The sequence below is a fragment of the Oryctolagus cuniculus genome, chromosome 17 (assembly GCF_051225735.1).
Source record: "Oryctolagus cuniculus isolate XC-2025 breed Fujian yellow rabbit chromosome 17, ASM5122573v1, whole genome shotgun sequence".
In the NCBI taxonomy this organism is placed as follows: Eukaryota; Metazoa; Chordata; class Mammalia; order Lagomorpha; family Leporidae; genus Oryctolagus; species Oryctolagus cuniculus.
The window spans coordinates 61,755,052-61,862,816 of record NC_142883.1 but is presented as its reverse complement, the minus strand read 5'-3'; the positions used below and the strand labels follow the sequence as shown (position 1 = coordinate 61,862,816).

General features: G+C 58.8%; 4 protein-coding genes and 2 long non-coding RNA genes across 29 annotated transcripts; 3 read left to right on the top strand and 3 right to left on the bottom strand.

The window, feature by feature from the left end:
• Positions 1 to 571: 571 nt before the first annotated feature.
• Positions 572 to 5,881, bottom strand: LOC149121272 (uncharacterized). The gene is made up of 2 exons (XR_016224036.1): positions 5,619 to 5,881; positions 572 to 843 (listed from the first exon to the last, which is right to left on the bottom strand). It is a non-coding gene; the product is annotated as an uncharacterized LOC149121272 (long non-coding RNA).
• An 8,783-nt stretch (positions 5,882 to 14,664) lies between these two features.
• On the top strand, positions 14,665 to 17,451 carry MFAP4 (microfibril associated protein 4). The gene is made up of 6 exons (XM_002722656.6): positions 14,665 to 14,705; positions 14,937 to 15,024; positions 15,291 to 15,445; positions 15,842 to 15,938; positions 16,024 to 16,206; positions 16,551 to 17,451. Exons 1-6 carry the CDS (start codon positions 14,700 to 14,702, stop codon positions 16,796 to 16,798), a joined length of 777 nt encoding a protein of 258 aa, XP_002722702.1. The 5' UTR covers positions 14,665 to 14,699; the 3' UTR covers positions 16,799 to 17,451.
• Positions 17,452 to 17,562: 111 nt separating this feature from the next.
• Positions 17,563 to 22,885, bottom strand: MAPK7 (mitogen-activated protein kinase 7). Of its 3 annotated transcripts, none has more exons than XM_008250340.5 (7): positions 22,746 to 22,885; positions 21,669 to 21,906; positions 21,016 to 21,181; positions 19,389 to 20,467; positions 18,587 to 19,278; positions 18,145 to 18,278; positions 17,563 to 18,010 (listed from the first exon to the last, which is right to left on the bottom strand). In XM_008250340.5, the coding sequence occupies exons 2-7, from the start codon at positions 21,898 to 21,900 to the stop codon at positions 17,857 to 17,859; spliced, it is 2,457 nt and encodes an 818-aa protein (XP_008248562.1). In that variant the 5' UTR covers positions 21,901 to 21,906; positions 22,746 to 22,885; the 3' UTR covers positions 17,563 to 17,856. The 3 variants fall into 3 exon arrangements, with proteins under 3 accessions (XP_008248562.1, XP_008248561.3, XP_002722698.1); XM_008250339.5 differs by lacking the exon at positions 22,746 to 22,885 and adding an exon at positions 22,436 to 22,654; XM_002722652.6 differs by lacking the exon at positions 22,746 to 22,885 and adding an exon at positions 22,205 to 22,366.
• A 367-nt stretch (positions 22,886 to 23,252) lies between these two features.
• On the top strand, positions 23,253 to 24,456 carry LOC138846240 (uncharacterized). Of its 2 annotated transcripts, none has more exons than XR_011383711.2 (2): positions 23,253 to 23,393; positions 24,179 to 24,456. It is a non-coding gene; the product is annotated as an uncharacterized LOC138846240 (long non-coding RNA). The 2 variants fall into 2 exon arrangements; XR_016224035.1 differs by having other exon boundaries at positions 23,255 to 23,393; positions 24,011 to 24,456.
• Positions 24,457 to 31,381: 6,925 nt separating this feature from the next.
• B9D1 (B9 domain containing 1) lies at positions 31,382 to 37,874 on the top strand. Of its 7 annotated transcripts, none has more exons than XM_008250338.5 (7): positions 31,396 to 31,635; positions 32,142 to 32,210; positions 33,535 to 33,646; positions 34,813 to 34,909; positions 35,217 to 35,279; positions 37,515 to 37,582; positions 37,678 to 37,874. In XM_008250338.5, the coding sequence occupies exons 1-7, from the start codon at positions 31,573 to 31,575 to the stop codon at positions 37,818 to 37,820; spliced, it is 615 nt and encodes a 204-aa protein (XP_008248560.2). In that variant the 5' UTR covers positions 31,396 to 31,572; the 3' UTR covers positions 37,821 to 37,874. The 7 variants fall into 7 exon arrangements, with proteins under 7 accessions (XP_089173999.1, XP_089174000.1, XP_089174002.1 ...); XM_051824464.3 differs by having other exon boundaries at positions 31,500 to 31,635; positions 32,142 to 32,166; XM_089317876.1 differs by lacking the exon at positions 34,813 to 34,909 and having other exon boundaries at positions 31,390 to 31,635.
• A 1,329-nt stretch (positions 37,875 to 39,203) lies between these two features.
• EPN2 (epsin 2) lies at positions 39,204 to 107,227 on the bottom strand. Of its 15 annotated transcripts, XM_070061528.2 has the most exons (11): positions 107,072 to 107,213; positions 75,705 to 75,805; positions 74,321 to 75,090; positions 72,337 to 72,507; positions 56,178 to 56,290; positions 55,102 to 55,194; positions 54,144 to 54,318; positions 44,579 to 44,752; positions 43,946 to 44,032; positions 41,898 to 42,113; positions 40,194 to 41,680 (listed from the first exon to the last, which is right to left on the bottom strand). In XM_070061528.2, the coding sequence occupies exons 3-11, from the start codon at positions 74,913 to 74,915 to the stop codon at positions 41,382 to 41,384; spliced, it is 1,923 nt and encodes a 640-aa protein (XP_069917629.2). In that variant the 5' UTR covers positions 74,916 to 75,090; positions 75,705 to 75,805; positions 107,072 to 107,213; the 3' UTR covers positions 40,194 to 41,381. The 15 variants fall into 15 exon arrangements, with proteins under 15 accessions (XP_069917631.2, XP_069917632.2, XP_069917634.2 ...); XM_070061530.2 differs by lacking the exon at positions 72,337 to 72,507 and having other exon boundaries at positions 39,204 to 41,680; positions 107,072 to 107,227; XM_070061531.2 differs by lacking the exon at positions 72,337 to 72,507 and having other exon boundaries at positions 39,204 to 41,680; positions 75,701 to 75,805; positions 107,072 to 107,215.
• Between the last annotated feature and the right edge of the window lie 538 nt (positions 107,228 to 107,765).

Here is a 107,765-nt window from a genome sequence, read left to right as displayed (position 1 = left end):
TATATACACATACACACACCCCCAAAGCACACACACATATATACACATATACACACAGACATACACACAGATACACAAACATATACCCCCCACACAGACACACCCCTACACACACACATACCACACACACATATAGAGATATACAGACACCCCCAATACACACATACAGATACACACCATACACACACTCATATACACACACTAACATACACATACACAGATATACACAGACACCCCACACACATATACACACACACTCACACCCCACATAGCACATACACCACACGCACACACCCCCAACACACAGACATACAGACACCCCATACACAGACTTATACACATACACAGACCCCCCATACACGCACACGGCCGAGAGCTCCGCCCAGCTCACATTGTGTACACGTGACAGTCACTGCTCTGCCTTTCCCGACGTAACCATGGCATCCACACACGCATGCTCGCACTCACACCCACACACATTCACACTCGCCCACTGACCCGTCTGCAGGCAGGGATCTCACGCGGCTGTCTATGCACACACACACACACATCACTCAGCCTCACCCAGTGCCCAAGCTGTCCCAGGCTCCTCCTGCAAGGAGCTCACTTTATTTTTTTTTTTATGATTTATTTATTTGAAAGTCAGAGCTACACAGAGAGAGGAGAGGCAGAGAAAGAGTAGAGGTCTTCCATCCGCTGGTTCACTCCCCAGATGGCCGCAACAGCCGGAGCTGTGCCGATCTGAAGCCAGGAGCTAGGAGCTTCTTCTGGGTCTCCCGTGCGGGTGTGGGGGCCCAAGTTTTGGGGCCGTCTTCTACTGCTTTCCCAGGCCATAGCAGAGAGCTGGATCAGAAAAAAAGCAGCCAGTCTTGAGCCGGCACCCATCTGGGATGCCGGCACTGCAGGTGGCAGCTTTACCCGCTGCGCCACAGTGCTGGCCCCTGAACTCGCTTTCACCAGTGCCCTTAGGAGGGAGGTCCGCTAGCACAGAAGCACAGACAGGTTAGGTCACTCATGTAAGGACACACAGCTATCAACAGGGAAGCTGGAATCCAAGCCTGGGCCTTCAGCTACCCAAAACCAAGCTCTGAACCACGACACACCATGGTCTCGTGGGAGGCCGAAATAACCCGGATCATAATGGCAGGCGTGGGAAACCATTTGTGGTCTTGCTGCGTCTGTTTGCACTCACTTGTCTCAGGCAGGGTGGGGGTTGGGGGTGGGAGGGACCCAGCCAGCCTCCGTCTTTGAGAGAAGTGGAAACAGGCACCTGTGTGACCCTCTCTGGGCCTGTCTCCTGATGTGTGCGCCGAGCGCTCTCCAGGAAACCAGAGGCTGGAGTGTGCCCGCTCCAGTCGGGGAGCTTCCTGAGGGGGCGGGGCAGGGCACTTGGCACAGTGGGTGTGGCCCCATTGCATCCCAGGGCCATCACAGACTGTGTTTGGCTTGTGGGTTCTGGGTGCTGGCGCATCTGGCCCAAGGAAGCTCACCTGGGCCCCTTGCTGTAAGGTGTCACACGGTGACAGAGGGACAGGGGAGGGGCGCTTCCTACACACCAGCATCAGTGGACTCGTGCAGGCAGGGCCTCCGTGGCCCAATCTCCCCGCTGAGCTCCCACTGCTCAGCGCTGTCGCAATGGACTTTGGGAGGGCCACATTCTAACTGTGGCGCACTGCTCGCCCCTGCTACCTGGAGCCGCCTGGGCACCCCAGCTCTGCCAGGGAGGTGCGGGCTGTGTGACGGGCAGCTGGGGCATCCTGTGGCTTCTCCCAGGACATCTCCCGACCTTCCTCTGGCTGCCCGTGGTGGGGTCGGGGGCACACCTCCCGCTGGGGCACTGGCTGAGACAGTGGCAGGGCAGCCCTGACCCAGAGCCGGGGGCTGCACCCCACGGAACCCAGGTACTCCCCAGCCACCCCTGCTCTCCCCAGGCACCCCCATTCCCTCGCACCCCAGGAGCTCTTCCTGGACACAAGCTTGTCTGGCTGCGGCCGAGGCTCGGGGCTCAGCTCTCACCCCTCATCCTCTGTCTGCCACAGCTTTCCTCCTCTCCAGTCTCCCGGCGGGGAGGGTCCATGTGCCACCCCCGAACAGGTCAGCCCAGAGACCCTGATCGTTGGACTGGATGTGCTAGGTCCCCTCAACAGGGGACACCCCAGGCATCCCAGATACCTGCCTGGGAATGAGGAGTCCACCTCTCCCGGATCTGATCCCCAATCTCCAACCACCCCTCGTGCACACCCGTCAAGATCAAGTTCACTGACTACTGACTTCTCCATCACCCATGCACTCATTATCCACTGTTGGCTTCCTGTAAGTCTTCCCATCCTTTCTCTCCATGCCTGCGTATGCATGATATCCCCCACCCACCCATCTAGCCACCCTCGTGCATCCACCCCCATGTATGTCACAAACACGCATTTTCACGCCCCGACCGACTCCTCAGCTGTCCACACATCTGCCTGTGTCTCACCCATCCGTGCACAGGCTCATCCAGCCGTGTTACAAATACTTAGTGAGCACTGCACACCGGGCCTCATCCTAGGCCCCGGGAGGAGTAGAGCGAGTAAAGGCAGACGCATGACAACCAGGCAAAGGCACCTGGGAGGGCTTCCTACAGACAGAGGGGTGGGGACAGCAGAGACACCGCCCATTCGACAAAGCAGGTGTGCAGGATAAGGCCTGGTTGGGGTGAAGTTTGCAAAGCAAGGAGAGGTAGGGGTGCTAGGGCTGGCCACACAGGGGCATACCAGCCTTCCTGCCCTCGGCGCTCTCCCACAGGGCTCAGGAGGCTGACTGTCTTGTCAAGCAACAGCTCCGGGTGCAACCCGGTGTGGGGAGCTGGGGCGGACTGCAGAACCCCCAGCCATCCTGCTGCCCATGCCAACGTGGCTGCCTTCACGCCTGCACCCTCACCCTGGTCCCGAGGTGCTGCAGCCTCTGTTTCCAGGGCCTGACCCCTCCTGCCCCAGGCCCAGCGGCCCTTCCTGCCCCCACCCTGCTCTCACCCTGGCCCTCTCGTGGACTGCAGAGGCCGGGCCTGAGCTGCTGCTGGGTCCTGCAGGGTGTTAGAGCCGCAGGACCAGAGCCGAGACCACAGACCACAGAGTGAGAGGGAGGTGCTGGTTCCTCCAGCAGCGGCCACACTGGGCTGACACCTCCAGCTTCCAACGGCGCTCACGGTGAGCTCGGCCATGGTGAGGAATTCCTGCTTCTGCAAGCTTTGCTGGACAGTTCCCGCGGGGGGCCCAGCCCTGCCCCAACAGCCCCGAGGATGGGAAGGCCTATGTCTGGCCGCAGCCCAGACACCCCAAATCCCAGCCACTGCGGAGGCTTCCATCACCCAGCAGCCCCACCCCTCCACCAAGCTGACCCCAGGCCTCCTGAAACAACCATTAATCATCATAACACAGTCACCCGTTTATGCTTAGAGACTTTACAAATTATTTATTTGGGGCCGGCACCGTGGCTCACTTGGTTAATCCTCCGCCTGTGGCTCTGGCATCCCATATGGGCGCCGGGTTCTAGTCCTGGTTGGGGCACCGGTTCTGTCCGGGTTGCTCCTCTTCCAGTCCAGCTCTCTGCTGTGGCCAGGAGTACAGTGGAGGATGGCCCAGGTGCTTGGGCCCCCGTACCCACATGGGAGACCAGGAAAAAGCACCTGGCTCCTGGCTTCGGATCAGCGCAGTGCACCAGCCGTAGTGGCCACTTGGGGAGTGAACCAACGGAAGGAAGACTTTTCTCTCTGTCTCTCTCTCACTGTCTATAGCTCTACCTGTCAAATAAAAAAATTATTTATTTATTTTAGAGGCAGAGCCACAGACAAAGAGACAGAGACAGAGAGAGGTTTTCCATCTTCTGGTTCACTCCACAACTGGCTGTAATGGTCATTCCTGGCCAGGCCAAAGCCAGGAGCCAGGAGCTTCTTCCAGGTCTATCACATGGGAGCAGGGGCCCAAGGACTTGGGCCATCTTCTACTGCTTTCCCAGGCCACAGCAGAGAGCTGGATCGGAAGCAGAGCAGTCGGGATTTGAACCAGCGCTCCAATATGGGATGCTGACAGCACAGGCAATGGCTTAACCCACTGCGCCACAGTGCCAGTCCCAGACTTGCCTTTCTAGTGAGGAAGTGAAGCTCAGGGGGCTGAAGAGGATGCCCAGTGACAGCCCTGCAAGGAGAAATCAGTCACCCCTCCTCCCGGACCCACTGGCTGCTGCTGTCTGGCAATGTCCCCGCTCTGCCCACGTGTCCTGGTCCCGCCCTTGCCTGGCGTACCCTCCCCCCTCCCCTTGTCCACACAAGACCCGACCCCTAGACCCAGGTCAGCTGACCAGGACGAAACAGACTCACTCCTGCTAATATCCACACAGCCAAGCCAAAGTTGTTTATCTGATCTTCTGAGAAATTGGGAGACGCCAAATCCAAACACAGGCTGGTGGTAGCTGGCACGAAAAGCCAGTCCCCTCGGCTTTAAACCTAGAAGAAGGGGCCGGTGCTGTGGCACAGCAGGTGAAGCAGTGCCGGCATCCCATAAAAGTGCCGGTTCAAGTCCTGGCTGCTCCACTTCCAATCCAGCTCTCTGCTGTGGCCTGGGAAAGCAGTGGAAGATGGCCCAAGTGCTTGGGCCCCTGCACCTGCGTGGGAGACCTGGAAGAAGCTCCTGGCTCCTGGCTTCGGATCGGCACAGCTCTGGCTGTTGTAGCCATCTGGGGAGTGAACCAGACTTTTCTCTCTCTGTAACTCTGCCTTTCAAATAAATAAATCTTTTAAAGATATAAATAAATACATAAATAACCTAGAAGGGGAGCAACTCGGAAGCAGCCGCCAGTTCCACTCTGGTTCTGTTTCTGCTGGCCAGCCCTTTCCTGCCCCTAGAGACCAAGCTCCACGCTCAGAGCGGGAGCACCCCTCCTCCTCTCTACCAATGAGGAGCTGCCTGCTTCTAGAGCTGCAAATGAAAGCACTTGGGGCTTGAACCCACTCCTTGGTCATTTTGTCTTTGAGGGGTCCCCGCCCAGAGGATCTCAAAGGTTAGGCACAAAGAAGGAGGCAGGCGGCTGTCCCTGTGCAGAGACGGCAGTGCAGAGAGTGGCGGGGAGCCCCTGGGTCATGCCTGGGTGCCCGCAAAGCTCAGCTTCGCAGGGGGCTAGGGGTCCAGGGACCGCAGTCAGAGGGGAGGGTGGAGGCAGGGCAATGGGCCGAATGAACGGGGATTTAAGGTGTCCCCAGTGTCCAGTTATAAACAAGCAGGTTGTGGTCAGACCTGTGGTTCCTCTGTCAAGTCCTTGTGGGCAGGTGGACCCTGAGGGACCTGAGCCTGAGACCAAGGTCATTCCTGATGAGACACTGACTCCTGCATACGACGGGTGTGGTGGGCACCCCTGCCGGACGCCAGCCACAGGCTCCTTGGTGGATGCAGGTGCAGCCACGCCCCCCCACCCCACCCCACCCCCAGAAAGAGCAGCATTTGCTGCAGCTCTTGTAGGAGAGAAGCAGGGGGGAAAGGGACAGCAGGCAGACCTCTAACATCGGCCACTTCCGGTCTGAGAAGGTTCTAGAATGCTGAGAAAAGAAGGCATGCCGGATGGGGGTACGGAGGCTGAGGTGTGTCGCTTACGCTTGTGGTGGACGCCTTGGGCAGCCGTGGACCAGCTGGTCCGGGGTGGAACGCGGAGGTCCCTGAGGAGCCCCGCATCAAGGACCGGGCAGGCTGCGTGGCTGGAGCGGCAGGTGCTGGGGGTGTTGGTGGGGCTGCTTTCCCCCCAGGCCCCTCCTTGGCTTGTGCCTTCCTCTGGTGGCCTCACATGGTCGTCCCTGTGCAGTGTGTGGTGTGTGTCCTAATCTCCTCTTCTTATATGGTCACCAGTCATAGTCACACTGGGCCAGCGCCTACCCCTCATGACCTCACTTAAACTTGATTTCCTTCTTTAAAAGACTTAATCTCCAAATAAAGTCACATCCTGAGGTACTAGGAGTTAGGGCTTCCACACACAGATTTAGGGGGAGGACACGATTCGGCCCACAGTGGGCCCTAGGTAGACAATGAGCTGGGTGAATGTGGAAAGGGCAGGAGAGAGGCCAGCAGGACCCAGAAAGGCCCCAGTACCAGGCTGAAAAACCAGGGCTCTGTCCCCTAAAAATAATGGGGCAACCACAAGAGCCAAATTTGTAGTAGAACTTTTGGCCCTTGCTCTAGCAATTGGTGTAGGAGGAGGGTCAGAAGGGAGGGGAGAAACCGGGGGCCAGTTTGTGGGAGTTGGGAGCAGGATAAGGGGGCCCCTAGAGCCCAGAGCTCCCTAAGGAGGGTATTAGCCACTCCAACCCATTTTACAGATGGGAAAACAGAGACTTGGAGAGGTTTCATGACTTCCCTGATTTACACCAGTTTTTTTTTTTTTTTAAGATTTATTTTATTTATTTGAAAGGTGAAGTTACAGAGAGAGGAGGAGGAGATAGAGAGATCTTCCATCTGCTGATTCACTCCCCAAATGGCCACAATTACCAGGGTTGGGCCAGGCTGAAGCCAGGAGCTTCTTCTGGGTCTTCCACATGGGTGCAGGGGCCCGAGGACTTGGGCCATCTTCTGCTGCTGTCCCAGGCACATTAGCAGGGAGCTGGGTCAGAAGTGGAGCAACTGGGTCTTGAACCAACAACACCCATAGGCGATGCCGGTGTTGCAGGCGGCGGCTTAACCCCTGACACCACAGCGCCAGCCTCCAACACCAGTTTAGTACACAAGAAGCTTCAATAGTAAATCAGTCAGGTCTGGGGTAGCCCAGCAAACACTGAAGAAAGTGGGAGAAGGCAAAATTCAAATATGGGCTGCTCACCCCCAGAAATGACGAAGCCCAGAACGGGGCGGGGCGGGGGAGACAGGAAGGCGGTGGCAGAGGCAGGGCTGATGTGGGGACAACAAGGGAGGAAGCTGGCAGCTAGGAGATCCGTCCAGCGTCTCTCGGGAAGTTCACAGACATAGGTGGCAAAGCCCGATTTCCGGCGGCCAATCCACCCTCACACATCACTCCCATCCTCCAAATCAGGTCTAGGATTTGTCTCAGACCCCTCCCCACCCGCCCCGCCTCTGGGCAGCCCCCATTCCACTCCCAAGCTGCCCACCATGACCCCGGGTCAGGAGCATCTGGGCAGTCAGCCAGGGAGTTGAGAAACACAGCCAGCTGGCGCCTGTGCGGCAGACGACGCCCCGCCCCCACCCCGCCCCCACCCCGCCAGACTGCCCAGCTGGAAGCCAGGCCCTCCAGACTGCTCCGGAGTGAGAGGCAGCCGCTCACAGCTGGTGAAGCAGGACAGGGCAGAGCTGGGCTTGCTGTGGTCAGGCTTCTGTGGATGGCACTCCACTGGCCAGCTGACCTATCCCGCCTTGCGAAGCAGACCACACCAGCGAGGCTGCGTGGGACACTGGACGGAACCTCGGCGCCGGCTCCAAACTGGCCTCACTTCCAGTTCTGGTTCTGCCCAACTCAGGGGGCCAAGTCACTGCCCTCGCCCAAGCTTACTTCCCTCTGCGGCAAAATTGAAGCTGGAATCATTCTCATGCAGCTCACTGCAAGAGCCTGGGGCACGGCAGGTGCCTGATATGGTTTGAACGTGATTTGGCTCCCAAACTCCCAAAGGGAAAGACCCCACCCCCCAAAGTTGTAAGTTAATGGTACTGGGCAAACATGTGGCACAGTGCTAAGTCACCACCTGGGATGTCCATATCCACATTGGAGCCCCTGGTTCAAGTCAGAGCTTCACTTCCAACTCCAGCTTCCTGCTAATGTGCACCCAGTGCACCCGCAGGTGATGGCTCAACTAGTTGGCTCCCTGCCACCCACACAGGAGACCTGCATTGAGCTCCTGGTTTCTGGCTTTGTCCTGGCCCAGCCACAGCTGTTGGGAGCATGTGGGGAGTGGGCAGGCTGATGGGTAGAGGATCTCACCCTCTCTCTCTCTCTCTCTGCCTTTCAAATAAATAAATTATTCTTATTTATTTTTAAGATTTATTTCTTATTTGAAAGGCAGAGTTACAGAGGGGTGGGGGAGAAGTCTTCCATCCACTGGTTCACTCCCCAGTTGGCTGCAACGGCCGGAGCTGCATCAATCCGAAGCCAGGAGCTTCTTCCAGGTCTCCCACGCGGGTGCAGGGGCCCAAGAACTTGGGCCATCTTTTACTGCTTTCCCAGGCCATAGCAGAGAGCTGGATTGGAAGTGGAGCAGCCGGGACTGGAACCAGCGCCCATATGGGATGTCAGCACTGCAGGTTGCGGCTTTACCCGCTATGCCACAGCGCTGGCCTCTATAAATAATTTTTAAAAATAAATTAATGGTACAAAGAGGGTGGAAACTTAATGAAGTTATGCAGGTTAGGAGGTGGAGACTAGAGGGAGGTGCTCAGGAGCACGTCCCTGGAAGGGAATTCTCATAAAAGCCTGAGTCAGGTGGCATAGCAGGTTATGCCGCCGCCTGCAATTCCAGCATCCCATATGGACACCGGTTCGAGTCCCAGCTGCTCCACTTCCAATCCAGGTTTGCCCATGGCCTGGGAAAGCAGTAGAGGATGGCCCAAGTCCTTGGGCACTTGCCCCTGATTGGGAGACCTGGAAGAAGCTCCTGGCTTCTGGCTTCAGATCAGCCCAGCTCTGACCACTGCAGCATTTGGGAAGTGAACCAGTGGGTGGAAGACCTCTCTCTCTGTCTCTCCACCTCTCTGTATGTAACCCTCCTCTCCAATGCACTGATAAAAATCTTCAAAAAAAATTAAAACAAACAACTTAATTATGACATGGGCAAAAGACATGAACAGGCATCTCACTGAGGAGATGTGGATGGCAAGCAGAGAAAGGATGTCCAACACCATTAGCCACCAGGGATCGAGCTAGAATCACAGAAAGACATCATCACACACATAGGTGAGGAGCTAGAAGGAAAAAGAATAACTCCAGACGCGAGTGGGGACGTGGAGCCACAGGCTTCCTCGTCACTGCTGATGGGACCGCAACTTGGTGTGGCCACACTCTTCTCATGCTCCTTGGATTTCCCCAAGTGAGTTGAAAACACAAGTCCACTCAGACACTCGCACGTGGGTGCAGCTCTGTTTATAAACGTGGAACTGGGAAACCACCGATGCATCGTCAGTAGGTGAGTGGATAAATAGATACATAAAGGGAGCTACATCCAGACTAGGGAGCAGCATCCAGTACTGGGAAGAGCAAGCTGTGGGAAAACACAGAGGACTCTCCGACACCTATGACTCAGTGAAAGAAGCCAATGCAAACCGTCCTGCGTGCTCCCAGTTCTACGGCCTCCTGGAATAGACGAGAGGTTGCCAGAAGTCGGGGGAAAGAGGGGATGAACAGATGGAGCATGGAGGAGATTTTGAGGCCCTGAAAGTCCCTTGTGTGATGCAACGATGGACGCATGTCCCTGCACGCCCAGCACCCAGGAGCGTTAGGCGATGGTGACCGTCAACACAGGCTCTGGCGTCAGATGCTGATAAGCGGGTGTGCGTGGGGGCCGGGAATATTTGGAGATACAGCCTTTAAAGCAGTAGAGAAGGCCCCAAATCCAACACGACCTCACCTGAGCCTCCATGGCGCACGCTTGGCCCCTAGGGACGTCACCCCCTTGTCCTGCCTGACAAGGACCGGGCAGACCCCCTGCCCCAGTCTTCCAGGGATGGTTGCAGTGGTGGCCTCTGGGAAAGGAAGTCTGGGCTCCAGTGGCCCCAGTGGCCCACAACCCCACCTCTCTTGGAGCCCTCTTGCTTGGCCTGGGCTGGAGGGCAAACCTCCTGCCCTCCCCAAGTGTTCTCCGTTACGATGAGTCCGCTTCCAAAGCCCTCTCTCAGCCTTCTTTGGTTCAGGCTAAAGGACACTGGTTATCAAAGGAGCAGCTGAGTAGTGAGACCCAGGGAGAGGTGCAGGCCCTGGAGACCAAGGGATCTCACCCCAGATGGCAGAGAATGTTCCATCTCGGCTCCAGCAGACTCCTATGAGGGGTATGAATATCCCAGCTTCCGCTCTTCTCCCCTCCCCGCCCCACCCCTGCCCCACTGGGGCAGGTCGCTGGCGGAGGTGAAGAAGCCAGATGGGGAAGGCTGGCATCTCAGGGAGAGATCCCTGAGACAGATCCCAGAGCTGGACAGAAAGGGGGAGGGGGAGGCAGGAGGAGCCAAGGGGCTGGGCAAAATGGCCCAAGCAAAGCCCCGGGGATGGGCGCCCCCCGCCCTGGCATCTCACACAGACAGACCAAGCCTCAGGCCTGTCCATGGGGTAAGAGGCTCCCACTGAAGGCCCGTTTCCCAGGCTCCAGGGGTTGACCCAGCCCGGGGCACAGACTCCCAGCAAAGTCAGACTTGGCGTCTGCAGCTGCCGATGAGAGGATCCTGATAGCAGCATCTTCAGGCTTGTGAAGCAGGGTATTTCCAAAAAAAGAAAATGGGCAGGCCAACCGCCAGAAGGGCCAGGAACCACGCTCAGGGCTTTGCAGCCTGAATCACTCAGCTCTGTGCTTGCCAGAGACCCCAGGAACCAGGCGCCACGGGGCCGCCGCCAGCCACATGGACTCTTCCTGTTCCTGCTCTGTAACCCGCTATCTCCGGAAATGAGGCCCTGGGCTGCGTGTTGCATTGGCCACACCAAGGCCACGAGCCTTCAACAGAACTGCAAGCAGGCCTGAGGGAGTAAGCACCAGCATTCCAGTTAGGGGGACCCTGGAACATGGAAGAAGTTTCCATCACGCCCACGATTCCACACGCAACCTCTCCAACGGTAGAGTAGTTCCTCCAAGAGCAGCTTTGAAGGGGGACTGGCGCTTGGTACGTGTTGCCAAGTTTCTTTCCTAGGAGAGTCTAACTAATTCCCAAGCACGGTCTGCAAAGCAGTCCTGCTTGGCCACACATGCACACATCATCATTAAAAATGTTTATACTTGGGGCCGGCGCTGTGGCATAGCAGGTAAAGCTGCTGCCTGCAGTGCCAGCATCCCATATGGGCACCGGTTGGAGTCCCAGCTGCTCCTTTTCTGATCCAGCTCTCTGCTATGGCCTGGGAAAGCAGTAGAAGACGGCCCCAAAACTTGGGCCCCCACACCCGCATGGGAGACCCGGAAGAAGTTCCTGGCTCCTGGCTTCGGATCAGCTCAGCTCCGGCCGTTGTGGCCATCTGCGGAGTGAACCAGCAGATGGAAAACCTCTCTCTCTGTCTCTACCTCTCTCTGTAACTCTTTCAAATAAACAAATAAATCTTAAAAAAGTGTTCATACAGTCCTAGGCAAACCATGAGTGACATGCCAGCAGCTTCCCTGGCTTGCCCCACCCCCGGCTCTGTCTCCCATTCCTATGTTTGTATATTACTTGTGCACTCCTAAAGTCTCCAAGACTTCGGACACATTTTATTAGCTGTTTCGATGATGGATTTTTTTTCTTATTTTACTTTTTGTGACCTTGTGCTAAAATTAGCTGGCATTTGCTGAAAGAAGAGGTTAGGATTAAGTTCAGCTGTGTGTTACAGGGGACAAGCAGAGGCTCAGACCACATGGAAGTTTCTTTCTTTTCCACATAAGAGGGGCCTGGAGAACAGCAGTCCAGGGCCGGCTTTGCAGCCTCTCCACAAACCCCTAAGGGGCCCAGCACCTCTCAGACCAGCCCCTGCCGTCCTAGGCATGATAAGGCCGCATCCCCACTGCGCCAGGCAGTGACCAGAGGCCCACCTTGACCCCAGACCCCTCCCCTTTCCACCCTTCTAATTGCATCTTTTCTTTTTTTATAATGATTGATTGATTGATTGACTTGAAAATCAGAGCTACAGAGAGAGATTGATTTCTATTTGCTTGTTCACTCTCAAGATGGCTACAAACGGCCAGGGCTGGACCTGACCAAAGCCAGGAGCCAGGAGCTTCCTCCAGGTCTCCCATGCAGGTGCAGGGGCCCAAGCACTTGGGCCATCTTCTGCTTTCCCAGGCCATTAGCAGAGAGCTGGATCAGAAGTGGAGCCGCCAGGACTCGAACCAGCACCCATATGGGATGCCAGCGTCATGGGTGGTGGCTTAATTCACTACTCCACAAAGCCTATTGCAGCTCATTGACCAAAATTTATACACATGACCTTGGCTAGCTAACACAGAAGCTGGGCAAGGAACCCAGATAAAAAGCAGGGTCTTCCTGGGGAGTGAGGGAAGGAAGCTGGGAGGAGCCAAATGTTTCTTCCATAGACAGGGATAAAAATCATATTGAAGGGGCCAGCACTGTGGTATAGCGGGCAACCCTGCCATTTGCAGTGCCGGCATCTCATATGGGCGCCGGTTCGAGTCCCAGCTGCTCCACTTCTGATCCAGCTCCCTGCTAATGGCCTGGGAAAAGCAGCAGCAAATGGCCCAAGTGCTTGGGCCCCTGCCACCCACATGGGAGACTCGAATGGAGCTCCTGGCTCCTGGCTTCCACCCGGCCCAGCGCTGGCTATTGTGGCCATCTGGGGAGTGAATCAGCAGATGGAAGATCGCTTTCTTTCCCTCCCTAATTCTGACTTCGATTTTTTCTGAAAAAATTGTGTTGAAGACAACCTAACCGCACAAGAACAATCATGAAGTTTACGACGATGATGGTAGATAACAATTCCTAAACAGTTATTGCAACGTTTAAAAAAATATCTGCGTGGGAGGCCATTGATTTAAACTAAGCTGTCGCACTGATACAGAGCCCAGACCAATACAGAGTTTAACCACAGTGTCTGAGCTCTAGTTAATTGCAAGAGGCTCTGTAACCAATTAACCAATTAAGCTGTCTCCACACCGCACTTCTGTTTCCCATAAATGCTGTCAGATCGTGTTATTGGAGAGAATTCTCCGAATCTGCTTCAGGTCTGGGGACTGCCTGCTGCACACATTGCCTTTGTTTTGCTTCATTCTGTCTTGTTTATAATTGCTCAAGTAAACGCTGTTGCATTTGATTAGTTTAAGATTTTTCCTTTTAAGAAGTAATAGTGAGCGCTGTTCTTGGCACTGGATGGGGATTGCCTAATCCTCACCACGCCCCTGGGAAGTAGGCAGCGTTACTATCCCCATTTAACAGCGGCGGGGACGGCGGCACAGACAGGCGAGGCCATTGGCTTGAGGTCACTCAGTGAACAGGAAGAGTTGTGGATCTGAACGCAGGTGGCTTGGCTGCAGAACCCACAGGGCAACATGCACTCCGAACACAGGCGCTTGGTTCCCGCCACCACGGGCTTATTATCTAACAACTCAGGAGAGAAGGGACCCAAGCCAGAGCCTTCTCACTTCGCCTTTGAGTATGCCATTCCTTTATCCACTCAACAAACGTCTTCTCCTTACTCCCAGTACACTGGCAGTTCCCTGCCTAAGGCCAGCATTTGCCACTCCTTAGGGGCAGATACTATAGCCCTGGCAGTAGCATGGAGTATATTGCACATAGTAGGTGCTCAAGAAATGCTTCATGAGTGAATGTATCAGGCCTGACAGTCGCTGAATGTGCAGCAGTGAGAGACACAGACCCTGCCCACTGAGACTTACGGCCCAGAAGAGCGGGCTAGGTGGGCAAAGCCAAGGGGGCCTGCCCACAGCCTGACGCGGCCAGACCGTAGTTTGTGAACAGTGGATATGGCCTTGAAGGTAGGCGGGAGCCAGACTTGGAATTCCTTTCCTATTCCAGGTGAAAAATTTGGCCTTTGCCCTGAGGCCACTGGAGGCTCAAACAGGGGGTGACAGAGCAGCTGCCTAGGCCGACTGGCTGGGTGATAAACGGGGGCAGATGGGAGAGGGACCGGAAGAAAGGGGATGCATTGCAGAGGCAGGAGCAGCGAGCAGCCACAGTGAGGGCAGGCAGAGAGCAGGCTCCGTGGGCACATGGAGGGAAGGGTGGGCTTCCAGGCCTGAGGAAGCGGGGGAGTCTCAGGGCAGTGGGGGCCAAGACAGGGGTTTGAGGAAGGCAGGCGGGCTGGGGGGAGGAGAAACAAAGGCTGCCCAGTTGGGCCAGGGAGCTGTGGGAGGAGGAAGGAGGGGGCTGAGGTGGCCAGAGCGCGGGAGGAGGGCCGGGGAGGGGGCTGGAGAGGGGCCCTGGCTTGAGCTGGGGCAGACAGAGCAGTTGGCTGCCGGCAGCCCTGTGCTCATGGCTCAGAAATGTCCCAGGCCTGCCAGGAGACAGCCTGGCCCTTGCTGCCCCCGGCCCCCACCAGCCCCAGGCAGACTCCCACATCAGGAGCACTGAAGCTGTTCCCCCCTCCACCGCAATCCCAGGGCCCCCAGAACCCAGGCACACCTCCGCCCAGCCTCCTCCTCTGGCCTCCCCTTTGATAGCTGATGAAACACAGGCCAAAGTAGGACTGGGAGAGACCAGCCCTCTGCAGGGGGCCCATCAGGAAGCGGGGTGCTGGGCTGGCTAGAGGTACCAGGGGCCCCCCGGGTCCAGCAGGCAGGCGGCGGGAGTGAGGGCCAGGGAACAGGGGAGCCAGCAGGGAGTTAACCGTCTGGTCTGCAGGGCTCTGCCCCACAGGCCTAATGAGACCCAGGTGGTCGCCTGGCCCCTGACAGTGAAAGCTGACGCCTTGTAGTGTGGGGAAGGGGGAGGGGGGTTTTGCCGCTTCAGGGGGCGGGGCTGAGGCGGCTGGCCAGGGGCCCAGCACATAACTCTGGCCCGTTGCAGTCCGGCACCCGCAGACACCCAGCTGCTCTGAGCCGAACTGCCAGCATGAAGGTAGTGTGGCCCGGGGAGGGGGACTCACAGCACGCGCCCTGGGGGGAGGCCCCTTGCCAGGGAGGCGGCTGTGACTCCTTAAGCTCCTAGGGTGTCCAGTCTGTCCCAGGGAGTGGGGTTCCTTGGGAGGGAAAGGCTTGGGGCCGGTTGGCCTGTGCGGGAGACAGATGCAAAGGAACAGGCGGTCTGGGGCCAGGGCCGGTGCCACGCTGACCTTGCTCTTGCCACCAGGCTCTCCTGGCCTTGCTGCCGCCGCTGCTGCTGCTGCTGCTCTCGGCACCCCCCTGCGCCCCCCAGATCTCTGGGATCCGGGGAGATGGTGAGTAGCCCCGTGTTCATAGAAGCAGAGCCGGGCTGGCCTGTGCCGGGCCCAGGCTGAGGCTGTAGAACTGGCCCTCCCCTTCTTGAAGGGGCAGGTGGATGAAATGCATCTCTGGGGCATCCCCTGCCCCTTGAAGAAATCACCCCATTTCTGGGGAGTGCTCTGTGCCACCCCCTCCTCCCCCGGGACTGAGGCAAACTGAGGGGTGCCATGTGCACTGCGCCTGAACCCCTCGCCTCACTGTCCCGGCGCCCCCACCCCAGCTCTGGAGAGGGCGTGCCTTCAGCAGCCGCTGGACTGTGATGACATCTACGCCCAGGGCTACCAGACGGACGGCGTGTACCTCATCTACCCCTCGGGCCCCAGCGTGCCCGTGCCCGTCTTCTGTGACATGACCACCGAGGGCGGCAAGTGGACGGTGAGTGGGAGTGGGCCAGCGGGCCAGGCCTGGTTCTAGTCCTAGCTGTGTGACCCTGATTTGCCTCACTCTCTTCACCTTTGAAACGCAGTAACTAGGTGATCCATACAGCAGCTGTCCCAAGTGCCTAGGTAGGTTAATACACGCAGCCCTCATTGATCTCGGGCTGGTCACACGGCCTGTACCAGGTCTCCCCTTCAGGCACCCTTACCCTCTCCTTTCCTGCCTCTCCACAGTACCTCCTGCGTGTGAGAACCCAGGGGGGTGCTGGCACCCAGCTGCTCCGTGAGGGGCCTCAGACCAGCATGCACCTGGCGTTGGCTCAGTCCTTTACCAAACTGGCCTCTGCAGCACAGGGTCCTTGACCACGCAGTCTCCCGTTCCCCTCTGGTCCAGGTTTTCCAGAAGAGATTCAATGGCTCCGTGAGCTTCTTCCGGGGCTGGAATGACTACAAGCTGGGCTTTGGCCGGGCTGACGGGGAGTACTGGCTGGGTAAGGTGGGGCCGGGTGGCCTGGGTGGGGGCTGCCTGAAGCCAGGTCCTTGCTGAGCAGGCTGCCTCCTCCTCCTCCCCCCCAGGGCTGCAGAACCTGCACCTCCTGACGCTGAAGCAGAAGTACGAGCTGCGGGTGGACTTGGAAGACTTCGAGAACAACACGGCCTTTGCCAAGTACGTGGACTTCTCCATCTCCCCCAACGCAGTGAGCGCGGAGGAAGACGGCTACACTCTCTACGTGGCAGGCTTCGAGGACGGCGGGGCAGGTACCCCCTGCTGGCTTTTGGAAGGGTTGCAGGGGGGCTGGCCCTGCTCAGTCGGCCCCTGACCCCCTTCAGGCCCCTCCTTCAACCCTCCTGGGCTTGGAAGCATCACAGCTGGCTCCAGACCAGCTGAGCCCAGCTCGGGCCTCAGCCTGGAGAGCAGCCGGGCTGGCCGGGCTCCAGGCCACTCTGCAGAGGCGCAGCTGTTTCTGCTACAAGAGCTTGTCCACCCGCCGTGCGGCTCAGCAAGGGTGCCCGGGGCTGCCTCGCGGTGTCCCATCAGCCCAGGCCGCGTGGGACTCCGCTCCCCACCTCAGCAGCCCCTCCCCTCCCTTCCCCTCTGCCAGGCGACTCCCTGTCCTACCACAGTGGCCAGAAATTCTCCACCTTCGACCGGGACCAGGACCTCTTTGTGCAGAACTGCGCGGCCCTCTCCTCGGGTGCCTTCTGGTTCCGCAGCTGCCACTTCGCCAACCTCAATGGCTTCTACCTGGGTGGCTCCCACCTCTCCTACGCCAACGGCATCAACTGGGCCCAGTGGAAGGGTTTTTACTACTCCCTCAAACGCACGGAGATGAAAATCCGCCGGACCTGACAGGCTGGTCCTGTCAGGCCCCACCTCCCCTGGCCACCCTGGGCGCGCTCCCTCCCCTGCTGCCTCCCAGCTTCTCACACAGCCACAGCTGATCTGTCACCCACCTCCAAGCTGGTGCCGCTCGCCTCCACCTGAGCCCACACTGCCAGCAGCTCCCCACCCATTCTCAGAGGCACAGCCGTCCTGGCCGGGGCCGAGCCCCCACGAGACTTGCGTTACCTCTCAGCTGTCCCAACAGCCCAGAGCCAGGAGCCACCCTCCCCGCCATAGGCTGTCTGAGGCGACCCCGGCATGGTGGTCCCTGCTGCACCCCCGCCTCCCTCGGGCTGTTCTGAGTCTCTCCTGTCCGTGGCCGCCCTCCCAACTCATGCCCCTGAGGGACACAGCAGGGACCCCCAGCCCCACCTCACGTCATACTCAGCTTCCCCCCTGCCTGCCCCAGCCCCCAAGCTTGATGCCACAGCTACTGCATGCCTCCCCCTCGCCCCCCTGCCCACCCAGAACAGCCACAGCTGAGGTAGATGTGGACACAAGGTCCCCCACCCAGCCCCCAAGCTGGCGTCTGATCGTGGGAGGGGCAGAGGACGACCTCGGTGGGGCCGGAACAGGTGAGGAGTGGTCTCAATAAACCTTTGGGACCTGAATGAACCGGATTCCCGCACACAGATGTATTTGCTTGGCTCTCAATGTGCGCACCTGGCTGCTCCGTGTTCTACTGCCGGTACCCTCCCCCAACTCCAAGAATGACACCTAGAGTCAGGGGCTGGAGGTAACCTTCTATTTCACAGGCCTCACTCTGACGGCAAAAAGACTGCAATAACATAATAATAACGACGACAACAATAATAATAATAAAAATACAATACTGAAAAGGATCACTCAGGGAGCCGGGGTTTCATGATCCAGTTATGGCTCGGTGGCAGCTCAAGTGGCGGCTTAAGGCTGAGGGTGGGTCTGAGATGAACCTGCAGAGTTGATCCAAGCGGAGCCCCACCTGCTGGGCCAGGGCTGCGGCCCTGGAGCTGGCTCTGCCCCGCAGCAAGGCCCAGCGCGCGCGCTCAGGGCTCCTGGAGGTCAGCCAAGTCAGCCAGCAGCATCGGGGAGTCCATCTGGATCTCCCGCTGCAGGGACTCGATGTCGGCAGGGTTTATGCCGTGGCCCTCCAGCCAGTCCGCGAGCAAGGAGGCCGACAGGGAGGCCGAGTCTGCCTGGCTGCAAGGAGAGGACACAGGGCAAAGGGGTGCTGTTAGCCTAGGCCATCTTCTCCCCCATCCCACAGACAAAGGCCTCCTGCACCACGGCCCCTCCCCAAGCCCCATTCCAGGAGCTCACTCCAGCCCTCTTACCCGTCCTGGGGCCCGTCAGCCACACCCATGTCAAAAGACTGGTTTAGGAATTCCTCCAGGTCAAAGCCAACACCGTAGCCGGCCCCGCTGCCCTTTGGAGTGCCTGAGAACACGGGGGGCAGAGGGTCCTCCACCTGCAGGGGGTAGCAACAGGTCACAACGAAGGCACCAGCAGCCACAGACGGATGCTGACTGCTCCGCCTGGATAGCGCCACAGCAAATGCCAGTCTCATCAGCGAGCCCCGGCTGGGCCCTCTCCAGCCAGGACCTTATCGATGTCCCAACAACCTCCTCACTGGCACTGCGCTCCTCCTACGAGCTGGGCACGAGCTGAGAGAAAGCCCCATCTCTGGGCAGTCCTCAAGGAACACGGACGCCTTCCAGAACCCACACCCCCAGGCTCAGATCCGGGTGTCCCCGCAGCCTGGGCCCTTCCTCTCACCTGCGACTTGGACAGCTGCTGGGTCACTAGGTTGACGTCGGGCGACTCTGATGTAGAAGGGGGAGGGGCAGCCCGGGGGTCTGGAGGAGGAGGGGCGGCTGGGAAGTAAGGCAGCACTCCCGGGGCACTGGGGCCTGGCAACCCAGCGGGTGTCACAAGTGACTGGGGAGCCACGAGGCTGCTGGAGGTGGCAGTCTGGAGTGCAGCTGGGACAGGGGCAGGCACAGGAGGGCCAGCAGGGTGGGGACCAGGGCCAGGGGGTGGGCAGGCAGGCTGGGGGACAGGAGCGGGGCTGGAGCCTGAGGGCTGCAGTGGGGGGCCAGCAGGCTGGGCTACAGGGCCAGGGGGAGGACTGGCAGGCTGGGCTGGGGGAGGCGTCGGTACGGGAGCAGGGGCTGGGACCACAGTGGGTGCTGGGGCAGGGACCGCGGCCGGGGGCCGGGCCATGCGAGTCCAGCGCTCCAGCAGACTGCGGTCATTGTCACTGAGCACCAGCCCGGCCAGAGGGTCAGTCGAGGGGCCCCCGAGGGCCCCCACAGCCCGCTCCTTCCGTTCCCGCTCCTGCCGCCGCTTCTCCCGCTCCTTGGCACGCTCTTGCCGCCGCCGCCGCTTCTCCTCCCGCTCCCGCTGGCGCTCCTGGGCTGTCACCGGCTTTCGAGGCTCAGGAGCTTCCAGGGGGACGCTGGGCCCATCTGCAGGGAAGTTGGGCAGGGGGCAGGGTGAGAGCCTGCAGCCCGGCTCGGGGAAGAGATCCCCCCGTCACCACCCCATTCCTTGGCCAGATGCTGGGTCCACAAGTCACCTCGGAGGCGGCTCCGCAGGGACTTGAGCAGGGCGGCTTTGAGAGCGGCCTTGGTGTTGTCTGAGATGGCGCCCTCTCTCTTCGGTGGGGCGGGTTCGCTGGCTGCTGGGGGTGGCTGCAGGGTCAGATCAATGGTGTCAGGTGCAGGGCCAGGGCACGGCGGTGGGACGGGTGGGGGCGACTCCATGGCACAGTCCCCGCTGGGTGCCCAGGGACTGGGCATCTCAACGTCTGGGCAGCCAGGCTCGCTGGCCACAGGCTGCAGGGAAGGCTGGAAACGGATCTGCTGGCGGATGCCCTCTCGCCGGGCATGGAAGTCCTCGATCTCAGCCACAATGGCCTCCTTAATGCGCTCCCGGGTGAGGGCCTCACGGTCAAAGGCAAAGTCAAAGGGCGGGGCACAGTCAGGCTCATCATCAGGGTCATGGTACTTGGCCAGGAAGGGATGGCGCAGGGCGGCGGCGGCTGAGATGCGGGCACTGGGCTCGAAACGCAGCATGCGGCCCAGCAGGGAGAGGGCCTGACGGTCAGCACCCGGGTACACGGTCTCCCAGGGCACAGGCTGGCGCGGCGGCAGGCTCTGGATATAGGCCCGCACCCTCTCGGCCCCCACAGCCTGAACCACGGCCGGCGACGGGGTGCCCAGCACCGTCATGATCAGCTGTAGCTGATGCACATAGTTTTTGCCTGGGAAGAGCTGGCGCCGGGCCAGCATCTCGCCAAAGATGCAGCCCACGGACCAGAGGTCGATAGCCTGGGTGTACTCGTGCAGGGAGAGCATGAGCTCGGGGGCCCGGTACCAGCGGGTGGCCACGTACTCGGTCATGAAGTACTGGTGCTCGGCGGGAGACGTGCACAGGCCACGGGCCATACCAAAGTCCCCGATCTTGAGCTCGCAGTTCTCGTTCACCAGCAGGTTGGAGGGCTTGAGGTCACGGTGGATGACCTGGGCCGAGTGCATGTACTTGAGGCCCCGCAGCAGCTGGTAGAGGAAGTAGCGCACGTGCTCCAGCGTGAGCGGCTGCGAAGAGTGGATGATCTGGTGCAGGTCGCTCTCCATCAGGTCTAGGACCACGTAGCTGGAAGGGGGACAGGGGAGAGGCCTGGGCTCCGTATTCCAGGGCTAAGAACCATCCTCACAGTGCCCTCCTGGCCTTGCCCTGGGACCCTGACGGCACAGCACTGAATTCCAGATTCTTTCCAGACCTAGTTTCCTTACCACATACAAGATGGGGCTGGCCTGCACCAGGGCTGGCCGAAAGGTTCAGTTTGGTGGCTAACTCTGCTGTTGGGCTGCTCGAAGGACTATGATGAAAACTGTGAAGGCATACCCGTTTTCTCTAGAGAAGGGTTCTGTGATCAATTAGTGATGTCTGCTGTGGGAGTAGGAGGGTGCAATAGCAGCATCAACGTTCTACATTGGCCAGCTTATACACTGAGAGTCTATGAAACTGTAAGGCCTCTACTCTTCCTGAGGAGTAACAGCTGGCCCTGGCAACGCCCTAAGGCAGCACTGGCCTTGCGATTATGGAAATTTTCCCAGCTGCCTTTCCGAGCTTCAGCGATAGGAGCCCCAGCCCTTGCTACAAGTCCTAACTGTGCCTCCCTCTCCCATCACGCTGCTTACACGGATTTGAACTCGCCATAGGGCACCGTGGGCCTCAGGATATCCTTGATGGCAATGATGTTGTCGTGTTTGAAGTGTTTGAGGATCTTCAGCTCCCTGAGGGTCCGTTTGGCATTGGTCACCACGTCGAAAGCATTAGGGATCTTCTTGATGGCTACCTGCTGGCCTGGGGGGCAGGGCAAAGGCTGTCACCACAGGGTCTCTTAGAGCAGCCGCTTCCAGGATGCAAACAACTACAGCTCCCACACACTGGGCACCTACAGGCTACCGAGCCTGGTGCTAACTAAGCACTTCAACCACACTGCTGCTACCCTATGAGGTAGGTACTACCGGCTCAACGTTACAGACGAGGGAACCCGGCGCGGTCATCTGTGAGAAGCTGCACAGCCAGTTAGCAAGAGAGCCTCCCAGACCTAGCCCATCCCGCCACCACTCCCTGGTGCCAGGCTCTGGCCCCAGAGCCCAGCAGCCTGGTGGGATGGCAAAACAAAACCAAACAAAAAACGGCTAGGGCAGAGTTGCAAGGAGTCCTGCCTCACTGGGAGCCTGGGCACCTAGAGATCTCTGGATCGGAACCACACCTCACAGCCCGGCTGGCTAAGGCAGGGTTTCTCACTCCGAATCTGCCAAGGACAGTGACCCAGGAGACGCACCGGTGAGGCGGCGGCGGGCGGATGACACCACCCCGTAGGCCCCATTGCCGATCGTCTCGATGATCTCGTACTCGTCGCCCACGTCGAAGGTCACATCGAAGGAACGGGCCTTGAGCAGGGCCAGGTTCTTGGCGGCGACCGAGGCTGCGGTGTGGACGGGTTCAGCCTTCACCGACCCGGGGGGCTCCCCAGAGCCATCCTCGCCATCTTCCTCTTTAAGGGGCTCGGCCATGGTCCTCTGTGTGGAGACGCCGGTGATGAAGAGGGCCCACCCCCAGCCCCCATCCCGGGGGTCTCAGTTTCCCCTTCTGTGGGTTGGGGAGGGGGCACCAGGGAAATTTCCAAGTTTCCAAAACCAGCCACTTGGCGAATGGGAGCGGCTGGCCCGCTGGAGACACCCGACGCTGGGAGCCGCCGCCCCGGGCCTGGGTCCGGGTGGGGGTCGGGGTCGCGGGTGGGGGAGGGAGCGGCGCGGCGCCGTCCAGGAAGAAAGGGCGGGCGGGGCCCTCGGGTTCCTCGGGGCCACACTCACTGACCGGCGCCTCCTCAGGGATCCTGGAAGTCCCAGCGCTCGCCGGCGTCCTCGGCCCCGGCTAGAGGAGGGGGCTCCGGGAACCGCACTCCCGCCCGTCCGAGGCCCGCGGCCACCTCCTCAGCGCCGCGCGCTGCCCAGCCCGGGCCCCGCCGCCCCGCCTCCCGAGACCACGCTCCCTCCCGCCGCCGGCCAATCGGCGAGCGGCCCCTGCGGAGGTTCCCACCCCTTTTACCTGCTGAGCCCAATCAGGGCGCATCGGCCTAGGAAACCGTACCTCCGCCCGCCGGGGTCCGGCTAGCCGGCGGGAGCCGCCGCCCTGAGGGCGCTCGGCGCTCCGGAGGGGTGCGCCGGCCGCCGGGCGCAGTCCCCTGCACGCATGCGCACCGGCAGCCCCGGGCGCCGCGAGAATAGGAGGCAACGCCCCTGCACGTCGGCCCGCGCGCGTCCCCATCCATCGGCTCCTGCGGTCAATCACGGCTCGTCCCGCGAGTGTGGGGAACAGCCGGGCACTCGGGGCGAGCTGAGAGGCCTGGGGTTGTTACCTTGGAGACTGGCTCCCGCAATACCCCTCCTTGGGCCCCTCTTCCTTAACGGGTCCCCATTTTCTCGGTTCTGGGAGCTCTGGGAAAGCATCGTTCGCGGGAAAGGGCGAGCAGGCACGTCCAACAATAGAGACCTGGGTCCTCCGGGATTCTAGAGCGTCCGGCCTCGGAGCTGCCGCTGACTTCCGGCGGCCGGTCTTCTCGCACACTTCCGGCGCTCGCTGGTAGTTTGCTGGTCCGGCGTCTGCCCTCCGCGGGTGGCTCTGTCCCGCGGCTCCGGCGTTTCGGGCTGCGACAGAGTGGAAGGAGGCAGCGGGCCCTTCTGTGGAGTCCGCGAGTCGGCAGCACTCTGACTGGAACGCCATTCCTCGCGTAGTCGAGTGTCGAGCCCCGCCCTGCGACGCCAGGGGGCGAGGGCTGGAGGTAAGAGCGGCGAGGAAGAAGCGGCTTTGTGGTGAAGACTCCGGCGGTGACTGTTTCCGTGGAGGAATGAAGGCCCTGCAGGCGGAGCCACGGTGTGGAGCTGGGACATTCGGGCGAGTTTGCCCTGCACCAGGCCCGGCGGATGGGAAGACGGGGAGAGCGGGAGGGAACCCGGTCGTCAGGAGTCCCGGAGTGCCAGGTTGACCGTTTCGGCAGAGTTCAAAGGTCGTTTATTTTGCATGGATTTCACACTTTTTTGAGGGGGGAGGGCCAGCGTTGTGGCTTAACGAATGCAGCCTCGGCCGGCAGCCCGCGCTGGGGCGCCTGCTCGAGCCGCCCCACTTCCGATCCGGCTTCCTGCCCCCGTGCTGCGTGGTCCCTGGGAGGTGGCCCCTGCCCTCCGCGGCGGACACGGGGGTGGAGTTGCCGGTTCCCGGCTCGGCCTGGCACAGCCCTGGCTGTGGCCACCATTGGGAAGGGAGCCGTTACGTGTGAGATCTCTCTCCGGTTCGCCCGCTCTCTAGTTACGCCTTTCAGACACCTAAGTAAATCTCTTTTTAAAAAAAGTTTTTGATTCTGCTTTCCACAGTGCGTGCGGTACCTTTATATGTATATCTAGTAGTTAGATAGGTAGCAATCGTATGAACCAACTGAGTTGGGGTTGAAGTCTAAATTTGTTTGGTTTCCCTGGCAGCATAACAAAGCCAAATTATCTCACGTGATTTGCACTGAGCATTAATAAGGAAACCGTACTCTTGAGAAACGGGGATTCCTGTTACTGAGATACGGAAGTGTTTGAGGGGAATTTTTTTTTACACAGATTTATTTGTTTTATTCGAAAGGCAGAGCCAGAGAAAGAGGGAGAGACGGATCTGTCTGCTGGCTCACTCCCCCTGTGGCCGCAATGGCCGGAGCTGGACCAGGCCAAGCCAGGAGCCAGGCACTTCTTCCAGGTCTCCCACGCAGGTGCAGGGGCTCAAGCACTTGTGCCATCTTCTGCTGCTTTCCAGACGCTTCAGCAGGGAGCTGGATCGGAAGTGGAGCAGCTGGGGCTTGAACTAGTGCCCATACGGGATGCCAGCGCTGCAGGCCACGGCTTAACCCCAGCGCCGGCCCCATGGGCCTTTCTAGAGATGAAATCCATGCAGCGTGAGGCCCTGTGTCAGCTCTCAGTGTAAGCAGAGGTCACACAGAGGCCGGAACATGAAACACATGATTTTCTAGGGACCCACTGGACACTGTCTGGTGGTCCTATTTGAATCAGGAATAAAATATCAGAAGAGACTAATGCACTGTGTATCCTTTAAATACTTCAAAAATATTCCATCCAGGCAGGTTATTCGCTGCAGACAATTCACTATCCCCTGGTTAAAAAGACTGATTCTCTTACTTTTTGTCTGAATTACTGTGCTGCTGCTCCCACGGCAGCGGCTCTGTCTTGGAGAAGTCATCAGTTATCCCTTTCTGGTCAAATCCAGCCTTTTGGCCCTTGCCCTCTCGAACTCTCTGTTGCATCTGACACAACTGACCACTTGTTTAAAAACGGAAAGGGTGGAATCACATTTTCTTGTGGTTCGAGACTTTGGTAAAGAAACGTTTAAGTGAAAAATCTTGGTCCCGCCTCCTGGTGGCCACTAGAGGAAAGTGACTCAGACAGTCCCAGGTCCCATCAGGACAGGGCTGCGTTCTGCGAATCGCACTGGGAGGCGGTGTTGGCATTGTGAGAACTTACCTGCTGCGCCCTGCACACACCTGTGGGCATTTGTAACGGTGGTGTTTGCGTAGCACAACCTATCTAAGCGTGGGGAAGCACCGTGAAATATAGACGAGAATAAATAGTGCTTCTGTGGAGGGCACTCACCACAAATGGGGCTTGCGGGACCGGAAGTTGCTCTGGGTGAGTCGGGGTCAGTGCAGGGTGACTGCAGGCCCAAGACATGACTGCACCCCAGGTAGGTTTCATCTATACCAAGGCCACATGGAATTTATTTTTAAAAAGTTTTTCCCTTTTTAAATTTTTAAGGATCTGAGAGGTAGAGTTACAGAGAGATGGAGAGAAAGGTCTTCCATCCACTGGTTGGTTCCTACTTTACCCACTGTGCCCCAGTGTCAGCCTAAAGAGAGGACATTTTATTTTTTAAAGATGTTATTTATTTATTTGAGAGGTAGAGTTACAGGCAGGGAGGGAGGGAGAAAGAGAGAGAGAGCTCTTCCATCTGCTGGCTCATCCCCCAAATGGCCACAACAGCCAGGGCTGGGCCAGGCTGAAGCCAGGAGCCAGGTACTCCATCCAGGTCTCAACGTGGATGGCAGGGGCCCAGGTATCTGGGCCATCTGCTGCCTCCCGGTGTGTTAGCCAGGAGCTGCATCAGAACTGGAGCAGCCGGGGCTCTAGCCAGTGCTCCAGTCTCCAGTATGGGGTGTTGGTGTCGCAGAACTCCATGCCGGCCCGTGGGGCATCTAGCCTCGTTTCCATGTCATGTCCCATTGGACAGGCCCAGCCTAGGGGAAGAGTGTGCTGATTGGCCAAACCCCAGTCACCTGTGCTCTGCTCTGGCCATGTGTGGATGGGGCCCATTTTCCCAAGGAAGCCTGGGAGGTAGGGACAGTGGGCGGCTGAGGGGCCGACGAGAAGAACAGCAGTGTCCTGCACAGTCATGCTCCTGTGCCGGTGGGGTGGGGTGGGGGTAGTCAGAGGAGCAGAGGGGGCTACACAGGGGACGCCACGCTCCTGACATCGCTGCCTCGGAAACAGTGTGGTTTGACTCCTGCTGCGTCCCGGCAAGCCCACAGTGTCCTCGGCTGACTGCTGTGGCTGGGCTCCTAACTGGGCAGTCCCAGCCCACCTGATGCGGGAGGACTGCGCTGGGCACACAGAAGTCAGGAAGGGCTTCCGGAAGTGACGCGGGAAGAGGACATCAGGGACAGGTGTGAGCCAGCCAGGCAGGCAGGGGAGGCTCCGAGCAGAGGAGCGGCACGGCCAGGGTCAACAGGCTGACAGCGGGAGAGGGGTCACAGAGACACGGGGCCCGAGGCAGGTGGGGACCGACCATGCGAGACCCTAGGATGGAGGTCGTGGGCGGTTTCTTCGTCTGTGAAGCAGGGGTGTGCAGATGCCCGTGGGGTTGTTGGGTGGAGCCGAGACATCACATCCACAGAGCACCTGGCACAGGGCCCGGCCCTTCTGTCACTGCCAGCACTACCTCCCCGTGACCGCAGACGTTTCCACCCTCACCTTTCCCAGCGGGGCAGTCGGCACACCTCCGTGTCCCCGTGAAGAGGGTCGGGGCTGAGGCTGGCCACCTCCGTGTCCAGGAGTCCCCTCGTTCACACACCCAGCCCTTCTCGCCCTCCTCTGCAGGACCCCTTCTTCCCCCACTCCCAGCACACACACACTGACAAACCTGCCGAGAGCTGTGGAGGCACACCCAGGGACACAGAGCCAGGTGACAAGCTACCGCCGCCCACACTGGGGACGCATGGATGCCGAGACATCCCCCCGCAGGACACGCAGCACCTGCACAGCCACCCTCCGCCCCAGTGCTTCCTCGTGGGCTCTATCTGCCTCTGCAGAGTGGCCCAGGGATGCTTTCTCCCCGGCGTGTCCCGAGGATTCTGGCTGGAAGCGCCTTCCACACCGGGGAGCGGGGAGGGGATGGGCACAGGCCTGCTGTGTGGGCTGGGGCTCACAGACTCCGAGCGTGGTCAAGCTGATGGCACAAGGGCCTCAGGGACTGCGGCCTGGGGCCCGGCACCAAGGCAGTGTGGCCGCTGGGCATTGGCCTGTGGACAGCAGGAGCCGGGCCTGACACCCACGCAGCCTTGGCTCTGCTCAGCAGCAGTATTCGCTTGCAGGTCTCCCAGCGGGAAAGGGGCTTTCACTACGCCACCCTGTGAGCTGAATGTGGTTTGGGCGGAGGGACCAGCAGGAAGCAGCATCCGGAAGTGACTGTCCCTGGTTTCCAGAGGCCAGGGCCGCGTGGTGATCTCAGCCCTGTTCTGACGCTGAGCACAGCCTGGCCAACCACTGACCTGGGCAGGGGAAGTCGGCCGCCCATCCCGCCAGTGCCTGGGTGTCTGTCCTCGCGCTGTAGTCCTGAGAGAGCCCAGAAGCTGAGCAGACACTGAGGTTGACAGTTGCCCAGCCCGGAACATCCCCTGAATGCCTACGCTCACCCTGGGTGTGGGGGTGCAGACTCATATCTGCTCTCTGTCCCTGGAAAGGTCGCAGTCTGTGAGGGAGACAGACGCCACGAATGTCGGGAGATGGCAGCCACACGCCCCTGCTCCTGGCCTCCGCCCTTCCCTGGGGTTTTGGTATCTCCAAGGCTGGGCTCCATGCCAACACACTGCCCCTGCCCTCCATGAGTCCCGGACACCTCCCTCTGTGCATGGGGGGAAGGGGCAGCTTTGTGGTGCAGTGGATTAAGCTGCCGCACGTGATTCCAGCATCCCATACGAGCACCAGTTCAAGTGCCAACTGCTCCACTTCCAGTCCAGCACCCTGCGAATGCCCTGGGAAAGCAGCGGAAGATGGTCCAAGTACTCATGTCCCTGCCACCCAACGTGGGGGACCCGGATGAAGTTCCAGACTCCTGGCTTTGGCTTGGCCCAGCCCCAGCCATTGTGGCCATTTGGGGAATGAACCAGCAAATCTCTCTCTCTCTCTCTCTTTCTCTCTCTGCCTTTCAAATAAATAAATAAATAAATAAATAAATAAAAATTAAAAAAAAAATCAGGTCATGTCTTCACAATAGTGTACACATCCCATGGAATAAGGCCTGTCACCGAGGCCAGCAAGGCCCTCCTCCTGACACTGAATGGGGATGGAGGAGGGGTCAGTGCGCGGCGGCAGCTTGTTTGGTTTCCCGTGAGATTCCCCCCCCCCCCCCGATCTGCAGGGGAAGCCTGTGGGAAACGGCTGAAGAGCACGGAGCCCCACGAGCAGTTGGGGTGGGGGAGGTAGAGGTTCTGTTCCGAACCTCCCAGGAGGAGTCTCCTTGCCCAGGACTGGGTGGGCGGGGTCCAGTGATGAGCCTTCCAGACCTGACCATGAGCATCTACGTTCTCCTACTGGCACCTGCCTCTGGGGTTTCCAGGTGAAGCACAGAATACACAATTAGATTTTAATTTCAGCTAACACTGAATAATTATTTCAGAAACATCAGAGTCGGCACTGTGGTGTAGCAGGTTAAGCCTCTGCCTGAAGCGCTGGCATCCCATGTGGGCATCCGTTCAAGTCCCAGCTGCCCCACTTCTGACCCAGCTCTCTGCTGTGGCCTGGGAAAGCAGTGGATAATGGCCCAAGTACTTGGGCCCCTGCACCCGTGTGGGAGAAATGGAAGAAGCTCCTGGCTTCGGATTGGCCCAGCTCTGGCTGTTGTGGCCATGTGGGGAGTGAACCAGCTGATGGAAGACCTCTTTCTCCTGCCCCCCACCCCCGACTCTGCCTTTCAAAAAATGACAAAGGAGCTGGACTCCAACCACATTGTCTTCACCGTTGAGGCCGTCGCTGCCATGTACTGACCTCTGCCAGGAGGAGGGTCTTATGATCCCCACTTTTCTAGAAACTGACAGAGAGGGTGAAGCAGTCGCCCCAAGGTCACAGCTTGGAGGGCCAGAGTCTGGACAGCTCCCTCTGCTGGCTGGCTCCTGGTAACTGCTGCTCCACCACTACCTCCCTTGAACCTCAGGGGCAAAGAGGGTATGCGCACCCCACCCCCGAGGTAGGGACTGCAGAGGCAGCCCAGGCAACGCCCCCTTCCTAATGAAGATCTGGAAGGGGGCACGTGGGGTTCTTGCTGTGGATGGCAGTGGGCTGTGCTCTCTGCCTCCCCTGAGACAGGAGGCAGAGCAGGGGTCCCCGCAGGGGACGAGACCCTGAGAGGAGAATCCGGGAGCAGCACGCCCACCCTGCCACAGCTGCCTCCTCTTCCCCCAGCCACCTCCCCCTTGCCTGGTGACGTGGGCCTGGTGGGCATCCTGGGGACAGGGCACTGGGATGGCTAAATTTCCTGGGTTGACACAGAGGAGGTCAGATGCAGCACCATGCGGATGCCAGCCCTGCTGCTATTTGGTAAAGAGCTGGGGGCAGAGAGGAAGAGAGGCTCTCTTAAAGTGATCCCAGTCCCGGGTTGCAGCCACAGGAACCTGGGTCCCCAGCCTGCAGAGTGGGGAGCCCCATGGGATCTGGGGTCAGCCTTTGAAAATCCCAACGGTGGAGCAGTTGGGGGGCTCCCCTTCAGGAGGTCCAGCTGCCTTAGTAGCTGTACTCAGAGGAAGACTTCTCAAGTGGGCTCAGACAGCTGAATGGGAGCTCTCGGGGTGGGGAAGGTAGGGGCTGCTGTGCCAGGTAGCAGAGGAACAGCACGTGCAAACCTGGACGCATGCAGACGTGAGCACTGCCCCCCTCCACGGCTTCCAGTGAGAAGCCACGGATGCAGTGCGTCTCGGCATTCCCAGTCCCGTGCCTGATGTGTATAACCACACGTCATTGACACAGCAACCCTCCGGGGGTGACAAGAACACGGACGCTGGGAGGTTGAGTGACTTCCCCCGGGTCACACAGTATTCCACCGCAACTGTCGAGCTGGGGCCCTAGGACACAGAGCTGAGCTCAGCCTAGGAACGGCCTGTGGCTGGACCCTTGGGAGGGTTAAGACGGCTGTGGAGGAGCTGCCCCTGGCCCTGGCACCACTGGCCAGGCCCGCAGCTCCCTGCGGCCCTGTGCAGCCTGTCTCCCTAGCCTCTGGGCTGCCTTTTCCCGCCCCTTAGCAGCTCTGCTGAGCTCAAGGGTTTGCAGCTGATTTTGGAAAGCTGGGCGCAGAAGCCTGGGCTGGCTGAGGGCGGCATGGGGCCCTACAAGGATGGTAGTTCCTAGTCCCTGAGCCCCGGAGAACAGCCTCCCTGGCCAGCTGCTCTCCAGCACGCGACAGGAGCCTGCAGGGGACGGGGGTGGCTGCTGACACTGCTAGGCCGGAGTCCGCCCCCAGCACTACCCCGCCCTGACGGCACCGTCTCACCCACCTCGTGGGCCCTCCCCAAGCCCAGGGGGTCCCAGATCCCACTGTGCCGGAAACTTCTTCGAGGGAAGCACCAGAGAGGTGGGCAGGGGACCAGTGAGGTGGGAGCAGGGAGTGTAGAGGGAGGCTGGGAGAGCCCTGGCACAGATGCACCCCACAGCAGCCTGGGCAGAGGGCCTCTTCCACCCCTCTGCAGACCCCTGCACCCCGCTGGCTCACCTGAACTGGGGTGAGCATTCCCGCAGGCCCCGAGCAGCCCCTGACACCCCCTCCCTGGAAGTTCCTCCCAATGCCACTGAACTTGGCCGCTAGCCCTGGTCACCCTTTGCCCACACTTGGGCTTGTTGGTCCCTGGGGGCCACCCCTGCGCTCCCGGCCCCTTGATGTCCTGTTTGATGTGGGCTGGAAACTGCTAGGAGCCCCCAGCCGTTTGCAGGCGTGCCCGATCACAGGAGGAAAGAGGAGGGTGGGGCCGGCGGGAGAGCGCATTTGAACTGGACAGAATGGGGTGAGGGGTGGAGGGAGGCCCTGGCCCGTGCTCCCAGTGCTGTGCTCCGGCCCCCAGCCCTTCGGGCCAGCTCAACGAGCAATTCTCAGTGAGTGCGAAGAGGAAGCGGACCCGCGTGGCAACAGAAGCTGTGGCCTGCCGGGTCAGCCGGGGACTGACTCCCCTTTGAACAAGCGGCCCCGACACAGCCATGGCTCTGGCCAGCGAGTCCCCCAGCCCCGAGCGAGCGTAGGGCGGCGGGAGTGCCAGAGGCTACCCCTCCGTGGGCCTCAGTTTCCCCACTCCCACGGAGCAGCAGTGCCTTCGATGCGTGGATTCTCGAGGTCCCCAAGTTTAACAAGCTCCGGGCCAAGGCTCTCCGAAGTCCCCAAGGCGCTGCTGGGCCCCAGCTGGGGGGACCCTCCCGGACGCCCGGGCCCGGCTCTCCGTCGTCTCCCGGCAGGGCCGCACGACATCTAGTGGCCGGGGGAGGGGGGTACTTATTTAACACTTGCTTATCCTCAAGACCCGGCTCTTTCCCGCCTCCGCGCTCCGCTGGAGGGGGGGGGGGGCAGGGCCGAGTCGGAGTGAACGCACGTCCCCTAAGGCCGTAACCTGATCGATGGCCGAGCTGGGCGCCCCAAGGCCTGGAAGGACCAGGGTGCCACCGAGGAGCCGCGCCCCGTTTGGCCCGGCCCCCGGGCTGCTCCCGCCCCCGCTGATTGCGCCTGCGCGCTGCCACTCACTCGCTGGCTTCCGCGAAGGCGGTGCTGGCAGGAAGCGTGTCCCGCGCGCCACGCCGTCAGTATCCACGGCAACCGCGGCGCCTCTTAGATCCCGCGCGCGCGTGGACCGAGTGGGTCGGCCCCGCCGCGCCCCAGCGTCTCCCCCGGCCATGGCGGCTGCGAGTCCCAGCGTCTTCCTGCTCATGGTCAACGGGCAGGTGGAGAGCGCCCAGGTGAGCAGCCGTGGACCCCAGAGGCGCGGCGCTCGCTCAGGCGAGGGGAGGGGATCCGGCGCTGGAGAGGCGTGGCGCGAGGCTGCCGCCGCGCGAGGCGCGGACTCGGGCCCGAGGGTCGCGTCGCCTTGGTGGGGGCACCGGCGGGAGCCTCCCGGGGGCGTAAAGGCGCGGAGCGGGGCTCGCGGGACCCCCGAGCTCGGGCTGGGAGCGGGATGCTTTGCTCACTGGGCGGAGTGACCAGGGAGGGCGGGGCTGGGTCCCGCCGAGCTCCCCGCCTCGCCCCACCATAAGGGACCGCCTACTACAGGTAAATAAACAGGCGTCCCCCAGCCCCCACCGGGCTGCCCCTTTCTCCAGGGACAGTGGCCCAGGCTCTGCTGTCCAGGCCTGCCTCAGCCCGGGCTGTCCACGGGCACAGGCTCCCGGCCCCAGCCCCCGCCGGGGCTGGCCCCACTGCACCGCCAGGTGCCCCGCCGACCGCCCCGTGTGCTCTCTCTCCACAGTTTCCGGAGTATGACGACCTGTACTGTAAGTACTGCTTTGTGTACGGCCAGGACTGGGCCCCCACTGCGGTAAGCTGGGCTCCGGGGTGACGGGCGGGCTCTCTGCGGGCGGCCCCCACGCCCTGCTACTCCCCTTCAGAGAGGGCCAGAGCAGGAGTGTGTTCCTGGGGGAGGTGAAGTCTGGCCCCTTGGTCCCCCCGGGCGTGTCCTTAGTGACATCATCGAGTCTCCCTTGAGGAACCAAGAGGAAGCCTGGGGCCGGGTGAGCGGCGGGGGGGAGGCCTGCGGGAGGGTGGCTTTGGAGAGGAGACCCGAAGGCGGTGAGGGAACGAACCGTGGAGGAATCTGTAGGCAGAAGGAGCAGGGTGTGCAAAGGCCCTGGGGCACGTCTGAGGAACAGTGAGGAGGCTAGCTCGGCCAGGGAACGGAACGAGCGAGAAGAGTCGCCAGAGAGGAAGCCAGGAGGCCTAGGGGGCAGATTCTGTAAGACTTGGTAGGGCAGAGTAAGGACCAGGGCCTTCACTCAGGGAGGTAGTCCCCCACCAGAGAGCTGTGAACCCACAAGAGAGGGATCTGAGCCCTCTGGGGGCCGGCGCTCTGGCGTAGCAGGTGAAGCGTCCACCTGCAGCACCAGCATGCCCTATGGGTGACACTGTGTACCGGCTGCTCCTCTTCCCATCCGGCTCTCTGCTGTGGCCTGGGAAAGCAGTGGAGGATGGCCCAAGTACATGGGCCCCTGCACCAGCATGGGAGACCCAGAGGAAGCTCCTGGCTCCTGGCTTCAGATCAGCCCGGCTCCAGCCGTTGCTGCCATCTGGGGTGTGAACCAGCAGACAGAAGCCCTCTCCCCCTCTCTCCCCTCTCTCCCCTCTCTCCCCTCTCTCCCCTCTCTCCCCTCTCTCCCCTCTCTCCCCTCTCTCCCCTCTCTCCCCTCTCTCCCCCTCTCTCTCCGTCTCCCCCTCTCCCCCTCTCCCCCTCTCCCCCTCTCCCCCTCTCCCCCTCTCCCCCTCTCCCCCTCTCCCCCTCTCCCTCTCTCCCTCCCTCCCTCCCTCCCTGTCTGTCTGTAACTCTGCTTTCCCCAGTAGATAAATAAATAGCCAACCCCTCGCCCGGCTTCTCTGCTGAGGGCCGGCTGTGTGGGGGCAAGGGTGGGCACAGCAGGACGGGCACTGTTACAGCGACACGGGCGAGAGAGGGCAGAGGCCGAGCTCTGGTGCTCTGTGCCGGGCAGGTGTGACCGGGCGGGTGACCAGGTGAGGGCGCTTCCCAGCAGCTTCTGCGGGCAGCACCCGCCCCAGGTGGCCGCTCTTCCCTCCTGCTGCCTGCGGGGAGGGGCGGGTGGTGGCTGGGCAGCCCGCAGCCGACTCCAGCGTCGTCGTCCTTGTCCCCACAGGGGCTGGAGGAGGGGATCTCACAGATCACGTGCAAGAGCCAGGACGTGCGGCAGGCGCTGGTGTGGAACTTCCCCATCGACGTCACGTTTAAGAGCACCAACCCCTTCGGCTGTGAGTGCAGGGACCTGTGGGGCTGGCGGGGGGCGGGCACGGGCCCTGCGCCGTCCTGCCTGGCACCGTCCACGCTCACGTGGGCACTGCCTGTCGCTCCCATGTGCTCCCTCCCCTGGCCCGGGTCACCTGCAGGCAGTGCAGAGGGGGTCAGGGCAGCTCTGGCCCCAGCGGCTCTCAGCTTCCCTCCTGGGCTCATGTCGGGCTCCCGGGGGCGGCAGGGGGCCAGCTGGAGGGCAGACTCACAGGCTGAGGATGGAGCGGGGCGGGGGGGGTGAAATGGAAGTCCAGAGTCCTGGGAGACTGCACCCAGGGCCCCAGAACCTGAGGCTGGAGCCGAGCGGGGAGGGGAGGGGAGCTTCAAAGGGCTGCCCTGGGAGGAAGGGGGTGGAGTCCCAGGCCCCTGACAGTCCTAGCCCTGGATTTGGGGCTTAAGCTCCAAGACTGTTAGGGTCCAGACACCTGACAAAAGCAAATAAGAAGCGTTTTTTGGGGACAGCACCTTGGGCATAGCCATTAAGATGTGGCCTGGGAGGCCCAAGACCCAAGGCCTGTGGGTGAGGTTATAAACTATGAAAACGGCCCTTGGGTGAGAAAGGTTCCCCCAGCCCTGTTTTGTTTTATTTGCAAGAGTGAGAGAGAGAGAGGTCTTCCATCTGCTGGTTCACTCCCCAAATGGCTGCAACAACCAGAGCTGAGCCAAGCGGGGAGCTGGATCGGAAGTGGAGCAGTCAGGATTCGAACTGGCACCATGCGGAATGCCGGCGCTGCAGGCCAGGACTTTAACCTGCTGCACCACAGCGCCGGCCTTGACTAGCCCGTTTTAAAGGAAGGTGCCTGGAAGTGCTTTGCTCTGACACCTCTCCCGAGTGCAGCGTGGGCGCCCCAGTCCCCTGAGCTGTGACCGCCTCCATCAGAAAGCAAGCGCCCAGTGAGCCAGGACTGAACCTCTGCCCCTGTCTCCCAGGGACAGAGGACAGCTGTGGCGGGGGCGGGGCGATGCAGAGGGGCTGGCTGGGTGCCACGGCGGGCCCAGGAATACCAGGGTGCAGTCAGTTCCCACGTGCACTCCTGCTCGCTCGCCCGCCCGCCAGCCCGCCATCCCCAGCCTGCAGCTCAGCTGGACGCCCCGCCCCTCTGCTGCCCCCCGCCTTGTCCTCCCCCAGGGCCACAGATGGTGCTCAGCGTGTACGGTCCGGATGTGTTCGGGAACGACGTGGTCCGGGGCTACGGGGCCGTGCATGTCCCCTTCTCCCCTGGCCGGTAGGTCCCTGCACTGCCCCTGGCTGCTGGGCAGATGTCGCCTCCAGTTCTGTTTGGGCCTCCGGCTGGGAAGTCTCTGGGGCTCCCAGGGGCCTGGGCAGAGCTCATCACAGAGGGCGAGGGGTGCAGCCCTTACTGTGGGTGGGGGGCCCACGCGTGTGGGTGCCGAGGCTCGCACTGAAGCTGGGCAGGGGGCAGGCCCGGAAGGACTCGGGGAGGCTGGGCCTGGGCCGTGTGCTCGCTGCAGGCTCCCACGGGGCCATCCTGTGGCAGTTCAGCGCCATCCGTGTGCACGCGTGTGTTCCAGGTACAGAAAGACCATCCCCATGTTCGTCCCAGAGTCCACATCCAAACTGCAGAAGTTCACCAGGTGAGTGTCCTGCCCGTGTGCCCCCGAGTCGCCCCTCCCGCTCTGGTGGCAGACGGCGTCACACGCCACGCTTGGGATGCACCTGGGCCTCACCTAAACGGGTCCCGTGGAGCCGCTCCAAGTCTGTCTGGGATGGAGCAGGGGAGAAACGCGGACGGGCACGGAGCCACCGCAAAATGCTGGTTCGCTTCCCAGATGGCCACCACAGCTGGGGCTGGGCCAGGCCTAAGCCAGGAGCTTCATCCAGGTCTTCCGTACGGGTGGAGGGGCTCAAGCGCCTGGGCCATCGTCCGCTGTCAGGCCCATCAGCAGGGAGTGGATGGGAAGTGGAGCAGCTGGGACTTGCCCGCAATGGGGACCTTTGATCCACTGGTCACCAGACGTCTTTACCCATGGGCACCTCCGGGAGGAGGTGACACTTAAGCAGAAACAAGAGCAGAGGTAAGTGGCCACCAGGGAAAAATGTGGAAGAACATCCAGGCACTGGAGCTGGCGTTGTGGTGCAGTGGGGTGAGCTGCCAGGAGTGCCGGCATCCCCTATGGGCACCGGTTCCAGTCCTGGCTGTGTCACTTTCGATCCGGCTCCTTGCTGATGCACCTGGGAAAGCAGCAGAAGATGGCCCAAGTGCTTGGGCCCCTGCACCTGCATGGGAGACCCGGAAGAAGCTCCTGGCTCCTGGCTTCAGCCTGGTTTAGCCTTAGCCATTGTGGCCATATTGGGAGTGAACCAGTGGATGGGACATCTCTGCCTATCTCTGTAACTCTGCTTTTCAAATAAATCAGTCTTGGGAAAAAAAAATCCAGGCACAGTGAACAGCTGAGCCCTTGCAGGTCAACGTGGCTGGGAAGCAGTGAGCCAGGGCGGAGGAGGGGATGCGTCAGGGGAAGGCCCAGGGCACAGACATCCTAGAGGACGGATGGCCTGGGCTCTGTGGCGCAGTGGGCAGCCAGCTGCCCACCAGCCGGCTCAGGCTGTTGGGGCCATGCCCTGTGGGTGCAGGGACAGCATCAAACCTCAGAGCCGCGGTGCCTCACCGAGTGAGGCCTGTGGTGGGAGTGACCGCGGGTCCACTGGCCTCTGTCCTAGGACTGGGGTGCCCACCACCGCAGGAGCCCTTCTAGGAGGCCACCAGGTGGGAAGGGGCTCCCTAGCCAGATGTCCTGTGCCAGGGTCACCTAGAGGTGGCACCTCCCACCCCCTGGGCTTTCCAGGGTGCAGTGGGGGTGACATGAGCAGGCTTGGCTGTGGCGGGAGTGTGGGAGCAGGTGCGAGCCCAGAGCATGAGGCCGGACGGCTGGAAAAACCACAGGTTTCCTGTGCTGGTGGGAGTAGCCCAGCGCAGGGGGCCGTCTCCAGCCCCTCGCTCCGGCTCTTCACGGCCAAGGTGATGTGTACTTGGGTCACTAGTGGGGGTGTCCAGAGAGGCCTGCCCGAGCAGACGGGCCGTCCCGCTCCCTCCATCCCTGCCCCCCACCGCCTCCCCGTCCATGGGCCCGCACATAACCATCGTCCCCGTAGTGTCTTGCAGCCACCAGGGTAACTTCCACAACCTTGATGGCTTAAAGCAGCCATGTACCTCCCCCCCGCGCTGAAAGCCCGGAGTCGGGAATGGCCCGTGGGCAGGCTCGGGGGCACCTCCAGCTCCTGGGGGCTTCCAGCCTCCTCCACTTGTGGCTGAGTCGCCCCCATACGGCCTCCTGGTCACACGGCCTCCCTCTGTGGGCCTCGGAGCTCCCTCTAACGAGGACACTTGGGTCTCAACTAGATCCAGAACAACCTAGAACAATCTACACCTCAGCACCTCCCACCCCACCTGTGAGACCCTTGCCCCAAGTATGGGCACATCCACTGTCCCCGAGGATGAGGGAGGGTGCAGGCCACGCCCCCTCTCCCTGTTGGAAACTGCTGGGTATGGCCTGTCAATAAGCTGGACAGGCCTGGTCCCAAGCTGTAGGCTCGTGGGCGGTGCCCTGCTTCCCGTTCCGTTGACAGAGTGACCTTTCAGCCAGTGGGAGGAGGTGGGGTCACCTTGGCCCCCTTGCCGCCCCCCTGGCCACCCCCTCATCGTGCCCCCTTGCATCCTCAGTGAGTGCGGCGGGAGAGGACAGTGTGGGGTGGGGAGGGAAGCCCTACAGGTCTGCCCTGGCTGCGACCTGGCAGAGTGGGCGGGGCAGGAGGTGGAGGTGGTTGTGGGTTCTGCTCACCCGGCTCCCCCCCTCCCCCCGTGTTCCCAGCTGGTTCATGGGACGGCGGCCCGAGTACACGGACCCCAAGGTGGTGGCGCAGGGAGAAGGCCGGGAAGGTAAAGCCCATGGGAGGGGAGGGCCAGGCATTGCCCCATCCTCCAGAAGGGACCACGGAGGCTGAGCCCCACTGACGCTGTCCTTCTGTCCCCAGTGACCCGCGTCCGCTCCCAGGGCTTTGTCACCGTCGTCTTTAATGTGGTGACCAAGGACATGAGGAAGCTGGGCTACGACACGGGGCCCACGGACACCCAGGCCACCTGGGGAACCAGCCCCGCGCAGGGCCTGCCCCACTGAGGGCCCTGGTGTTGGGGGCAGAACTGTTTTGTAAAATAAAGTCACTTTGCGGGAGTGCTGGCGCCACCTTGTCCCCTCAGCCCTCCTCCCCAGCGCAGGGTGGGGACCCAGGCCTGCAGGCTGAGCTGCCGCCAGCGCTGGTTCCGCTGGCACGCCCACTGTCTCCCTCTGAAGCATGGGGTGCCAGGAAGAAGCCCCGTGCTCCGTGACCACCTTGCAGCCCTGGTCTGGGAAAAGCTTTCTCGCCTTCTATTCCCACCATCACCTTCTGCACCCCAGGGCCGGTGGGCCCATGTGCTCCGCTTCTCCCGGCTGTCAGACCCACGGGGGGCTCCTGCTGCCTGCCTCCTGTAGGATCCTGCCCCTGCAGGGACCCCTGGGAGAGACATCTGTCCCCACCCAAAACCTCCTTCCTGTGAGTGCTCCTCAGCCGAGACGTGGGCCACCCTCGCCTCAGGTTTAGTGGTCTGGGTTCTGACGTGGCCAGGTGGTTACACAGCAAAGCTGAACGTGACAGGGAGCCCCCACGCCCACCGCCTGGGCTCCTGGGTCCACAGGTTCTCCACTTGTGGATTCAACCCCACAAGCTGGCTGTTAGCGGCCCCGGAAGCTATCCCCCCCCCATCCCATGTGGCCACCAGTTCCAGTGCTGCTGCTCCGCTTCTGAGCCAGCTCCCTGCTGACGCACCTGGGAAAGCAGAAGATAAAGGCCCAAGTGACTGAATCCCTGCACCCATGTGGGAGACCCGGATGGAGATCCTGACTGCTGGCTTCAGCCTGGCCCAGCCCTGGCTGTTGCAGCCAACTTGGGGAGTGAACCACAGGGTGGAAGATCTCTGTCTCTTCCCCCTCTCTGTAACTCTTAGCTTTCAAATAAACAAACCTTTTTAAAAAACTGCATTGCTGGCCGGCGCCGCGGCTCACTAGGTTAATCCTCCTCCTGTGGCACCGGCACACCAGGTTCTAGTCCTGGTTGGGGTGCCGGATTCTGTCCCGGTTGCCCCTCTTCCAGGCCAGCTCTCTGCGGTGGCCTGGGAGTGCAGTGGAGGATGGCCCAGGTGCTTGGGCCCTGCACCCCATGGGAGACCAGGAGAAGCACCTGGCTCCTGCCTTCGGGTCAGCGCGGTGCGCCGGCCATTGGAGGGTGAACCAACGGCAAAGGAAGACCTTTCTCTCTGTCTCTCCCACTGTCCACTTTGCCTGTCAAAAACAAACAAACAAACAAAAAAAAAAAAAACCAACAACCTGCAGTGCTCTCTGCTATGGCCTGGGAAAGCAGTAGAAGACGGCCCGAGTGCTTACACGCTGACGGTGGGCAGGGGTGTCTCCCTAGGCCGACTGGCCCCCTCCCGTGGCCTGGGAAAGACACAGACGGAAACCGCATCATGATACAAATGATAAATTATATTTATACAGTAAATATCAACAGTCAACACAAATTCCAAACCAGCCACCGGCCCCTGGGACTGAGACACAGCTGGGTGACGTCTCGCACTGGGGTGCCCGTCGGGAGGGAGGGGGCACGGCACGTGAGCAACATGCGTGGCAGTGGCTGGCGGCTTCATGATCAGTGCAGTGGGCAATGGGACACTGGGTGCTTGGGACGCCTGCCAGGTGGGGCTGGGACCGTCTTCCTGAGCCCTGGTGACTCGTGGCTATCTCACATCAGGAAGGGCTCATCTGGGACCAAAGGATCCCCGACCCCCAGCAGCGGAGTCAGAGGCGTAAGGCTGGCCCGGGCCGCGCACCATGTGAGGGGAAGCACCTTCCCAGCAGGCGTCCTGCAGCAGCTCTGGACGGGCAGCCCCAGACAGCCTTGCTGCAGCCCCAGCCCCAGGGACGCAGGGGTAGGGGGCTGGGCTCTTCAAACAGGACACGGGGAGAGGGCCTGAGCGGGCAGCCCAGGGACCACCACAAACCTCTGGGAGCCGGTGCTAATGGCGCCTCTCCTTCTGGATCCAGAGAAGTGCTGGCCAGCGTTCAGCTGTCCTCAGAGCAGGTTAGAAGAGAGCCAGGAGCACCTGCCAGGCCGGCCACCCGGCCCCCCAACACGGAGGCGGGCTGGCCCTTCCTTGGGGAGGAGCAAGTCCTTCCTGGCCTTTCACTTGCACTTAATACTTTATTACCCGTGTGGGGGGGGGGGGACAGTAGGACCTCAGGAGAGGGTGGCAGTCTTAGTGCACGTCTGTTCAAAATCTACCCCACTGCTACCCCACTGTCCCACGTGCGGATCTTGTGTTTTTTTTTTTTTTTAATTTCATCTCCAAACAGAGACGACGCAGCCTGCGCACGCGTCTGGGGTTAGCAGGCAGGTGGCCCGGGCCAGCCCTGGTCCCTCGGCCCCGCCTCCACCTGGGGACTGGGCCCCCTGGGACTGCATGCATAGCGCACACCCCCACGTGGGACCACCCCCTGCACCTGCGTGGGGGCCGGGCGGAGGACGCTCTTCCACTTCCAATTCCACTGTAAACACAAGTCCTTCTTAATCCCTGCAGGCCTACTTAATTTAAAAAAAGGAATTAGTCGATAAAAACTGGTGAGTCACATTCATACATTAGCGTTTTCCTTTTAACTTTGAGGATGTTGGTTTATCAGTAAAAATAGCCTCTCTGGGAGTCGGTGGGTTCAGCAATTCACCAAAAAGGGGGAGTTGAAAGGAAAAGGCAGCCGGAGGCTAGGATTTTTGTTGTTGGAATTTTTCTTTTAAATAAACATCTTTCATGTGTAATCAAATTCCCCTATTTTTTCCTATCAACAGTTTTGCTGTAGTTTCTCCATAAGGCATTTTTGTCATCCGAAGAGCTCTTCCTTCTCAACTTCTCACACAGAGTTAAAACCATAAATAAGAGGATTTAAACCACTAAACGACACGTGCCAACATCTTAATTCAGCCAGACTTGGTCAGTTCTATCAAAACTAGACAGTTAAATAAGAACCACGTTATAAAAATATTAGCCAAAAAAAGACTATTAGATAATTCTGCAAACTCAAATATGAAACTGTACTAAACAGATTATGTGCAAACAGATACAAGCAGAGAACCGACGTGGCAGGGTTATGCTCAGGTTAGTGTGAAAGCTCGCGCTAGTGGGTTTACGTCGAGAGTTGTCCACGGTGCTGCTGCTTGCTTTGAACTCACACAGAGTCAAAGGAAAACGACCCAGGCGCCACCCCTTCCCCAGCAGGGTGTCTATGGGGCCAGCGCATCATCCGTCCACGCTGGGACTGCCTGGGCTGCCCCTGGGGCCGGGGGTGGAGGACGAGGTGGCTGTCCCGAGTTGCCAGGCAGGCCCACTGGCTCAGGCTGGGGCGAGGGCCGCACCCCCGTGCCCGCCTCCTTGTCCTGGGCCTCAGAGCCCAGCCAGGACCTGAGCATTCGGGAGGGAGTGGTGAGAGCCGGTCAGGCTGAGGACAGGGGGCGGGGGGGCCCACATGCCTTGGACAGTGAGGGTGGGGGCTGCAGGGAAGCCAGACCCACCCTGCCCCACCCCCACCCCTCAGACATCGTCCCACAGAACAGCAACCCAGCTCAGCACCCTCTGGCCAGTCCCAGGCCAGGTGCTAGAGAAGGAAAGGGTTGGTGGTGCCGGAGGCCTGGGCTGTCGACGAGGGGAGGCCCACGCTGCCCATCGTGTTCATGGCTGCAGGGCCCAGCGGTGTCAGGGAGGGGCCCCCGGCCCCCAGAGCGGGGTGTGGGGCTGTGGAGGTCACGGGGGCCACAGGCAGGGGCTCCGGCCCGGGGCCAGGCCCGAAGGCCGCGCTGCTCCCGAGGACGGGGCTCCCGCGCAGCTGGTTCAGTGTCAGCGGCTGGGGCTGGTTCACCTGGAACGGGTTGACAGGGGCCGAGGTGGCGGCCGCACCTGGAGAGAGAGCAGCGGGCAGGGCCGAGCTGCTGGGACGGCCTCTCCCCCAGGTGCTCCTGTCCTGCCCCCTCCCCCCCACCCTGCCAAGGAGCAGCTTCCACGTCTACCCAGGCACGGTCCAGGGAGGGTGGTGGGCTTTTCCCAGAGGTCCCAGGGCCAGTCACCCCCTACCCCGGCCTGCCACACCCACTCAGGGGCCGGGGACAGAGCCTACCTGGCGCCAGGAAAGGGTTGAGGGACTGGGCTGGCGGTGTGGGCCTGGTCACCAGGGAGTCCAGGTTCACCAGGGCTGCATTAGGGCCCAGGAAGGACTCGGGCGTTTTCCGGGCACTGCTGGGCTTACTGGAGGTGCCGGGCAGGGGCTGAGACTCGAAGGGGTCGGGGCTCGTAGTGCCGTTGTTTTGAGAAGGCGGGGGGGCCGCAGGCTCGGCTGCAAGTGAGACACACACACGGGCACGGTGAGCGTGCAGGCAGACACCTGACCACGCACCTCACGCTGCCAGCCCAGAGGGCATCAGCGAAACACGGATGTGGTCAGTGCCGAAGCTACACCGGTGTGTCTGGCACAGGCGGGTCCTAAAACCACGCAGCCACAGCGCCAAAGCCCAAAATGCAGGAGCAAAAGAAAACCTGAAAATGAGCTAAGAAAGCTGTTACCAAACACTGCGTGGAGGGAGGAGCCCACAGCCCATCAGAGAGCCCGGTGTGAGTCCCAGCTCCGGCTGCCCACTCCAGCTCCCTACCAGCGTGCACCCGGGCAAGGCAGTGCGACGGCCCAAGTCACTGGGTTCTCGCCTCCCACGTGGGAGACCTGGATTGAATTCTAGGGCCCCAGCTTCAGTCCCAGAGCAGCTCCGGCTGTCACGGGCTCTGGGGGAGTGAGCCAGCCCACAGGGCTTCTGTCTCCGTCCCTCTGTGTCTCAAATTAAAAAGACCAAAAAAAAAAAAAAAAAAATCCAAGTTTTTCAATCGAAACAGGTTTCAAACAATGTATATATAAGGCACCCTTCAAAAAAAATTAGGATGTGAACTTGGACTGGTGGCAAGGCATGGGTAGTTTATATTTTGTCTTGCGATTTCATTCTCTTAGTTGTCTACTATGAACATGGTTTTGATGGGAAGACAAGCAAATTGTATTTTAGAGTTTGGCCACCAGAGGGCATGCTGAGACAGACCAGCAGGAAGGCACCGTGGCCCCGCCGGCAGGGGCTCCTAACCTTGGTCAAGCTCTCGCTCAGCAAGCCCATTCCTCAGAATCACATGAAATGGGGACAGGGACGTAAGCACAAAGCATTAGTGACTGGCAGGCACCCTCAGGCACTCCCGGAAGTTGACTGCTCACTGAGCCACAGAGAGAGGGGTTACACAGCTGGCTACAAACTCTGTCCCAGGGTATTCTTGTGCAGAGAGGATGCTTTGCGCCTGTTTTTCTCACCGTCTTGGGGACAGACTCCACTCTGACAGGGAGACGTGCACACAGCAGAGTGTACACACTCAGAAAAAACACTGGAAGCAAACCGCGTGGCCGAGGGTAGCTGGAAGGGTTCGCAATTCCACATTTTCTACAATGCGGAAATTCCTAATCGTGCAATTCTAAATTTTCTACGCCGGAAACGGTTCTATAATTGGGGACAGATATTTCAAAAGTCAACAAGCTGTCATGGCCAAGCACCTGCCCACTGAGGCACGGGGCTGGGGGGGGCAGCCAAGGACAGGCAGAACGCACTTTGGCTGTGTTCTGGAATTTCACTTTTTTTTTTTTAAATGCAGCAGCAGGAAGACCTTGAAAAACAGCCTCTGGGCTCCTGCTGGGAGCTGCTGAGCTACAAGGGGCTGGGAGGTGGGAGGGCTGGGCTTGTGCTGCAGCTGGCAGGGCTCCAGAGGGCAGGGACAGGGTAGCAGGGACCTGGGAGGGGCGAGCGGGCCAGGAGGCGAGGCCCTGAGGGAGGGGACAGAGCCACCCAGCCGGCCCCCTCGCACACGGGGGTGCGTCCCTCTGCCCCTCCATGTCCTCGCTGCTCAATGCACCCATGGGAGGAGGCTGGGCCCAGAGCCTAGACTGTGGGTCTCCAAGGCGGGCACCCTGGGGAGTGGCTGGACAGGAAGTAGCAGACGTGGGGGGCGGGGCCTCGCTGGGCGAGTTGGCCAGGGCTGCAACGGGATAAAAACACAGAGAAAAGGCATACACGCAGGTTTTGAAAGCTGGTTGATGCTTCTGCAGACACACTGCAGGCCAGGGAGACCAGCGCCACCTTTACTTACCTGCTTTTTTTGAAGTTCGGAGGTTGTCAAATTCGGAGAAGTCGTCTTTAACTGTACCATTCAAGTTACTGAAGAGCTCAAAGGACCCTGGTGGACAGAGAGGCCCGTGGCATGGGCTGAGCTGGGTTGGCCACGCGGCTCTCCCAGTGTCTCCCACCTCAGCGGGAGGCCTGAGCCAAACAGGGCAGTACAGGCTCGCTCAGGTCAGCTCAGGAGAGCAGCAGGCAGCCTGGCCTCTGGGGACAGCCGTGGGCACCAGCCACCACCGCCCTCATCAACCCCACCCCGAGGGAAGGGGGCCAGTGACGATCCTGGCACAAGGCAGCAGGGCTGGAAGCTGGCTAAGGGTGTGCAGGAGGCCACCTGAAGGACCCCAGGGGCACAGCCAGTGGCACCCAGAGCCACGCCCCTCTCAGCAGCCCCCCGGGAGGGAGGGGTTAGCGGAAGGGCCTGTAAGCTCAAGGGCGAAGGCTCAGGGCAGGGGTGGGGGGCAGACGCAGATGCAGGCAGACCAGCAGGCCGCTCGCCGAGAGCAGGAGCTGGAGCTGGAGCCGGAGCCAGAGCCGGAGCCGGAGCCGGAGCCGGAGCCGGGAGGAGCCACCAGCCCGGGGCCCTGCGGGGACGAGGTCTCACCAGAAGCAGACATGGGCTTGGTGGCTGAGGCCGCACCCCAGGCATCAGCTGTCTTCCCGGCACCGGAAGCTGGCTGCTGCGAAGCCGCCCAGGGGTCTGAGCTCTTGGGGACAGTGTGTGCGCTGGTTCCGGTGGGCACTCCCCACGGGTCGACAGAAGCAGCTGGCTTGGCACCTGCAGAAGGCCAAGTCAGGGCTCAGAGAGGCTTCCCCCAAAGTTCAGGGCAGCTGCGGCAAGAGGTCAAGGGACACCTGGGTCTGTCCCCTGTGCCAGGCAGGCACAGCAGCAGGCTGGCGGGGGCTGAGCCCCGGGGAGGGAGAGCGCCCTTGGCCACCTCCCGAGATGCAGCAGCCCAGAGACCCTCTCCAAACCACCTCCAGCACACGGGGCTTGCGAAAGAGCCCCCTCCCCGAGCTATACCCCACTTTGAGAGGCTATGGCCACAGGTCCCTCCGCAGAGCGTAGTGTACAAAACAGGCCGGCAACACAGCATTCAGGCTGTGAGCGACAAGATGGCTTCAGTGGTCATAACTGGCTTTGTTTTTTTATAGAATAGAATACTTCAGTGTATCAAAAGGCAAGTGCTCAGCCCGTGGTGTGTTTTATTTCGGTCTTCTGAAGCTGCGCTCCAATATGGGGTCTCACCATCCGTTCTTCACGCCACCGGGCTCATCCAGTCCCACGGTGGCTGCACCAGCAGCCTGGGGAGCTGCCCACCCACTCTCTAAATGCTCAAAACGTCTGTGCCAATCTGGTGGGCGTCAAATTCACTACTGCACCATGGATTTGATTCACGTCCTTGTCCCCTTATCAAGTGCTGCGTCTTGTCCGACACTCCCGGATCTTCCAGATTCCTCTCCTATGAAGGTGCCTGTCTGAGTCTGGGTCGCCTCTGTCTCTCACAGCCCGGGGTGGGTGCTGCGGTGCAGCCGCCGCGGAAGAAGCCAACATCCCCTACCAGAGTGCCCACCTCAGTCCCAGCGACTCCACTTCCCCTGGGAAGGCAGCGGGGGATGGCGCAAGCATTTGGGTCCCTGCCATCCAACTGGGAGACCCACATTTGTTTTGGCCAATGGCCCAGCCCTGGCTGTGGTGGGCATGTGGGGAGTAGAACCAGCACATGAAAGCTCCCTCCCCTCTTTCAAAGAAATAACATTAAGAAAAAAAAAAGCGTCCATCTGTGCATCTGCGTCCCACGTGCCCCTGTGCCATGTGCTTCCTCCGGGGCTCCCTCTGTTGGGCAGCCGGGACTTGAACCCGTGCTCATATGGGAGGCCGGCACTGCAGGACACAGCTTCCCCTGCTGCACCACATCGTCGGCCCCGCAAGTGTCTTTAAAATTTCTAGTGAGTGTGGCTGGCGCCGCGGCTCACTAGGCTAATCCTCCGCCTAGCGGCGCCGGCACACCGGGTCCTAGTCCCGGTTGGGGCGCCGGTTTCTGTCCCGGTTGCCCCTCTTCCAGGCCAGCCCTCTGCTGTGGCCCGGGAGTGCAATGGAGGATGGCCCAGGTGCTTGGGCCCTGCACCCGCATGGGAGACCAGGAAAAGCACCTGGCTCCTGGCTCCTGCCATCGGATCAGCGCGGTGCGCCGGCCGCGGCGGCCATTGGAGGGTGAACCAACGGCAAAGGAAGACCTTTCTCTCTGTCTCTCTCTCTCACTGTCCACTCTGCCTGTCAAAAAAAAAAAAAAAAAATTAAAATTTCTAGTGAGTGGAATTCCCGTCCTTACCTCGGTGCTACTGATTCTCAAGACTACTGTGACCAGAAAACGTGCTCTGTGTGACTCTCGTGTTGTGGAATGTGGCGAGGCTGGCTCTTTTGCTCAGCACATGGTCACTCATTCCCCGTGCTGCTCGGTTCGCCTTGCATCCTGGCTGCTTCCTGTACACTCCCGCCCACTGTCGTCCCTCCCTGGAGTCCTTCGTGGCTCCTGATGACCTGGCCGTCTGCTCTCCCCTCCCATCAGCGAAGGACTCCCTCGGCACTTCCATAGACAGATGTGCTGGCACCAGTCCCTCTTCGTGCTCTGTCCCCACGAGACACCATCGTGCCGCCTTCGGCATTGACGGAGCGCAGATCCCAGAGGTCCTGGTCTCCGTTGCTGTCTCCACACTACCACTCTTAGAGAGAAGGGGACTCCACTAAGAACGGATCCGCTGGCGATAGGGCTGCCTTCCCGCGTGCTGAACACACCAGCCCACTGTCGTCTGCCTCTCCCTGCCACCGAGTGGCCTGTTCCGTGGGCGGTGCTGTGTCTAGGTGGGGAAGGGCTGGACTCGGGCTCCCTGGATCAAAGGGCGCTTTCCGCGGTTCTTGCAGCCCAGGCTTCCCGAGTACCCGTTCTCTGGGAAGTCCCCGCAGAAGCGTGCCCGCGGCTCCCCAGCCACACTGGAGCAGCTCCACCGAGCCCCCCCGGGCTCCCCAGTCTTGTCCATCAGTGCTCCACCTCTGCCTTTCTCTTCTTGCCTTCCCTCAGCCCTCTAAAGTCCTCCGGTCGGCTTCATTTATTGATTTACTTATTTATTTGAAAGGCAGAGTGACAGAGAGGGAGGGAGAGACGAGAGAGATCTTCCATTTGGCTGGTTGGCTGGTTCACGCCCCAAAAGGCTGCAATGGCTGGGGCTGGGTGAGGCTGAAGCCAGGAGCCTGGAACTCCACCCTGGTCTTCCGCGTGGGTCGCAGGGGCCCAAGCACTTGAGCCATCTTCTCTCTCAAGTGCACTAGCAGGAAGCTGGATCGGGAGCAGAGCAGCCAGGCCCTGTGACACACACCTGTCCCTGGCTTGTTTTCAGATTGGCTATCACATAACGCTCCTTTCGGGCTCCCTTGGGGTAGAAACAGCTGCAGCCCAGCAGGAGAGGAGGGTAGCACCCAGGAAACCTCTGACGACCTGGCAGAGCTGAGGCTGAGAGGGGCCGCAGGAGGGGACGGTGTTCCACCCATCTCACAGGAGACGGGGTGGGGGGCTCCCCCGCGCCTTTGGGAGCACCCACCCCCTGGATGCCCACCTCCACATACGGCCCTTTCGGCCCCAGCTCCCCTGCTCAGGGATGGAAGTAGGCAGGTATTCTACCATGGGGCTTCGTGCCTCAGATGCCAGACGGCTTTAGTGCGGCCCACAGAGCCACACCAGCCACTGTCTCGATGCCTCTTTCGGCTGGGACCAGCGATGGCTGGTGCAGCAGTGTGTGTGTGTGCGGTGGGGAGGCTAGGGGGACACTGCTACTCCCCCCACCCCACCCTCCGGCCCTCCAGCAGCCCTGAGCTAGAGATGGAGGGGCGGATAACATCCTGCAGGCTCCCCCCAACACCCCGGGGACACCCCTGCCTGCCCTTCATTTCCTGCGGCTGACTCTGGACTGTGGCTTCTGCTGCTGCCCCGAACCCACGGCCCCCCGAGCTCCCAGAAGCACCCAGTTCCCTGCACAAGTTGCTTCGCCGTCACCCAGGTCTCCCACGTCTCCCGCACAGCTACTCCCCTGGGGGTGAACAACCCTCCCAGGGCCACTTCGGCCTGACACGACAAAGGGTGCAGTGGGAGATCGAACCCCGGCCCCGCTGGATTCATGAGGCAGGGACAGGGACAGGGGCTTGCCTTGCCCAGCAGGGCCTCTAGGTCTCCCTGTTCAAAGCCAACCCCCACCCCAGCCACGATCCCAGAAGCGGTGCAGGAGCAGAGGCACCGCTTCGCCCCCCACAGTGTGTGTGGACAGGACATGCAGGCCACCCAAGGCAGCCACTGAGCTCACAGAAGAGCACAGCCCTGAGTTCCTGAGGCCGCAGTGCAGAGAGGGGGCTCATGGGAAAGGTGGGGGCAGGTGGGAAGCAGAGGTGCCGAGTCCTGGCCATCACCTGCCGGGCAGCAAAGTGACCCAGCTATTGCCATTGCCAAGTCTGCCCATCACCCAACCCACCTGGAGCAGTCTATGGGCGTCTGTGCCCTCCCTCTCTAGGCTGAGTATGCGTCTGTCTCCCCTGCTGGCACGGGTGGCCCCTGAGGGCAGCAGCTGGGCCAACTTGCCCCCCAGAACCGAGACTGAAGGGAAGTGAGTGGCGAGGGAGCAAGGTTAGCACAGAGCCGCCCCCTGGAGGGGCTGTGAGGTGCACCTGCTCTAACCTGCTCCTCGGGGACAGCACGGACCTGGCTGACAGCTTCCAGGAGGCTCTGGGCAAACACGCATTCCGACACCCGGCACACGTGCGCTGGGAGCTGCCCGCCTGCCCTCCCGCCCCTTCCCAGGGGGAGTCCTGAGACCCTCGGCATGCAGGGGCACCGTCCTGGAAGCTCCGTGTGCATCTCAGTCACCTACAGGTGCTGCCCTCTCCCACCGCGCACACGGATGCTGGCACAAAGGCTGGGCACCTGCACTTTGCAAACTCTGCCGGTGACAGAGACGGGCAGCCAGGAGGCCCGAGACCCACCTGAGCGCTCCTGGTGCACTCAGGTCCCTGGTCGAGCCCTCCCGACCAGCGAGGCTTCCTGATGGCTCAGCTCCCACACACAGGCCTGAGTGGGAGGACGCCTGGTAGACACAGGCCCTGGCTTCACCTCCCTCTACCTAGACAGAAGCTGGTCAGCACTCCCCAGGATGGGCCCTGCCCCAAGAGACAGAGACACGAGTCACTGCACCAGTGCGCGGACCATGGTGGGGCAGAAGGCAGGTCTGAGGACAGCTCTGGCTCCTGGGTGGCCCTTGCGTCCTGCTGAGCCCCCACTAGCCCGTGCAGGGCTGCAGGCAAGTGAGACCTGCTGCAGACAGACCACCCTCCATGCTGCGCAGCGCCATGCCGAAACTCCTCTCCGGCCTCTCGGGACCTGCCCGATCCCTCCTCCCGTTTTCTCCCATGGGCCTCGTGTGCCTTCCTTTTAGGATCTGCTGCTGAAAGAACGAAACCAGCACAGTCTAGGGCCTGAGAAACCAGCAGCCTGCACGAGGCATGCTGCTGCCAGCAGCATACTCTGGCTGGGGAGGAGGCCCCACCCCGCAGTCTGTACGGACCGGGCTGGTCACGGCTCAGAGACCTCTGCACGTGGGGTGAACTGGTTCAAACCCTGGTTACCCCCAAGCCATCAGATCACCAGGGAAAGCTGCCTGGCCTGGGGAGCTCCGTCTGGTTTCCACCCTGTGAGCGACCCTGGAGACCTATGTGTGCCCAGGACACGCCACCAGCTGCTGGCTGACTACAGATTATGCAAACTAGCCAAGTCCCACAGAGACAGCGAGGCGGTCCCACACCCAGTGCCACCTTGCTTTCTTCAAACCTGACTTGGGGACACAGTGCTCCCTCCGTTGGCTGTGGGCATGTGGCCAGCCCAGGCCTGGGGCCCAGCTGGCCCTCAGGGAGCACTGCTGGCCAGGGAGGCTCCCCTCTGGGAATGCACAGCAGGGCCCCGGCGAGGCTGCTCTGTGCTCTGGGCCTGCACGTCCTCAGTGGGCTCCAGGCCACACCACACCACACATCAATAGATCCTCATTCAGAGTGCGGCTGAATGCGGAAGGCAGGAAGGAACCGAGATCCGGACGATCAGCGGCTTCCGGCTTCATCCTCTGTGGGGCCATTCACAGGCAGCACGTGTGCCACCAGCCTGGCTCAGCCCCAGGCCCATGCATGAATATTCATGTGACAGGGAAGCAGTCACAAGCCACACAGGGTCACCCTAAGAAGCCAGCAGCACCACCTGCGGCTGTCAGGGCGGAAGACGGGCTCCGTCCCAGCCACGGGGGCGGGCGGGCAGAGGGGCCGAGCCTTGCGGGCCAAGGCCTCCTCAGTCCCAGGCCAGTGAGCCCCCTCCGGCCAGGTGGCCGCTTTGTGTGTCTGCAACAGGGCAGGAAGCGCCCTGCCAGGTCCCGACTTCCCTGCTCCCGGCCGTGGCACTTCCTCCCAGGGCCATTTGGCCAAGCGGTTCCCGGTGCCGCCTGGAAAGCAGCGGAAGTGCCAGGGCTCCCTGGGAACAGTGATTTTCGCACCCGGCAAGTGCAGCTAGCTGTGCTACGGCAAGGGACACCGCGCTCCCAGGTCTGTGAGCACTGATACTGCTCCCTCCTGGGGCTCGGGAGATGCTGAGCAGTGAACCTAACGCCACGCTCTTGCCTGAGCAGAAGCAGAGGCCCTGTTAGCTCGGGAGCCAGCTCAGGGCACTCCTGCAGAGCCGATCGGTTTTGCTGCAGGGAGTTAGTTCCCACAGAACCCTGGGTGGTGAATGTCTTTTTTCCTGGAAAGCGCACTGCTGGACCTGTGAAGCCGCCTCTGCACACACCGCTGGGCTGCCGAGTGCGCCACAGCCCCCGGCGCTCTGTGAGAGCCAGGCGGTACCGAGCACCTGCCGAGGCCTGGGAACACTCGTGACCACGCGCAACATCCAGAAAGCAAAGCTGCCGTGTTAGCCATGACCGTCTCTCCACGCGGGGACCTGAGGTGACTGTAGCAATGCGGGACTGTGTGACAGGTCATGGGTGTGCTGCCCCTGGCTCTGAGCCAGCCCCTGGTTTGCCCTCTGACCTCAGGGGAGCTAACCACCTCTCTGGACTCGGGCGGCTTCCTTCCTTCCCAGGTCACGGACCAAAACACCAAGTGCGACAGAAGCCAGGCTGGGCAGGTAGCTCCAGGCTGGCTGTGGCCACTTTCAGCTAGATCCTGATTAGCACCCTCATGTTTTTCATTTCTAAATTTACTGCCAATATTTAAACACTACGATTTCCAAAAGGCAAGTTTCAATCTTTTTAAACAACTGGATTCGTAACAGCTAAGAGGCGGAAACAGCACAGATGTCCATCGGTGCTGGATGGTTAAACACAACGCGGTACAGCCACCCAGTGGAATACCGTTCGGCCAGGAAAGGAATGACCCTGGGCAAGACTGAGCCAACCGCAAACACCAGTCACAGGTGAACATACGTTGTATGGTTCCATTTACATGAACCGTCCACAACGGGCAAATCCCTAAGACACAGACAGTAGACTGATGGCTCCAGGGGCTTGGGTAAGGGTTGCTTTCTGGGGCGATGGAAATGTTTCAGGAACAGATCCTGGTAGTTGCATAACACTGAGAATGTGAAGAAAGCACCGAACTGTCCTCTTTCAAATTGTTAAAGTGGTCAATTTTGCTCAGTTAAAAAAAATACTTGGAGAGGCCAGTGTTGCGGTGCAGTAGGTTGAAGCTGCTGCCTGCAATGTCGGCATCCTGTATGAAGGCTGATTTGAGTCCCGGCTGCTCCACGTCCAATCCAGCTTCCTGCTAATGTGTCTGAGAAAGCTGCAGAAAATGGTCCAAGTGCTTGGGCCCCTGCACCCATGTGGGAGACCTGGATGGAGCTCCTGGCTCCTGGCTTTGGTCTGGCCCAGCCCCAATCATTCATTACAGCCATTTGGGGAATGAACCAGTGGATAGATCTCCCTCTCTCCAATCCTGCCCTTCAAATAAATAAACAAATCTCTTTTTTAAAATATTTATTTATTTATTTGAAAGTTACACAGAGACAGAAGGAGAGGCAGAGAGAGAGAGAGAGAGAGAGAGAGAGAGAGAGAGAGAGAAGTCTTCTATCTGCTGGTTTACTCCCCAATTAACCGAAATCCGAGATGTGCCGATCTGAAGCCAGGAGCCAAGAACTTTCTCCAGGTCTCCCACACGGGTGCAGGGGCCCAAGGACTTGGGCCATCTTCTACTGCTTTCCCAGGACACAGCAGAGAGCTGGATCGGAAGTGGAGCAGCTGGGACATGAACTGGCGCCCACATGGGGTGCTGGCACTGCAGGTGGCGGCTTTACCTGCTACGAAGCAGCTTCAGCCCAAATAAATAAATCTTCAACAAAATCATTGGAAAGGGCCGGCAATGTGGTGTAACAGGTTGAACTTCCGCCCGCGGCACCTGCATCCCACATGAGCACTGGTTCGAGTCCTGGCTGTTCCATTTCCGATCCAGCTCCTTGCAGACTGGCCTAGGAAAGCAGTGGTCCCTGTACTCATGTGGGAGACCAGGAAGAACCTGCGGCCATTTGAGAAGTGAACCAGACTTCGCACTCTGCCTCTCCCTCTCTAACTCTGCCTCTCAAATAATTAAATCACTCTGGGAGTGAACCAGCGGATGGGACATCTCTGCTTCTCTGCTTTTCAAATAAAATGGAAAAAAAAAAAAAAATCAGTGAGAATGAAGTCAGAGCCCCTGTGTGGGTGGACCTGCTGTCCCCAGGATACTGCTGTCAGGGCATGGCCAGCCCCTGCCTCACATGTCCCGGATGTACCTGGCCAGGACTACAGCCACACCCAAGGCCCACGTGACCCCACCTCACTCCCAAGCCGCCCTGCCCAGTCTTCAGTGGGGGAGAATAGGACAATTCTGCAGGTTCAGAAGACTCCTGCCATGGGAGTGTGGATTCTACCTGTCACAGGGGCCAAAAGCAGCCCCAAAGTGCATCCGGCACCAACACCTCCGCTAGAGCACGTCCAGGCCCTTGGCAAGGCTGGCCCAGACCCGCCGAGGGACCCAGACGCCCCCCAACTCCGCTCCTCCACCCCCCCACCTGTTGCCCGCCGCACGCGGGGCAGGTCGCCTTCCACTCCGCAGAGCCCGTCACGAGCCAAGTCTGCTGCAGGGAACTCCTGCCCACCTGTCTCCCTGACGACTCAACAGAGGCGGCCCCTGGCTGAGTCCCACCCCAGGACCCCTCCCATGACCCCCACCAAGGCCGGGACTTCCTGGCACTGCCGGGACCCTGTGCATCCTGTCCTGTCCGCAACTGACCAGGGCCTGAGGGCAGGGACCTCTGTTACCGGTTTGTCTCGGGGCTCCTGCACGGCAGGGCAAAGCTGGCATCTGGGACACTTCTGCAAACATCCAGGAACCCGAGCGGAATACAAAAGAGGGTTCCAGTCTGGGGAAACAGGGACTCCAAGAAATACAGCCACGATGCCCCCAGAATACGCAGAGCTAACCGGAGTGGAAGCCCAGTCACGTGGTCGGCATGGCTCTCAGCACCAGACCGGAAGTCCTCATGAAACCTGCGAGGCCACGCTGCCTGTCCAGCAGTCAAGAAATTCGTGTTCCCGGGATGATCACCCAGAGCCAGCCAACTGCATCACCGTGACGGGTGACATCGCCCACCACACAATCTCCCATTTGCCAGTCAACAAAACTTCCACTCACTCAGCCTGCTAGCAGCTGTAAATGACAGGGGACAGCGGTCACGGCCAGCGCTGCCCCTTTAAAATGAGCAGCAGGTCCCAGGCCGTGTACAGCCGGGTGCTGGGTGCGATGCTGAGGCTGGGAGAGTTGAGCTGTGTCCCAGAGGAGGGACAGGTCATTTCCGAAGCACGTGGGAGGCAGGGGGGAAGTCAGTTTTCCCCTTAGCAAGCAGAAAACCACTCAGAACAGGAAGAAACAGGATGCTGTGCCCCTGCCCGCGATGGGGAAGACAGCGGCCCGCTGCACGTCGCTGGCAGCATCTCGAAGCAGGCGGACACCCACCCCCGACCCTGCAGGGTGGGACACAGCGAGAGGCTCCGGCCCTCCCTCCTCCCACTCACCCCACCAGCAGGCAAGCACCAGAGCACAAGGACAGGGTCTTTACCGAATGACGGCCAGGGCTCCGAGGTGCTGGTGGGGGCCGCGGGCCCGCCCCAGGGGTTGGTCTGGTTAGCAGCAGCCGCTGGGGCCCAGGGTTCTGACTTCTGGGTGGCGGGGCCTGAGCTGGGGAGGGCGTCCAGCAGGTCCAGCAGAGGGGTCTGTGGCGGACGGGAGCCGTGCTTCAAGACAGAGAAGACGACGGGTTTTATTTAGCGGTGTCACAGCAAGTAGCCATGCGTCAGCCACAAGCATCGCCGCCCGGAATCGGGGGAAGGCCTGGGGTGGCAGGGTGCAGCCGGGAACAGAGGCTGAGCTGCCCATGGCCTGCTCTACCTGCTAGCTCCACCCACACTCCCGCCTCCCAGGATGGCCCCGGCCCTGGCCCGGGCTCCAGCTCTCGGCTGCTTGTCGAATACTCTGTGGGCTTTCAAACAGAGCTCCTGTTGCCCAGGCTGCCCCTCCCCCCAGAACAGCATCCGTCTCCAGCGGGGCCCTCTATCTTGAGGACTGACCTAGCCTTCCTATTCCACGGGCGCCCTGTGCATCATCTGGGGCCCAGAGGCGCTGCCACAGAGGAGGCCCCATGGTCCCGGGGGGGTGTCTCCTGGACAACGGCGAGCCACACCCCAGTCACCTCTGGTCACCTTTAGGTGACAGCAGGAAGCCTGGGCACAGCACTGGCCGTGATGATCACCAGCACCAGGCAGGGCTCACCCAGGCCAGGAGCTCGAGCCAGAGCCCTAGGCGTGCAACTGAGCTAGCGGCTGCCAAGCAGGGGAGGGGGCTGGGGCTCTGGGATGCCCTGCATCTCCTGGGGTTCGGGTGTGCGGGTGTGTTTTCAGCACTTGGTTACTCGATGCGTGAGCTCTGGATCCCACCCACGCCGCGGGCTGCGGGGGCCACCGAGGCGACAGTGACGGGCGGGCCAAGCCTCACACACGCGCCTGCCGGCCAGCTCTTACCTCTTTCCTCTTAGGAACTTTAACTGTGTCTCTCCGGCTTTCCTCGAGGGCCATCTGCAGTCTGAGGTCATCGCCCCGCCTCAGGCGCTCTTCCTGTGCAGGGACAATGGCAGCCGGAAGCTGAGGGCTCTGGGGCTGACCCCGCTGGCCAGTGGCGGGCAGTGCACACAGGACTGAACGCACATGTGCCGCCAGCTCCAGTGCCCCTGGGACCTGGCCCGGCACACTGGCTCAGGCACCACCAAATTGGGAAAAGGGGAATGCTTCATCTAAAACATTTCTGTCTCGAAATGCAAGCAGCTCGGTGATTCTATTTATAGACACAGCATGTCTCCTTACGAAACACTGATCTGACAACCCAGGAAGGAATTGGAGATGAAAATCGCCCGTCATCCCACCTCCTGCTGCGAACATTCCAGAAAACAGGTCCACGTTTCCATGAATTCTAACAGCAATGAGTCATTCTGTTTACTTAAGGCACAGCCACCAACATACGAGAGACAGAGCTGCCCTCGCGTGTAAGTCAGTCTGCTCCTTCCACACTACTAGACATGGTAACTAGAACGAGCTCCTCCGTACCTTCTCCCAAGTACGTCCTTCCTAGGCACGGACAGGCCATGACAGACGCTGTCTGTCGTTAGCGGGTGGCCAGGTCTTTCCAGTCTCGGCTACGCGAACACTGCTGGACACTGCACTTTAACTCAAGGAGCCCACACACTTCTCCCCTCGCCACCCCTGGCTCCACCCACCCTGCCTCGGGGGTCACTCAATCACCGCATTCCCTCTCGTCCCATGTTAAAGGAACAGGTGCATATTAAAGAACAACAGGAACTGGAGAAAAGGCATAACGTCCCGTAGTCCTGTCGCTGGAAATCAAACCCCTCTCACTCCCTGGACTGCCTTCGGCCGGCTCCCCTGCACATCCGTGCCACTGCTGGAGAACCTGTCTGCGCGGAACCCGCCTGGCTGAGCAGCAGGCGGTGGGTGGGCAATAAGAGCACCCTGCTGGCAACACGTTCCAGACCCCGAGGCCACGGCGAGGCCGAGGCGTGTGTCCTCCTCCGCTGGGCACTGACCTGCTCGGCCACTTCTCTGCTCATGGCGAGTGCCAGCTGTAGCTGAAGCTCTTCTTCTCCGCTCGTCTGGGGCCGGGCTTGCTCCAGCTCAGAGGACACCCGCGGGGAGGTGGCTGTGGGGAGAGGGCAAAGTCACGGCCATATGCAAAAGATGCAGTTGTCACAGGCCACATCCGCTAGTTCCCTGGTCAAACCACAGCCCGTCCCCACCGTACACCCACAAAGGGCCACAGAGCCCAATGACACAGTCAGAGGATGAGAAAGGGTTTACAGACATCTCAGGGTTAAAACTAAATGACAGCACAGTGTGGCTTCACAACTACAGTATCAGCCAAGCCACACTGCACCAAGGGAGACGCCCCCTTTGGGTGTGCAAGCCGCGGCGCTCGGGGCTCCTGAGGCTCAGCACCTCGGGCTTCCCGGCAGAGCTGCACTGCCCAGAAGGCAGGAAGTGACTCAGAGACCCAGGGGGATTCTGGGGCGCTGAGCCTGCAGCACCCTGCGGCACCCTGCAGCCAGGCACGGGGCCTCTGGACTGAGGGCTCCAGACACAGCCGCGTCTCAATCACAGGTGGCACTTCGTGGTGTTGAGGATCGCAGGGCACGAAGCCACCCACCCGGGCAGTGACCCTGGGCAGCCTGTTTTTGTAACAGTAAACACTGACCAGAACAAGGTGAGCACACATTTCTGTTAAGTACTCAGCTAGCTTAAACACTTGTAAGCAGCCCCTGGAAAGACAGTTTAGACTGGGGGCTGAGATGTGAATTCCTAGCTGATGTCATAAACCCAGAAGTCTTCATATTCACGCTGGAAGCCCCCGGGAGAATGCGGGGCCCACAGGGCCACCAGCGTCCTGTGTGCGTCAGCGAGTCTGGAGGCCCCAGAAGTGAGATGTGGCGTTCGGGAAGTAGCTGCCTGAGTGAGTGCTCTCCTCTGCCCTGTCCAGGAGAGGACCCACAGCACCTCCAAACCCTCACAGTGGTGCCGGCTGTGCCCCCTGCCCACGCCCCGCCCCCCGGGCCTCCGTGCACGCTGCCCTCAGCTCCCCTCCCTCCCTTGTTCCTGCTCTCCCGACTGTTGACCTGGCATCCGACAGGTCCAGCAGAGCCTCCGCCCTGCAGCCAGGCCATGCTCTGACTCCCGCACTGCACTCACGCCACGGGCAAATACCTGTCGGGTGGGGGATGGACGGGTGGCTGGGAAGAGGAGTGACCCAACTTCAGAGCTAACGAGCACTGCTATGAAACGGTCAAACCGTTCATGAGCTTGCTTCCTTCCTTCATGACGGCCCTCCAGTGACACTGACCACACTGGGATTCACTCACATGTGTTGCTTCTGCCTAACCCTAAACCCCTTTAGGACATAGCTCTGGGAGGAGGATTCCTGACACAGGAGGCTTCTAGACAGCCAGGCCCCAGCTGCAGTGGGTCAAGCAGAAGAGGCCTAAGTGCAGCTGGTAACCCCAGGGGTAACCGACGAGGAACCAGGGGGGCCGCACAAGGCTGCCTCCGGGCAGAGGCCGGGGTGGGGCTGGGGTCTTCACGAAGTGGCCGAGCAGGGGCACTTAGCTGAGAAGTTTTAGAAACACACAGCGCACGTCACAGCTAACAACCAAGTGGGAACAACTCTGGCACGAAGCACACGGAGCGCTTGCTTCGACTTGTCATCATCTGAAAGAACCATCCCCTCCCCTCCAAACAGCTACTGATAAATGCCCCGTGTCTCCTCTAACGGCACAGGTGGGGCAAAGAGCAACAGTAATGCGGTTATTAAAAACACAAATGTGTTTTTCTTTACATAAAGCATGTCAGACCTCATCCGAGTGTGCCACCCAATTACATTTTCTTAAGCACTTGTAGCAGAAGGTCCCCAAGCCCAGCTTCACCACCCGACTGCTTAAAAACGTGATAAAGCAAAACGTCCAGTTCTGGTGTGCTTGGTTCCGAGTCACCTCTGCAGTTCCGGGTGCTCGGGTCTGGGATTCGTCGTGTGGAGGGCGCAGACGCCACGGTCCAGACAGGCAGGGACAGAGGCGGCCATCTGCTGAGGCTGGCTTCTCCACCCTGGTCACCCACCACACCCCAGCCGCCAGTCCTATACTCCTTCCTGGTTAGAATCCCTCAGTCCTGGGTCACGAAAGTCTTGATTTCTAACAGGCACTGCACATCTGATACTCTGTTTACTACCAGCTGAAAATCGGAAAGAAACAAAGCAGGAGGCTTTCTCGCTGCACCACACCCTACCCCGTGCCGGCAGGAAAGCTACTCTGGGAGCTGCACTGCCATGGGCCTGGGGCAGCCAGGCAAGGGGTGAACGCCCAGGCTGTGCAGAGGACTGGTGGGGGGACTGAGGCTCGCTGGGCCTCAGGGTTTTTCGGGGTGCCTGGCTTCAAACACAAATGTCTCTGCTCATGGTTACCCTGACGGATGCTGAGACACAGCGCACAGCGAGCACACGTGGAAACAGCTCCCCACGTCAGTGTGGAGATTAGACAAAGAGTACTCCCCCAACAGTGTGGGCCGTGAAAACGGATGCACAGCCCTCGGGGCGGCAGGTGGCGGAATTCACAGCCCCAGCCCCGAGTGTCAGCTGGGCTCTGTGCAGCGGCTCTGAACTCCGGCGAGCGTTCCAGCAGAGACTCTGGCCTCAGTGACAGCACCTCAGCCTCACAAAGGACCTCTGTGCCAGGCACATGACAGGGAACACAGCCGTCGTTGTGAGACAGGCCTGAATGGACTTGCGCCTGGCCGGGCCCTGCGCTCAGGATGTGAAGACTCACAACCCCAGGGGCCCAGGGGCGCCACCCCCACCCCTCCGGTGCAGCCCGCACTTCCTCTGCCGCCCCCCTCCCCCGGGTGAGGCTGAGCGCATCACTGAAGGGGCGCCAAGTGCATCATGGGCTTCTCCTTCCTCCAGGTCCCCACCTGCAAGGGCTCCAAGTCTTCACTCACGGGGCTGCGGGGGATAACCACGGGCAGGCCTCGACTTCACCCTCCTGGGTCTGGGAGAGAGACCCAGAGAGACTGAGCAGCGAAGGCCCAACATTTCCATCAACGCTCGGTCTGAAGACGACCAAGGAACTCCTCCGGCTCAGACAGACACTGTGCCCCGGATTCAACTTCACTCTGCCTACTCTGGGCCCAGGCCCGTGCTGTGCGTGTGCGGGGTGGGCAGGGGGGTCGCACCTGTGCTTCTAAAACAAAAGCAGAAAGACTCTACTAAAGATGCTTCGGCCGGCTGCGTTCAGGTACTCCTGAGAGAGGAATGCGAGGCAGTCAGAAAAACAGGAACTCACTTCCTGGGATTTTCCTAGAAAGCAGTGACGTGGCATCTGCCAATGATGCTACACTGATCAGAGGAACCAGACACCACGCCGCAGGATGAGGGGAGGAACGCGTCTCCGTGTGGCCCCAGCCTGGGCTGGGGACGCTCGCTGGGCACGCAGCTGTGTCTGACAGTTCGGCCAGCATGAGATGCCCAAGCCTGGGGGGGAGGGGGGGGGGTGGGTTCTGAGCAGAACCCAGGTGGCCGTGAGCAGTACCACCACCGCCTTAAGTCCTATCCACATCAGCTGGGGGTCAGCTAGCGGGGAGAGCACCGAACGGACAAATGCTGTCCCCACCACTGGTCAGCAGTGGGCCCTGTCTGAGCAGAAACCCACCCTTCCTGGGTCTCCATGGGAACAGGCCCGGGCTCCCTCTGCAGGGCTGGGTCTTGAGCCAACACTGAGCCCAGAGCCAGGCCCCTCTGCCCGGTGACCCCTTCTCCTCTCTAGCAAAGCTGCTTCCTCAACAAGGAGCAGCTGGGAAGTGCGCTCTGGGCCTTCTCCAGGGCAGTGACATCTTCCTGAGTCAGTGATGACCGGGGTCACCAGGACACTCCAGCAGCTCAGGCCTGAGCGGGGCCCTCACGTTGCCTCCCTGCAGGGAGCGGCAGGAAAGACTGCGTTTAGTCTAACACTGCAAACCACAAGAAAACAAGCTCATACTATCTAAGGTTAACGTTAGAAAGGAACGGGAATATGAATGCAGGGCAGCAAGGCCAAACAGGGTTCAAAAACGAGAAGTGCGCTAAGCACGGCATGGCCATGTGGCTGTTGGCCGCCACCGAAAAGGTGACTCTGCAGTAAGGGGACAAGCTGCCGCCACCTCCCGCCTTAGCCTGCCTGGCGAGCCCAGTGGTGGGTCCCCGGCCTGTCAGATGACATCACACCACCACCGGGCCTGTCCCAGCAAAACGCTGACTTGAGTGGAATCCACTCTGCGGATGTGATACCCAGTCCACAGGAAGTCCGGGGTGAGCGCTGGGCTAGCAGCGTGAGAGGCCCTAGACGGACAGACACAGGCCAGGGCAGCCTCCTTGGTCTCCTGGGGCTGCAGGAGGAAAAGGGAGGCACTGTGATCCGACAGAGGGCAGGGACAGGAATGGCCGGGCGCAACACGGGGTCCTGGGGTACTCCTGCTTGGCAAGAGGCTTCCGGGACAACCAGCAAGAGCCAAATGCAGAGGGCACATGGGGGCACTGGCAGTCCCTGCTCCTGTGAGGTGCGGCGGTGGCTTTGTGACCCTACAGGCAGACGCACCCCGAGCCTACGGGGCAGGACCTGGCGAGGCCCGTGACTTACTGTTAGCTCTTCAGCACAGGGGGCGGCGGGGGCCACTCCTCTCCCCAGAGGAAGCAGCTGCCAACACCGGCCCAAAGGGCCACCCGGAACGCTCCCCTGCGCACTCCTCTTCCGGACACTTCCCCACAGGCAGGGAACCCTGGGAGCTGCACTCAGTGCTGGCTGCCTGAGAGGCCACCAGCAAGGCAGCCAGCCCAGGCCCTGGCACCCCAACGCACGGGCCCTGAAGGCTACATTCCCTGTGCCGGCTTCTTCTCTGCACACGAGAGACAGAGCCTGCCTCCCAAGGCAGCCATCAGGATCAAACGAGTGACCACGCGACAAGCACCTCGCCCAAGGCCCAGCACACGAGAGCCGGGCTGGGCTTAAAGGGGCAGTGACGTGCCCACACCTCAGCCAGGGCGAGGTGGCGCCTAGCCCCAAGGACTGGCCCTTCATCACTGGCCCTTCTCAGAGCAGGCGAGAGTTCAGAGGGCTGCGTGGCTGGCCCGTGACAGGGACAGAACTCCAGCCAGGGCTCAGGACCTCCATCTCATGTTTCGGGATGTGTCGCTGTCAGGCCCTGAGCAGGGCAGGAGGCAGCGGCAGGTGCAGAGAGCTTGCCCTCCCTGCTCCCTTTGAGACTTGGAGGGTGGGGAGGGGTGGGGAGCTTCTGCTGCAGGTGGGGGTCACAGCACAGAAGCAGCAGAGGGCGCCCAAGAGCACAAGTCGAAGCGCTGTGGGGGCTCAGGGCCCGGGAGGGAGGCCGCTGTCTACCCAGGGAGCAGGGGAGGGGACCTGGGTCAGCGAGGCGGCTACAGAAGCGGCCAGATTCCAGATGTACTTCCCTGAGGCTCTGCCATATTGAAAATGCTCCTGCCTGGCCCTGTGAGCAGGGTATGGCGCATGTGCCATCGCCGCGGACACTCACAGTGCTTTCTTCTGACCAGGGGTTGTGGGCAGCATGAGCTGGTGGGGTGGCAGCAATGTGAGCACAGGCTGAAGCAGGGCGAGCCCTAAAGCCCGTGACTGGTGCTCGGGGGCTGCCGTCCACCACCGGAAGCTGAAGAGGCAGGAAGGACTCTCCCCTGCAGGTTTCAGGAGGGCACAGCCCTGTAACAAACACCTGGACTTCCACAGTGGTCAGAAGCCCTTTCTGCTGTGGAAGCCGCCCAGGGTTAGAGCTTTTTTGCAGCAGACCCAGCCCTGGCCAGCATGCACCTCAGGCCCCCCCTCCCCCGTGTCCCGTGCTGCTAAGGGTACCCCCGTCATGCAGAATGGCACTGCTCCTGTCATCTGGCTCCAGCCTCCTCAGACACCCAGTCAAGGTGCTTCCCGGCGCACTCTCCTGCGGTGCTGCCCTGTCAGTGCCGGCAGACGCACCTTCCCTGGCTGTGCTGCCAGGCTGGGGGCTCTGCGGAGCAGGGGGTCTTAGCAGCTTCATGGAGCACCGACTCCGGGACCCTGCAGCAGGCCCAGCGCACAGCACACCCGGTGGGTGCCCTCGGAGCCGCTCTGCCACCTTCGTGGTCTGCCCCACGCCTTCTGCGCTGCGTGCAGAGCCGCTGCCAGCCACCTGCCCCGACCTGCTGCATGCTCCAGGGAGCGGCGCCTGCATCAGCTGCTCTGGGTCAGGACACCAGGCAGGTGCCCAAACATCTACCAGCTCGCAGGCAGGCCGAGTTTCTGGTTCAACTAGTAATGGCTGTTAACGTCCTTACCCCACCCTGGGATACCTCTGGGGACAGACAAGGAAGCTGAGCGCAAGGAGAGGGAGGACGGAGCCCAGCAATGGCCACAAGCAGGCCCAGAGCAGAGACAAAAGGCCGTCCTTCTGTCTGCATGACCCAAACCTAGCCTCGGCTGAGACTGAAGAGCAAGTCTGGGCAGTCCTGGGGCTGCAGATGCAACTCTGTCCATCACAGGAGCGCCAGCCACTGGGCAGGGAAGGGAGGGCTTGTCCCAAACACCCAGCAGCTTTCTCTCACTGCCACGCACCCAGTGGTCCCCTGGTCCCTGCCACACCCCATCCACAGCGAAGTGACAAAGCTCCAGCCTGTCCCTCCAAGGGTGGAGCACTCAAGCGCAAGCCTCGTCCTGCCTGGCAGCCAGGAGCACGGCCCTGCCAGCCTCCCCTGGAGCCGCCCTCAGCCGCAGGGGCCAGGGGAGGGCGGTGAACAGCAGCACCAAACCTGGGAGGCGGGAACCTTCACAAAGACGCCACTTGTCTCCTCTTAAAACTGAGCCATCCATTATTCTTAGAATAACACGTGTAAACAGGAAATGACTTAAAATGTATATCCGGATAGTAATTTCCATCGATTTAATCAGTAATAATCCTTAAGAGTGTTTCCGCATCCACTGTGGGCTCGGGCAGTAGCTGAGTGTTCTCCCCCACTGCTGGGGCACGGTCCTTGAAGTTGCAGCCGTGTTAGTCTGCTCTTCCCGTTAATCTCACTTGTAGGAATTCTACACGAAGGAAATAATCCAAAATAGCCTTAAAACAAAACAAAAACAACCCACTTTCTACACAAAGTTAACTGGGGCATGACAACGACTCTGGTCCCCGGGATGACCGTGAAGGGTCCACACGCAGAGTGCACGTCTCTGTACATGTAGATTACAGGGAGCAGTCCAAAAGAGAAGCACCAACACTGTGCCCATTGTACACACAGAGGAGCTTAACCTGATCAAGGTTTAACCTTTACAGCCAAATACACCCAGGCAGCCACATGAAAGATGCACAGAGTTACATGGAAAAAAAAAAAATCTAACTGCACAACCGTCTTACTTATCATGGGAACGAGGAACTCAGCTCCTGTGCCCGCCTGCCCCACCCTCGTGCCTTGTCTCGCCTCACACTGAGACTGACACCTGCCCAGGGAAGGGTTAGAACATGCAGTGGCCCCCAGCCTCACCCCCATCCCGGGAGCCACACTGAGCACCCTGCGTCTGCCTCTCAGGGGCGGAGTCTCAGCCCTCGGCTGCAGGCCCCTCAAAGCTTAGGACCGACCTGCTATGTATGGTTACAAAACGTCAGCAGGTGAGCGAAGTGACACTTTGGGGAGGGCGCTTTGGTCATGAAGAACACTTCAGTAATGCTGTTCTACAATCCGTATACCAGAAACAGCCTGCCTGAAGGCTTGTTCAGACCCAAGCCCCAGATCTGTCACACAGCGACTCACGGGGCACGTGGGCCTTACCCTGGCCCTCAGCTCCTCTCCAGATTATGACCGTGAGGAAACTGCACAGCCCAGAGGCTCCTGACCACCCGAGGTCACCATCCAGGTGGTGACCCTGCCGCTGCCCACGGCTGGCCCAATCCTTGTGAATACGAGAAGTGACTGCCGGTCCGAGGGATGACTCAGGTGACACCGCACAGCTGTGTATCCGCGCGCTCGATGCTTCAGCGTCTGTCCTGAACCTGCAGACTGTGCCCTGTGACCACTCTCTAAACAACACACCTAACAGCCATGCACACAGCACTCACGCTGTAGGAGGTGCTGAAGCGTCCAGGGGCTGGGTGTGGGTGTGCATCAGTTACAGGCAAATGCTGGGCCACTTTACACGAGGGGACGTGAGCACCTGAGGGTGACGGCTTCCGCAGGGGAGCGAGGTCCTGGAGCCGCGCTCCGTGCAGCGGGGACACTGACAGGGCTGCGTCAAACTGGAGAAAACGCTTCTGCTGCGAGGTCACGGGACAGCAAGGAGGGACACCAATGCACCTGCAGAGTAACGGCACGCATGGGGACCGTGCTTAGGAGAAACGTCTAGGAGATACGCCAACAGGTGGACAGCTGGTGCCTCTGCGTAGTCAGCTCACGAGATATTTTTGTGTTCGCATCTTGTAAATGATCATGAATGGACATGTATTTCTTTTACGAGAAAACTAGCAAGACTTCCAACTTGCAAGTGGGGAGGTGGGTCACTGAGGAACTCTGAGCCATCAGCAGGAAGGGCCCCGTTCAATTTGCAACATCAACTTGCAAACTGCAGAGAGTAGAGCATTGCCTGCTGCCTACACTTTGTCAAAGGCCACTCAATCAGCGCGACAGAGGGAAGACTGTAAAGCCCAACTGGCAGTCTGGCCCCGCAGCACTGCAGTCTGGGCCACCAGGTCGCCCAGGGCTCATCCCAGAGGTTCCAATTCCAGGAGTATGGCCCAGGCTTTGCACATTTAAAAGCTCCTGGGTTGGGACCGGCGCCGTGGCGTAGCAGGCAAAGCAGGCGCCGTGGCGTAGCAGGCAAAGCAGGCGCCGGTTCAAGTCCCGGCTGCTCCTCTTCTGAGCCAGCTCCCTGCTAATGCACCTGAGAAAGCAGCAGATAATGGCCCAAGCCCTTGGGTCCCTGCACCCACATGGGAGACCCAGAAGAAGTTGCAGCCATTTGGGGAGTGAAGCAATGGATGGAAGATCTCTCTCTCTTTCTAATGCTACCTTTCAAATAAATAAAATAAAGTGTTGGGGGAAAAAAGCTCATTTCCCCCAAAGGCCAGTTCCAGTCCTGGCGTTCATCACTTAGATTTCGGGGAGTGACTCCATCTCTACTTCCTCAATGACCACACCTGCCACCCAACCACCGCAACATCCCATGTTCGAATCCCACTTAAGACTCAAGCCCTTACAGCAAGGATGAGCTCCTCTTGTTTGTGCCCCTGGAAAGACGTGGGACTGGGACTGGGACGGACCAGCGGGGCTGTGCTCACTGCACTGATGGGCTTTGCCTGTGATGCTATCTCCACTCCAAGAGATGAGCTCTCTGGAGCAAACCAGCGCCCACAGTCCTTCCCACCCCGGCCACCAGGGCTGACTCCGGACCAGGGCTGACTCCGGAGAGCAGCGCTCCCCGAGTTTACACAACACACCCACTTCAGCACAGTAACGTGTCACATGGGCCCTGCAGCAGAGCGCCAGTCAGCCAGGGCTAGGTACACTCCGGACACTGAGAAATGCCCAGCTGGGGGCCGCCAACTGCTTCTCACCTGCAGGCTCCCTGACAGCACCCCTCAGATCTGCAGCCCAGAGCTCTGTTACACCCCCACCTCCCACACTCTCAGGAGACCCACACTGGCCCAGGCCCTTCTGAAGCAAACACTGTTGGGGTTTGATTTTTTTCTTTTGAATTAAAAAAATTTTTGAGAGTCAGAGAGAGAGAGAGAGAGAGAGAGAGAGAGAGAGAGAGAGAGAGAAAGTGCTCGTATCTACTAGTTCACTACCCAAATACACTGGGGAGTGCTGGGGGCTGGGCCCAGGGCCAAAGTCAGGAGCTAGGAACTCACCCAGGTCTCCCACGTGGGTGGCAGGGACTCATGTACCTGAGTCACCACTCACTGCCTCCTGGGATGCACACAGTCCACGGCATCAGGCTCAGGCACTCTGATATGGGACACAGACATCGTGGCCACTAGGACAGACACCACCTACTCCTTAAGTTCTCTTTTTTGAACAATTAATATATTTTTCCCACACCCTCAGGTTTTCAAAAATAGGCCTGTGGAGGACTCCCTGTCTCTGATGCCTAGTGCTTTCTTTTTTTTTTAATTAATTTATTTGGAAGTCAGAGTTAGAGATAGAGAGGAGAGACAGAGACAAAGAGAAAGAGAGAGGGAGGTAGAGAGAAAGAGATAGCTAGCTAGGTTATCTTCCATCTCTCCCCAGATGGCTGCAATGACCAGGGCTGAGTCAGGCAGGCCAAAGCCAGGGGCTTCATCCGGGTCTCCCACGTGGGTGCAGGAGCCCACACACTTGGGCCATCTTCCACTGCTTTCCCAGGCCATATGCAGGGAGCAGGACTGGAAGTAGAGCAGCTGGGACATGAACAGGTGCCAACACGGGATGCCAGCATCACAGGTGGCAGCTTTACCTGCTCCACCACACTGCTGCCATCCCCTCAGATGCCTATCTCTTTTTTTCTTTTTTTAAACAGAAACTCGTTTTTTTTGTTTTGTTTTGTTTTAAGATTTATTTACTATTATTACTTGAAAGGCAGAGCTGCAGACAGAGAATCTTCCATCATAGGTTCACTCCCCAAATGGCTGCAATGGCCGGGACTGGGTCAGGCTGAAGCCAGAAGCTTCTTCCAGGTCTCCCACCCGTGTGCAGGGGCCCAAGGGCTTGGGCCATCTTCTACTGCTTTCCCAGGTCACAGCAGAGAGCTGGATCAGAAGAGGAGCAGCTGGGACCAGAACCGGCACCCATATGGGATGCCGGCGCTTCAGGCCATGGCTTTAACCCGCTGTGCCACAGCGCTGGCCCCCAGATGCCTATCTGTTAGAAAACTTGTCCCTTATATGTACATTACATGCGCCTGTATACAGACTCCAGTTCTACTGCCACAGTGAAATGCTGCCCAAACAGCTTTCAGATTCTTCAATTCAGAACCTCTACAGGGTTTAAGGTTGGTTGATCACTGGGGCAGGCATGTGGCACAGCAGGTTGGGCCGCTACTTGGGACACGCAGGTTCAGTTACAAGAGAGCAGTTCAAGTCCCAGCTATCAGGCGCTTCTGGGCCAGCTGCCTGCTAATGTGTCCAGGAGGCAGACGACAGCCCAGATACCTGGGTTCCTGCCACCCGTGTCGTGGGAGACCCAGCTGGAGAGCTCCTGGCTCCCGGCTTCAGCCTGGCCCAGCCCTGGCTGCTGTGGGCATTTGGGGAGTGAACCAGTAGATAGAAGACTGATGACTGATCTCTGGATCTTTCCCTCTCTGTCACTGCCTTTCAAATACATAAATTATGGAGGAGGAGGCAGAGGAGAAAATGGAGATGACATCGACTGATTGTTGTGGAGGGAACAAGATGGCCATGCCACCCCTTCAGTCCCCAAGGCCTGCGACGTCCCAGCATTCCCGCCAGGCCCCAGGAGACTGGTGGCACTGCCGCCAGACTCCAAGCTCAGGTTCTGCTGAAGGCAGTGGCTTCTGGGAGGCCACAGGACTGCTGGGGCTGCTCTTAGGCCCAGCCCCTCCCACCTGCACAGTAAGCGCCAGCCTTCTTATACCTCCACCTGCCCAGAAACCAGACACTGATGGCCGAGAAGTTCAAAACCAAGTTTGGGTCCATCCCGAGCCCCCGTGCGTGACCCTGGCTTTGCCTGATTTTCTCACCCTGATTTTCCTCTTGCCCCAGTTCCTCTGGTACCTATTTAATCCTATGGTACTGCGTGTGCATGTTTTGTAAGCCAACTGAAATCCTTTCTAGAGTGCAGCAGGGCAAACACACTGAATGGGCACGGTCTCCAGGAAGGCAGGGTGAACCACTGCTGGGGCTGTGAGGAGGGACCGGCCTTGGCACAAGGGGCTGCCAGCTAAAGGAACACGGGCCTGGAGGAACCTCTGACGCGACCCAATGCCATGGCCAGCCACTCTGCACTTGCTGGAGCACCCAAGGGGGCGCCATCACAGCAGACCTGGCTGACGTCCACCTGGGGCCAAGGACTCGGGCCATCATCTGCTTCTACCCAGGCATGTTAGCGAGAAGCTGGATCAGCAGTGGAATAGCCGGGACTCAAACCAGTGCTCCGATATGGGTTGCCGGCCTCGCAAGTGGTGGCTTAACCTGCTGCACCACAACGCCGGCCTCCATCAGCTACCTCTTATGCAGGTCCCTGCTACCCCAAGAATTTCTGCAATAAGGCTGGCACTGTGGCCTGGCAGGTGAAGGCACCAGCGCCTGAGACACCAGCATCCCATATGGGTGCCGCTTCCAATCCAGCACCCTGTTAATGGCCTGGGAAAACAGCAGAAGATGGCCCACGTGCTCCCATATGGGAGACCTGGACGAAGTTCTTGGCTCCTGGCCTCGGCCTGGTCCAACCCCTGGGGAGTGAACCCATGGACAGAAGTTCACTCGCTTGCTCTCTCTGCCTCTCCCTCTGACTTTGAAATAAATCAATCTCTTAAAAACAAACTTTCTGTAATTTCTCCACAGTTTGTTGAGTGTCACCATCAGTCCTGCAAAACGTGTGAGGGGAGCAGGAGCCGCGGGCAGGGTAACAGGTGGGCTGCTCATACTTGGGTGCAGATTCAAGGCGGCTGCCGCCCTGTGGGATCCTGGGCAAATGTCTAACTGGGAGAGGCCTGCTCTGGGCTATGCAGCTTCAGCTGACAGAAGCGGTCCCAAAGACTGACTGCATGCTGGGATTATAGGAGGGCACCCAGCACGGGAAGCTGCGACGTCGACAGGCAGGACAGCACACGTGGGCGCTGGGAGGACAAAAGCACTGCCCGTGCACCAGCAGCTGCCACCAGCATCTTCAGCCCAGAATTCTCGCCCTGACGCCAGCCGTCTCAGGCCTTCCTGGCACCTCCACTTCTGCACTGTGTGGACACTCAACCTGCCGCCCACAACTGCTGACCCAGAGCTCTTCTCACCTGGCCACTCCCTCCTCCAGGTGCACAGCTCGCAGTCCTCAGAACTGCCCTCAACTCCATCCCCTGCCACCACGGTCCAGTCCTCTAGGAACTGCTCCTGCCTCACTGAGCACAGGCCGAAGGAACTCGGCACAGACCTGGAAGGCCCCACACTTGCCGGTCGACCGAGCACACGGCCTGTGACGAGGTTAGGACAGACAGTAAGAGAAAGCAGTCAGCACTCGAACGCCAACACCAAAGGCCCATCTGAGGTGCACCAGGAGTCAGGGAGCGCTCCTTGCCACCCGCGCCCTCCTGCGGCTCACCTCTGCTCTCTCCACCCTGACCCCACCTGCCACCTCCCTCGCTAGGTCCCAGCCTCACTACCGCATTCCTGAGCCTCGAGGCCCTGGCTCGCTCCCACTCTGGCCTTCTGCACTTGGCCCCTCTGCCCGGCTTCCACACAGCTCACCCTTCCTCCTCTTTCATGCCTCGCATAGTTCATGCTGCAAACCACTCCCTCTGCTTCCCATAAAATCACTAGGCCGGTTGTTTGTTTTGCTGTTTTCCAGAGCCCTCATCCAGTAACAGGCCATGTAATTTATTTACATTGGGTTTCTCTTTCCATTACTACTTAAGCTGCACAGGGCGGAAGGGTGGGGGTTCTGCTCTGCACATAGCACGAAGAGCCTGGCATGCCACAAGGCTCAGCGAATACTGCGCCACAGGACTGCGGGAGCCCAGAGCACGCGTGGGGCAGGCTGCAAAGGAGGAGCCAGGGGTGTGCCCTGGGGCAGACACCCTGCACCTGGAGGAAGACAGGGCTGGTGTGGACTGAGGTGGGGGACAGAGCAGCGGAGGGCGGCTGCCAGTCAAACACTCTGGAGTGGACACTGCAGAGAACTTGGTATCTAGGAGATATTCTGCATCCCAGGGCAGAGGTCCTGGGTGGATGGGGATGGGAGGCTGACAACAGTCAATGGCAAGAAAACTGGCAGCAAACTGAGAGGCGCGGGCTAGGTAAGGTGCAGAATGACAGTTTCCAGGGCTGTGGGGCATGAGGGAGAGGCAAGTGGCCCAGGGAGGATGGCCCCAGGCCCAGCAGGAGAAGGAAGCCCTCATCAAACACCAGCACCTCCATCAGGACAACAGCCAAGGCCCTGAAGCCTGCCTGGCTGTGGCTGCGCCGTGTGTGGTGGTTTCTCAGTAGCCAGCCTCCCCCGCCCTTGTAGGGCCTGGGGTCCTAAGAGCACCCCTCCCAAATGTTCCTCCTGAGTCAGCCTACATTTCCCAAGGCCATTTTCTGGATAAACTCTCACTTCTAGATTCTGAGGTCCACCCAGATCCACCAGTGAGTGCACTAAGCAGCTACCTTTCACCTGACACTTTGTGAGGCCCCAAAAAAGAACACCAAAGAAACAGGGCGGGACTGGTGTGTGGCTTATTGGGTAAAACTGCCACCTGGGTGCCATATCCCATATGGCTGCTGGTTCGAGTACTGGCTGGCTGCTCCACTTCCGATCCAGCTCTCTGCTATGGCCTGGGAAAGCAGAAGATGGCCCAAGTCCCTGGACCCCTGCACCCGCTTGGGAGACCCAGAAGAGGCACCTGGCTCCTGGCTTCAAATCGGCAAAACTCCACCAGTTGCGGACATTTGGGGAGTGAACCAGCAGATGGAAGATCTCTTTCTCTAACTCTCTGCAACTCTGCCTTTCAAATAAATAAATCTTTAAAAAAGAATGAAAGAGAGCATACTCCCAACAGCCCCCACCATATGATGGGAGGAGGGTGTGAGGTGTGGGAAAATGTGTGCATGCATACACACAGTTAAAGGATGAAATGGAGCTCCACCTAACACCTGTTTGCTCTAAACTCACGTTGGGCATAAGTTGCCAAAACAAGACTCCTTTTAACCTCTGATTCACACCCAAGCTGAAAGAGGAGAAATCCACAACTTAAACCTTGTCAGACTGGGGAGGGGTGGAGACGCGGACGGCACAGGCAAAGGTGTGCAGGTAAGGCAAGCCACATCTGGGGGAGGCCTGATTCCAACAAACGCCTCAGGGAAGCCAGCTGGGCCACAGCACTCACCACAGTTTCCCGGTTCCTGAATGGGCAGAACACAGGAAAACCAAAGGGGGGGGGGGCTCCACGGAGTTCTGTGGGAACCTGCCGGGCAGGGAGACAGAACCCCAGCGCCTCCGGGCAGCCCTGCACGACATGCTGTCTGATTACATTCCTCCCAGCGCCACGCTGGTCCCTCCTCGGGTTTTCTACGTCAGTTTGGGAGACGCCAGAACCCTGTATAAACTGTTAGGGGAAGACAGGGCACAAAGGAAAACAATCCCAGAGCTAAATATAGCGGCCGCGCGAACACCCAAGTCAAACAAGCTCTAATATTAATGAGGCACGAATGCGCAGGAGCGGTTTCCAGGGCCGAGTGGAGGCGGGCTACCTTATCAGAAGGAGCTGCATAAAAGCGCTCAGCCGCCCACGGGCTCCTCCCCTGCAGCAGCCCGCACCTGGGACACCAGGGAGACGGGCAGACACCGGCGATCATCTTTTTCCAGTTCAGCCTGCACCGGCTGTAGGTTCTGACCAGGACACACTATTCATCAGTCAAAAGAGAACCTCCATTTTTAGTTACCCATCCACTTAGGAACCTTCACGCACATGATCTAAGAGTTGACAGTACAGCTAACTCTCTGTACCACGGAAACAGGAACTTCAGGAGGCCAGCAGTAACACCGGGAGCCCAAACAGCCCCAGCTCATGCTCAGCAAGGCATCAGGACGACGGCTGCCAGCAACCACCCACGGAGGAGCCTGCACCTGCCCAGCACGGCGAGGCCTGCACCGTGTGCCTCCGCTTCCACAGACCAAGCAGTCTGATGCACCACCACGGGCGGGCCTGGCAGGCAGCAGCACCCCATCCCACGCGGTCAGGTGTGGAGGCCCGGGCAGAAGACGGGCACTCACCTCAGGCCTTAACCAATGAGCGTCTCCCCACTAAGCCTCTGGCAGAGGGTGAACAACTGACGTGTGACCACGTGAAGGGGAGCACAGCCAGGCTGGGACTCCCCAGGAGAGGACACCAGGCCCAGCAGGAAGCAGGGAGAGAGTTGGCTGTACTGGCATGGCAAGCACCCCCCACCAGCAAGCTGCCCCGCATTTCTAGGAAGGAAGAAAGCAAACCGCCGTCCCACCTCGGGCTGCGCGGTCACAAGTGAGGCAGGGCTGGGACCAGTCGCCACTTGGGCGGGAGGCCAGCCCCAGGTGCGGCAGGAAAGGGTGGCGCTGGCTCAGCGGCTGCAGCTCCTCGCTCTGACCCAGCGGGGCCCCTGTGCGGTGCTGGGGGCACAGCGAGGCCTCGGGCGCTGTTGGGCAGGGACATACACACACACACATACAGAGAGAGACATGCCATTAGAGGGTGCGCACGGCCTCGCGAGGGCACAGGGCGAGCCGTGGGGCCTGCGGACCACCTTCCGACCCTGGACATGCAGCACAGGCTCAAGGACTGAGGGGACCAGCAAACTCCAGAGCCGCGACTGACGGCCGCATATCACTCTGCCCAGCGGAAGCCGGGGAGGACCTGTGTCCGCGGGACGAGGGGCTCCTGCATTCCCGCCTCGTCCTGTCCAGCACGCTTGGGGACAATGGCCGTGAAAAGCACGTACAGAGAGGAGCCGCCCCCCCACCCAGCTGTGTGCCACGACCACTGCCACACGTGGCATTGGAGCCACAGCAGGCTGGGGCTAACTCAGGCCAGGGGAGCCTTTCGGGGAGGGGGAGGGGGAGTGGCGAGAGGGGGGTGCTAGGGAGAAAGAAAACCTTCTCCCTATCTAAAGGGCATCTCCGCTTTTTTGATGCAAAAACCTGAACCTTAAGGGAGACTGATGGAAAGGAAGTTTAAATCGGTTTCAGCAGTGTTCTGGAGGTCCCGGCCCTTGCTTGAGCAAAGCAGTTTCAACGGGCCAGTGACAACACCTAGCAGCAGGCCAGGGAGCTGGAGCTGCTCCAGGGGACAGTCACCTAGATTTCCTGGAGACAGGAAGTCTGAGTTTGGTATGCAAGCCTCCCAGCTGACACATCTCTCAAGCGCTGGCGGTGGCCGTACAGAGTCAAACTGAAACCAGCCAAAGCAGGAAACATAAGCGGCCTGGTAAGCAAGGGTCGGCAGGGGTCTGCCAAACTACAAACAACTTCCTTTCAAAAACAAAGGAAAAAGTTCACTCTTCTGCTGACACAGTGTTCCTGCGTCCAGAAAGACAGGGGATGGGGCTCTGCACGGCTGCTTCTCAGCACAAGACACAATGTCCGCAGCCCCCATCCTACCCTGCCTCCCAAGGCCCCAGGGCTCCCCCTGAGGGTGGGCTCCACACTGTGGCCGCACAGCACTGCTCCCGGAACCCTTCCGGTGGGACCCCCGGAACACCAAGATGGCTCACAGAGACCGGCTGCTCCTGCCAGGCCCTGAGCCCCACTTCTGCTCCTTAGAATCGCTCCTGAACATTGGCCAAAGACCCAAAGTGATCCAACATGCAAAACCAGAGCGCAGACCCACCCCGCCCAGCAGAGATCCAGTCATGCAGGCAAGTCCCCCGAGAACTCTCATTTGCATGGTTGAAAAGGAGGCCCTGCTGGCGCCAACAACCTGGGCAAGTCTTTTTGCATTTTCCCTCTTTAAAGTGAGCCAGAGGACACCTGATCTCTGATCTCGCCCTCTCTGTGCTGCTCAGAGTAACACACTGAGCTGTTCAAGAGACTTGCAGCTCAGGCGGCAGAAAAACATTTAATACGAGATTAAAGCAGCGAGATGATCAAGAACGAGCATTCGCTTCCTCTCGGCTACCACAAAGAGCCAGCTCCCCACCGTCCCTTCCCCGAGGAGGACGCAGGCCAGACCTGCCTCAGGGGCCACCTTCTCCTGAGGACTCGGGGAGCCAGGAGCTGGCCCTGTCCAGACACACAGAACGAGAGCCCCGAGTCACAGCGGCCATAGACAGACGGCCCCTTTGTACCTGTAACTCAATCCAGACCGAGGGCTGCCAGAAACTGAGAACCAGGGACAGGCTGCGCTCGGTAGCGGCCACTACCCTCTCAGCCCTGGGACACCCGGACACCCACCCCCGACTGCACATGGCGCCTGCTCAGGGGAGGGGCGGGGAGGGCCCTTGGATTACTCACAGCCATGGTAGGAGGCCGGCGAGCCCCCGGCCTTGCCGTACTCCTGCTCTGAGTAGCTGGTGGAGAGGTTGGGCTGGCTGGAGCCGCGGCCAAAGGTGATCTGGTTGCTGCCCATGCCGGTGGCCACCTGGGCCATGCGCTCTTTGGTTTTGAGGGCCTGGGCCCTCTCAGCCTTCAGCCGCTCCTCGTCCTTGAGCAGGGCCACCAGCTGCTTGGACTTCTCGCGCACGTTCACGCCCTGGTCCTTGCCGTCGCGGTCGATGTACTGGAAGTCCTTCAGGGTCTGGATGGCGAAGATGTTCTCCCGGCACTGCTGGGCCACCCGCTCAGAGCCCGTCTTGATGAGGTAGTCCAGCAGCGTCAGCGCCTTGTACACGTGCCGCCAGTTCTTGCCGTGGTCGTTGAGCCGCTTCCACACCATGCTCATGATCTCGGAGAAGGCCACCACGTTGTAGGTCAGGTCGGCGATCTCAGTCATCAGCGAGCTGGACGGGCCCCACGGGTCATTGGAGGTGGCTTCCCGGACTTTGATTTCGGCCTCGGAGTAATTGTTCACAATGTTCTTCATCTGCCGTCTGATGGACGAAGTCGTCATGGTTATGTCCTCTGTGACAAAAATCAAAAGCCCTTCAAAGGAAGACAGAAACTTTCCCGTCCTCGGCAAGTCCGCGCCCTGTGCAGGCCAGCTTCCAAAATCAACCTGGAGCGGGATCCCGGAACAATCATTTCCTCCTTTGGAGGCTCAGGTCCGAGACGCCGGGGGCCATGGCCTAGAGGAAGAAGCAGAGCACAGCCGAGGGCAGGGGTCAGCCCCGGGGCAGGGCTGAGCGAACATACCGCAGCCTCCTTGGGGTAACCGTCCATCTTTCTTCCCAAACCAGATCACATCTGTCTCGCCAGTTAGGAGGGCGTAGAAGGTAAACGCAAGGCCAAGCCTTTGGGAGGAAGAAGTGAGCCTGGCGTCCTGTGTGCACAATGCACCTACCAGGATGGCTCTTCTGGGGGTTGTATTTTTGACTCCAGGAAGAAGCCAGCCGTGAAGGAATCAGCAAGCTGGGAAAGTTGGCCCTGATAGATGCGCACGCGCAAGGAGGCCTCTCATGTCAGGCCTGTCCTCGCCCCCCAAAGCCTGTCTGCGCCTGCAGAATCACGGAGCACTGGGCTCTGGTCCCCAGTGCTGCCACCGCTCAGGGCATTCTCCTGAGGGCACTGTCCTCTGGACCCTGCCTGCTCCAGACCAGGGGAGGGCTCCAGAAAACTAACCTGGTTCTTGCCCAACCCCCTCACTTCACAGAGAAGAAAACAGGCCGAGAGCTGGCGTGACTTGGCTTTAAACACGCCCACCCTCTGTCTCCCTCCATGTAAGATACAAACACTTACAGACCTACAGTGAGGTCCACGTCTCCAACGCCGGGCTCTGGTCCAAGCGCTTGGTGGTCCCCATCTGTCTTGTTCACAGCAAGTCCCCAGCACCTAGCACCAAGCCTGACACAAAACACACACTGTTGAAGAAACAGGGGGTTACAGATTGGAAACAGTGTCACAGTCCTCAGGAAGACCAGACGCCTGGGGAACAAAGATGCCTCCAGGGAGAATGCTCACTACAAAGTTAGCTATGGATTTCAGCAACTAACCTGCCTCAAGAAGGATTTATCTAGGAACTTACTGGCTCTCGTGTAAAATGGGGAAACTGAAGCCCAGAAGACTCCAGAAACGGCCACAGAGAGATCGGCATGTTGGGGCCCGGGCAGGAGGCAATGGCTCTATCACCCCACAGCCTGGTTGGTCACTGGGGACTCTGGGCCAGGCTCTGTGTCACTTAACACCCAGGAAAACCTTCTGAGTGAGGAACACTGTTCCCGTGGGAGAGCCTGGGACCACGCTGGCTGCCCAAGGCCCCGGGCTGGGAGCTGAACTCTGCTCCTGAGCCCACCCAGCACCAGCCCTGCTCTCACTGGCCACCGGACTGCAGTGCTTGCCAGAGAAACAAGGCACGGCCCCACCGTCCTCTTCCGAAGCCTCAGGTGGGCACGGCCTCATCAAACAAACAACTGAGGGAGAGTCACAGGGAAGGCAACGGTCCCTCTCACAGATGACCACACGCGAAAGCAGCATCCCTACCCCGCTCTATGCCAAAGGCCCCAGCCAGAAGGGGACTCAGTCTTGTAAAATTTCGCCAGCCTTCTCCCCACACACTTTCGCCTAGGATATCCGCCAAGGAGTCTGTTTCCATCTGAAGCCACAGAACTGGATTCGACAGAAGGCAGGCGCGTTCTGCCCCTCCGCCCATCTGGCCAGCTCTCATGAATCCCCTAAAGCCTGTCAAACGACCGAGGCGAAAAACATTTCCACCGTGACTTGCAGATTTGCTTTGACTGGGTTTCTCATTCACGATGCGGCATCCATGGCTGGCCAGAGATGGGCTGGCTCTCTCAAAGGGGAAGAGGGACACTCGGATTCTGCAGGGTGCACTCCCCAGCTTACAGTGCAGGTATGTGTGAAAACTAGTGGCCACGTTCAGACGCACTTACTGCCCAAGGGCCCCACAGTGTGCCAGGCACCAGCGGGCACTTCCACGTCTATCCATTTGGTTTCGGCAGGGATGCCTGTCCCACGCCTCAGAAAAGTGACCGCAGCTGGGAGTCTCACCCAAGAGACGTCCCTCCAGGTCACAAAGCAGCGATGATTAAGCACAAGAGGAAGCGGACGTGATAAGGGCCAGATGGTTGAGAAGACCTTAAGAAAAAAATACTTTTTTCCCTGATGAGAAACCACACCCAGGCCCAGCTGCCTGTGGCTCTGGCCATCTGGGCGGGGCAGGAGGGAGGCGGGGAAAGAAGACCCCTAGCAGGGCCCACTGTCCAGGAGGCCATAAAAGGCACAGCCAGGGCTCCCACGGAAGCTCCTAGGGCTTGGGTGGCAAATAAAAGGCAGCAACTCCTGTGTGCAAGGGCTGGGCAAGGAGCTCCCTCCCATGTGGACCGGGCACGCTGAGCAGGGCAGGGCCTTTCTCCAATGGACTCAACTTGCAAAGACACTTGCTGGGGGGATGCCTGAAATGCTTAGGCTTAGAGAAGGAAAAAGCTAAAAGGGTATTTGCTGTGAGAAGAAGGAAAAGCTAATAAAGTACTTACTGCAGTCAGAAAAAATTTTCAAAATAGAGTTTGTAGCACAGCTGCCTGCTGTCTTCTTTAAAAAAAAAAAAAAAAGAGTGGCTCTCAGGACAGGCAGATGATGAGAAGGCAAAGACCTGGGTGAGAAAGGATACAAGGATACCAGAGGTCTCCCCAGTAGGCTGTTCGCCAGGCCAGGAGCTTGCACAGGAAGGGCCTGTGGCATGTGGGCCACGGAGCTCTGAGCCCTGCTTCCTCAGCACCTCAACCTCCGCGGCCTTGCCACTCTGGGCCGTGTGCACCGCAAACCTGGTCTTTCCAACCATAAACTCCACTCAACCTCAGCAATGGGCTCTGAACACTTCAACATCTCCAGCCCCGGCGTCTGGCCGCCAGGACTCCCTCCTACGAACAAGCCCTGAGCACTCCCCAACACACACACAGGACACATCCTGTTATTTCTAGAATCTCAATTTTTCTTTTATTCCTGTTCTTTTTTGGAATAGTTTGCATGCTCCACTTTCCAAACTTTCCTTCTTTGTTTGCCAGTTTCCTTTCTAGCTCGCTGAGCCTGAACTAACACACACGCCAAAGCAACTGAAACAGGGTATCTGATACCCTCTGGGCTCCTCATTCAAACCTGAGGATGTGCAAGCAATGCACAAACATCAGTCATTTCTAAGGACACCCAGGCCAGATATGGATTAGATGGGGGCAGGGGGTGGGGAGGAGGGTGGACAGAGGACTATCAAAATGACAAGGAAAAATCAACTTTAGAACAAGGATAGCAAAACAGAAGCATGCAAACTTATTTTTATAAATAGCATCCTAACAATTACCATGAGAACATGAATAAGTAGAAATACCTTTAGAAATCTAGTTCTACCATCAGGTAGAGGCAAAAAAAAAAAAAAGGTACACAAGTTCATACAATTCTGTTGCAACTTTAAATATTTTTGAATGGAGACAGCAAGATTACTTCAAATTGGGATTTATTATTCCAGGTTTAAAAAAAAAAAAACAAAAAAAAACACCGTTCTGATTCTAGTTACAGAGCTGGACTGCATGAGGCTAGGCAGGCTCACAGGAGATGAGCAGGCAAAGGTTCCCAGCCCTAATAAAAGCCCATGTTTTAACACTGCATTAATGAAACAACCACACTGAGTGGACAAAAATCCCAACCAACAGCAGAGAAAGTGAACTCACCAGCTGGCCCGGGGAAGCCTCACTGTGGGCAACACAGATCTGCCGGGCCTTTCAGAATGCCTGGGAGCGGCCGCGCGATGGCCTTGGTGCGGCAGGACCAGCCCCAGAACCAGGACCAGGCCTTCAGCCAACACACCAGGACTCCATCACCGCAGTGAACCTGCTGCTTCTGCCGGGCAACCACCATCTCCCGCTGCCATGGAGTGGGCACCTCAGTCTCCCGGGAGCTGGCGGGGGAGCCTGGAGCTCCCACAGCTGCAGGGCAGAGGTGCCATCAGGGCACAGTGACAATCCAGCCCAGACCACCTGCAGACCGTGCGGCACGGGCCCTGAAACCACGGGGAGAGGCCGCTGGAAACCATCACAGGGCCAGGGCTTCTGTGTACCTGAGACTGAAGGAGCCGAGGACAGGAGGGGCCCTGAGACACACAGCACCGGGTCTGAGCCTGTGCCTGAGAGGGGGACAGCAGGAAGCTAGCAAGAGCCAGACAACACACAGAGAGCATGGACACGCCCCTGAGCCCCAGTGGCAGCGTACGTACCAGGGCATAGACACCACCATGCTCTCCTCAGCCCTGTGCTGACCAAGGAGGGGCTGTGGTCTTCCCAGGGACACTCACCACCGCCCCCAGAATGCAGCACCGCAATCAAAGGCTAGGGTCATCCACTCTTTTGTGAGGGGACCCCTACGTGTGCAGGGGACAAACGGGGGAAAAAATAATTGGGGCATACTGAAAACACAATCAGCTTTCAAATGTCAGTGGAGACTGGAAAGAGACTGAACCAAACAGCAAACAAAACCAGGCTAGCAGGGAGGGCAGGGCAGATGCAAAAAAAATAAAAAATAAAAAAAGTTTTCCAAGCCTAGGGTGCCGTCCCCAGAGGCCAGAAGAATCCCGTAAGAATGTGCTCCATGCACTTGCAGGGCTGGACAGAGAGCTCCTCTCCAAACCCAGCGTTCGCAACAACAGAGGACGGGGGAGATTTCTGTGGGTCCCCACAGTCCACGGGGCGCAGTGGTCAAGCCCCACAAGTCTCTGCCCAGTGCCAGGGTGCCAAGCTGAGGGTGGCCACGTGCTGAGAGGACGCTCACCCCTCAGTCAAGGTCTAAAGACACCAATCGCCAAGTAGACACCTGGCCAGTGGCTTCCGAGCTGCAAGGGCTGTGAGCACCTCACCCCCTTCCCTAAACCTGACAGCCACAGGCCAGTCAACACTGCCGTGGCAACTCAGTCCCAGCAGTAAGATCTCCACCCCGACGGGCAGCTGAATGATGGATGGCAGGCAGCCTCCTCCCAGCAGGTGAGCGAGCCTGGGAAGGGGACACACCAGTGCGGCCCACGGAAGCCCCTGGGTGCCAGTTCAAGATTTCCAGAAAACACAACAGCCGGGGGCAGAGCTGTTTCTCAGCAGGCTGCCCGCTGTGTGACACGTGTGCACGTGTGGCGTGTGCAGTCCTCTGCCATGCTGGCCACACACACGGGAGGAACTCTGCGCCTTCCTGCTGGAGAACAGGAGGCCAGGCAGGGGCAGCTGTGACAGCAGCACACGTGACCAAGCCTAGGGCTCCACAGGAGACAACGGCGCAGTCAGGACAGTGTGCACAGTGCCACATTCTTTCCAACAGTGACCGTTTCAGTCTAAAGAGAAAGGACTATTATGACTTGGCCCAGCCATGCTCACATTAACTTAAAGCCTAATAACCACGGCTCATGCGGAGATGCAAAATAAAAGGGGGGGCGGATCTTCTCCTTCCCTCAAACCAGAACAGCGAGATTCAGCCAGAAAAGAAACTTCTCTAACTGGGCATTGGGTTATCTCCACATCCTTGGCTTCTTGCTGGTTACAGAAAGCATCCTGTATCCCTATCCATAACGCGAACTTAAAAACCCTCGCTACCCACACAGTAAACAATTTAAAGGGAAAGAAGTCGTTCAGGACCTGACACTTGCAGGCGATCCCAGGGTCTCCGGCGAAGTGAAACAAGCCCATGCCAGGCAGCGAGGCCCCTGCGGGATGCTGCTCAACCCACGCCAGGACAGAGCGGCGAGGGGCTGACTGTGGGAAGGAGCGCCCGCCTGCCCTCCAGCAGGCTGCCAGTCACTAGCACCGTGGCAGCCCAGGCGCCTGGGACGTCACGTGTCCCTCGTTTTTCTGGAAGCAGAGATCAAGAACCGAAACACGTGGCAAGGAACTCCGGCTTTCTTCACGCTGGGACTGGACATCTGTGTAGCCTCTAGCGGCACAGGCCGCGTGGGTGGAGAAAGGCAGTCCTCTTTAAACACGCTGTGTGAGGCAAGGGTGGGCCAGGTGGCCCGACTCTCGCTCCTGCCTATGGGGTGGGGAGCCACATCCCTCTCCCGGGTAAAGATCAAAGACCCCGGGAAATAAAGACTGTCAGTCCCCCCACCTTGTTCTACCCAAAGCAGCTGGGCAAATGGTCACACCAGGGACAGAAAGGAAACAGTGGGGTGGGGGGGATGAACAGAAGCAGGGACGGAGGCACCACAGAAGCCAGCGTACCCAGGGTCTCACTTCAACCACGGGGGGGGGGGGGCTCCTGGGACAAAAGGAGCTCCCCTCCCGGCTTTGGGAGCGCGGCCCTCAGAGCCCTGCATCCTCCCCCTCCGCAGGGGGGCGGCCTGTCTGCACAGCCTCCGTTCCTCACACCGCCTGCGAGCCTGTGAGGGGACTGGCGCTGCTGCCCGCGCCGGAGGATGGGCTGTGCCAGCTTCATCCGCTCCTGCCCGCGGGCCAGGCCGAGCCGCAGATCACATCGCTTCAGAAAAAACGCAGAGGTGCCTGAGAAAATCTAGACTCTCCATGATGTCGTGCTTAATTTAGCCCTGGCAGGGGGCCGTGGCGGCACTCCGCGCGGAGCTGCTGGCGCCCCTGAGCACGCGCCAGCCCGAAGTGAAGGGGCCGAGCTGCGGATTCCTCCGCAGACTCCGCGTTTCAGGCGGCACAGTGATTTCACACTTTTCTTAAAGGCAGCTTGAGATGCCTGCCAAGAGGGGCTCGCCCAGCGGCAGAAATTTCACAGTGAGTGAGCGCAGGACCACAGCAGGATAAAGGCAAACAGCCTCCACACCTCTGCCCTGCACCCAGCACATCTGGGAGGCAGGTCTGGCTGCGGAGGAGCGAGGCGGCACCCCACCCCAGCAGCACTGAGGGATGGGGCCTGGGGGGGTGGGGCGCATGGAGTCCCAGGGACCAGGCTCACCTCAGCACACGCTCAGAGGATGAGCTCGGCGATCTGCAACCTGGGCCCAGGTGTCCTGGGGAAGGCCAGAGCTGAGCGACTCTGTGCCACCCGCACACTACACCCTTTTCCCAGGGGGCTCTGCTCATCACTGGAACTACAAAAGGACACTGTCACTTCCGAGGGGCTCATTCTTGCACTCTTACCCTCCACCCATGTGCCTTCTGCCCGGCACCTCTGACTGTCGCTGGCCGAGCTCCTGGTCATTCAGACCTCAGTCTAAACACCGCTCCCTCCGAATGCATCAAGCGCACTCTACCAAGCCACCAACAGGCAGACTGGGTGGTGGTCCTCCTCCAGCTGACTTCTAGCATCTGCATCTGTTCATCTGTCCGCTGCACCCCTAGCCACGACCCTGCCTGTCTCCTCACCACTCTCTCCAAGGTCTAGCACAGCTCCAGGCACGGAGTAAGCACTTCATAAACACGGCTGTGTGAACGAGAAGAGAAGGGAGCCTCTCCACCAGCCGGTCTGCGCAGACTTAGTCAACGCCTCCACGCCACCCTCCCTGCTCTGCTTACCTTTGGTCTCTACCCTTGAGTCACCGTCACCATCTGTCTGATGACAAACTGCATGGGGACAGGAGGGCCCTACCTAGTGCAAGTAAAGTGCCCAGGACATGGATGAACTGCCGCAGCCTCTGGGGCACGGAGGCAGCGCACGAGAAGCTGCCCGAGGCCGGTGCCAGCTTGAGAGACGGCATCAGGGAGCTCCAACGGGCAGTTCTTGCTCTGACCGGGGCGGGGGGGGGGGGGGGGTCTGTGTCCTGCCTCCAGCTGTGTGCCCTGAGGCAGGCTGGGCTTTTCCTGAGCCTCTAGGTCTACACTCAGGGCTGCTGCAGAGTGGGAGGGGCAGACGACAGGTGTCCACATATCTGCTCCCCCCGCCCCCCGCCTGCCCAGGCCTGCGTGCCAGCAGGAGGCACAGTGGTAGAGCCGTCTCCACGCGATCCGGCTGGGTGGAAGCTGCCAGCCGGCGTGGGTGCAGTGCATCTGCAAACCACACACACCACCGGGAAGCACCAGCACCGGTCCTGCCTGCTCTTCTCCTTTGCAGCTGCTGTGTCTGAGAAGTCTCAGAGGGGCTTACTCCGGTACGAGTAACAGAAGGAAATGCAAGGGGAGTAACAGGACCTCAAAGGGGCCATGAGTAGAAGCCAGCAGACGTCAGCGGAGCCCCAGACTGGACACCAGGCCTGAGCTCTTTGCTGCAATTCTATGATAGCCTTTAGAGAGGAAACTGAGGCACACAGAGGTTCCCCTGGACTAAGGCTGCGTGGCTAGGAAGCAGCAGGACTAGGATGTAATCCCAGCCTTCGGTCCTCTCCTCCATACCCAATCCTATTCTTTCTGACTTCAGCCAAAAACCAGTGCTGAAAGTCACTGCGGAGGAGGAGGTTTTCCTAGCCGAATCTGCAGACCTGAAGAGACTCCTCCTGGTGTGATGGTCTCAGGCATACAGACGGCAAAGCAGCACCGACTCCCCAGGCCCTGCTCAGCGACGAGATGCCTTCCCCGGCCAGCTCAGCAGGTCAGACAAGCAGGAGCAAAAGGCCACAGCCCGAGGGGCGTCGGCGGAACTCGCCCACAGGCACGCCGCTGCGGCAGCGCAGAGCAATTCGGGGCCGGCCAGGATCACAACCGGGTCTTCCCAGCTCCTGCCGGCGCAGCCGCAGCCGCCAAAAGGAAGGGGCTTTGATGATCTTCAAAGAAAGCTTCCCCTGGAGACGGGGCAGGCTCCGCAGGTGCACTCCCGTGGAGGCGGCCAGGGCGGTCTGAAACAGGCATGGCGACGCCTCAGAAGCCACACCCGTGGGAAAGGACGCCTCCTAGTCCCCAGCAATCTCTTCCCTAGGTCAGCCACACCAAGGCGGGCACCTGAGCAGCCTGCGCGTGCGTCACCTGGAACACCACTCCAAGTGGGCCGCCAAGGCTGAAGGGGCCATTTCCTGCTTGGGCACAGAATGAAAACGTGGCTTCCCTCTTTTCTCTGCTGCTGGAGGCGGTCTCCTTCCCTGCCAGGCTGACAGGACGCCCTGGGCGGAAATGCCCCTTCCCACCTCGGAAGTGCCCAGTCTACCCCAGAAAGGGCACACGTCAGCCTCTGTCGTCTGAAATGTTCTAGTACGTACCACTTGCGTAACAGAACATGTGTAAACCACGTGTGACGTGCATACTACAAGTGACACACAAACCACAGACCCCCGGGGGACTTCCCCTCCCACCTCCTCTGCCCCTGGGGGACAAACAGCCGGTCCTGGGTTCGCAGTGCCCTATCTTCCACCACGCGCTCCTGTCACTTGGTGCACTGCTGAGATGCACCCCTGACCCCACGTGGAACCACAGATTGTTAAAGTGAGCATTTAACCGCTGCCCCCGACGCTGTGGCCCCTGTCAAAGACATCTGGGACTCTGCTGTTACGAGAGTGTGTCGTCTCCTGGGCCCCCGTGCTAAGTGTATCTACAGTATGTTGCTAGGAAGAGAACTGCTCATTCGTAGGGTATACAAAAGCTCTCGGCACTGTATTTTAAAAGTGCTTTTGCCACTCAGCTTTACAACAGCCATTCTGTCATTACAAAGACATAATAGTAGTTTAGCTGACACCAGAGTCCCCAAGTACTCTTCACACACTTCCTGTGGGTAAAGAAGGTGATGACAGCAGGTGTATGGAATTTAGGGAAGCAGGAGATGCGCTTCTAGTGTCTGGGGTTGGGGACAACACCTCATGCAGGACACCTGTGCTCCACACCCGACTCCACACTGGCTGCTTCAGACAGGAGGACAGGCTGTGGGGCATCAAGTGGAGGAGAGGCACAGTCTTGAAGAATGACAGAGATGAGCAAGTCCATGAGGAGAAATAGGCCACCGCGGGTAGGGTGTGCGAGACACAAAGATGTGGGACGGCTGGGCAGGCAGTGGCCAGCAGGTGTACGCCAGGGCCTCACCAGCATGCCCTGGAACCTGGGCCTGCCAACCACCCTCAAGATTTTTGCCATCTCCTCCAAACAGTAACAAGGGCTAACAGTGACAGAGCACTTACCAGGTGCCAGGAAGCTCCTGGCTCCTGGCTTTGGATTGGCTCAGCTCCAGCTGTTGCAGTCATTTGGGAAGAGAACCAGCAGATGGAAGACTTCTTTCTCTCTGCCTTTCTGTCTCTCTGTATAACTCTTTCAAATAAATAAATCTTAAAAAAAAAGTCTTGCTATAGGCTATATTACTGTTGGCTTAATATTTTTAAAATCAACTTATTTTCAAACTTTATTTTTAACTTTTGTGAAAGGCAGAGCAAGAGACAAAGGAGAGAGAGAGGTATCTTTTTTTTTTTTTAATTTCACAGGTAGAGATATAGACAGTGAGAGAGACAGAGAGAGGTCTTCCTTCTGTTGGTTCACTCCCCAAATGGCCGCTATGGCCAGCGCCGTAGCGCCAATCCAAAGCCAGAAGCCAGGTGCTTCTCCTGGTCTCCCATGCAGGTGCAGGGGCCCAAGCACTTGGGCCATCCTCCACTGTCCTCCCAGACCACAGCAAAGAGCTGGACTGGAAGCGGAGCAACCAGGACTAGAACCCGGCGCCCATATGGGATGCTGGCACTACAGGCAGAAGATTAACCAAGTGAGCCACAGCGCCAACCCTGAGAGAGAGAGATCTTCTAATCACTGGTTCACTCCCCAAATACCTGCAACGCCACGGCTGGGCCAGATCAAAGCCAGGAGCCAGGACCTCCATCCAGGTCTCTCCTATGGGTGGCAAGGGCCCAGCATCTGCTGCCTCCCAGGGTGCACCTTAGCACAAAGCTGGACTGGAAGTGGATATGGGACTGGAGCAGCAGGTTTACTCACTGAGTCACAACACCTGTCCAATATTATTTTGCTTCGAGATTCACATACTGACTGTGAGTAACATTTAATTTATGCAATCAGATATTACTGGTATGGCATTGGGGGGTGGCCTTTTTGTTTTGTTTTTATTGATATAATAATTGACCCAGCACAAATTTCACTACCGTAAGTGGGATTTTTTTCTTTTGGTATATTCACAACGTGGTACAATCATGACTACTACCTAATTCCAGAAGATTTCTATCACCCTCTAAAAAACAAGCCGGTATCTGTTAGCAGTCACTACTCACTGCTCCCTCCTGCAGCCCCTGGCAAGCACCCATCTACTGCTGGCCCCCTGGAGCATCCCATCACGGACGTCTCACACACATGGTATCACTCAGGGCGTGGCCTTTTGTGCCTGGCTTCTTTCACTCAGCAGTGTTGGAAAGCCTCATCCGTGTCACCTGATGCATCTTGAGGGCTAAACACTCCTCCATGGTGGGGATATACCTCGTTCTGTGCTGTCTGTTCATCAGTCAACGGACATTCCGAGCTGTTTCCAGGATGTCTGGCTATCATGGACGCCTGTGTCCAAGTCTCTGTGTGCACATGTTTGCAGCTGTCCTGCGCGCAGACTGAGAACAGGGACTGCTGCTCCATACACTGTGTGCTTACCTTTCCAGGAAACTGTCAAAGGGCTGTGACATTTTAAAGACTGAAGCGAACACCACCCAACTGTATATACCACCTTAAAATTATTTTGGGATCTACTGAAGGCAAAGCTACTGAAGCTGGGTTTTGTTTTGCTTGGGAGCAGGGAGCTGACGTCATCAGAACAGAATTTCTGACATCCTGGACAAGCAGCTGTGGGTAGAAGGCTGGGGCAGAGCGGGGGACACAGACAGGAAGACCACTTTGATGCCAGGACTGAGTGATGGAAAGAGATGACAGCCCAAGTGTGGGCGTGGCAGGGGAGCAGCAAAGGGCAGGAGATCATCAGAGGCCAGCGGGGGGGGGGGGGAGGGGTGCAGGAGGGGTAGGTGTGACCAGGAGCAGACGTGCCCTCCCCTGGAAGGCAGAATACACGATTTTATTTCAGACAAGCAGAACCAGAGGTGTAGGGCAGGACAAGTACAAAGAACGGACAGCCAAACGGCCACTGCTGCCAGGGGGAGGTGAGAGGGCCGTGGAGAGAATGAGGACGGAAGCCGGGAGGAGGTGAATGACCATCAGCAAAGTTCACGAAGCAGCCAGGAATGGGGTGAAGACATGGGAGGTACATCCAGCGGCAGGGAAGCAGGGAACAGGGAGCTGCGATGACGGTGCCTTCTACCGAAGACCACCAAGGAATGGCTCAGAACCCCTCACAGGGGAGCGTCACGCGTGCCAGCCCGGCCTCCAGTCTCAGGACAGAGCTGAAGTCACCATGTCTCGTCCCACTGGCCCTCCCTCCGGGGATCCTCTGCCTGGGACTCACCACCTGCTGCCCAGCTGCCTGGGCCTGAGGCTTCCAGCTCTCCCTCCACCCTCCCTTTCTCCCACGACCTCTGGACTGCAGGCTCTCAGGGGACAGAGGCCCAGACTGTGCAGGGCCTGGCGTGGCGCCTGGTACACATCTGCTGCAGCAATGAATGACTCCACAGGGCACCAAGTCCGGCCCCCACCTGCTCCACCACTTCCCCCTCTCCTGGAGCTCTCCGACCCCCCTCACACCTCCAAAGCAAGAGCCTACAGAGGCCCACAATGAATACAGAACACGGCCTATCAACAGTATAGCTTATTTTGAAAATTTATTTATCTGAAAGCCAAAGTGACAGCGAGAGGAGAGATAGAGACAGAGACAGGGAAAACAGACGCAGAGATGGTACCCCCACCTGCTGGCTCACACCCCAAACGCCCACAACGGCCAGGGCTGGGCTAGGCTGAAATCAGGAGCAAGGAACCCATCAGGGTCTCCCATGTGGGTGGCAGAGATCAAAGGACTTGGGCACATTAGCAGGAAGCTGGACTCAAATTGGCAGTGAGAAGAGCCGCAGGTATCTCAAGCTGCAGCTTAACCCACTGGCTGCTACGCCCTCCCCTGATACAGTCTTAACACTGTTCACCGGGCTAGAACTGCCTTTCCGTGTGTAACACAGAAAGGGTGGGGGCCGATCTTGTGGCACAGCAGGTTAAACAGCCCATATGGCCTCCAGCCCAAGTCCCGCTGCTCCACTTCAGATCCAGCTCCTACTAATGTACCTAGGAAAGCGGCTGAAGATGGCCCAGGTGCTTGGGCCCCTCACACCCATGTGGAAGACCTGGATGAAGCTCCTGGCTCCGGCTCAGCCCCACCCCAGCCATTATGGCCATTTAGAGAGTGAACCAGGGGATAAAACACCCCCCCCCCGCCATCCAGGTCCACTGTGCCTTCACCACACCCCCTCCTGAAAAAAGCAAACCTGCTCAAGCTGACATCCAGGCCAGGGGTTGCTGGAGTCCTTGAAACTGAACAAAGCAAGCGCAAACAGCAGTTTGTAAACCGTGCATTTTTTTTAATTTTTAAAAGATTAGCAGTATTTGGAAAAAAAATTAGCAGTGTTCCCACCAAATGTCAAAACACAAAAACCAAGAGGAAACGAAAATTGTTATTTTCCTTTTTGGTTTTATCTCCATTAGCCAAGTGCTTCTGGCCAAACTATGTTTACACTGCTATTGTCCGGCTTTGTTTAGAAAAATGAGAATCCAGGGGCGCACTTCCAGCACTGACCACTGAGCCCAGCCGCAGACCTGCCCAGCTGCTCCCGCACCCAGAAAATGCTCTGCTACCACCCTTCTGGTGCAAGATTGCTTCCTTCTCGCCCTCGGAATACACTCTGGTCATGTCAGTGCCCCCAGCCTTCCTCCTCGCGCCTGCCACTCCCTGCGTCAGCCATCACAGGGAGACCCAGGCCGTGAGCACAGGACTGTCCGGCAAGCCACCGCTGCTTCACAAAGAAAACACAAACCCAAGGCCTTGGAAGGCCAGCACCGACCACCCGGTGCTTGCAGGCTCAAGGCGATAGGTGGCAGGCATGGCCAGGGGGCCTCAGGGCCCTACTCTTGCTGCAGCTGTGCAAGGGAGGCATCCTGCAAGTGCAGAGAGGGAGGAGGACCTGTGGCAGGTCCTGCAGCTGGGCTGCTGCTCTGCCCTCTCCACCGGGCCAGCTGGCCTCTGGGACAAACTCAGAAGGGCTCAACTGTCAACCTCAATCAAGTTTAGTCACCTCCAGGTGGTCACCCTTCTCTGCTCCAGTATCCCCAGACCCATCTAAGATGTTCCTTATGGGGCTGGAGCTGTGGTATAGCAGGTAAAGCCGCTGCCTGCAGTGTCCGCATCCAACATGGGTGCCAATTTGTGTCCCAGCTGCTCCACTTCTGATCCAGCTCCCTGCTATGGCCTGGGAAAGCAGTGGAGGATGGCCCAAGTGCTTGGGCCTCTGCACCTGCATGGGAGACCCGGAAGAAGCTCCTGGCTCCTGGCTTTGGATCAGCACAGCTCTGGCTGTTGCTGTCATTTGGGGAGTGAACCAGCAAATGGAAGCGCACACACACACACACACACACACACTCTCTCCACCTCTCTGTAATTCTGCCTTTCAAATAAATAAATAAATCTTTACAGAAGAAGATGCTCCTTGTAAATGTGAGGTCTCGCCGGCAGGCAGCTCCCAGGGTCGCCCTGTAACTGCTCCCCTGCCACGCCCGCCTCCCTGAACAGCTTTCCCAGGGACCCGTCCACACACCGCCGCCCTCCTGGCTCCCAGGGAGCCTCACTCCTCTTTCGCCTGTCAGTTCTCCACACACTTCCAGGAAGGATCGCGCCTTCCCACTCCCCCAGGTCAGTCACACACTGGATGGTGAGACCTAAGGCAGGTGTGCCACTCTCTGTCAAGCACTTCAGAAGGCAGGTGCCGGGCAGCATTGTAGCACAGTGGCCAAGACCAGCTCAGAGGCCCAGGTCCCACACGGGAGAACCTTGGTTCGAGGCCAGCTCTGGCTCCTGACTCCAGCTTCCTGCCAATACAGATCCTGGGAGGCAACAAGTGATAATTCAAGTCAGCTGGGCTCCTGACACCCACACGGGAGACCTGGGCTGGGTCGCTGCTCCTGCCTTCCGCTCAGCCCAGTCCTGACCAGAGCAGGCAGGCGGGTAGTGAACCAGGCAATGCCACTGGAGCGGCTGCCCTCCTTCTGTCTCTCTGTCTCAAATAAATAAATCAAAGGTGGGGCCGGCGCCCTGGGTCACTTGGTTAATCCTTCCGCCCGGGAGTGCAGTAGAGGATGGCCCAGGTGCTTGGGCCCTGCACCCGCACGGGAGACCAAGGAGAAGCACCTGGCTCTTGGCTTCGGATAGGCGCAGTGCCGGCCACAGCAGCCGTTTGGGGAGTGAACCAACCGAAGGAAGACCTTTTTGTCTCTCTCACTGTCTATAACTCTACCTGGCAAAAAAAAAAAAAGGCAACTGCCATCCCCACATTCCCTTCCTGTCATGACAACAGGGGGTGCCTGCCTACGCCCAAACCTGCGCTCCACACAACAGCCAGAGTGCAGGCAAGATGAGTGGTGTGCCCACACCTGGGAGAGTACTCAGCCCTCAAAAAAGGAACGAACACGCAGGAATCCTGAACACACGATGCTGAGTGAGAGGCCAGCCACGCACACCCCACCGACGTGGACACTCAGGGCAGACAAACCTCCAGACACACAGCAGCCTCACAGTGGCACGGGGAGGGGCTATCTACGGGTACAGGGCTACTTCTGGGGGTGATAAGATGTTCTAGAAGTAAAGATTATGTTGACGGTTGCACCACCTTAAATACACTAAAAATCTCCCAGTCATATCCAGATATTAAAATTCAAATGGGTGAAACTGACTGTATGACACATAAATTAATAAAACTTCTAACAACAAAGTTTGGTACTCCACCATCCTGCATCCATACAAGACACCAAGTCCTCTGGCCACACACCCTGGACACACAACACATGCACCATGCCACGGCAGGGCACTGACAAGTGACGGGCTGGCAGCTCTCTGCGCGTCAGGGACCCATCCCGGTAGGATGCAAACACACCCACGCCTGCCTGTGGCCAGGCTGAAAATGTGTCTGTGGCCATTAACGTCAAACCTTGGACAGCTGCCACGGTTGTGGTTCTGTCCCAACAAGCACCAGACTCTGTCCCAATGCCACAGTCTGAATCGTTAAACCCAAGGCGGTGGGGGTGGGGGTGGGACGGGGGGTTGGACAGGGAGAAGGAATAGAGTTATAAATGGTCCTTAAAACATGACAGCATGATCAGCTCACACTTCAGAAAAGTGCAAATCCAAACTATACTGAGATAGCATTTATACCTGTCAGCCAGCAAAACCCCAAACATCTGACTACATCTTCGTCAGCAAGGCTGTGGGCCAACAAGCGTTCACACTGTCAGTGGGGACACACCACAGAGCACTTGGTAAGGCGCAGCTGGGCACAACCTATGACAAGTGTTTCTCCCCTCTGAGCCCACAATGTCCCTGGGGGACGCTACCCATGGGGACCACCTGCACACAGGGAGAGAATGTGCGTGGCAGGCGCCATGCTGTAGACGTGCTAGGGATAGCACCACAGAGACTACACAGATGCCTTTCTTTAAGAGAGGAGATTTAAGGGGGAGGATTAAAAAGGGGGAGGGGGCTGGTGCTGTGGCGCAGTGGGTTAAAGCCCTGGCATCCCATATGTGCCCCAGTTCGAGTCCCGGCTGCTCCACTTCTGATCCAGCTCTCTGCTATGGCCTGGGAAAGCAGAAGATGGCCCAAGTTCTTGGGCCCCTGCACCCTTGTGGGAGACCTGGAAGAAGCTCCTGGCTCCTGGCTTTGGATAGGTGCAGCTCCAGCCATTGCGGCCAACTGGAGAGTGAACCAGCAGATAGAAGACCTCTCTCTCTGCCTTTGCCTCTCTGTTAACTCTGCCTTTCAAATAAATAAATGAATCTTAAAAAGGAATGAGGGGGCCAGCACTGTGGCTCACTTGGCTAATCCTCCGCCTGCGGCGCTGGCATCCCATATGGGCGCTGGGTTCCAGTCCCAGTTGCTCCTCTTCCAGTCCAGTTCTCTGCTGTGGTCCAGGAGGGCAGTGGAGGATGGCCCAAGTGCTTGGGCCCCTGCACCTGCATGGGAGACCAGGAAGAAGCACCTGGCTCCTGGCTTCAGATTGGCAGAGTGCCGGCTGTGGTGACCATTTGGGGAGTGAATCAACGGAAGGAAGACCTTTCTCTCTGCCTCAAAAACTCTATCAAGTAAAAAAAAAAAAAAAAAAAAAAAAAGGAGGAGGAATGAAAGGAGGGAGGGAGGGAGGGGAGGAGAGAGGGAGAAGGGAGGACGAATGAAACTCATGAAACTCACGGGGCCAGTGCTATGGCACAGTGGGTTAAGCCGCCACCTGAGCCACAGGCATTCCAGTCCTGGCTACTCTGTTTCTGATCCAGCTCCCTGTTGATGTGCCTGGGAAAGGAGCAGAGGACGACCCAAGTGCTTGGGCCCCTGTACCCACATGGGAGACCTGGATGCAGTTCTTAGCTCCCAGCTTCCAGCCGGCCCAGCTCCTGCTATTTGGGCATTTGGGGAGTAAACTGGCAGACAGAAAATCTGTGCATGTGTCTCTCTCTAACTGCCTTTCAAATAAATAAATAAATTTTTTAAAAAGGTCATTCTCTGGCCTGCCCCTGACAGCAGGTCCTAGGAGCCTCACTGCAGACCCTAAGAGGGTGCTGCCCCGTAGCTAGGAGGAAGGAACGCTACAGCCGAGAAGCCTGGAGGACCTGAGCGCACGGGCCGGGCCTGGTGCCCACATCTGCTGCTGCTAGCTCACCCCTCTACTGTCCATATTTCTACAGCCAATCTTGCTGCTCCGAAACCCTCATCTTCCCCTATGCCTCTGGGTCTTCATTCCAAAGGCTCCTGTGTCATGAAGAACGACGATTAATAAACGTGGCTGCTTTTCTCCCGGGGACCTGTCTTTTGTTACAGAGCTCTCTGCCGGGATGGGGAAAGGTGCCACCCTCCTCCATGTCGCCACCATCCAGACAGATCTCCCGACCAATCTCCATGGGACTCAAGAGAAAGAAGAGAATCGGTGCAGAAAGACCATACTGTACGCAGTCTGTTTGCGGAGAGCTGACTCTAACAGTCTTTGGAATCATCCTCAGATGGTCGGGAAGGAAGAAAGGTTGGCGAGATTTTTGCACAAAAGGCAAAAGAACGAAATGATAACAACACAGGGTGGTTTTTTTTAGGAGAAACTCGGGCATTTGCTTTGTTCAAAGAAATTGTTTCTCTTTTCTTCAAAAGTTAACGTCCACCTAATAGCATGCACTTAGGTGACAAGCAGCAGTTCCTTGTAGTACCGAGTGCTTTCTCCTGCGCTAAAATACACTGTTTTAGATCAATAGAGTGTTTGTTTCATGATTCCCTGCTTCTCAGTTAAGCAGGGAGAGTGGGGTTTCTGTCTCTGTGCTGAAGCACAGAGAGAGGCATCCGATTAGTGGCAAACGCCATGCTTGAATGTTCCGGGCCTGTGTGCTTGGCTCAGGAACTTAGGTTGCCACTTAGGACACACGCGCCCCATATCAGAGTGCCTGGTTCGAATCCCAGCCACTCCAATTCAGATCCATTTTTCTGCTACGGCGTGCCATGGCAGGTGGTGGTACAGGCTCAAGTACTTGAGCCCCTACCATCCAGATAGTTTTCCCGACTCCTGGCTTCAGCCTGGTCTGGTCCCAGCTGTTACAAGTAATCAGGGTGTGAATCAGCAGTGGAAGATCTCTCTCTCTCTCTCTCTTTCTCTCTCTCTGTACCTTTCACATAAAGTAAGAAACTTTTAGGCCGGCGCCGCAGCTCACTAGGTTAATCCTCCACCTGTGGCGCCAGCACACGGGGTTCTAGTCCCGGTTGGGGCACCGGATTCTGTCCAGGTTGCCCCTCTTCCAGGCCAGCTCTCTGCTGTGGCCCGGGAGTACAGTGGAGGATGGCCCAAGTGCTTGGGCCCTGCACCCCATGGGAGACCAGGAGAAGCACCTGGCTCCTGCCTTCGGATCAGCGTGGTGCGCCGGCCACGGCGGCCATTGGAGGGTGAACCAACAGCAAAAGGAAGACCTTTCTGTGTGTCTCTCTTTCACTGTCCACTCTGCCTGTCAAAAAAATTAAAAAAAAAAAAAAAGAAATTTTTAAAAACTGAAATCTCTCTTTACATACTAGGTCTTCTCTGTATCTCCATAGAAGATGGTATCAGGCATAAATGGACAGCCCAGGACAGAAGATCCGGAAGCTCAGGACTTCAGAGCTGAATCTCCAGTCCCTCCTAACCCCGGTGGAGCCTCTGTGGCTCTGACAAGGAGGGTAGCTCCTCAGAGCTTCTCCACCGGGTGCCACTGGCAGGGAAACTGCTAGAGGCTACATAATCCTCTCCTCTGAGATCAGACCACTGTCCCTTGGTCTGGCGCTCCTCCCAGACTCCACCCTTTCTGTCTGTTTATCCCTGCCTTGTTGCTGGAACAGCCCACGGCAGCAGCTCCCCTCCTGAGCCACTCATTCCAATCTTTGGAGAGCTCTAGAAACATCCGCGCTCAGGCCTCATCCCAGAAAGCTACAACAGAAGGGGTGCAGCCAATCATCAGGACTTAAATCAACTTCCCCAAAGTGCAGAACCTCTGGCTTAGAGAAATAGAGAAATCCAGAGAACAGAATGAAAAGCAAGAAAACAAAGAGCCCGGGCAAAGGGAAACGGAAGGAAAACCAAAGCCGGCACAGGGAGCACAGGCAGAACTCAACGCGCAGGCGCACACAGCTGGGACGAATAGCTGAGCTGAGTTTCCCGAAGGCCCACGCAAAGGGGCCTCCGGCCATCCACCAGACCCATTGGCCTCCCTCCGACTGAATCGGCACAAGTGAACACACAGCCTGAGGCAGCACGGCGGGCGCAGGCCTGGCTCCCCAGAAGAGGGTCCACCAGTCAACTCCTGGCTACTCCCCATGCCTCGGGGCCGCACGTGCAGCACCCTACACGCCCAGACCCTTTCCCACACTGGCCATGCATCTAACCTGCCACCCTGGGCTCTAGCACGCTGTCACAACACCTAGAACAAAGGCGCCCAACGTGGTGCCCAGGAAAACAAGCTCTTCTCCGAATGGCTCTCACAATACAAGTTTGTCCCCATAACCCAAGAGGGGACAAAGTCCCAGAGACTGCCGATGTTGCCCTCCATGCCTCTGGGAAGAAAGGCCACCCTCACACCCGCAGCCTCTTACAGTAAGGTCTGTCCATCAGACCACACTCACCAGAGATACAGACAGACACACACACACACACACACACACACTCCAAAGAGGCCTCTGCGTCCCTCACGTGCTGAGGCTACACACACAGTCCTGGGCTCTTCTATCACCTGCACCACAGCTCAGTTGCAAATTCTTTCAAACCGTGATGACATAAACGGAATCAAGAGGAAACTGCCGGGGCCAGAGTCCTGGTATAAGGGGTTAAGCTGCCTATGAGTGCTGGTTGGAGTCCTGGCTGCTCCACTTCCAACCCTGCTCTCTGCTATGGCCTGGGAAAGCAGTAGAAGATGGCCCAAGTGCTTGGGCCCCTGCACCTGTGTGGGAGGCCTGGAAGAAGCTCCTGGCTCCCGGCTCTGGTCTGGCACAGCCCCATCCTTTGCAGCCATTTGGGGAGTGAACCAGCAGAACCAGCAGATGGAAGATCTCTCTCTCTCATTCTGCCTTTCAAATAAATATTTAAAAGGGGGGGGGGGGGGAAGGGCCCTCCTGGGTCAAAGGAAAAAGCTGAAGACCCTCCCAGAATACCACAAGAAAAGAGAACAACGTGGCATAAGCAGTACCTGGTGATTGTGGCCATTTGGCGAGGGAGCCGCAGATAAATGATCTGTCTTTCCCTCTCTCTTCTGTAATTCCACCTTTCAAATGAATAAACCTTTTAAAAAAATCCAAGAAAGGGGAGACCCGAAACTGAGTGAGGTCTGTTCTACCTTTACATGTGTAAAATCCTCCGTAATGAAACCTTTTGTGTTGGTTATAAGCAAGCTTTCAAAGACCTTTAACATACTGGATGACAGTCTGTGCAGATACAAGAAGGGCCTGCCCCTAAGCTGTCAGCCCCAGAGCCCCAGTGCAGACCAACAGGCCACTGTGCAGGGAGCTGTTTGGCCAAGGGACCCCCCAGAGCCCCAGTGCAGACCAACAGGCCACTGTGCAGGGAGCTGTTTGGCCAAGGGGCCCTCACCCTGCAAGCTCTGAAAGGCCTGCTTGGAATTCCACTCTCAGCTGGGGTCTTCTCATCAACATGCCTCTAAGAGAGCCCCAGAGTGCAGAAGAGCTCACCCCTAGGCCTGAGAGGCAGGAGGAGGTGCACACTAATGGTCTATTCACTTCCTTCTGCTCCTTCTTAAGGAGCTCGATTCACAGGGGAAGGCGGCAGGAGTCTCCATCTTGCTGCCTGCTGCCCTCCCCGCATCCAGGAAGAGCGCTCGGACAACACTCTGGTTATGCGATCCTGGCCTTGGACGGATACTGCTCTAAAGGTACATCATGAGGACTTACCTGTTGCCACTGCCAATGCAAGCCATAAAACAGAAAGCACTAGAATGTACTCATGTTGGGCGCCAGAAAAGGAGCAGATGGGAGACAAGGCATCATGGCACAAACAATGCACCAAAAACAGCATCAGAGACACAGTGGGACACACAGAGGAGAGACAGTGCAAGCCAGGCAGAGGCAGGGAGGCAGCTTCAGGACAAGACTCGGCTCGGGCCGCCGGATGGAGGTCCGGGAGGTGGGCAAGTTGGACCACCTTGAGCATGGGAACGCTGCCACGACTAGACGCTGGGTAAGCCTTCGTGTCTCTGAAGCAGGAACCAGAGAATGAACGAAGGGAAGTAAGAAGGCACCACAGTGAAGCTGCACACGCAAGCCCCATCTAGCAATGGTGCTGACATGGCTCCAACCGCTGTTGCCAGGCAACAGTGCAGGCCCCCGGCTGCCAAGTGTTCTGATGTGTCCATCAACTTGCAAACTGTGGGTGCCTGGGCAAGAGCTCCTGATTTTAATGCTGGCAACTCCGGGGGGCGAATAAGGCTTCCCAAATCCTAATCCTGCAACCTGTGAATATGTTAGGTTATTTGGCAAATGGGAATTAACGAAGGAGACAGAACTAAAGTTTGTAATCAGCAGATTTTAAAATCAGGAGAATACCCTGGACTGCCCAGGGCCCTCAATCACACGTGCATACGAAGGGGAAGTGGGAGGCAGAAGAGTCGCAGCGTGAGGAATGCGGGCCCACCACAGGTGGTTCTGAAGACAGAAGGGGCATGAGCCAAGGCAGGCAGAGGGCCCCAGAGCGTCCAGGAGTGCACCCTGGGGACACCACGACCTTACCCCTCTAAGACCTGAGGCAGACTTCTCACCTACACAAGCGAGTCAATCTACGCCACTGTGTTGTGGTCATTTGTCACAGTGGCTGTGGGAAACTGACTCAGCACCAGCTGATGCTTCAGAGACAGGCACAGGACGGAGAGGCACAATATAGCTCTGTGGACACCAGCCGCCCGCCCCACAGTCCCCCAGTGGGGACTGAGCAGACTGGAAGGTCAGGCCCACCTCCCTGGCACCCAGCCACTAATGACATGCATCCCAGATTAACCACAAGGCCCCATACCTTACCACATGCTCCTACAATTCTCCAGGGATTTATGGAAAACAGAGCTGCTTAACATAGGAGTTCACATCCCGAGGGACCACAAATGAAAGCCCAGCACGTGGCAAAGGCATCAGTCACCCTGCGGCCCTAAGACAGGCTGGGACAGGGAGACCTGTCAACTCCACCCTCGCTGTACACAAAGGGACAGAGTTTCCCAGCTCCTTCTCGGCAGCCTCAGTCCCCGCCTCGCTCGCCAGCACCTACAGCAAGGAGACAGCTTTGGCTTTCTTCAAACACAGAGACGCACTTTCCAAATGAGCTCTCTCGAGTTCCCCACTTTCATCGGGGCAGAGCTGCTCCGATTAGGGGTGGGGTGAGCACCCACAGCCCTGCCACTCACCATCGGAAGACTGCATGCAAAGCACGGCCCATGAATCAGATCTCCCCCAACTCCCGCGGCCCTTCCGGGACGGCCTGGTCAGCCAGCAGCTGGGCGTCCGCCACGCGTCCAGCCCTTCCTCCTCACACCTCCCTTGCCTGGCTTGGATCAGACACTCCTGCCTCCAGGCTGCCACACAACACAGGGCCTGCAACCTGACCTGGGTTCCTCTCGTCTTTGTCCCCCAGGATTTGCACTTTTTCCTTCAAGATTCAACTTCCTGCTCCTTTCCTCTGATGCCTGCCCTGAGCCTCAGGTTCCATCCTCGGTGCCTGAACCCAGCTCCCAAACCTCTCCGAGGTTGATGTCACTTGTCCCTAGGCCAAGAGCCCCATCCTGCAGACTCAAAGCTGTCTGCGGGCAGGAACTTACAATGCATTCACCCACGGATTCCAGACCCGCAGCACAGACACAAGTGCTCAGGAAGCATCGGCTACAGAACACATTATAGGAACGAACCGCAAGACGAGACAGTTTTGACCGAACGATCCTGAGTCAGAATGCTATTACGGGGCCTAATGCCAGGTGAAACTCCTGGGGCGGCCAGGTGAAATCCACATCACACTGTCTGTGAAGGAACTACAGGAAAGAAACAGAGTTTCGCATTTCACAAGTACTGTCTGCTGCAAGCCTGAATGAAAAGCTGCAAGGTAAGAACCTGCTGGGCCCGCTCCACGCGCTCAGGGTGCAGGGAGGGTGACCTCACAGGCAGCTCGCAGCCTCCTCCCCTGCCTCACCTTCTCCACTCTCTCTGCGGAGCTACCCCTCCCTCTTTTCTCAAGCCTGTCCAGTTACTCAACAGCCCCACGCGCACAAGCATCCATCTCTCATTCTGGCAAACGCTTCCAGCTCTCTGACTCCAACCTCCTCCCACCTCCATCCCTGACACTCTCGGAGACCCAGACGCTGCTGAACACAGACCTCAGGTTCTCAACCCACACAGCCTGCTAGAACTGTCTGGGGCACTTCTAAAAGCTACTGGTCCCTCTTGGGTCCAAAGTGAGGTCCCATCACAGGCATTTTTAAAAAGCTTTCCAGCAGAGGAAGATGGCCCAAGTCCTTGGGCCCCTGCACCTGTGTGGGAAGACCCAGAAGAAGCTCCTGGCTCCTGATTGGCGCAGCCCCAGCCGTTGCGGCCAACTGAGAGTGAACGAGCAGATGGAAGACCTGAAGACCTCTCTCTCTCCTCTCTCTCTCTCTTTCTCTCTCTGCCTCTCCTCCTCTGTTAACTCTTTCAAATGAATCTTTTAAAAAATAAAAAGTTTTCCAGGCCACACAGTTTGCAGGTGCAGCCAGGGATAAGAACTGTAAGCTGGGGCCAGCACTGTGGCATGGCAGGTGACACCTCTTACAATGCCAGCATCCCATATCAGAGCACTAGTTCAAGTCCCGGCTGCTCCGCTTCTGATCCAGCTCCCTGCTAAAGCACCTGGGAAAGCTGAGGAAGATGGCTCAAGTAGCTGGGCCTCTGCCACCCACATGGAAGACCTGGATGGAGTTCCAGGCGCCTTGCTTTGTCCTGGCCCAACCCTGGCCACTATATCCATTTGAAGAGTAACTCCACAGATGGAAGATTTCGATCACTCTCTACCTCTCCCTTCCTCTCTCTGCCACTCTGCCCTTCCAAAAAATAAATCTTTAAAACAAAACAAAACCTGCAGGCTCCTTGTATGTCAAATGCACACCTCTTGCCAGCACTGAGAGCTCGCCTCTTCCACGAACAGTGGACCTCTGGCCTTCCTTCATCCTGTCTGAAACTGCTCCAGTCTCCGGAAGACAGCCTGGGCCACGCCTCCACCTGCAGGCCACTGCCAGAGCGCCTCTGTCTCCACATACTCCTAGAGAACAGAGTCTGGAGACCTGCCCCCTTCCCCACTACTGCCAACGAAACCAAATCCCTGCGAGGCTGCCTCATCAGAGCATGGCCAGAGGCCCCTGGGGCCTGCTCTTGGCGGCCATGCACCAGACAGAGCTGCCATGGACACACACACACACACCATGCCCACCTCCGGCCGTGCCTGATGCAGCTCCCACCTGCCTCGGCTCCGAGACCCCATCCCCATCCTGCAAGGTCCAGCGCACACCCTGTCTTCTCCCTGGTGCCTTCCACAGCCTTCTAGATTCGTCTCCCCATTCTTGAACCCCAAAGACGCACAATCACAGCTCAACAAACTGCTACCTTCTAATTATCTCACAAAGGTTGTTTTCTCATTCAACTCGGCAGAGAGAAACGTGGCATTTGTTCTGCACTCATCCTTCGACTCCAGGGCCCACGTGCTCTGTGTTTTCCCGCTGACATCGACTGGAAACATTCAGGTGTCGTCAAACTGTCCCTGAAGCAACCACAGCTCTGCATCTCCAGGCTGTCTCACGTCAGGTGACATTAAAAAAAAAATCTCTCCTCTGACCACCATTCCCTAGTATGCTCTTTATACACCAGGACAGGTAGGCGGGGAGGGTTGGCTTTTTAAGAAAAGTGTGAATGTAGTGCAGCCGGTTAAGCCCCGACTTGCTATGCTGGTTTGAGTCCCTGCTACTCTGCTTCTGATCCAGCTCCTGCTGATGCGCCTGGGAAGGCAGCAGAGGACGACCCCTGCACCCCATATGGAAATCCTGGCTTAGCCCAGCCCTGGCTGTTCCAGCCATCTGGAGTGAACCTGAAGACGGAAGCTCTCTCTCCCCCTCTTTCTCTTTCTGTGTCTGCTGCTCTGCCTTTCAAATAAATAAACAGATCTTTTTTAAGAAAAAGAAAAAAACGTGAACGAGTAACCCATCTGTATTCCAGTATTCCTTTATTGTCTTGGCTCTTGGGAAAGAGGAGGCGGTCTTTTGATAGCAACGTTTTGCTCCCACTGATATATTCGCCTCAGAGTTTGAGTTCACAAAAACACAGACTCTGATCTAAACCTCCAGGGCCTGCCACAGTGCAAGGCAGGCAGCAACACAGCTGTTCACCACGCCTTGGCTGGGAGCTGCAGGCACTCTGCAAACCTTGGGAAAGTGCTCACCTCGGCCTCCTCGGGGCACCGTGAGAGCTGAGCTGGAGCTCCTGTGCGAGTGCCCACGGAGGAAGGCGACACTCTGCCTTTCTCGTCACACCCAGCTCTTCTGTGGGAATGCCATCATGCTCTAGCAGCAGGATTACGGGAGGATTTGTGGCCCTCGGCAGCCGAGTGGAACATCTACAGAACCCGCATGCAAAGGCTCCGGATTAAAGTTTAAAAACGCCCCCTTCCCTCTAAGAGCAACTTGGCCAATTACTGTAACACAGCTTTGCAGACAAAAAGCCTTCCCAGCCCACACAGACGTCCCTGCAGCCAGTCCGGCTGGAGCATCCCCAGGCCCCCGCGGCTCACATCTGGGCAGCTGAGGCACGACAATGCCTTCTGTGGTCCTGGGCAGGGAGCTGCGGTGTCGTCATAGGAATGCGTTCCTAGAGCTCCGAAGTCAGACAGGCAGGGACCTGACTTCAGGTCCCGCCCAGCTCCCGGGGCTGCTGTGAGGGGACAGTTTGGTAATGGGAGCAGCTGGCACGAAGCAGTCTGAGTCCCACACAGGTGGCAGCAGACACCAGCTGGGGCACGCACTGGCTGTGTGGCCTGCAGCACGCTGCCGGTCCACTCTGAATCTTAGTTTTCGCATATGCAAAAAGAGGAACAGTGACAGGTCTTGCAGGACCACTGGCGAAAATTAAATGCCGATGCCTAGAAGGAGCAGCACAGCGCCTGCTATACCGGGAGACACTCAAAAACCTTCAGGGGTCACCTCCCACACGGAGGTGTTTGGTTTTGACGGACAAGATGCTAATTACTACTGGAGGAAAAAAGTTTCCCAAACTCAAAAAAAAAAAAAAAAACAAGGAATATTAAACCGCCGTGAACTGCTGGAGGGAGGAGGAGTGACTTCCATCCTTCCATCCGCGTGGATGGTCTGCGTGTACTCCTGGCACCCGAGCCGTCCAGCTGCATTTCTAGAAAGCCTTGAACAGTGCATGTCTCATGTGACGTGGGGGGATGCTGAACCTGCTTCTACCACAGAAGCGAAGATTGCACGTCTGACAGCCATGGACGTCTCAGCTCCTCCTCATTAAGGGAAATGTCCCAACCGACCCAAGTTAACAGCACCTGCGATCAGCGACCAAGCTACAGTCAGGAAAGAAACAAAGCAAAAGCAACTCGCTGAGAACATCTCCTTCCCTCCTGCCACGCAGCCATCTTGGGAGCAGTATTTAGAAGCACTACAGGGCCAGCGCCACGGCTCACTAGGCTAATCCTCCACCTGCGGCGCCGGCACCCCGGGTTCTAGTCCCAGTCGGGGCACCGGATTCTGTCCCGGTTGCTCCTCTTCCAGTCCAGCTCTCTGCTGTGGCCAGGGAATGCAGTGGAGGATGGCCCAAGTGCTTGGGCCCTGCACCCGCATGGGAGACCAGGAGGAAGCACCTGGCTCCTGGGGAGTGAACCAACGGAAGGAAGACCTTTCTCTAAGTCTGCCTGTCAAAAAAAAAAAAAAAAAAAAAAGCAGCAGCAGCAGCACTACAGAGACAGAAAATAGTGTTGGAGCCAGCGTTGTGGTATAGTGGGTAAGGCCACCGCCTGCAGCGCCAGTATCTCATATGGGCGCCGGTTTGAGTCCCGGCTGCTCCACTTCTGATCCAGCTCTCTGCTATGGCCTGGGAAAGCAGAAGATGGCCCAAGTTCTTGGGCCCCTGCACCCATGTGGAAGACCCAGAGGAAGCTCCTGGCTCCTGCCTTCGGATCAGCTTCGGAGTGAACCAGTGGATGGAGGATCTCTCTCTCTCTCTCTCTCTCTCTCTCTCTCTCTCTCTCTCTCTCTCTCTCTCTCCCTCTCTCTCTCTCCCTCTCTGCCTTTCAAATAAATAAATAAATCTAAAAAAGAAAAGAAGTGTCGCTTTGGAGTTCCCCTGGCACAGCGGCAGGTGCCCTCACTCAGTCTCAGGCCGGCAGCAGCATTGGGAGCTGGTTAACAACACCCCTTCCCACGTCTCACCTACTGCGTCAGAAGCTCTGCAGAGGGCCCCGCCTATGTGCACTAGAGTGTGAGAAACACTGCTGGCTCAGGGCGTGACGTGGCCACGACTGCCCCACCCCAGAGCTCAGGAAATGGAAGCGCCCCCAGCCCCCACCCCCGGAGGCCCAGCTGCCTGCACCTGACTCCAAAGCAGTCTGCCACTTTGTAGCCAAACTGTCGATACCATTTGCTCTGAGTGGCCTAGCTGAGCTGCGGCGACGCAAGGCGAGAGGACCAGAGGACGGGTGACGTCTGCACTCGGCAGTGATGAATTATAAATGATTAAACCCACATCACGCATTAGCCCTGAAGCTCGCCGTCCCCCAGGACCAGGCTGCTTTCCCTGTTCTGCTTAGCAGCTGGGCGGCCAGGAGGAAGCTGGGTCCCGTCCCTGACAGACCCTGGCGCACCCGATCCCGCGCACAGCTTTGAAGAGAAAGAGAATCGAGTTGCCTGTTCTGTCTCTGGAACGCTTAACCGCGCTGCTCACTCTGCCCAGACCAGCACCCACAGGAAACCACCAGGAAAAGTCCTCTGTGGGCCCAGGAACAAAGCAGCCTGCAGTACTGGGTGCGCTGGGAGTGAGTCACCGCAAAGAATCCAATGCGCGCACAGGGGCACTACAATGCTGCCAGGCTGGCTCAAAGTGGACCTTTTTTTTTTTTTTTTAATCAAACCCTAAATCAAGCTCCTATCAGATAAAGGGGTCCATTAAATGACTGACATTCAAACTGCAGCCTCACGGTCAGGAAGAAGCCAGACACCTCATTCACGATTCCCAACCTTCTCACATGAGCCTGACAACGATGCTCGGGGCACAGATCCGCCCTGTCCCTGGAAGTGAATCCCATCTCTCTCTGGCGCTCTGCACGGGAGAGGCTGGAGTCAAAGGGACCCACGCCTGGGAGTCAGGGGCCTGCGTCTGAATCCCAGCCACGCCAGCTGCTCCCGCTTCTCCACTCCGGGGCTCTGTTCTTCCACTCACACCTGGTGGTAAAACCATGCCATGCACCAATGTAAACTATCGGCTTTCTGGCTGTTTTCGTAAAAGCGACTTAAGCAGTTTGCAAGACTCTGGAACATGAAAAACTGAAGCACTTGTTTGGAAATGGGTCCAGTCAAACCAGCCCACGGAAGGAAGGGACAGCACACACACACACACTAATTTCATTGTATGTTTCTCTAGATTTCTACTTAGACACTTTCAACAAGCTAATAAAGAAAAAAAAATTCCACCGAGGAACGTATCAGAAAAATTGGTCAATTTTCAAAAACCGGACGGCCAGACCTAAGCAGCTGACAAAGCAGAATGAGCTTTCTCCAGTCCTCAACTCTGACCCACATCAGATTCATCCCAGCAGCAACCTCCAGTTCACTCTGCCTCTCCCTGAGACTTGGGCTCTCCAACAAGGCACAGGGATAATATTCTGGAGTCCAGGGCCGGTGCTGTGGTGTAGCGGGTAAAGCCGCCGCCTGCAGCGCCGGCATTCCATATGGGCGCCGGTTCGAGTCCCGGCTGCTCCACTTCCAATTCGGCTCTCTGCTATGGCCTGGGAAAGCAGCAGAAGATAGCCCAAGTGCTTGGACCCCTGCACCCGCGGGGGAGACCCAGAGGAAGCTCCTGGCTCCTGGCTTTGGATCGGCACAGCTCCTGGAGTTGCGGCCAATTGGGGAGTGAAGCAGAGGACGGAAGACCTCTCTCTCTGCCTCTCCTTCTCTCTGTGTAACTCTGAATTTCAAATAAATAAATCTTAAAAAAAAAAACATATTGTGGAGTTCTACAGATCTGTCACTCATGTAAAGCCCCCAGCTCCACCGGGCTGTGTGACCTTGGACACGTGCCTGTTTCTCACTTTTAGGAGAGGGACAGCACCTAGGTGACAGACATGTGACTGCTGGACCCACTGCCCCCCAAGAATACATCCCCTGCGAGGTCTTTACTGTGCGCCCGCCACGAGTACCCACAACCCAGCAGGGCGCTGGCTTCCAAGACATCACAGGGTCACAAGAGCCCCAGATACGGGCTCCCACTGAGTATATGGGGTGGAGGGGCTGGGAGGGTGCAGGAACAGGGACTCAACCAGTGCACTGGCTGGCGGAGCCTTGACAGAAGAGGTGCATGTAAACCCAACACGCCAGTAAGAAGTCCAGGAGACAAAGACGGGTAGAACTAAGCATTCCCCACATCCCTTCCAACTTCAAATCCCTGGAGTCCTCACTCTAGGACTTCTCCAAAGCTAAGGGTTACCAGGTACTCCTGCCAGGAAGGGGCAAGGACCTTGGTCATGCACACGCCATGAACAGGACAGGGAAAGTGCTGAGAAAGGGGAGAACACGCGCCGGAAAGTTAGACAACTTGAAGGCTCTTTCCAGCGCAGGAGGATGACAATTCCACGGATGAAAGTCTCTTAGCCTGTGGTTCAGGAAGTCAGGAAGAACTCCTGGGGTAGAGGGACACCTGCCCTTCCACAAGCCAAGCCCTCAGCACCAATCAGAGCTTCCAAAACTTCACCACTTCTGCAAGGCTCTTATCAGAATCTCACTCTTGGGAAACCTCCCCTGGTTATGAAAGACTGTAGCAACCCTACTTCTACAGCCCAGTTCTACAAAGGCGGGGTATTAACACTTGAAGGTTTCGCATTCTTCACGCCTTGCTGGGAAACAGTTCTCCCCAGAGATCCCCATCTGTCTGCCTGGGGGCGGCAGGGAGGCTAGAAGCCCCCACAGGGCAGGCAGATGGAAGCAAGGCGTCATCCAACCAGGCCACCCATCGGAACCTGCTCCTGGCCCGGCGGCCTGAATCCTGCCTCACAGCGACCCACATTCTCCCAAACTTATCTCCCCGTGAGACTGGGCAGGACAGACGATTAAAGCTCGGGAAGACACAGGTGCGCTTCCCCAACACAACCACTTGTTCAGAACACAAGCACCCGAGCCGCCGTGCACAGACACCAACCGCTCATCTGGCCACAGATGCAAACTCCCAGCGCAGACCCAAGCACTCAGTAGGATCTTGTCAGCGCGAGCATCCCCTATCTCCAGCTACAAGGTGCACGTGTTTCCTGCCAACTCCTCATTGTATTACGTAATGCAGGGACCCGGAGCACGGTAATTAAAATTCACCTTGTTCAATCATTTCAACCCCTTGTTCCAATCCTTTCGTCCACAGGGTATTTTCGGGGAAGAACTCGTCCTTCTCGCCTTTTCCTGCCCGTTTTCTTACGTGAATGTTAAAAGGGGAAGGGAATTCTGAACATCTCTCCAGAAAAAAAAAAAATTTAAATTTCGTGGAGAGAACACTGGAGACGGAGCTTCCAGTTCTGCCACTGACAAAGTTTTGCAGCGTGACCTTGGGCAAATCTGCGCCTCGGTTTCCCCCACCACCACCTGAACCCCAATAATACCTAAGCCCCCTCCCTTAATGCACAGACTGCAGATGCGCCCGCCCCGGGGCAGCACAACACGGAGAGGCCCGCCCGGACAGAGGGATCTCCCGGGAATGGGTTTTCACAGGCCCCAGCTGGGCTTTCTAGGGAGCTCAGGCTCAACCACCCAGCCAACTTCAGGTACGAAAACCTGTTGGCACGAACGACTCCGGCGAGCGCCAGCCTCTTCCCCCACGCGCTCGGCTCCGAGGGAGCCGCCCCACGGGGAGACTCAGGCCAGGGTCTCCCGGCAGAGGCCGCTCCCTACCCCGACGAGCCCCGCAGGACCGCGGCCCGGGTCTCTGTCATCCCACGCGGGAACAAAAGGCAGCTGGAGCCCGGCTTCGCCGCCCCCGTCCCCGCTGCGCTGTGGGGGCGGCGGCTGGGGAGGGGGAAAGGAGGCCCCGCTTCGGCCCGGAGGAGAGCGAGGACCCCTCCCCCGATTCCCGGAGGAAGCTGGGGCTGCGCTCGGGCACGCGGGGCGCCAGGGAGACCAGGATGGCCCCGGAGGAAGGGGCGCCGGGCCCGGGGGCGCCCGCGTCGGAGGTGTGAGTGCGGGGAGCCCCAGACTCCGAGGACAGGAAAGGGAGCGCTCGCAGCGGGAGGGGGCCAGGGTGCAAGCAAGAGGGTCCTGCCTGGGAGGAGGCGGCAGGGGTGCACGCTCCAGGGGGCTTCGCCCTGCCGAGGGGGAGGGTCCGCGCCCAGCGGCCCCGCTGCGGCTCCCGAGCCCGCACGTCCCGGCTCACCTCCGCTCCTCCGGGCCGGGGCGTGTGCGCTGCTGCGGCCGCCCGTAGCGCTGGGAAGGCAAGCGGGAGCCACCGGAGCCCGCGGAGCCGCAGCCGCCGCCGCCGCCGCCGCGTCTGCCTCCCTTTGACACCCACACACCAACCAACATGGCGGCCGGGAGGGGGCGCGCCGGCTGCGTGCGCGCGCCCGCCGGCCCCGCCCCTCCGAGGCCCCGCCCCAGAGCCCACCTGCCCCGCCCCTGCGACCCCTTCGGCGCCCCGGCCCCGCCCCTGCGACCCCATCGGCGCCCCGGCCCCGCCCACTTGAGGCTCCGCCCCCGCGACCCCGCGAAGGCCACACCCACCTCCTCACGGCTCTGCGGCTGCTCCCAGGGTCCTCGCGACCCCGCGCCGACCGCCCAGCCTCCCGCAGCGCCCAAATCCCGCACCCCCGACCGCCACACAATTAATCCCGGCAAATTCATACTCAGCAACCGTCACTCCGACCCCCCACCAGGGCTCCCCAGCCCCACACACGCGCTCGGGACCCTCAGCCGCACACTGCACGCACCACCCAGGCCAGGACTCCTGTCCCCACCGTGCAGGGAGTCCAGGCTGGCAGGGGGCTTGGGACCTGCGGGGCGCTGGTCGCGGTGGGGACCTCGAGCTGCCAGTGCGTTCACGTAGTGACAGTTCAGTGATGTGCTCTTCAGAT

What these genes read in the sequence shown, in the direction of transcription:
- B9D1 (XM_008250338.5), top strand. Translation starts at nt 31,573, where the DNA reads ATGGCGGCTGCGAGTCCCAGCGTCTTCCTGCTCATGGTCAACGGGCAG. An exon ending in AGGACTGGGCCCCCACTGCG is followed by an intron (nt 32,211 to 33,534) that starts GTAAGCTGGGCT and finishes TTGTCCCCACAG; the next exon opens with GGGCTGGAGGAGGGGATCTC. An exon ending in GAGCACCAACCCCTTCGGCT is followed by an intron (nt 33,647 to 34,812) that starts GTGAGTGCAGGG and finishes GTCCTCCCCCAG; the next exon opens with GGCCACAGATGGTGCTCAGC.
- MAPK7 (XM_008250339.5), bottom strand. Translation starts at nt 22,654, where the DNA reads ATGGGGACGCGCGCGGGCCGACGTGCAGGGGCGTTGCCTCCTATTCTC. An exon ending in CGCCCGCCGCCGCCTCACCG is followed by an intron (nt 21,182 to 21,668) that starts GTGCGTCTCCTG and finishes CCTGCCCCCCAG; the next exon opens with GCCAGCAGGTAGCCATCAAG. An exon ending in CCTGCGGAGCCGCCTCCGAG is followed by an intron (nt 19,279 to 19,388) that starts GTGACTTGTGGA and finishes ACTTCCCTGCAG; the next exon opens with ATGGGCCCAGCGTCCCCCTG.
- MFAP4 (XM_002722656.6), top strand. An exon ending in CCGAGGGCGGCAAGTGGACG is followed by an intron (nt 15,446 to 15,841) that starts GTGAGTGGGAGT and finishes CCTCTGGTCCAG; the next exon opens with GTTTTCCAGAAGAGATTCAA. An exon ending in CTTCGAGGACGGCGGGGCAG is followed by an intron (nt 16,207 to 16,550) that starts GTACCCCCTGCT and finishes CCCCTCTGCCAG; the next exon opens with GCGACTCCCTGTCCTACCAC.
- EPN2 (XM_051824448.3), bottom strand. Translation starts at nt 74,915, where the DNA reads ATGACGACTTCGTCCATCAGACGGCAGATGAAGAACATTGTGAACAAT. An exon ending in TTGTGACCGCGCAGCCCGAG is followed by an intron (nt 56,291 to 72,336) that starts GTGGGACGGCGG and finishes CTCTCCCCACAG; the next exon opens with CCACCTCCCCGCGGGTGTCC. An exon ending in CCGAACTTCAAAAAAAGCAG is followed by an intron (nt 43,835 to 43,945) that starts GTAAGTAAAGGT and finishes ATCCCGTTGCAG; the next exon opens with CCCTGGCCAACTCGCCCAGC.